This window comes from Pezoporus occidentalis, unplaced genomic scaffold (genome assembly GCF_034315485.1).
Source record: "Pezoporus occidentalis ecotype Australia unplaced genomic scaffold, CSIRO_AGI_Poc_V1 ctg153, whole genome shotgun sequence".
NCBI lineage: Eukaryota > Metazoa > Chordata > Aves > Psittaciformes > Psittacidae > Pezoporus > Pezoporus occidentalis.
In genome coordinates, this window is record NW_026913350.1 from 1,643,495 (window position 1) to 1,767,383 (window position 123,889).

At 53.8% G+C, this 123,889-nt stretch overlaps 3 protein-coding genes across 8 annotated transcripts; 2 read left to right on the forward strand and 1 right to left on the reverse strand.

The window, feature by feature from the left end:
- Positions 1-26,518: 26,518 nt before the first annotated feature.
- Positions 26,519-82,254, reverse strand: PTPRU (protein tyrosine phosphatase receptor type U). Of its 3 annotated transcripts, XM_062611417.1 has the most exons (32): positions 82,183-82,254; positions 66,967-67,095; positions 61,129-61,400; positions 60,967-61,048; positions 60,251-60,366; positions 59,880-60,054; positions 59,011-59,304; positions 57,724-58,032; positions 53,689-53,798; positions 53,111-53,312; positions 52,299-52,401; positions 51,902-52,175; positions 50,331-50,367; positions 49,739-49,877; positions 47,994-48,023; positions 46,890-47,047; positions 44,610-44,800; positions 43,163-43,235; positions 42,738-42,814; positions 42,011-42,028; positions 41,189-41,225; positions 40,734-40,831; positions 40,522-40,638; positions 39,731-39,885; positions 38,315-38,450; positions 38,071-38,220; positions 37,771-37,944; positions 35,725-35,865; positions 33,371-33,496; positions 31,527-31,684; positions 30,561-30,696; positions 26,519-27,991 (listed from the first exon to the last, which is right to left on the reverse strand). In XM_062611417.1, exons 2-32 carry the CDS (start codon positions 66,998-67,000, stop codon positions 27,929-27,931), a joined length of 4,185 nt encoding a protein of 1,394 aa, XP_062467401.1. In that variant the 5' UTR covers positions 67,001-67,095; positions 82,183-82,254; the 3' UTR covers positions 26,519-27,928. The 3 variants fall into 3 exon arrangements, with proteins under 3 accessions (XP_062467401.1, XP_062467404.1, XP_062467402.1); XM_062611420.1 differs by lacking the exon at positions 47,994-48,023; XM_062611418.1 differs by lacking the exon at positions 42,011-42,028.
- Positions 82,255-91,238: 8,984 nt separating this feature from the next.
- Positions 91,239-97,603, forward strand: MECR (mitochondrial trans-2-enoyl-CoA reductase). 3 transcript variants are annotated; one of them, XM_062611428.1, is made up of 10 exons: positions 91,239-91,421; positions 92,481-92,578; positions 92,714-92,845; positions 94,629-94,772; positions 94,858-94,960; positions 95,242-95,344; positions 95,612-95,685; positions 95,762-95,822; positions 96,132-96,279; positions 96,695-97,603. In XM_062611428.1, exons 1-10 carry the CDS (start codon positions 91,339-91,341, stop codon positions 96,856-96,858), a joined length of 1,110 nt encoding a protein of 369 aa, XP_062467412.1. In that variant the 5' UTR covers positions 91,239-91,338; the 3' UTR covers positions 96,859-97,603. The 3 variants fall into 3 exon arrangements, with proteins under 3 accessions (XP_062467412.1, XP_062467413.1, XP_062467415.1); XM_062611429.1 differs by having other exon boundaries at positions 96,207-96,279; XM_062611431.1 differs by having other exon boundaries at positions 91,326-91,416.
- A 4,064-nt stretch (positions 97,604-101,667) lies between these two features.
- On the forward strand, positions 101,668-111,712 carry SRSF4 (serine and arginine rich splicing factor 4). Of its 2 annotated transcripts, XM_062611415.1 has the most exons (6): positions 101,668-101,799; positions 106,237-106,379; positions 107,226-107,338; positions 109,035-109,249; positions 110,052-110,135; positions 110,303-111,712. In XM_062611415.1, the coding sequence occupies exons 1-6, from the start codon at positions 101,693-101,695 to the stop codon at positions 111,075-111,077; spliced, it is 1,437 nt and encodes a 478-aa protein (XP_062467399.1). In that variant the 5' UTR covers positions 101,668-101,692; the 3' UTR covers positions 111,078-111,712. The 2 variants fall into 2 exon arrangements, with proteins under 2 accessions (XP_062467399.1, XP_062467400.1); XM_062611416.1 differs by lacking the exons at positions 101,668-101,799; positions 106,237-106,379 and adding an exon at positions 106,398-106,906.
- The last annotated feature ends 12,177 nt before the right edge of the window (positions 111,713-123,889 follow it).

Consider the following 123,889-nt stretch of genomic DNA (forward strand, 5'->3'; position numbering starts at 1 on the left):
TGCCATGGACAGTGGGATTGAGCGCGCCCTCAGCGAGTTTGCTGATGACACCGAGCTGTGTGGTTCGGTTGATACCCTGGAGGGAAGGAATGCCATCCAGAGGGACCTCGACACGCTTGTGAGGTGGGCTGATGCCAACCTCATGAGGTTTAACCATGCCAAGTGCAAGGTCCAGCACCTGGGTCTGAGCAATCCCAGGCACAGCTACAGGTTGGGCAGAGAAGAGATTCAGAGCAGCCCAAGGAGAAGGACTTGGGGGTGCTGGTGGATGAGAAAATGAACAAGGGCCAGCTTCAGTGTGCGCTCACAGCCCAGAAACCAACCGTGTCCTGGGCTGCAACAAAAGGAGCATGACCAGCAGGGCAAGGAGGTGATCCTGCCCCTCTGCTCTGCTCTTGTGAGACCTCACTTGGAGCATTGTGTGCAGTTCTGGTGTCCTCAACATAAACAGGACATGGAACTGTTGGAACAAGTCCAGAGGAGGCCATGAGGATGCTCAGGGACTGGAGCACCTCCTGTATGAAGACAGGGTGAGAAAGTTGGGGCAGTTCAGTCTGAAGAAGAGAAGCTGCGTGGAGACCTCAGAGCAGCTTCCAGTATCTGAAGGGGGGCTATAGGGATGCTGGAGAGGGACTCTTCATTAGAGACTGTAGTGCCAGGACAAGGGGTAACAGGTTCAAACTTAAACAGAGGAAGTTTAGATTGGATCTAAGGAGGAAATTCTTTCCTGTTAGGGTGCTGAGGCTCTGGAATGGGTTGCCCAGGGAGGTTGTGAATGCTCCATCCCTGGCAGTGTTCAAGGCCAGGTTGGACGAGGTCTTGGGTGATATGATTTAGTGTGAGGTGTCCCTGCCCATGGCAGGGGGGTTGGAACTGGATGAGCTTAAGGTGCTTTCCAAACCAAACTATTCTATGATTCTATGATTCTATGACCTAAACCACCCTATTCTGAGGGAGCTCTCGGGCTGATGACTCCCGGTATGTGACAGCAATTGTCTGGGTTGTATTTGCTGTATTTATTTATTGTAAATGAGACACCTGACACCACGAGATCACAAGCAATTTCCAGCTCTCTTCAAATCACCGGGAGGGTTCCAGTTCCGAGCCTCACAACATCATCAATTCCGCTGCAAAACTCTCGCTGCTGATTGTCAGTCATTTGCAGCACTGAGGGTGGAGGCAGAGAATTGCTGGCAGTTCTCTCCATCTCCTCCTGAAAATGAGCCTGTGTTGGACAGGCCAAGCAGACTCTTCTGACTGTAAAAAACCTTCAGGGCTGGGGAGCTGACGCTGGTCTTTGCCATGTTTTAGGTCGGCAGCAAAAGGTGAATGTCATGGCCACATTTCTTGTTTGCTTTGGTGAGGATATTCACTGCTTTGGTCCTTTCTCTGGGTCAGCATCTGCTTTTCCCACATCGTTGTCCCTTCATTTGGATTTATAGAATCGTATGGAATTGTTTGGGTTGGAAAGGTCCTTAAAGCTCCTCCAGTTCCAACCACAGGCAGGGACCCCTTCCACTAGAGCAGCTTGCTCCAAGCCCCTGTGTCCAACCTGGCCCTGAACACTGCCAGGGATGGGGCAGCCACAGCTTCTCTGGGCACCCTGTGCCAGTGCCTCAGCACCCTCACAGGGAAGAACTCCTTCCTTATCTCCAACCTGAACTTCCCTGTTTCAGTTTGAACCCATCACCCCTTGTCCCATCCCTACAGTCCCTAATGAAGAGCCCCTCTCCAGCACTCTTGTAGCCCCCTTCAGACACTGGAAGCTGCTCTGGGGTCTCCATGCAGTTTCTCTTCTCCAGGCTGAACAGCCCCAGTGTTCTCAGCCTGTCCTCTCATCCACTCCACAGGCATCCCTCTTTCTGCAAGCACATAGAGGAGGATGCAGAGAAGCACCCTGTGAGAGCAGGACCAAATTCATCCTCCCTAGAAGCACCCCCCAGCTCCCACTATGTGAGAGAGTGGTGGGGACAGAAAGGGCTTTGTTACGGGGGACCCACACTGGGACCAAGGGCAGCCAGATGCCAATAAGAGCCCTTTCAGAGACATCAAAGGGTTCTCCTGCAGCTCAAGTGTAGGTTTATGCATTGCTGGGGTTTGACTTTGGTTTAATCCTCTCATTTTGTTGGTGTTAAATAATGAAAAGTGACTGGCGCTGCAGAAGAGCAAAGAGTGCCCCAGAACAGAGCCAGTGACCCAAGCACATGAGACTAATAAATACACATCTTAATTATTACTGACCCAAGACAAAGTCCCCATCTTCCTTTCAAGGGGTGCAGTTTATGCTACTCCACAAGGCCAGGCTGAGCATTAGTTTACATTCTCTTTACCCACCTAACACCAGCAGGAATCAGTGCTGGGCATGTCTGGGCATGCAGATCAGCCTGGACATTATCCTTAGCCCTGGTCTTGAAGTAGTGATGCTGGCCCAGGTAACGCTATTGACCATCACAGCACCTTTTGGTTGAAGCTCTATGGGATATTGTGCTCTTGAAAGAGGTTACACCAGCAAGCGAGATCAGACAGGACCTGGGCAACAACGTTCCTTGCCCTGACACTGCGTCAGCATCCTCTACTGAGCCAATGAGTCAAATTCACTGCTTCCCCCCCTCCACCTCGCAACACCCTCTCTCTCCTCTCAGCTCTAATTAAAAGGAAGGGAAGTGCATGCTCAAAACGAGGAGATGCATCCTGTTGTGCACCAGGGCTGAGATGCTCATCCCTCAAGGGCATGGTCCTCCTGGAAGCAGGAGGGTCCTTCCAGCAGCATGGGTCAAGAAGAGTCTGTACAGCGAGGCGAAGCCACAGCACGGCTGGCTCTCCAGATCCCATTACCATGTCCTGCCCCATTTGGCAGCGCTGATGCTGTGGTGCTCTGGAGAACCCTTATGTCTCCAGGAGAGGCTTTCATTGCAGCCCTCGAGCACCAGGAAATGGAGATGCTCAACTCGCTGATACTGCTCTGCAAATCAATCAGAGGGGGAGGATAGGAAGGGAGCCGCTTGTCCCTGCTTGTCACTCCATGGGGGCTTTGCCCTTCACCTGTGATTAATTCCCAACCAAGCTTAGGCAAAATTGGTGCCTCTGTTGATGCACAACATGGAAACCACCAAAAAGTTCAGCCCCTGCCTACAAATGACCCACTCTGGAGACAACAACCACCAGGCAGCATGGGGTCCTCAGGGCACAGAGAGCTGGGATCATACTGTCAGTGGATGCCCAAGATATGATCCGTGTCATAAGGGGTGTAAACCAAGCTTTCTTTGCCAGGGAGCTCTTTCCAGGCTGGGCTGGACATCTCCCTTGGGTGAGAGGAGCCATTGCCAATGCCCAGAGCTGGCAGTGCCATCCCTGCTGTGCTCAGGAGGATGGCTGGCGGCAGACCTGGGAAGCTTTGGCACCTGATGATAGACCCAAGCTTGCAGGGGTCACAGTGCAATGAGAACGTGGTGGTGAGGAGGTGCTCCCAGCCTCACACCAGCTCCTGCACCTGCAGCAGAGCTGCTCGGCTAGGAGCAGGACACCAAGGAGGAGGGATGGGTGCCTGCATGCCCGGCAGATCCCCCCCTTCCCCATGGCTGCAGGGTGCCGGCTCCCTCCTCTCCCCTCGCAGCAGCACAAAGCACCAACCTGCCCTCCTGGATGCTGCTTTTCCGCTGGTGTTTTGTGAGTCACACTGCACTGATGTCACCTCTGCGCGTCACCGGATCTCGGAGATGGGTTTAATGAGCCTTTGTTTTCTTCAGCTAAGAAAAACCTCAAAGCAGCTCAGTCTCCAGCATCCTGAGGAGCCAGCAGGTCCCCCTGCTGCTGCCGCTGCTCCCACAGGCAGATGTAACTGCGGACGGGTCCAGCAGGCAGGCTGACAGCAGAGCAGAGCATCAGAGACCTGGGGGGAAACACGCCCAAGTCATAGAATCCATAGGATCCTTGTTGGAGGACAAGGAGTCAGGTATAGCTTTCAGAGGCTGGCTTGGGAAGTGGCCCTTTCCCAGGACACAAAGAGGCTGCCATGCAAAGCTTCCAGCCTGTAGGATTCTGTCACCTCTCAGCAGGCTTAGGGCTGATGCAGGCTGGGGTCATAGTGCTGCAGAAGAGAACAAGGCCAGAATATACCCAGAGGGTTGGAACTGGATGAGCTTTAAGGTCCCTTCCAACCCAAACCACTTGGTGATTCTATCATCTCGCCTTGCCCGCAGCTCTCCCTTCTCTCCTTCTGGGGCTGCAGGCGTTGTCTCTATTTACTGGGACTTGGAGTGGGTTCCCAAAGGACAAGGGGACAAACAACCGGCCCCTTTGGCTCTAGTGATGCCTTGATCCCATGGGTGGAAAGAGACCAAAGAGGGGGCCACCTCCGGGCATCTTTCCCTTCAGAAGAAGCGTTTGAAGGCAAAGACAAGGCTCAGGATCAGGTTTTGCCCCTAAAACAATGGAGAAAGTTTCAATACAAACCCCATTATAACTCCTTCCCGGTACCCGTCTCGTGCTGCTGCTCTATTGGTGCTTCAGAACACCAAACACTCAGCACGCTCCATGGCATTTAAAAACCATTATGTAAGCTGCCTTCCCCCCTCCCTCCCCAGTCTCTCGATGCCTCCAATTGGTGTGTCAGAATGTAATTAGCTTTTGATGGGATGTTAAGATTCCTTGAGCGCCTGTGGAGAGGCAGCATGGGGAGAGGCGAGGCAGCGGCTTGTGATTGTCACTCCCCACGGTAAGTGCTCCAAGACCCGGGAAGACTCATTTACAGACACAGCAAATAAAATACATAAAATAAAGCCCAAAGCAATAGAGCCCGTGGGCTCGGCTTTAATTGCCTCAAATCACCCAGGGCTTGTTTACCTCTGTGCTTTCTCCTGCTTGGAGTAAAAACGGATATCGACCATCTCCCGACCATGCGGTGGCAATGGGCAGGGCTCTCCTGCAAATCCAGCTCCTCGGGAGGCTGAGGAAGCCCTGAGCTGCTCATTGCCACCGTTTTGGTTGAGGCGATGCTGACAGCTTTGCTGCTGAATCGGTGTCACAAGCACCGAGTCCTCTGTTGGTCACAAACTGAGCCCCAGCCATGCCAGGGCAGGACACTGCAAACACAGCACAGAACGATTGTGACAAAGTGCAACCCACAGCCAATGGCCAAACACAAATGGTACCTGAAACCCAGAGCTGCAGTTAGGGAGGCTGAGATGAGCTCTTAGGCAGAAGCTCTTCCCTGTGAGGGTGCTGAGGCGCTGGCACAGGGTGCCCAGAGAAGCTGTGGCTGCCCCATCCATGGCAGTGTTCAAGGCCAGGTTGGACACAGGGGCTTGGAGCAAGCTGCTCCAGTGGAAGGGGTCTCTGCCTGTGGCAGGGTTGGAACTGGAGGAGCTTTAAGGTCCTTTCCAACCCAAACCAGGCTGGGATTTGATGATTCTATGAACTTAGGGGAAATTGGTGCCTCTGAACAGTGACAAACAATATGCCATCGCTGCTGGACCAGAGCTCCTTCAGTGCTTGACAAATTAGGGTTCTTCACAGTGGCAAGGCAGAACAGAGGAGTTACTGCATCCCACAGATGGGAGACATGCACCCAGACACTGTGTGCTTTCAACAGGGAGTACAACTTAACTTACCAGCAAGTCCAGATGTTTCAGTGTCCATTTTGTCATCCCTGAGTCCTTCTGGGATATCCCACTGTAAAAGAGAGGACATGGTTCTCCAGAAGGGTGCAAGCCCTGATTCACAGGTGCGAGATTCAATAAGGGCTCATGAGAGCCCTTATTCATGGGCGAGATGAGTGTTTCAAGGCTTAAAGCCCTGAGATGCTGCACCCTATATACCCATTGTGGAGCTTTTAGAAAACCAAACACATGTGGTTGGCACTATTCCAAACTCGGATACAGGATGATGGAGCCGCAGGACCTGTGCCGCAAGGATCCGTGCAGGAAATACCACCTTTGCAGGGCTTTCTCCACGCTCTGCCGCAGTGGTTGAACCCTGTGGTGCTGTCAAACAATGCTGGTGATTCCCCCAGAGCAAGTTCTCTGCAGTCTGGCTGGGCCTGAACTTTCACAAGAGCATCTTCCCCGACGCATTGAGCGGTTACATACCTACACATGGTGCTTGTCTCACCGAGCAGTGTGTTTGTCTACACACCAGCCCTGGCCCAAAGCCTATTAGAGGCATTGGATGCTTTTCATTCACTTCAACAGGCTCTGGATGGGGTCGGTTTTGGTCAGAGTCTGCACCAGTGCAGCCAGGGGTGTTCAAACGAATCCCATCGGATGCTCAGGCTTTCAGAGCAGCCTCAAAACCGCTTCCCTGAACACAAACCTGCCCCAAACTCCCTGCAAACACATATGGCCCAATACTAATACACCTCCAGCTCTGAATTAGTTGGTGATGTGGAACACAGACACAGCCAATACAATAATGAGCCATTCCCATCAAATGCCAATTCAACTGGATAATGGGCCATATTGATTGCTTCAAGGGCCAGACCAATTCCACTTGTCCTTTTAATGATTATTATGACATTATCTATATTATTTCTGCTCGGCGAAATTAATTCCTCTTTCCCCATCCCTGTCTGTCTGGATATGAGTCCATTCAAGTCTCCATTCATGCTGAGACAGAAGCTAAGAAGACCTCTTTATAAGGACAGGGCTTAATTCACTCTAAAGCGTTGTCAGGCAATTTGATTCTTTTATACTGCCATTGGCATTAATGGAAAGATAACAATAAATGCACCTGGTCACCTAAGTAGTCAGCCTCACCTTCCAGAGCTCTGCTGGCATTTCTGTCTCCTGCCTGGTCAGTAATGCAATCCACTTTCATTTCAGCAAATGCTTTCTTTATCGCCAGAGACGTTTTTCATTTGTATTTGTTTGCATCTCCCTTAAAATTCAATATTTCACTGGGGAAGGCAGGGTTCCTGCCTCCTCCTCGACATAAAGCACATGTGGCACAAGGAGATTGCAAGTTATTGCCTCCAGTTTCCACCTCTCAAGAGCAGCAATTGCCTTCCCAACCACTCCTGGCACCAGCCAAGAGGAGTCAGTCCCAGTCCCTGTATGCTGCACGATGCGCCTGACCTCCAGGGCCATGCGGGGAATGGGGCTTCCTGGGGCTGATCTATCAGAATCACCCAAAACCAGGCAAAAAGAAGAGCTTGAACAAGCTTTTGTCCGCCAGGGCCAAACACAGCCATGGCTGTGCTCACTCCCATGAGCAGAACCTGTATGTCCCTGCAGTTTCACCCATACAGAACCCCTAGACAAGTCGGGGATGCAGATGCAGGCTGTGGCTGCTTCAGGGACAGCTCTGTCCTAACATCAGCCCCCCCCCCCATATGCCAAAGTGCCAGAAATCCCTGGAATTCCCCCTGGAATCCTTAGGTGCTCTGAATATAAAATAATAAAGCTGATGAGATTCCTTTGCAGGAACCTTTTCCTCCCTTCCCTGCTAGGTTACCCCAAAGAGGTTTGGGCAGGAGCAAGCATGGGCTGTGCAATTGGGAGACATCAGTCCCTAGTGTGGGATCCAGGTCTGTGGCAGACCCCAAAAGAGCATCAGACAACACCCAAGCACTGTGCCCCGGAGATGCTGACCATCAGAAGTGGTTTCTTCAGGGACACATGGTCCAGTGATGTTCACACACTCTTAGAACAAGCACTCACAGTGGTACCACCTACCTGGAGGAAACAGGCAGGCACTTTGCAATGCAGAGCATCTCCTCTTCCTTGGTCAGCTTACACCAAGGTGGTCCAGGCTCCTTTCCCTACTCTTCCTTTCCCAATTGTCTGCCCCAACCTCCATGGAATGGCATTCATTGTCAACCTCCTTTCCCCATGTTCCTTTAACAGGTTCTTTTGGCTCCTAGATATCTCGGAGGATAATTACAACTGCTCTTACCTCCATATGCCTCTCATCGCTGGCACTAAATAAGAGCTGACAGAAGTGATTTGGATATATGCACAGCAATTTTCTCATTTTCCGAGCAAATTTGGTTAAAGCTGCTCTGAACAAGCACGCCTGAAAACTCTTTTATAATGGAGCAACCACACAGGCAGGGATCTCAACTCAGACATGGGTCTGCCCTGACTTGGAAGGACCACCTGGAAGGCTGAAGGAGGTGTTCGTCCTCCCATGGCCGTTACTTCAAGGCTGCCAAGAAAGGCTTCCAAGCAAACAGGTTTGTACAATACAGTGATATCTCCATCGGGCCCAACATGGGATTCCAGTGGTCTGAATCCATCCTTTGATTCCTTGAGTCGAGAGAATGGAGGGAAAGAGTTTACATATGGGTTGCTAAAGGTTTTGTGTGCGGGAGACCGTGCCCTGCTGTGCATATAGATACACCTTGAATGACCATAAATCATTTGGAGGTAGGAAAAGCCCCTTTGGCAACCCGTGTGCTCGCACAGGAGGATGGAAAGAGACCTCAGCTGGATGAGCTTCTGCAAGATGAAAGCAGCCAGCACTGGAGTTATTCTGAGAGCTGGAGTCAGCACAAGAGCTCATCTCCCGGCTCCTCTCATCTCCCAAAACAACGGAGCAGCACAAAAGAGGTTGTCTCTGTTCAAGGGAGGAAGAGGTGACCTACCTGCCTTGGCAGCTCCAGCGCTAGGACGTGGCTGTTCTGCCTCTTAGCTCTGCCCATCACTATTTCTGCAACAGGTCTGAGGGAGCAATAAATGGATCAGCCCAGGGGAAGAGGCCAGGAAGGTCCTGTGCAGGATTCCCTGGATGCATGCATCAGAAGCAGCCTGTGGAGGTGCTGGGGGACTCAAGCACTGCTCAACATCAGAGCAGCAGAACCTGCCCAGAAGCAATTTTGCCATCGTGATCCACATCCATTGATTTTTGATCCTTTTGCTCAACTCATTTCTGGTAGCTTTCCAGGATATATTAACATAGAACCATAGAATAGTTTGGGTTGAAAGGGACCTTAAAGCTCATTTAGTTCCACCACCCATTGTGAGCATCCCAGTGCCAGCGCAGTGCCTGATGTGTCAGTCTCTCCAGAGCACACATTGAAGGACATCTCTTCCCATCAATGAGAAGAGGCCTGCAATAACAATCCATAAAACTAAACTGCTTAAGAAATCCCCTGGACTCATCTTCCCATATCTAATTAATGTAATGCTACTAACTAGCTCTATCATCCATCCTTTTCAGGCTTTATTACATGCTTTTTAATGGAGTTGGAAGGCAAATTGACTATCCCTTGGTGGGGTGACATGTTAAATATGAGTCCCAAGGAAAGTCAGATAACCAGTATTAAGGAAAAGAAATCAGAAAAATAGGAGGAAAGGCTAAAAGACCAAAAGAAATCTCCTATAAGAGACCTCTTTCTGTGCCTGCACCACCAGATAAACCTGATTTGAGCTCCTGATTTGTTCAGAGCCTGCCAAGAGATGAGCTGCCTCTTGAATCAAGCTCTGGCTCTCCTACAAGCCTGATGACACCAGCACATGAAAGCGATGATGATAACAGAGAGATCCCAAGGGCACGGAGCAGGCAGCAGAATTCCCTTGCTGTCCTGAAACCACACCAAGCAACAACCGTTTCACCAGAGAGGTTTGTGCCTCCTGGCTTTTGTCCCCGTGTTCTGCTCCCACCTACATTGTCTCCTATGCACTGAGGTCTGTCACTCCGAGAAGCAGGAGTTTGGATGCAATGATGCGGCTCCAGAACACCCTAAATCGAGGGATGAGGGTGCCTGGGGTCATCAGCACACATCAGAACCAAAGTGCCTGGACAGGCACCAGCAGGCATCCCAAACCTGCTCCATGCCTTGCTTCAGCTGGGCAAAGCCTCACTACTCACCCTCGGTACGCGATGTACTCATCATTCCCATCACCTTTACATTGCTATTTAACTATTCCCCATAGCTCACATGTTCACAAGCTTTCCCTTAAGAATACTGATGAGGTTTCTCCAATCTTAAGCCTGAGTGTCCATGGAAACTTTGCTGACCACCTTTATTCAGCTGGGAATCTCCCCCCTGCCCAAACTGTGCTTGTACCAGCTCTTTTGCTAATGCAGCTCCCACTGTCACCCATACCTGCCTCATGAATGCCTGGATGTTGCACTGTTAAAAATGGATCTGTTGGTGCTTCTATTGATTTTAGGTGCTGTTAACACAAATTGCCCTTCCTTGTAAGTGGGTTTCACACTGCTTTCTGCAGAATTCTCTTCCATCTGCACCGGCAGCGAGGCTCTCCCCTTGGCATGTGCATTCCTGTAACTTTAAGCAGCTTTGTGCTCAGCATTAATGCTGGAGGCGCTCTAGGTCTGAGCATGGAGTTGGCAGTGGTGTAAACTGGGGGTAACAGAAGGAGAGGAGAACAAGACCAGCACCTCCAGTAAACCCCAGTGTTTGCTTTGCTCTGAACCTTCTCGGTCAGCAGACTGTGATTTGGCAAGGGGGAATTTCATCCTCCTTCCTTATCTCCAAAGCATCCCAGCTCGACAGGCACTGGAGCCTGAAATCCTCCTCTCCACAGAACAGCAGCACCAAGGAGATGTGTCTGGGGGAGAGAGGGAGAGCAATAGGAAACCTGGGGAGCTTCTTCCAAATGCCATGGCCTGGGCTGAGGGCAGCCCAAGGAGGTGCAGGATGAGCCTAGAGACCTCCACATCCATCCCTAGCCCAGGGATCAGAGCCAGGGTTAAACCCAGCAGCAACACATGGATCCCTATGCCAGGCTTGGGAACCACGGTGTTGTTTTAAAGGTCCTGGAGTCAAAACAAGAGCCAGTCCCATGGCATTCCACTCGGGAGAGCAAAGTGCTGAAAGGGCAACAAGCGCTGAAGTCGTAGCCGTGAAATCCCAATGAACATCAGGATGCAAACCACTGAATGTGGGGAACAAATAGGATTATAAGTGCAGGAGTGGGGTTAACTGCAGTGGAATTTGTCAGCCTGTTCTGAGCTGTGTTTAGTTGGGTCAGAATCACACCCAGGCTGGGCAGAAAGAAGAGCTGCCTCTGCCACCAGCCCTTGTCTGCCCTGTGTGCATCTTCCCACTCTTTACTGTGCATCTCCAGCCTCAAGGAACAGGAGGGGTGGGATGCACCCTGTACTTGGGCAACACTCCTCTGCTAAACCCACCTCTGCCACCCAAAGGACAGGCTCCTTAAGGAGCAATGCAAAAGCCCTGTTTGCATGCCTCAAAGAGAGCGACTACATGTTGTGTCAGCAATAAAAGTCAGCAGCTAAAGGCAGGCTTCATTTTCTAACTGTTGATCTTCAACCAGAATCAAGGCTGAATGCCACCCAGCCTAGTTAACCCACAGATGAGCTGATGGACCCGATCAGCTTGGTGTTCTTCAAACAAGGCGGTACCTGAGCAGCTAAGAAATCTCACCTTCTCGTTACAGAGCAGACCCCTGCTAGAAGTGGATTTCCTTCTACGTGTGCCCTTACATCTCGGGATATACAAGGAGCACATCAAGATCAGCCACGTTGCAGTGCAAGAGCTCCCTTATCCCCCATATGCTGCCATATTAACTGCTTTTCTCCCAGTGACTCTTTTTCCCTGGTGTTCCTATCCAGCCCATACGTAACCCACTGGAGGAGTCAAGGCCCTACACCATTTCCTCTGGAAGATGATTCCATGCTTTAACAGACTTTGCTATTATTATACTCTTTTTCCTGCTTCCTTACAGCTGACATTCGATGCAGTTGAATTTCATCCTGTTATAGCAAAGTATGGAGAGAAAGGAGGAAAAACCACAACTGCAGAGTGGCCGAGAGGGCAGGAGGACCCAGACCAAAGGACCCAGAGTGGTCTGGGCAGGATGGAGCGAAGGAGTGACAGAACCTGTTATCACCCCAGTGCTGTCCCCAGCCTGGTGTAGCATCTCAGGTATTCCACCTCCTCCTCACCCTCCATTTTGCCCATAAACTGGAATAACAAGCCCCAAGCCACTGAGGCTGTGCCTGCCCTGAAAGGATGCTCCCAGCAGCCCCTGCCTGGGTGGGATAGACAGAAACCCACATAATCCTGCATGGAAAACTCATCTCTTCTGAGCTTAAGGGAGAAACTTCAGGGTGTTGCAGCTGGAACAGAACACGCTTCTCCTCCCTTAATCAGGACGTGTTATTGGGGAGCAATTAAAACCAAGTCAGGGGTAATTAAAAGTAATTAAATGCTCTCAGTGGGAAGCGAGATGCTTGCGGGATGCTGCGTAGCTGACACCAGGGCTGCCTGGGTAGAGCATCTGCCCTCCAGGAAGGTTAGGAGGGAGCCCGGGATGGGTGCAGGAGCTGCACTCCTGATCCACACGGAGCCAAGCCTCAAGGCCAGGCAGGCTCCGGCTTTGGGGGCTGCCCATGCGGGGCATCTTTCCCACTGTAAAAGGCAGGGAGAGGTTTCTGAAGGAGCTTGGCAAGAACTGGGCTGAGGCAGGGAGGAGCCACGCATGGAGGCTGTGGCTTGAGGAAAAGCACCTTCCCCAGAATGCTATGGGATGAGACCATGGCACCCGAGAGAGCTGAGCAGACACAAAGTGGAGCCAGGAGGGGGATGAAGCTGCTGGTGGGACTGGAAAACAACTGGCTGCAAATGAGAGCTCAGCAAAGGCTTTCCTAGGCCTCAGCAGTGTTCATCCTGCCAGGGGTATGGGGAAAGGCCAATCCTATGGATGGATGCAGCATTCCCAGTGAGAACTGTCATAAATACCCACTTACTTTTGCATACATTTCAAGCACATCCGACTGCATCAATAGGTGGAGCTAGAACTACTGTCAGCTCACAAGGAGAGCGAAGTGATGTGCCAAAGCTAGATCCATAGCTGCAGCTATGTCTGCATGGGACAGGCGCCCTGCTTGCTGTCCTCAAACCCAGCCTGCGCACAGCTCCTCTCCGAGCTCATGGGGGACAGAGCCTGCCTGCTGGAATACTTCGCCTGGGAATGGCTTTTGCTTTGGGAAGGACTTCTGCGTTAGTGGGACGTGATGGTGGGGTTGGAACTGGGTGAGCTTCAAGGTCTCTTCCAACCCAAGCCATTCTGTCATTTCATGAAGTCATGGCTCTTCCTATGGATTTTGTGGCTGGCTGTGTCCATGCAGCTCCAACTGTTCCAGGAGAGCCAGACCTCCAGCTCTGCAATTCCAGTTTAAACCAAAGCAGAGGTGCACAACCTACACCAAGGTGTTTTGGGGTGGGTTACAGCAAGCCCTAAGTCATGAGCAGGATGGAGGCATCAGCACCCACTACTGAAGATTTGGGTTCAGAAGCCAAATTTTGACTCTGGGTAAATTCTGTCATGGGAAAACTCTTAAAGGCAACCCATTGGATTCGTAACAACACAGAGGTGCTGCTCAGCAGGGCCGTGGCATCAACAAGATGCTTCACCTCTAAGCAAGGTGACCTCTTCCCTCATCTACATGGCAGGGCCACGTGGACCTTCAGGCATTGCCTCTCACTGAAGGCTTTCTGAGGCAGCACTTGCAAGAAAAGCCACTTCCCCATTACCTTAACAAGGGGCAGAAACCTCATTGGCAAAGAGCATTAAAACCCCTTTAAAAGCACCAGAGGCAGCAGCCACTCAGGCTGCAAAGCCGCTATTGAAGCCGGGCACTGATTGCCCCGGTCGGCTGAGCTGCTCCCATAGATGGCTGTGGGCAGCTGGGATCATGCTGGGTTTAATGGGAGCCCGCTCACCTGGGCTGTATTCCACACACGCTGGGAAGTGTCTCTCTGCAGATGCACTGAGTAATCCCGGCTTCCTGGTAGGATAATTAAGTTCCACTCGACGGTGCAACTTAAAGCACAGGCACAGAATGAATAAAGGGCTGTGGGTCCCCCCTCCTTCCTAAGGAAAATCGTTGGCTTTTATCAGCTGAAGGTGTCTTTTCTTCTCCCCTTTTCAACAGCGTGGCTGTGGCAAGCTGAGCCCGCTCAATGCTCAACTAGGGCTGGACCCCGTGGATGCGGTGCACCCTTTGTAGCACCAGCTGGATGCACACAAAGGACTTCCGTAGGGTTCTTAGTCTAAAGAGGCAAGAAAACAACCGCAGCGGAGCAGCCTGCCTTTAGGAGCGTTAGTTGATGTGAAACAGGGGATTACTGGGATGTCATCTTTACACTGCCTCTGGTTTTGGAGCATACTTGAAGTGCCCATTGGAATAAACACCCCCGTGAGCTGGCCCTGCTGTTGCCCACACGTACCTTGGTGACAAATGGAGGCACAACAGCAGCGATGACAGTGCCCCAGGGATTCCCGAGGCTGGATAAGATGGATGCATCCTCAGGCCTCTTTCCATGCATCCATATAGCTCCGGGAGGCCCCATATGGCAGGGGCTGCTGGCACCCGCGAGGTGTAAGGGCTGCTTGGATGGAGCTGTCTCCAAATCCCATCTGCCAGTGTGGGTTGAGCCACTCTGCACAGGGTTGGGATAGGGGGGGTAGTGCCAGCCCGGATGAAACCTGAAAAACTTGAGCATCCCATTGGGAATGGGATCCAAATTCAGGGAGCTCTGACACCTCTAAGCTTTGGGTAAGATGAATGTTCTCTTAAACACCAACATTTCCCCCTGCAGACCCCAGAGCATCTCACCTGCTCCATCACAGCAGCAGCACATCCCTAACAGAGACATCAGAGAATGGACCCAGCAGGCAAATTTGGGCTTTCCCTACCCAGTTTCTACATCAGGCCCATCTTTACAGACCTGCCACCACTCCCATGGAAACCGAGCTGTGCATGGCAGCATGGAGAAAGGGTTAAATTCCTAAGTGAGCCGGTAATTACATTTTTACTGTGGTTTAAAAAGGCCATTTGAGGCCCTCTGAGCAAACGTTTTCCCTTTTAATGACACCAGAATAGATTAAGTGGGACCTGTCTCCCAAAAAACGTTAAACAAAGGAGATGGATTATCCTTGTGACCAGGGGGAGCTGATCTCCGTGTGCAAGAGAACCAGGAAAACAGCCACAACAGCTTTGGCACACACGTGGCAGGGGCAGGTCAGCACAGGTTCCCTTCCCTCATCTCCGAGCAGCCTCTATGAAAGCTGGGAAGGAGGAAAACAGCAAGTGCTTTTGGGGTGGAGGAAGGGTTATTGCAGATGTTTTGGTTATTGTAAGACAGAGCCTGGGAGGAGGAGCGAAGGGGAGAGACAGTGGGGGAAAGGAAATATTTATCAAGCTTCAAAAGCAGCAGATGGCTGCGGTGGAAGGGAAAGTGCAGGATGGCTCCGGTGGGAGCAGGTTAGCTCCAGTCTCATAGAGGGTTTGAAGAGCTCCTTGCTCCGGACCACTCTGTCATTGCTGAGAGCCCAGGGTACCACCACATCCCTGCTGAAGCCTGTATGAACCTGGGGTTCACATCCATCCATCCTCATTACCAGCATCAAGGGTTCAGCAGTTCCCTCTATCAGCATCCTCAGTGCTTTGCACCAACCTCGGACCACGGCACCACCGCAGGAGGCGATGCCTGGGGTACCCCTAGGACATGAGGCACCCTCAGCCCGGGCACACACTGACCCCTTTGCACCACCCACAGTGGGACACGAGCCCTGCTGGGGCTTGCTGGTGGAGGCACCAGGCTCCCGCTGGCAGGATGGAAACCAGCCTCATTAGCACCAGGAAAAGCAGCAGCAGCAGCAGGGGCCCAGGCAGCCCCTGCCAAGCAAACATGTTCACATCAAACTGCAGCTTCCTTGCTGCAAGGTTTACAAGATGTTGCTTTCAAACCCTCATTAAGCCTTTCTGTCACCCTCCCTGCGCCGAGGCTGAGATGCCGTCACACAGAGCCACCTCTCTGCAGCCCTGGTGCTGCTCTGCCCCTGCTGCCCATGGGGATGTGGTTGGCAGTCTGTTTGGCATGGGAGGGCCCAGGAAACCTGAGGGGTTGAACTTTCCCTCTTTCTGGGTCATCATCCAGACACATCCTCTCTGTAAAAGGCCAAAGGAGGGTGTTTTGGATGTGCTTTGGGCAGCAGGGCTGAAGCTGCAGGTGTGTGAGCCCATGCTCAAACCCAAGACTCCAAAGTGTATGCAGAAGAACAGGTATCTCCATGGTGCAGCATGTCTCAGACTGAGACAGGTACAGCAAGAGGCACATCTGCTTGAGTGATGGAGGACCCAGCTCATAGCAAAAGGCTGGGAAACTCATTGACCCTAAATAGGGGCTGGGATGGAAATCATTGCAGAGAGAAATCAAGGCAGGTGGTGGGCATGTGAAACATCTCATCATGGTGCACCAAAGATACATGAGAGAAAGGAAAGGTCTGCACAGGGAGGGGGTCAGTCCCTGAGGATGAAGATGGATGCAGGTGGATCCATGGGGATGGATGGGGTGGGTAGACAGCTAACTGGGACACAGCAGGCTCAGCAAGTCACTCACCATAGAGGATGTTTCATGCTTACCTTGCCTTTATTCTCTCCTCTTGACTTGGCTTTCTGCTGTTGTTGGAGACACAGGATGATGGACTCACATCTCCTACCCACCTCAGGCATTTCCTGGTCAGTGCAGCATGGAGTGGAAGAGTGAACCCAAGCCGAGCTCCCTGCACACATCCTTGGGCAGGGATGCAGGCAGGGTGAGCAAATACATCCCTCAAAGCTGTTCCTTGGCACCAGCAGAAGGCCCTTCATTGGGAAGAGCCCACACCTTGAACTCCAAAGTTAAAATGAAGTTAATTCCTTGGACACTTAACCAAATGCTCAGCACCAGGTCCTAGCTGTGGGTGGGCGCCCAGCACCTTCCAGCACTGCAGCAGCCTGGCCTGCTGCTAATAACACAGCCCCAAACTGGCCCTTCACCACCCAGTGCCTCAGGTGTTGGGATGCAGCACTGATGGAATCCCCACCCTGCAGACACAGCTTTTCCTGCCACCCATCCTTATGAGGATCTGAATGCACCTGAATGGGGAAGGGGACCCCACTCTTTGTGCTGAGGGGGGCAGCATCCCTTTGGCATGTCCAAAGGGCAGTGAGATGGGTCGTGCCACATGGCTCTTGCTGTGCAGAGGGAGCACAGAGGAGTCCAGCCAGCACCACAGAGTGGTACGATAGGAGCACTCCATCAGGATTTATTCATTATTCCTAACAATTAGGCCTTTCCCTTCTGCTGTGCTCATGAATGTGTGAAGTGCAGTTTATAGGCACTAAGATGCCCTGCAGAGAGCCTGAGGGGTGAGGAGGCAAACATCAAGAGAGGAAATGAGATGGAGCAGCTCACCCCAAATCTCCAGCCGTAAAGAAACCCAGCCCTCCTGCTGCCCTGTGCACAAACCCTCCTCCTCCTCCTCTCAGAGTACTGCCTGATTTCCACTTCATTGGCTGGACCACACGAACTCTTTCCTGCCCCGTGGGGCATCCCTGCAAGCATCACCCCATGCCTGGACTTTGTAGATGCTCTGTAGCTGACCACCTCCATTGCTTGCAATTAGCAGAGGATAAAATTAGCAGAGAAAGAGCTACAATTCAATTCTAGCCTATTCCTGGCCTCCCATCACTGCTCATTACTCCTAAATCATCAGGCACCCTGCGCAGCATCCCCATAGCCTCCTCCTTCAGAGCAACTATGGCAGAATTCATCAGAGAAGAGCACAGGCATTGAGTTAAGGTGCAAACAAGCAGCTGGGGGATAAGAAGGTGATGAAGAAGAGCCACATGTGCTCAGCAAAACCTGTGGGCAAATCCCCAAGGCAGTTCTTTGAGCTCTGGTGAGGCTCCTGCCCATCCCAAGCCAAAGCACTTGGCCAGCCCTGCCATACGCTGCCCATGAGCCCTGGTTGTGGTGGCTGTCAGCAATCCATGGGGCAGCTCGAGGAGCCCTGGTCAGTTTGGGAAGCTCATGGCACAACCCCATCCCTGGCAGTGTTCAAGGCCAGGTTAGACACAGGGGCTTGGAGCAAGCTGCTCTAGTGGAAGGGGTCCCTGCCTGTGGCAGGGGTTGGAACTGGAGGAGCTTTAAGGTCCCTTCCAACCCAAACCAGGCTGGGATTCATGGACCAGCACTGTGCAGCCAGGATGGGGCTTCTGCTCAGCCCTGCCAAAGGAAAGAAGAGAAGGGACTTACTAGGCATGTGCACAGTGGTATCGGGCATGGGGCAATGCAGAACACAGCCCCATAAATGTCTTTGCATCTCCATTGGAAATGCACCCCAAGCTTTGCAAATCTGATCTGGCTTTCGGGGTGGGGTGAAGCACAAGCAGACCTCAGTTTCAGCACTCCCAGGGCTGTGTCGCTGCCCTTTTGATGATACTCTTTGTTTTGATTGAAAACTACTTTGTGGTCTGACCCAAACCTCACTGTTGCCTGGAGAGCCAATGTCAACATGAAGTGCTGCGAGCTCCTCAAAGGGAAACGTTTAACATTACAGAGTGAAATAGGAATGAAAAGCAGCAGCCAGGTCCTTTCCCAGCTTTGCCTCTTCCTTCCCAGGGACTTCCAGCACTGTTTTACCTCTTTTCCCAATGGAACAAGTCATATCTTGGGTCTCAAGCTTCCTGCCACACCACTCACAGATGAAGCGAAGCCCAGCTCCAACAAACAGGGCAGTGCTCAGACACACTCTTACTCCCACTCCAGGACATCATCCCAGCCCTAGCAGGCTTTTCCATGCAAAATCATTCTTCCTGGAGCCAAACCGAACACCTTCCCCTCTTGGCATGGCAATTAGAGGCCAGCCAGGATGTCAGTAGTTACTTGATGCTGGAAAAACCTTGGATCAGGAGAAAACAACCCCAAAAATACAGCTCCCAACCCCTTCCTCTCATCAATTGCAGCAACACTTCCAATCAGAGAATAGAATCCAAAAGGTTGGAAATGACCTTTAAGCTCATCAAGTCCAGCAGTGCCAAGGCCACCACTAACCCATGGCACTGAGGGCCTCGTCTACATGGGGTGTGAACACTTGCAGGGACGCTGACCCCAGCCCTGCCTTGGGCTGTGTTCCTATAAGGCTTCCATCTCCCCATCTCAAACCCTTTCCTTGGCCAGCAGATTTCTGCCCGCTCTTGGTCAGTCATCAGCCAGGCTGATGCTAAATGGAAAAGCCCATGAAAGCCCTGAAAATGAGCATGGCCTGAAAGCAACTTCAGCTTCTGCATCTTGGCGACGCATTTACCCTCCCCTAGGGAAACTCAAACCAAGAGGGGCCTTTGCCAAGGCACCTATCTCTAGGGCAGCATGTGCATGGGTGTTCAAGACATTTATGCCCTACCTTTGCATTTGCTCTTGTTATTGCAGCATGGAAGGGGAAAACCTCCACGCGGTCATGGGCTTTGTACATCTGAGTGTCTCCATGGAGGCTTGCTAAGGCCTCTGCCTATGTGGATATGTGCTGGGGAGGGGGGAGAGCCTGTTTATTTGTGTCTGTTTCTCTATCTGCATCCTGGCTGGTTGTTGGTATGGGCTGCGTTTCCCTCTGCATATGTCTCTGTGGCTACGTGCCTGATTGCGTAGGAGAGCTTCCCATGGCTTCTTGGTGCCATTCCCAGGCAGCTCTGACAGCAAAAGGAACAGTCCGCAATGGAAGATTATTAGGCAGCAAAGGAAGAAGAGGGGAAGCACTGGGAAATGGTTAACTTGCAGAGAAAAGGAAACCTGTGCCCAGAGGGGCCGTGTGATGTCTCCTCCCAGGCACACAGAAGGGAGCAGATGGGTGCTTGGGAAGGGATGCTGGGGTTGCGCAAGAGGCATCCATGGCCAAACAGGGTGAAAGGGAGACCCATGGGGAAGGAAAACCATTGTAGGTGACCCATTGGACAGCTTTCAACCTGCATTTCCTTCTGTCAGGGTTCTAAAAGGATGTTTCCCACTCACCCTTTTCTAGCACCTAAACCAAGAAGCACCTGAAGCAGAAAACGTGGCTGCCAGCGTCGGCATGGCGCACAGGAAGGACAAAGGTCTCTGGGGGTCCCTCTTTGGTTCGTTTCTTCATCAAAACCTCCCTGTGCATCTTGGTGGAAAGAGTCTGGAGATAATCACGGGAGAGATGCGCTGACCTATGGGATTCCTGGAGGGATCAAACTGCCAGATAACAGAATAAATCTTTCTGGCACGCTGGGGATTAAATCAGAGCGTGTTAGCTGCTGCAGCCTCTTATTTACTTGTGTTCTCTTCAATTGCATTTCCCTTCCCCCCATGAAGAGCACTTGCTGCCTAGAGCTGTAAATTACTGCAGGCCTTTATGGTAAGCTTAGACACCGAGTCTTAACCTTCCAAACACCTCTTCTTGTTCTTAACAGTCTCCAAAAGCTCTCAGGAAAAGAGAAAGCGAAAAAGGGGGAATATGATTTGATAGGAAGCGCAAACCTCGGCACTGCACAACAGCTTGACCCAGGCTGAACATCCCCTAAAACACATGGGCTTGATGGGTAACTCTTGGCTGGCTCATGACGTTGGGTGCAGCCTTTCATCCCTGCTTCACTTCATCTCTCCCTGCTTCCCCACAGCTTCTTGGGGCTGAGGATGGTCCCCACCCTGCTCTAGGGCTGCAGGGAGCTGAGGGCATCGCTCTTGTCCATAAGCATATCTCCTTCCCCCAAACTGGAGCATTTTCCCATCTGCTGTGTCAGGGGCTGTGTCTGGATATCTGGGATTCAGGGAGCATCGCTGGGATTTGGGTAGGAGAGCCACAGAGCGCCAGACTGATGAGTTAGCACTGAAGAGTGGGTGGAGGAGACCCAGGGGAGGTTTGGTCTCTAGTGTCTGTCAGCAGAAATGTTTGATGTGGAGAGACATGTTCTCCTTCAAAAGAAAAAGGAAAAAGCCCTAGGAAAATTAAAAAAAAAAATAAAATAATATCAATTTAAAAAAGTGAAATAAGTGTGAAATTCACTGTGAAATGGGTCCTCTTATGGAAAAGTTTCTACATTCCCATGTTTAAGCCCCAGTTTCAGAGGAGGCTCCTGCCCAACTCCTGATGTTGCTCCTCTGTGTCCTTATGAATGAGCAAAGCAGCTCCCTCCAGCCTGGTGTGTGTGGATGCTGCTGTAGACACACGATGGGAAGCTCAGATGCAAGACCCTGTTTTCCTTTGGCAGGATCCATCCCCTCCTGCCCACCTCCTCTCAGTCCATCATCCCACTGCCAGTGGTACCCAGCCCACTGCCAGCAGCCAGCCCAGAGGATGGAGGTGGGAGCAGCGAATCACACCAGACACCCCAGATAGGACAAAATGAGTTTGAAAGCCAGTGCTATCCAGGTGCAAAAAGCTTTGCAGCGGTGCACATCCTCCAAGGTGGCAAAATCCCATCAGAGCTCCATGCACAGGCTTCGTGCTGCTGTCTTGTCCTGGAGCCTGGTCCATGGTGGGGGATGGACACCAGAACTAGGCTCTGAGGCCAAATTAGGTTGGTGGCTGGTGCGTTGGGCCTGGCAGACTGATAGCGAGCCCAAATGTGGCACATTAACTTGACAACACCTTTGGGCTAGGCTGGGGGAAAGCAATCAGAGAGGCGAGCTCGTTGCGTGGCGCTGCCTGCTCCCACAGAGCCAGCTCTCCTCTTCCTCTCCTCGGCAATTTTCACTCCAGGAAGCTTTGTTTGCATACAAAGCAACATTCCCTGAGTCAATCCCCGTCCCGTTTGCACTGGGTGGCTGTGCTCAGGACCAGCTCTCCTTCCTCCCCACCCCAGACACCAATGCTATTGCATGAAGAGGCAGAGAGGGAGACCAAGGGAGGCAGCGACAGACACGCAGATGGATAACGGCACAGCTTTACATAGGCAAAAACCTCTTGTGACTTTCTAATCCTTGGAGCAGCAACTTCCTGAATCCAATCCCAACAGCTCCCAATCCAGGCACTCACCAGAACCCCAGTGAATTCCCAGGGCTCTGCAGAGCCGCTGGCACATCCTGAGCTGAGTTTAGCGGCTGCCTTTCCCTTCCCAGCCTATTCCCAGCCCTTCCCGCAGCCACTCCATCCTCCTTGCCACAATCCAGACTAGAAAAGAAACCCAAAACAAACGTGCTATGAGGCCTAGCTCCCAGGCAGACATTCCTAATGAATCTTGATTTTAGAACAGCAAAACCCCCAGAGACGCCGCGTCAGCCCATCCTTCTTCAAACCCCACTGAGCGTCCCGCAGAGCCGGGAGAGACGAGCTGCTCCGTGTTCCTATTTGTTTAAACACCATCCATTTGAGGCTGGTGCAAGTCAGAACCGGCAGCACCAGCGTGGGCTGCCTGAGATGCTCATGCGCTGCTTCATTAGAGGATGCTGAAGCCCCGCCGCCCCGCGTGGGGGACCAGCAGCCAAGTTCAAAGCCAGCCCACTCAAAGCCACCCGCGGCCGTGGCACAGCGGGGATGGAGCCAGGGGAGGTTGGAGGTCTGTGGAGCAAAGTACACAGCCCGTCGGGTGCCAGGAGACACAGGGAACAGGGACAGGGAACAAAGCAGCGCCAGCACCTGGGGGAGCTGCAGGAAAGGTCCCTCCAACTGCAATGGAAAGGGTTTGGAGGAAGGGAAAAGGCATCGGGAATTGGCAGCTGAGCATCAGGGGGGCCGGAGGTGAGCACTGGAGGTGGGGATGTGGGCTCGATGGGGGCAGAATGGTGCCTCAGCCCCTGGTGCTCACTGGAACCCCACTGCTGCAGGCAAAGCCTCCCGAAGTCACCTAAACACGCCATTGCCACGGGCACTGCTGCACTGATCCCGCAGCAGCAGCCTCCACGCTCCCCGCAGAGCACCTTGCTGAGCGCCAGCAATGGTTTCATCCTGCTGCTGACCTGCAAGGGATGCTTCAGGGCCCCGTTTCCCAAAGTCCTTGGTAATCGTGGGTGCATTCATCTCTGACTGCCCCCAAGAGAGGCCCAAAGCTCAGACACGGCTGAGCGCCTCCTCTTTAGGAATCTGGCAGCTTTACCAACCAGCTGAGCCCTTGTTAATGGGCAGCAAGAGCATCCCAGGAGCCCTGAGCAAGTCCTGCTTCACTAAGCACCGCGCTGGCCTTGGCCAAGAGCAGTGTGGGAGCAGGAGGATGTCAGGATTGTTGTCCCTAGGGTAACAGTGAGCAATGGGAGATGCTCTGCCCCATACAGGGGACTGCCCTGATCCAGTGATGCTGCACCCCACTGACTGCTTTATCATCCCACATTTAGGAAGTGAGAGGTGAAGCACTGAGAGATCTTGTGCTGAAAGCCCCCACAGAGAGCCACCAAGCAGCCAACCCAGATCCCCTCTGCTCTTGTCTGCTGGTAAATGGGCAGCTCTCCAGTCCACTGGCACCACCAAAGCAGGCTTCTGGGGACTGAAAGTCCTCCTATGACCTTCTTCCTCCTGGGGCCTGGATGGTAAAATGTCACTTGGCCACTGACCCTGAAGTGCAGAGGATGGAGACGTGGGTCCAGCACACAGAGATGTGACTCCACCAACCATTGACATGGAAGAGCAGACTGAGCACCCATCGTTGGCCATCCTGTTTCCAACTGACTCAAGGAGCTTCAGGCTGCTCCAGCAAGTATCCACTGCTGTCAATCTGCAAGGACACCCGAGATCACTGATAAATCACAGACAAAAGCTGTCCTACCTCCTCCCTGCCCCGTGAACCTCACAGACACAACACTGGGAGGAAAGTTCAACGATTCCTTTGGTTTTCAAAACCACATCCTGAGAAAAATAGCACATTTTCCAGCCAAAGGAAAATTCCTTTGTGGACCCAAGCCCCCATAAGGCTGTTTGGGAGCTCGTTTTCATTGACTGAGTGTGCTCACACGCATCTAACAGATCCTTTCTGTTAGCCTCCCTATTTGAAACCCTTCCCAAACTTCCTGAGCCGGGGTTTCTCGTGCAACCATTTGTATTTAATATCCACACTGAGCCGTTGCTTTATAAATAGCAGAAGCTTTATCTTGACTCTAACCAGCAACCTCAACTTAAAGCTAAATGCATAATTTACTGCAAATTAAACTTAATGGGACTGGAATAATTATGTTGACTTTGGGAAGCACTTCAGGATAAATACATGATTAGATATGTTGCACACCGGGAGGAAATATTTATTTTGAAACACAAAATCTTCCCATTCAGCCTTTGGATGGGACTTGCTGAGGTGACATAATCAGCACGTAGATTAGAGGACTATTAAAGGCTACTTAAATTACCCCTGCTGCATTCGCAGCGTTGGAGAGATGGGGTCTCCAGCGGAACATGCTCACTGTGCAGCTGGGCACCCTGTGCCAGCACCTCAGCACCCTCATAGGGAAGGACTGCTGCCCAAGAGCTCATCTCAATCTCCCCGCAGGCAGGTTAAAGACCAGGGGTGATGCACACACCCAGAGCCCTTCCCAAGTGCACCTCTTGATTTTAATTGTCCTTCTTTTTACTATTTAGGGGGATAATGCAATGACTGCATCCTATCGGAACCTTCATTAATGATGAAAAACAATCCTGACAAGACAATTAGATTTTTTTTTCCTAAGTCTCCATTAAATTAAGAGTCAAGTGCTACTGGAAGTGTTTAATATCACAACGCATTTAACTGAAGGCTGCTTTGTAATAAAGAAATCACCAAAGACAATGCAAGAGCTTTCTTCTCCTCAAGGCTTTTTCTTACAATAGGATTTCATTTTCCAGCTGGGAAATGCACTGAAAGAGTTTCTTCTTCCTCCATAACACCTTCCCCAGCAACAGAAAACTCCCATCATGAAGCTGTGGGCACCCCGGGTGGCAGGTCCCAGTTCCCACTGTTACTAGGAGGAAGCCCACAGCAAAGCTCTGCAAGCCCAAGGCACCCCCATCTCCTCCTCATGGTGATGGGAAAACCTGGCTTCTCTGTGCCATGAAGGTTTTTTGCAGCCCTGGAATTTGGCCCTGCAAATGCACTCTACCAAAATGCCCTCCAAAAGCAAGATATGGTTGATGTGGAGGTCTTCTCCATAAGCTGCCCATGTGGGTACCTGCAACAGGGCTCCCTCCATCAGGGCTCCCAGCCCTGAGCCAGCGAAAGAAATCCCAGAGGCCATCACAAATTTGGAACATTTATTTATGCAACTGATTTCCTTAAAAGAAAGCAAAAAAAAAAAGAAAGAATAATCAGAATTTAAAAAAAAAGGAACACTCACAACAGCTGGATGTGCGTGGTACCATCCACATCAATCCCTCCTTCACCATCCCTCCCTCCGTCCCACTGCACCATCCTCCTCTGCCGCAGAGCCACCTCATGGTACCAAGTCCCATAGTTGGATGCTGCCAACTTTCAGGGTCACTTTTGCTGCATATAGACAAAAATTGCTTCAATTTGCTGGGGTTTTGTTGTTGGTGTTTTTTTTCCTGCATTTTAATGTTTTCCTCTTTTTTTATGTTTTTTTTTTCTTATTAAAAAAAGCACCACTCCAATCTGTAATACCAATAACCATCATCCATCTTAAGAACAGTATTTATAGGTTTATATATATATTTCTATATATATATTTCTATGTACAGGATGTCCTTGCCTCATTGTCAGATGAGCAGCTCAGTAGGAGTTGGAGAACACGGTGGTTTGTATAGCACTTGGATTTCAAAGGCTGCCTTTTGGAAGAGATGCCCTAAAAACCCAGAGACATCCAGCAAGGAGATTTAAGAAGAATTAAAACAAAAATAATCATCTCCCTTTTAAAACATATATACAACTCCTCCAGTCTCTGTTGCCCCTTTAGGACTAAATGGGGTTTCAATTTGCCTTCTTGCTGGCAACAGTTAACCTGTGAAGGACTGCGGGATGCTCCATCCCTGTAAAGGATGCAGGTAGCCCATGCCCTGGGATGAAGCACGAGCATCCCTCCAGCCCCTCTCCAGGCTCCGGGGCTGAACAGTGCCAACATTATCCCATCCCCAGGAATTTCAGAGCCTCAACCCATCCATTTTCATACAACATCAAACAATTTCTGCACTCTGGGACCTCTCTGCACCCACCATGCAGCACCCTAGGACAGCACGGACCCAGCCACAGAGAGGTGGGGATTGGGAAAACAGCACTGACTTATTCCAAGTGAAGGCTTGTGATGCGAGTACCAGTGTTACCAGGTCCTGGTGTAATGGGACCATACTGCAGGCTCTGGTGGGGTCAAAAGACTATTTGGTCAGGAGACAGCATGGGCACATGGCAAGGTTAGACAGCAGGGATGGAAAGAAGGGGCATGACGTTGTATAGCCCTTGGAATAAGTTATTGTCAGGCCATGTGAATTATCCAGCAAGAAATCCAAGAGCCTGGGCCAAACTTCCCACTGCTGTTAAAATCCCCATCACCACCCCTGGGTGTCTGCAGGGCAGCGGGTGGGACATCCCCTAAGGTGGAGAGAGGACAGAGATTTAGCCTGTTGCTCTCCTCCAATCTGGGAACAGGGATGGAAACTGCTCTTGGGTTTCCTCATCCAAGGCTCTGCAGCCTTGGTGCTGCGGTTCGGTCCAAAGACAGATTCCATGTCTTTCAGTCATGGAATGGATCTGAATGTAATTCCCCAAGGAGAAGGATTCCCAGGCACCAGGCAGGCAGGATGGGGAAGCTTCCCCTGCCCTGGGGAAATGGGGCTGGAGGGTGAGGGAACATCAAGGATAGGGAGGACGAAGGATGGGGAGGACGAAGGATGGGGAGGACGAAGGATGGGGAGGACGAAGGATGGGGAGGACGAAGGATGGGGCTGCCCACCTGCAACCTTCAGCACACAGTGAACAGTTTCTCATCTGTTCTGCTCCATTCCCACCCAAATGACCCCAAAGTGAAAGGCTCTGCCTGGCCCTCGAGACAGAAGCAGCCTCCCCTCAGTTCATCCCCTCTCCTCAAGACCCCGGATGTGCATCCTTGTAGTTATACCCTCTTGAGGCTATTGCGGGGAGAGAAAACCCTGACCACAGCTTTATTACAATCAGGCTAAGCAGAAACCCTTGTAATTATCACAATATCAGACAGAAAAGGTGACATCTCACACCTGCCTGCAGCAAGATGAAGCCAAGAAAGTATCAGGCACCTTCAATTACCAAGCTTAAGGCTTCAGCACCACTCACCCTATGACAACAGCATCACCAAAACTGACCATCCCACTTCCCCAGCCCCAGAACAACCAAGAAAAGCCAAGCAGCATCGATGGACACCTGCCTGAGGGCAGCATCCAGGATGGACCCACATTCTGAGGGCTTCATTTCCAGGCACCAAAGATGTATCATATGCAGTGATTCACAAGGGAAGGGTTAAAGACTGGACCCAAGGGCTGGTACCTTTGTGTCAGCCCAGGAGGAATCGACTGCTACAGATGGAGAACATGGTTTGGAGATGCAGAGAACCATCATTTGAAAAGCTTTGCAAAGGCACCAGGAGGGGTCTGGGTCGGTCCCTGTAAGGGGGACTTTGCATGCCCTGACCCCCACCTCCCATCCCTCATCCCAGCTCTGTCCAGGGCTGGATACACAAAGGGTGACAACTCACAGAACTAAACAACGTGAAGATCAAACTCCTGGTGAGAACAGGCAGAAACGGGCTCCTCTCAGGGTCTTTGCTCCAGCTCAGAGCATGTCCCCACCAAGGGCAAAACCTGCCAGCGACCATCTGGACTCCTCAGAAGAGCAGCTTCAATTCCACGCACAACTCAAACGGCAACATCTCTTCTCCAATATTCCATCCTTCCTGCTGGGAAACGGCCTCGGCTCCTCCTGCCCTCCTCTCCAGCCGCTTTGGAGATGCCCAGGCAGCGCCACAGGGCCGCATCCTGCACACACCAACCCCACGACTGTGATTCAAAGCGATGCAGGGACAGGATGAGTTGCAGCATCCAATCCGCGGCCATCCAGACACGCTCAGGGTGGGAAGGAAAGACGGGAAGCGGAGGATGAAGATGGGAGCAGCCGACCCGTCCCCGCGTCCTTTCGTTGTCCTTCACCTGCTGGGTTTTCTCGCTGGGTCCTTTGCTGTTTCCTCTTCACCTTCAGCTCTAACGCAAACGTCCGCGCGTGAACCGCGCGGTGGCACGACCCCTGCGCAAGCCCTTGCCGCCCCTCTCCTGGCGAGGTGCTATCTGGTCTCCAGGGACTCCAGATATTCCAGTGCTATGTCGTAGCAGAAATGGTACTGCTCCTGTTGGGAGAGAGGAGAGAGAACGGTATGATCCCGAGTAAGCCATTTCCCAAAGCTATCCCTATCCTCTGCTCTGCTCTCCTGAGACCCTACTTGCATCACTGCGTGCAGTTCTGGTGTCCTCAGCATCAGAAGGACTTGGAGCTGTTGGGGCAAGGCCAAAGGAGGCCACAAGGATGAGCAGGGGCTGGAGCAGCTCCTGTGTGGAGCCAGGCTGAGAACATTGGGGCTGTTCAGCCTCGAGCAGAGAAGCTGCGTGGAGACCTCAGAGCAGCTTCCAGTGTCTGAAGGGGGCTGCAAGGATGCTGGAGAGGGGCTCTTCATTAGGGACTGTAGGGACAGGACAAGGGGTGATGGGTTCAAACAAACAGGGGGAGTTCAGGGTGGAGATAAGGCAGAAGCTCTTCCCTGTGAGGGTGCTGAGGCGCTGGCACAGGGTGCCCAGAGAAGCTGTGGCTGCCCCATCCCTGGCAGTGCTCAAGGCCAGGTTGGACACAGGGGCTTGGAGCAAGCTGCTCTAGTGGAAGGGGTCCCTGCCCGTGGCAGGGGTTGGAGCTGGAGGAGCTTTAAGGTCCCTTCCAACCCAAACCAGGCTGGGTTTCCAACAGCCTGAAGAAACTCCACTTCCGACAACCAGCACCCATTGCCGTGGAGGGAGAACGATCCATCCCCTAGATCCAAAGGTATTCCACGTGCCAAATGCTCCCTCACCCACAGTCTGGGTGTGGGATTACTGGAGCCGCCCTGCCCCGGTCATCCCTCATCACAGCTTCTCTCGCTGCAGATAACAAAGAGCCATTTTGCATCCCTAGCAAGGATTTGGTTGTTTGGGCGTTTGCTTTGCGTGGGGGGAAGAGGCACTAAGGGAAGTCCCAGGAGCTTTCATTTCCCAAAATCCAAACTTTCCAAGCTCTTTGGTGCTCAGGTCAAATCTGACCCACCCATAATGGCCTGGCTGGAGCCAACGGGTGTGAGTGGGAAAGGTCCTCCCAGAGCCTGCGGAAGGACTGGGCTCACATTCCCATCCTTCCCTTTGCCAAGCCACCTATGGCCAGTGTCAGCATCTTCCCACCCTTTGTTCCCCCTCTGTCTCCCCAGCTACACAAAGTCCTGCATGGCTGGCTCCTGGTTTTATAGCCGAAATCACTGAAATGGGGCTTGCCAAGGCAGCCTCATCCATCCTTGTCCCTCCTTTATGGGACCTGTTCTCCTGCACCCCTGCCCTCATACAACTCACGGTGCTCCAGAGGAACTCCAGCGTGGGGAGTGCCCACCCCCATGAGATGTTGCTCCTTCGAGCATCCAACAAGCAAAATTAACCAGAGCAGGGAGAAACCACCCCAAATCAATCCGGTTTCTGATGGTGCTGCAAGTGCTGGCAGCATTCCTGGTGCGACAGCAGGGAGGGAAAGGTGAAAGCTCATTCCCCAGCACCTTCAGCAGCAGCATGGGGACCACAGCTTGAGCACCAATCCCGTTATCCGTGATGGGGAGGGGTGGCTGCTCAGGGACCCCAGGTGGGAATGGGCAATGGGGGAGAAGGGCTTCAAAGGGAGGAGGCTGCGAGGGCTTAGATGAAAAGCACATAATGCTTTCTGGGTTAAGAACAGGGACTGTTTCCATTAATCATCTAACAGAAAGAAACCCCACGGGCAAACAGAAGGGGGAGATGCATGGGACAGCGTGAAACAGCGGCTTTGCACTGGGCTGAAGCTCTTTACACCAGGCAAGGATCCGGCCTCGCAGAGACTGGTGGATTGAGATTCCCAGAATGGCTGCCCCAGGTTCATGTGAGGCTGGAGGATGTTGGTGTCCTGATAGGAAATGTTGCCTTTTCTCTTTTAATACCCTTGCAATTTAGCCCAATGGGTCGGGTGGCTTCATGCTTGTCACATCAGCTTTCCATTATCTGCATCCCTCCCCCTGGCCCCCTCTCCCCTCCCTCACCTTCTCCTCCACTTTAATTCCTAATGCAAAACATATCCCCTCCTCAAAACCATTTCATTTTGCAACTTAGGGATTTTCTAATCCAAACAGGGTAAACATTTCCAGCTGACTTGCTTTTAAAACATCATGAGGCACCTGGATCCCTCCACGTGATGTCCATCTCCCATCCTGTTATCAAGGGCCTGAAATAGGACATGGGCTTTTTGCCCTGACCTGCTGCCACCTCCAGCCTCATCATCACAAAATGTGGCTCTGTTGCTGCTCCCAGCAGTTTTCCAATTAATTCCACTCAAAATGCAGTTCCCTTTTACATTTCCAGCAGGAATTTGTCTGACTCCACCTCGGAGCCGCTCCCAGCGCACAAACCCTCTGATGAACTACAATTACATCTCATGAATTGATAGGAACCTGCCTTATTCCTCCCGGGAATGATTTCCAACAAGCCCAGTGCTGATGCCAAGGCTGCTGTCAAGAGCTGTCTCACCTCCTTGTCCACCCCAGCCCATGGCATGCTCACTGAGACACCCTCTGCATGAGGATGCCCATGATGCTCATCAGGGTTTGGGATGGAGAAGGTGTTTGCTGGAGGGATGCAGGGACACTGCTGGCATCTGGTGCTTACCAAGGTCTCTACCATATTTGGCTTGTAGTTGCGGAGGGTCTTTGCAGCATAGAAAACATCTGCCATGTTGTGACACTTGAGCATCTCCAGGATCATGGTGGAGGCACAGAAGGTGCCGCTCCGGCCACCTCCGTTCCTGGTGAGAGAAGCACACATGTCAGTGGTGAGAAGATGGCACAAGTGCATCTTGGTGCTCCCAGAACCCCCCTTCTCCATCCATCTTTGCACCCCACAAGATGTCCTGGTGCAGGGTCTCATACCCCAGAATCCTCCCAAACAGGGGGAACTGAACCAGACCCACGTGGTGGAAGGAGCTGTGATGCTGCCCTCTGGCCCTCACAGGAGCCACAGCAGAGCATGAAAACACCTTTATGGACCATCAGGGCTGGATCTTGGACTTCTGGGCTTAGCTGCCAACCCTGCCATGGACCAGGTCCACTGTGTCCCTCTACCACCCTCTCATCTGCAGGATGCCTCTGGGCTGATGACCTGTTGGGTAGTGCTGGCTGAAGGAAGCATCCCACATCCCACCCCTCCATCCCAGGCTGAAACCATCCCACAGCACCACTTGTGATCCCTGGCAGCAAAAGGGGAACGGGGAGAGGGAGAGAGAACATGATGCCAGTGTTTTATAAAGCATGTTCTCAAACTCTCCTTCAGCTAATGAAGACAGACGAGGGTGTAACTGATGCTTGATTAAAGGCTCTCCCCATCTGTGAACGTGCCAGGTCCCATCTGAGGGGAGCACACACGGGTCTTTGTGTGAGCATCCACCTCATGGAGGACATCTGACACGGTGACCACGAGATGCCTCATCCAGAACTCACACTGTGAGCAGCACCGTCAGGGGACAAAGTCACCCTGCTGAGAGCTGTTCAGAGGCTCTCCATGCAGAACTATGGACACGTATACGTTGGTGGCATCTCCCCCAGCACCAGAACCTGCTCCCTTCCAGCTGACACTCACAGGCAGTGCACCACAGTCCTGCCATCGCCGCTTTCCTTCTGCCACCTCTCCACTTGGGCCAGGAGGTGCAGGAAGGACTTCTTGGAGTCTGGGGTGTCTCGATACGCCGACCACCGCAGGTACTGGAAATGCCGGACCATCAGGTGCCCCTCCTGCAACTAGAAAAGCAAACCTCAGCAGCTTGAACCCACGGGCTGCCCTCACTGGTCACCAGTGGAGGGTTGATGGAAGCAAGAGGGGGTTGCCACACATTGACAGTAAAGGAAGAGATGAAAAACCCTTTCCTGGTACTTTAAGAGGGGCGGTTCAGCATCTCCTCCACAGCTCACACTGGTTCCACCACCCCAACCCACCCGGGGGAAGCTCCACTGGCATGGTTTATCCTAACTCTCAGCATCTCAAGCTGATTCTGTCTCCCAAAACCTGTTACCAGGCCCCTGAGCCTCCCCTAAGGCTTCTCCATCACATGCAGAAGGTCCCAGGGGATGTGTTTTTGTTGTGTTTGCTGTAAACCAGGAGGCTGATGAGAAGCTGCCATCCACAGAGGAGGGGAGCGGTGGAAGAACGCCTTAATACCCTGCTAATCTGGTTAGGGTTGAAAACCTAATCTGGTTAGCAGGCTCCAGGAGGAGGATTACATCCACAAAGCTAAACCAGGCCAGGACTTAGCAAGCAGATGTATTTGCTCGGAATCATAGAATCCCAGCCTGGTTTGTGTTGGAAGTGATCTTAAAGCTCATCCAGCTCCAACCCCTGCCACGGGCAGGGACCCCTTCCACTGGAGCAGCTTGCTCCAAGCCCCTGTGTCCAACCTGGCCTTGAGCACTGCCAGGGATGAAGAAGCAGTCGGAGCATCAGGAGTACCTGATGGGATGAAACCGTGGGTCACACACTCCAGCCGCATCCTGGGGCTTGGTGGTACACATTGGGAGCACACATTGGAGGAGAAAGGGGAAACAGATGGGGCTCTTCAGCTCTTGGAATGCTCCAGGCACTCACTTCCAGATGCCTGATGCATGGGGTGAGCACCAGCATCTCCAACCAGCAGGACTGGGTACTCCTGAGGCTCCTCAGGGAGCCCCAACCTGGCGAGTGGGTGCTGGGAGCATTTGGTGCCTGCTCCAAGCAGCACACCCCAAACACACAGGGGCTCTTCTGACCCTTCTGGGGCTCTGCTATGGCCAGGATGGGCTGAGCAACCCGGGCTCGAGTCTGTGCTTCCAGCTGGAAGCCAGGAAGACAACGGGGGAAGATGATACAAGCGGAGTTAAACCAGGAGCTAACGCCTCTGACAGCCCAGGAAGGAAAGCTTTGGGATCCGTTCTGAAGCTCAGGTGACAGCTCTGTCTGGCTCTGGAGGACTTGTGACACCCCCAACTCCTGGTTCCCCTCCAGGCAAGGCTTGGCAAGGAGCAGCTCCATGCATTTGCCAGTGATCTGCTCCCTGAGGAAATCTCTCCTTAGATCCAGAGATTCCAATCACACTGCATTTTAATGGAACACGGAGTATACCCGGCCACCTGAGAGCAAAGCACTTGCTGAAGGATTCTCTGCTGACACCCAGCAATGCCAGATGCTCCCAGTAGTGAACCAAACCCCTCTGTGTTAAGAGCCCAAACAGGATTTATCTCCTACAACCCCAGCTCCCTTCCCAGCCAAGCCACGTGCTCCTTTCCAAGCTCCCGAATTCCCATCTGGCCGATGACCTCCACTGGGGAATTGTCCTCAGCCTCCTGGCTGAGATTTAAAGCCCCACTGAAGCCACCTCTTCATGGGGCCACGTGGGCACACACAGACACACATGAAGCCCCCCCAACCCATGGAGCCAGAGGAGAGACCCTCACCCGTGTGATGTTCTGGACTCGGAAGAGACGGGACACGATGTCCTCATCCGCTGCTCCAGAGACATATTCCACCTCCATTGGGCCGTACTGCTGCAGCCCTGGCTCGGGCCAGTACTGCAAACAAGGCTGGGGAGAGAAGTAAAGCTCAGCATGACCAGGAACATGTGCTGGGACACAGGGAATCATAGACTGGTTTGGGTTGGAAAGGACCCTAAGGTCAGTTCCACCCCCCTGCCATGGGCAGGGACACTTCACACTAGACCATGGGGCCCAAGGCTCTGCAACCTGGCCTTGAACATCACCAGGGAAAGGACATCGTGGATCACAGGCACCATTAAGTGAACTGGAGTAGCTGGTGCTGGACACCAAGAGGAGCTGCTGGTACCAGGGGTGGCCCCAAGACGGGATGCTGGACCCTCCACAGGGCTCACAGGCACTGATGGGCAGAGGATCCCTCCGCTTATTGAGGGATCAAAGCTGAAAGGCCCAGGCCACCCCCAGCACCCATACAGCCATCTCCCCACTATACAAACACAACATCTGGTGCTCCTGGAGATGGACTTTGCTGGTCCAGGAGGATGCAGGATGGGCCCTGCCTCAGCGCCAGTAAGCACAGGCCTGATCCTGCACAACGATGGAGGATCATTGGCTGCTCCAAGTCTGCTCTCAAACCCCACTGGCTTTAGAAGCTGCTTTTCCATCATCAGCAACAACAACGTGGGATAACAGTCCCCCTCGCCCCACGGCCACCACATCCCATCAACCCCAGGAAAGGAGCAAATCCTGCTCCCCCTCCACGTGTCCACCATGGCACTGATGGATGGCTCGGTCCAAGGGTCACAGATGTGATTGTTTTCACACTGTGACAGCTGAGAAACCAGCACCGACACGGAATATATGATGTTTGTCACCTCACTTTAACAGGGCATTTAGCATCTCAGGTCACCTAACGGCGTGGGCCTAACTGCATGGCAAATGGCTTTGAGAAATAATTGGTTGTTAATAGGGGCTATAAATCTCCAAGATCTCAAAGCCTTCTGGACTCCCAACTATAATTTGGATATTAAAACTTCCTTCGGCAACATGGAGCTCAAGTGAGGGATATACCCTCCAAGTCACCTTTCGGAGCTGCCTGCTGTAAAGGTTGATTTATTACCTGTTGCTCCTAAACTGGTAAACATTTAAGATCCAGCTAAATATTGTAACAGAGACATCCCTAAGGAATAGATGCCCGGGGAGCGAGGCAGGGCTGAATAACGATGAAAAATGGCAGAGTTCCCATTGGATGGTGGCAGGGGACAATGGCCACATCAGGGAAGTGGGAGCTGGGGGAGGATGGCACAAGAGCAGCGGCTCCTGCGAGGCTGAAGGGCATATCTAGGCCATGGAATGAGAGAAGAGATTGGGAGAGAGAAATCAAATCCATCTTGCTGTGGTCCGCTGAGAGCTGATGTTTGTGCTGCAGACAAGAGGTGCTGGATGGGGATAACTCTGCACATATCCAGTACTTATATATATCTAAATAAGAGCATATTTATTGTATTTACACACCAGTCAGCACTGGTGCTGCATCCAGCCGCATCCCTGCGACAAGTGGCACAACTGCTGTTTTGGGTCATTTACATTGAATATGTGATCTCAACTCGTAAAATAAGGCAGCTAATGAAGTCTTCAGACATCCATTAAGAGTCTATAATGCTGATTTTATGTAGAAATCCCGTAAGTTTCCTCACTGAATTAACATTACAGACCTGTAACGGGCTTTTATATCTGCTCTGGTGGCAGCAAGAGCACTCCAGGCATCCCCCTGGGAAGCAGGGCACCCGGAGAGCAAAGCAAGGCTAAGCATGGCCCCCCGCAGCCCTGCTCCTGTCCCCTCTCCCCTAGGTGACAATGAACACCTCCTCTTCAGTTTGGCAGATCCCACCACACCATAAATCCCATGGGATATCTGCTTTGCAGCGGGCTGGTTTATACAGCAGCATTCACAAGCCACCAGCGCCCTTGGAACATAAAAGCTGGAAATCCCTTGTGCCTCCATTTCCCCTTTGTGAAGAGGAGAGGATAAAACCTAGCTCTTTACAACAACAAGGTTATACTTGTTGTTAACTTTGTGTCTCCCTGGGGCATCCACAACGATCCTGGTACAATAAAGCAGCTCCAACAGAACACCAGTGCAACGAAACCCGGCTGGTTTGCTGCTGAGCGCATCCTTACCCATGCGCTTCCAGGGGGTAAATCCTGCACGCTGCAGCCAGTCCCACGTCCCCGTGCAGAGGGGAAGGAGCAACGCAGGGGCTGCAGCCCTGCGGAGGCGATGGGGACGGAGCAGGACAAGGCCAGCCCTCACTCACCCAGGCAGAGTTGGACTGGTTGAGCTGGTTGAGCATGACGATGGAGGTGCAGCCGTAGTCGTAGACCAGCCTCCAGAAGTCGGTGGTGGTGTTCTGCAGCGGGTGCAGGGTGACGATGAAGGCAGCGCTCTTGGTGTAGCTCTGCAAAGAGGGAAGAGGAGCACCATGAAGGATGTGGCAGTGGTGCTCATGGCACCAAAGGCACCTTGGAGCAGAGCTGGCCTCCCTGGCACAGCCTTGGTCCCTTGCAAGCACTGGTGCTGGGGGGATGCTATGAAAACAGGTCAGAGTGATGCCTGCCCCTGGTCAGGATGAGAGCTTCCTGCTCTCTTTCCTAGTTATTTGTGTAGAAACATCACCTTTGAGCCAAGAACAAGCAGAAATGGTGGCCCCAGCCCTGAGCTCTGCACCCTGGCTCTGGGTTAAAGCATCATCCATGGCATCACCCCCCACCCACAGCGCCCCAGTGCTGCCAGGCACTGAGAGCAGCAGAGAGGCAACCACTGCCCTTGGCTCAATGTATTTTGGAAAAAGAAAAGGAAACCCTCAAATCAAAGGCCCTCGGAGACTGCAAGAAGGAAGGAGGGGGAAATAAATCAACATCATAGAATATAGTGGAATGTTTGGGGTTGGAGGGACCCTGAAGATCATGCAGTTCCACCTCCAGCAATAATAAATCACTGCACTCCTTCATGCTTTGAACAGGAGTTGTCCCCTTGGTCATCCTGACACCGAGCTTGCCGAACAGCCGAGCTCAACACTGAATCAATCAGGTTTTTGCATTAACACACTTGAGCTCGAGCCTCTTCAGGTACAGGAAGAGAGCAGTAAATGTCTGTGCCTGTGAATCACAGCTCCCTCCGAACAGGGAGGGCTCCGGCTGCTGCAGAACCTCCTCATTCAGCTCCTGGGAATGCCTTTGCAAACCTCTCCCCCCCAGCCCTGGCCATGGGGCAGCAGCGAGACCCCTGCTCCAGGGGAGAGCTTCCTACCCTTGAGGAAGGTGATGAGAGCAGGGGCTGAGGGGGGGTTCATCAGGTGCTGACCAGGCCTGATGTGGGGCAGCACAGACCCATCTGACAGAGCAAAGCACTGAGGCACTTCAAGGAAATGGGCCTTTTTAGTGCTTTTTTCCCCCAAAGAGGGAAGGGTTTTGCCCCCACAGTGAAAACTTCTTCCAAGGGGCTTTTTCTGCCTATAAAAATCAGTATTATTCTCTGACCCTGCAGCAGAGATTAAGGGAGAGTCAGTGAGGCTGACAGCCAGGATGGATGCGCAAACACCAAGCAAGCTGAAAACAGAGCTCCCATCCCATGGCAGCCAAAGCCTGCAGCCCAGTGGGTGCTGCTCCTCAGGCTTCACAAACTGCTTTTTGCTGCCAGAGCAGGTACCAGGGAGCCGAGCTCTGCACAACGATGCAGTGTGATAAATGGGGTGAAGAACTGGTGCCAGGGCTCAGCTGGGACCAGGGAAGGTGCAGTGGGGCTCAGCGCTGCCTGTGCAAAGCGCCCAGCTCGTTTCAAGGAGAGGCAAGTGGCTTTGGTGATAAAAGGGCTCGGAGCCTGCAGCATCCTCTCTGCTCTGCTTTGTGGCTGTCAGCAGGTAGGAAATTGCTTTGCCATCACGGGTGTCCTTTCTGACTGCACCAAGGGGATGCACGAGGGCTCTGGGAGCAGTTCAGAGCCTCCTAATTGCACCAGGAGGATGGGCAGGAGGATGCGCGGCAGGGTGCTGGCAAGCACATGGGACTCAATGCTACCAACCCCTTCCAGAGCTTCCTCTCCCTCCTGTGCTCCATTTTCCCTGCAAAACAACTGAAGCCCCTTTGTCTGCAGCTTGCAAGAGCAGGTGAAAAGCTCTTTCAAGACAAGCAAAATGCTGCCACATAAAAGAAGGGGAGAAGGACCCCACAACGTCAGCCCACACAGCTTCCCACGCGCCCTTGTGCAAAACGAGGCAGTAAATTCACACTAAATGAGGTTTTGCAGTGAAAAGCTGCCCAGAACAACCCAAACCAGCCCCCTTCCCTCCCCACAGCACACTCACATCAGTTAAGGCCGCGTTGATGTAGTTGTTGCTGTCTCCATCCACGGAGATGAGGAAGGGAAGGCATCGGTCGGGCGGCAGGACGTCCATGCTGCGGTTCCTCTCCCGGTTGCGGGGCAGGAGGGCGATGCTGCACTCCTCCACATCCAGGTGGGGAGTCACCGAGTTCAGGGTCTGTGGGTACACGCGGTCCCTGAGCTCTGCTCCTGTCTGCACCCTGCCCACTGCTTGTCCTGGTGGTGGTGGGCACCGGGAGGGTGAGAGAAGCAATGGGGTGTTGAAGAGGTTTGTGGGGCTCACCTGAAACTCCTCCCGTAGCTGTGAGGAGTTGCTCTGAGGCTCTATCCTCACCATCTCCTTGTAGGTGGGTTTGAACTCGCTGGCAGGGATGCTGGTCTCCCCACACAGGCAGGCTTCTAGGATGGCGTCGTGAATGAAGATGTACTGCTCCTTTTGGGGCGGGGGGGAGGAGAAGAGAGAGGAATGAGACCCCACAACTGGTGGGGTGACACCAGCCCCATGGTCATCCATTACATCCGCTCACCTCTGTCTGTATCATGTTGATCCTCCGTGAGCACAAGGTCTTCACGCAGTTGTAGATGTCCACAACGCCCTCGCACTCGGCCATGTCCAACATAACATCCAGGACGATGTAGCAGCCAGTTCTCCCCGTGCCAGCACTGCGGATGGAGGAGGAAAACACAGCAAACACACTCCCATGGGCACAGCATCCACACGCAGCTTGAGACACCAGCGGGCACGGAGCAAGGTCTGCCGAGGACCTCGCACCCATCCCTAAGCACAGCTCAGCTCTGCCTTAAAGCCCCTCACCCAAACACACCACACTGTGTGTGTGATGGCCAGGCTGTGGAGGGAGAGGGTGGGCACCCGTGTCTAAGCTTCATTTTTACTTTAAGACAGGAAAAACCATGGGGTTTGCAACAAAACCACCCACTAAACCATCTGAGTGCCAACAGACCTCCGGGATCCCATCCCAAGAGGACTGAGAGGGATGCTCACCTCCAAGCCCTCACAGTGCCCTGCCACTGAGTGGGTCTGAATATGCCCACCCTCAGGTTAAGGCTGAGCCCAGCAGGATGCCCAGAGCAGCAAAGCTATCCCAAATCCTGGCATGGTTGGACTCACAGACAAAGACCTATCGATGCTGCAACTCACCGGTGACACATTGGGAACAGAACTGCTCCCCCTGCTCCTTTCCTACACAGTCTTTTCCAATGAAATCCTAATTTCTGGGCCTGATGAATCACTCCTGGTGATTATCAGTGATTACAGGCTAGGGGCACTCATCACACGCGCTGTGGCTGGTGAATGAATACTGATGAGGCAGTTGACAAGGAGAAATCAAATAAAAGAAATATAAAATACCCTCCTACTCATCAGCTCCTCCTTGTTTGCCCAGCAGAGGAAGAACCATTAACCCCTGCCTGCTCAGGGCACAGAAAGCCACTGCTGCTGCTCAGATGGGCCACTGGTGTCCTCACAGCTCTGCTGGGGACAGCCCTGGGGTGTCCTGCTGGGTATCCTGTGGATATCCACACCCAGCGTCCTGACCATCAGCACCAGTCCTGGGGCAGCAGTAACGGGTGCTGGGCAGTAGAGGGGCATCCCACCCAGTGCCCAGCTTTCCCTTGCTGTAACCCCATTCATACATTTCACAGACTGGTTTGGGTTAAAGGGACCTTAACATCACCCAGTTCCAACCCCCTGCCATGGGCAGGGACACCTTCCACTAGAGCAGCTTGCTCCATGTCCCATCCAACCTGGCCTTGAGCACTGCCAGGGATGGGGCAGCCACAGCTTCTGAACCCTGCTGATTTTAGCATCATTCAGAGCCAGACGCTGAGCACCCACCTAAGACACAGCCTGATCCCTGCCAGGGCCATCCATACCCTCCACAGCCTATCCCAGACCCCCACAGCTGGCTCTGCCCCACGGGTACCTGCAGTGGATGACGATGGGGCCCGCGTCGGGCGGCGTGGATGCCTTCACCCTGCGGATGAAGGCCAGCAGCCCCGTGGCGTGGTAGGGGACACCGTGCTCAGGCCACGATGTGAAGTGGAACTGCTTCACCTCGTGCCGGGCCGAGTAGCCCCGCTGCAAGGGAAGGGTGAGATGGAGTGAGGAGGTTCAGGAAGTCCCCCCAAAAGCATGGAATGTGCTTGTGACTCCATGACTTTGCCAGCTCAGATGGAGCAGGGCCACTTCAGCAGCCCCACAGCTCCCTCCTCTTTGGGTGTAAGAGGGTTAAAAACCAGCCAAAGAGGAAGAGAAGGCTGCCACAGGTCTCATTCAGGTCCATTTCATCAGCACCTTTGCTACCTGCCCTGTAACTAGACTCATCTCACATTCCTGTAGATTAAGGGGTAAATCCCACCAGTACCATTCCCGGGTACCACAGTGGAGAGTGATGGGCACATAACCTGTGCTCCAGCCTGAAGGATAAAAGCATCCTTTACCTCTGTCACATTTACACGATGCTCCATGCAAATCAAACACAACCCAAACCAAAGCAGGGCTGAGCCTCTCATCCCACCGCAGGTCACAGAGGAGAGGAAAACACAAAGGGAGGAAGCTACCGGTACCCCCAGGGTTCAGAAGTTGCCCCTCAACCAAGGGTGAAAGCCCCACATTAGGGTAATAAATCAGGTATTGGTAAATGCCAATCTAGTGATGGGTAGAGAGGGTTTGGGTGGTCGGTTCTCCCCCATGAGGGCAGGAGCAGGTTCATACCCTCTCGAGAGCGAAGGTGCGGACGGCGTACTCAGCCAACGTCTCCGACTTCACCAGCGTGATCTTGATGTCCCCGTACATCTCGGAGTCATCCGGCCAGTACTTGGAGCACTTCACCTGCAAGGAGACGATGGGATGGGGTCTTGGCTCCGTGGAGGAGGCTTCTGGCAGAGCTGCAGTCCGGAGGGAGCAGGCTGGGATGCGGTCCTTACCCGGCCCACCTCCACCAGCTTGGTTATCATCACGATGCTGGAACAGTGCTCCTGCCACACCATGCGCCAGAAGTCGTACACCATCTCCTGCTTGGGGCCTGCGGGATGAAGGAAAGGCCACCTTTCACCCTCAGGATCATGATCAGGCAGCACCAGGACCTGGTCAGGGCAGCACCACAATGCCACCACGTTTCCCCTCTTGCCTCCACAGCCCTAACACCCCAAACCATTTTATTCACCCTTTTCCTCCGTGGCTGTGCAGTACCATGGGGCAGCAGGAAGGGTGGGAGCTGCTCCACATTTCAACCATCCCATCTGGCCTCAAATCGGCCCATTCCCTCCCGTTCTTGACCATGGAAGGTTAAATCCCACTGGGAATGAAACCCAGCTGCTAAATCAGGAGCTGCTGAGCTGCTGGCTGAGAGAGCAGGGTGAGGATGGAGGCAGCAACTCACCTTGTGTGGCTATGAAGTGGTTGGACCTGTGGTAGCCCTGCAAGGGAAGCAGAGACGTCAGTCCAAAGCTGGGGAACACTGGGGTAACACTGGGATACTCAAGTGCTGAGACACAGTCCTGGAAGACTGTGGCACCCAACTGGAAGCAACTCCCCTCGTGCGGTGCTACCCACCACTGCAGCAGGAAGAGGACACCCAGCAGCCACCCTGCACCTCCCACAGCAATGAAAGGCTCATGTAAAGCCCAATCCTCATCCCTGTTCTGCACCACAATCCCCAGCAGCATCCTGCAGGCCATCCCAGGATCCACCAGCTTTATCCCAGCTCTTGCTACCACCAGCATCACTGGTAGCATGATAACACTACCACGAGAGCCCTGTTACTGATAGCACATCCCACAGCAGCCACGTGATGGTCCCGCTTCCCTCCTTCATCCCAGCTGCTTGCTGGGACTATTCCCAACTCTTAACAGGGATGTGCCAGCCCAAGATGTGCATCCCAGCAAGGCCACTGCTAAAGGGACCAGGGACCCAGTGTCCCACACCTCGGCCATGGGTCCCGCAGGGTTAAACCACATCACACACATGGAGGTAATGGTGACTTCTCCATCCACCGTGGGTCCTTTCACAGGGGATTTTCATGGGTTGAATTCAACCTGAGCACAAGAGCCCTGCTCTTCATCACCCCATAGAGGACATGCCATGGAGACCTCGCTTCCCTGGACCAGCCTTGCCTCTCCCTAGTGCTATTTAGCACCACACTACCCAGTATGATGCCTGGGAGGAGATGGGAGCAGAAAGAAGAGGGAAACCATCTACTTACTTCTCGGTTAATCCGAATCTTAACGATCCCATTGGGACACAGGTTTGAGAGAGAAAAAGATCAGACAGAGCCATTAGTGAGGCACAGAACAAGAGACAGGTTAGAGCCACAGGGGAGGAAGGACACAAGGCGACAGGGGACAGACACTGGGATGCTGCTTGGGCACACGGAACCCATCACGGTGGCATCAGGCCACCACTAACAGACCGTGTCCTCAGTGCAGGAAGGAAGAGTGGGATTTGCTGCTGCCTCCATGAGGTGCTCAAGCCTGTGCCCAAGGGACTCTTCCTGCACCTCCCCATGTCTCAGCATTGGAGGAGGTGAAAGGGACATCACTCTTGGAGGACATAAGGGCTGAGCTCTGCCCTGACTCACATGCACTGACAGGATCAGGAGGCATCCCCAAGCTGGTCATTTGTCAACCTCTGCATCCTCCGCCCATGGAGGATGGAGATCCATGGCCACAAGAGCAGGCAAGGGAAGAGAGGATTGAATAGGGGAAGAGAGAGGGAATGAGGAAAGAAGGACAGAGCAGAGCAGAGAAGGGAGACACGCAGCAAGCAGACACTGCTGATGAACACAAGTAGATCAGATCTCAGGGATACACAGATCAGCCCATCCTGAGCTCCTCCAAACGCTGCTGGACAGACCCTGGCAGCCCACAGGGTCCATCTGAAGCTCCTGTTGAAGCTCAGACCCCCCAGTGACAGGCACCATCCCCACTTACATCGATGTAGTTGGCGTTGATGTAGTCAGAGTTGGGGTCACCCAGCAGCGGGTGCAGCTTCACCCGGTGACGGTCGTCTGCAGAGCAAGGGGAGAAGGGACTGTCAGCACCCCTGTGAGCATGGGGACAGGGTGTCACCCACGGGTCCCAGGGCTTGGGATCTCCCTGATGTCTCTGGTGGAGAGCACCAGAGCTCCTGGAGCTTGATGTCTCCATCCCTGCAGGAACATCACAGAATCATAGAACCAAACAGGTTGGAAAAGACCTTTAGGATCATGAAGTCCAACCATTCCCCACCACTAACCCATGGCACTAAATACAGCAGGGAGCAATGTGGCTGTGCCACACCGACTGGTGAGGAGCATCCTGTCTCCAGTGGGGTCAAGTCTCTTTGGGGTGCCTAAGCCTTTGCTAAAGGCACTCACATGTCGACACATGATCCTGTCTCCCTTTGGTCTTGTCTTTCTTCTTCGAAGCATCCCAGCCTTCAAAGAAGCTCTGTAAGGAAAGGATGGCCATCACAACCCAAGGGCAAGACTGTGGGGTCCCCCCTCTCCAGCTCCAAACCTCCCTGGGAAGCGATAGACAGGATGGCCCCTCCATCCCACCACCTGTGCCCTGCAGCCCCAGCTCCATAGAGCACTCTCCCAGGAATATGCTTCTGTTGCATCCACAAAAAGCCCCATTTTCCAGCAAATTACACACTGCCTGGTTGGGTTTTTTTTTTTCCCCAGGGTTGGTTGTGGGTTTTTCTTCCACCTCCCCAGCCCCTTTCGCTCCCCAGCACAGAACAGGTTTCTGTGTAATAACAGTAACATTCCTAGATTGGGGTAAGAGGAGGAAAGTGGAAGGAAATTACATGTTTGCTCCCCTCCTATAATATCTGAGTGCTTTCAAATGACTAGTTCCAAGAACATACAGCAGCTTTTCAAGGAGCACTAGCGATTATCGCCAGCCCTGGTTTGCCCAATACATGAAAGGGGAGCGAAGGAAAAGCAAAAGCTCGTGCACTTGAAAGAGCCAGGCATTAAACAGTAATTTCACTGGGAAATTCCAATTGCAAGAGCTGTGGGACACCGAGGAGTCGGGAAACCAACCCCACCGGGTGCGCTGCGGCACAGGAGCGGGGATAGCGCGTTCTGTTACACACAGCGAGGTGGGGTGGGCACAGCGCAGCCAACAACCTGCGGTCACCCTCTCCCATGTCCTCTCATTGTCACAGCCTGGTTTGGGATGGAAGGGACCTTAAAGCTCCTCCAGCTCCAACCCCTGCCACGGGCAGGGACCCCTTCCACTAGAGCAGCTTGCTCCAAGCCCCTGTGTCCAACCTGGCCTTGAACACTGCCAGGGATGGGGCAGCCACAGCTTCTCTGGGCACCCTGTGCCAGCGCCTCAGCACCCTCACAGGGAAGAGCTTCTGCCTGAGAGCTCATCTCTGTATAAAACCATTCCCCCTTGTCCTAGGATCTTCACAAGAGCTGCCAGATTGCAGAGGGTTTGCCTGTCCTTAAGGCTATAGCCAGGAGGATGTGAGGAAGGGAGAAGCATCCCCAGCCCTTGCAGGAGAGGCAGGATGATGCACTGCAGGCAGGAGAGGTGCGGGCTGGCAGGGCTGATTTGGCTCATCTCAGGGACCTGTTCAAGCTGTTGATTAAACCCTGAGCTGCCAGGAGCAGGGATCTGATCCAGACCCAGGGATCTGCCACATGCAGATAATACCTGCCCAGAGAGCTGTGAGCTCCAGCTCCTGCTGTCCGGAGCACTGCAGCTCCGAGTCTGGAGCATCTTCTCCTTGCACACAGGTCCTACCCGTGCCACCCTGTCCATCCCACCTCCTGCTTTGCCCAAGACACCAGCACAAGGTGCTCTCACCTCGTACTCCTGCTTGAAGCCGTAGCCTTCTGCCGTCTTCATCTGGTTGATGTGCTGGAGGAGATCCGCCACCCGCACGGCGGGATGCAGCTGCCCCGTGTGGTACGGGGACCCTTTGCGGCCACACTGGCGGCGGGGGGAGCCCCCCAGCAGGCTGCTGGACTCATTGACCACGCTGCTGCGCTGGTCACCTGCGGATGGGGATGGAGAACCAGGGGCCATCAGGGGAGCAAAGCCCTGGACCGCATCCCCATCACCTCCTCGCACCCACGCAGGGATGAGAGCACACCTGGAGATGTTGGTGCTGCAGGCAGTCTCTCACTGGGGACCACAGGCAGAGCCCCCTCTGTACTCCCTGCAGCTCATCCTACATCACAAGCTGAAAATGCCCATTACAGCCTTTTAGGGCCACAGCAGATCTCTTAGAAACCAGATCTTAATAAGCTTATTTCACATCGATGGAGGCAATTAACTCCCATGCAGACAAGTAAGAGCTATGTGCTCAAATACACCAAGTCCTGACTTGAACAATCACATTGCCAAAGTCTCCAGCCCGGCTTAACAGGTAATTTTCCTCACTGCTAGAAACTGGCACCTTACTCCTAGCACTGACACAAAGGGAGCTGCTGTTTAATGGGGAGGTTTACGCAGTATTTACCCGGTTTATGCCTCTGCTGTGTCATTACCAGCAGAGCCAGACTAAGACCTCACTTGTCAGGGCAAGGTCCCACACAGGATCCTGAAATCTGGGTTTGCACAAAACCTGCTGCTCTTCGCTGCTGCCAAGAGATGTGGCAGGCACGGATCCCACAGCACCCAGCCTGGAATGCCATCCACATGCTGCAGGGAAGCAGCTTTGCAAGACGGTGCATCCCGGATGTGGTTTCCCCTAACAACACTTCTAAAAACCACCCTTGTGAGAGAGCCATCTCACCCACAGATCTCCCAGATTTGGGTTGGTTTTGGTCTGCTCGAATGCAAGGAGCAGCCCCTCACCCCTGCCTGTGCTTCCATGCAATGTGGGTGCACCATGGGTGCAGGCACATACACACAGCAGGCACCAAAGGAGATGATGATGCTCCAGCCTTTGCACCCAGAAACATCTCCCACCCAAGATGCCACCACTCGGCTGAGCCCACAGCACCACAAAGGAGGGCCATGCTGCACCCTGTGGCCTGCCTGATGGGCTCACCAGCTACTGGGTTTAATGAGAAACTCATTGCAGGTGCTTCCAAGGTGCCAACAGCTCCACATGCTGAGGACCTGCGCAGGTGTCCATGAGGATCAGTGACTGCTTTGAATGCAAAGAAACGGAGGCAGGGTGGGGAACAGCCCCCCAGCCATGGAGCACCCCATTCATTTACCTTCATTAACTAACGATGCCACAGCAGAGCCTGAGCTCCCTGCATCTCCTCCTCCACCCTTTACCAAGCAGAGGGATGAGGAGCAGCAAAGCAAGGGAGAGGATGGGAGCCCCAATGCCCCCTTCCCTATAGTATTCGAGGAGCAGCATCCCCAGCTCAGGCCCCTGAGAGGCTTTGAGCCTTTCAGGAACAGTAACTGGAAAATAATACACCTAGATGTATTGAGAGGAGGCAAAGTTTGCCCTCTGGGCTCCTATTATCCATGAGACAATGCCGGGAAGTGCATTAATCCCGCAGCCGGCGGCAAAGAGCCGTGTGCGTAAGCAGCATCTTGAGGTTACTGTAACAGATGTTATTAGCATATGGTGGAAACGGGGGCATTCAAGGAGTTATTTTACAACTAAATCAGCATGGAGATGCATCCTCCAGTGGGTGTTAAATGATCAGTCTCCCTCTGATGCGAACGTGGTGGCTCTTTAACCCTTCAAAGCCCGGGGCTGTGCAGAACATGGAGCAGAAGCACGCTGGGTGTGTTCGGGTGAAGCCTCAGCATAAGTGAAGAGTTGGGGTTCACCCAGCTTCAGGGGGCTGCAGCCAGTGTTTGAGCCCCAAATGGCCTCAATCCTGCCAGCCACAAGCTCAGAGCTCTGCTTTGAGAGGTCAAGATGCAGAGCCCCAGCCTGGGACACCCACAAGTGATGGGTGATAGTAAAAGCTACTATAGGCACTGATGAGATTGCTGTCCTTGGAGGTTTAGGGAGGGCAGGGAGAAGCCTGCAACACACCACAGACATCAGGCTAAACCAGGTGCAATACCTGCTACTTGCATAAACATTTCAGGTGTTACTGGGGTATTTTGGGACTATTGGGACCCCTGGGTGGGAGCAGGGAGGATGCTGCAGCTCCCGGTCCTTACCTCGGTTGCTGTAGTTGTGGGTGTCCATGAAGGAGAGCCCCAGGCGCTCGTCCTCCTGCAGCGTGCTCTGGTCAGTGAAGCTCCTGTCGATGGCACTCATCATGTGTGTCTTCTCGTGGCGGTAGTTAATGGTGGCCTTGGTCATGTTGACTGGTTTTCTGCAGGATGCAAAGGGGAGGAAGGGGGAAGAAGCACACAATAAGCAGGACTGACCCCATGGTGCTATGAGATCCCCCCCAAAGCTATCGAGTTATTCCAGGGAGCAGGATGGATTATTCCCACCATGCTTCGGTATTCTGGTACCCGAGGCTGGCTGCAGCCCCATATGGAGCATCCCTCACTGGCTGTAGCAACTCCAGCTCCTCATCCTCAACATCCCCTCCCCAGTATCACCTAGATCTTAGGCACAAGCTCTTCCCTGTGAGGGTGCTGAGGCACTGGCACAGGGTGCCCAGAGAAGCTGTGGCTGCCCCATCCCTGGCAGTGTTCAAGGCCAGGTTGGACACAGGGGCTTGGAGCAAGCTGCTCCAGTGGAAGGGGTCCCTGCCCGTGGCAGGGGGTTTAAGTTCCCTTCAACACAAACCAGTTTATGCTCCAACAACCACACTGGGGACCAAATCCACCCCAAGGCATGGGCTGAACCCCATGACTGCACATGTGCTCAGCACCTACCAGGGAGGCTTTTCGCTCCTGTGCCCCATTAGGCACCTAATGAAGATGCTGGAAAAGCCCAGCAGCTCTCACTGGAACAGAACCTCGCATCCAAATTCAAGACATTTAGGCAAAACCAACCCAAACTGATTGAGCATCACACTCCCAAGAAGCCAGAGCAGGGATTAAACAAGGCGAGGGAGCAATCAGAGATCTGAGCCTGTGGTGGCATCTTGGTTGGGCCAGGACACTGCCAAAATCCAGAATTCAACCCAAAATCACTGACCCTTCCCTTTTACGCTGCCTTCAGTCTCTAACAAGCTCAGCAGCATTATTTTCCCTGAGCCAAAGAGGCTTAAAATGTACTCAGGCAGAGAAAAGGACTTGGAGCAGCAGGGCAAGGGGGATGGCTGGGAGGAAGGGTGAAGGACAGAGAGAATGACAATTACTTACGGGTAATAGGAATAAGAATAGTAGTTCCTCCTGGCAAGCGTGCAAATAAAGGGAACAGCAGAAATTGCATAAGCAGCTTTTCTCTGGCATAGGGAAAGGGGTTATGGGGGCAACTCAGCTGCCAGAGAACGAAATGCACCGTAAAGAAACCTGGTTCCTCTTTTGCATCCATAGTTATTTACTCCAGGTAGGAGCTGGGATCCCAGCAGCACAGCCCAAGCCCCAGCACTCAGGGTGACCTCAATCACTGCACTGGCAGTGGGGTGTCCATAGCACCCTTGGTCCAAGGGGGTTATTCCACAGGTTTTAAGACTGAACACAAACACACAGGAAGCCAGTTAGGGGCCAGGCAAGCCCAGTGGGAGACAGGGTCAGGATGTCACATATCCAGTGCACCATTCATTACCAGCGAGTGTATTCCAGGGGTGCATTTCCATTCCACCACATCAGTGTTTTTCCAACAGCAAAACACTCCAGAGGAGATTTATGAGCTCATTGCACTTTCCCAACAGCCCCAAACTCAAGGCCCTCAGCACCAGGTCTGATTTGTGGCTCTGCTTTGCCCTTCAACAGGTTCACCCTGGGGTGTTGAATCAAAGCTGCTCCTCCTCCTCCTGCCCGCAGTGCTGGTGATGGCAAGGAGGCAGCCACACTCATGGCTTCCCACCCACAGCATCACTCCCAAAATCACATCAGCACTGCCAGCATCTGCTCCATCAGGGACAGACCCGACGCTGCACACACGGGAAGCATCCCAGAGCAATGGCAGTGCACAGGGTGCAACCAGCAAGAGTCCTTTCAGAGTGAATGAAGCCATAAAGAGCTTTGTAGATCTTCCCCCTGGCTCTTTATGTACTTTCCTCCCATCATCCCGAGCCCTACATGGGCATGGTATTTAATTGCTGCCCTTTCCCCCCAGTGCTCCCAGGGATGCGCGTCCTGAAAAACCCTTGTCCTCCTCCCTCCCACCCCACTGAGCTTCCCAAGTGAAAGCCCCCATGGTCACATCCACAACCCCTGAGCTGGGGGATCCCATGGGGTTGGGAGAGTGGTTTGGGGGTCCCCCGGGATCATCAGCACTGGGAAAACCTCCCCTCCACCCACATTTTGATCCCTCCTTTAGAGCCTGCTGGAGGCTCCTGCCAAGGGATTGCTCCCATTTACTGGAAACTCAGTGGTTCCCCACTAAAACAAGCCCAGGAGGAGCTGGGATGCTCTGAGCACCCTGGGGCACCCAGTGCAGGCAGCCCCAGGAAGACCCAGTGCTGGGAGATGCTGGGTGCTCCTCTGCCATCCCAGAGGGGATCAGCAGAGGGGTGATAGTGAAAACACCTTCCCTTCCCTGTTCATCCCAGGAACACCCACTCCATGCAAGGGAACCATACACAGCCCCATCCCTGATCCACCCCATCGGCAGGGAAGCAGCAGTGCTCCCACAGAAGGATCCAAGGCCCAGGGACAATACCTCAGAGCAGATTAAGCTGTGTTTAGTGATTTGGGCCTGGAGGGGTGCAGGGCTGCATGCCCCGGGGTCCCCATCTGCTCTTAGCAAAGGGAGAACTGGTGGGATGGGAACAGCCAGTGCCCCTCCGAGCCTGATCCTGGCCATCGAGCAGCACAAAGCCAAGAAACAGCAGATACAGAGGGATCAGCATCACCACCAGTAGCACCCAGTTAGTGCTGGGGGGGGTGGTGGAGGGCTGAGCCGGGAGGAAGGGATGGATGGAGGCACCAGGTCTCCTTACCCTTTCCGAATGACGACGATGATGGCTCCCAGGAGGATGATGAGGACGATGAGGCCTCCAGCACAGATCCCCAGGATGAGGCCCATCTCCTCCGAGTGCTGCGACACCTCGAGGGGACGCTTGCTCTCTTTGCAGGCAGCTGCCAGGGGACAAGGACAGGCAGGAGGGGTCAATGCTTGGCTCCAGGTTGGGTGGCAGCATCACACAGGAAACCACTGTTTTACCCGTAGGATGCACATTGCTCCCTGAACAGCACCAAGGTGTTATGGGGCTCTGCAGTGCCACGCTATGACCACGGGCAAGTCCCTCTCTCTGTTTCCATGGGGTGAGAAGGTCCCTTTGTGCCACCTCCCATCACACCCAAATTGTCCATCCCTGGATTCAGCACTCAGCAATACCAACTCCAGCCTCCTACCACCACCACAGTCATGGCATTAAGAGGAAAAACAGGAAGTGGGAACCCAAAGCATGGGATGGGCTGTGATAAACCATCACAGCACCATCAGTGCTGGTAATGACACACACCAACAGGGCCCCAGATCCAGGTCCACAACCTCTGTGGGATCCCAGCAGATGGAAAGGGAAGGCTCACCTTTGCGAGCAATCCGGACACAGTTCAGCCGGGTTTCCTATGGAGGGAAAAACAGGGATCAGTGATGGATGAGCATCCCGGCAGCTCCGCTCCGAGCCACACTGGTCCATTGATGCTTTGACCCCCACATCGATGGAGTCTGCAGGTGCTTTGTGCTGCAGCACCCACTGCTGAGCCCAAGGAGCTCCTGGGGACACGCACACCGAGAGATGCTGATGAACCATCTGTCCCCAGCATCCCCTAAATCAGCATCCACAGATTCAGCCAAGGTCACCGCTCCAGGCATGGAAGGGACAGCACAGCTCCAGATCACCAAAGGAGGGACCCAGTCAAGCAGCATGTCACCATCTGTAGCTAAAACACTCCCAGGTCAGCATTCAGAGCTTCATGGGGGTGGTTTTCATCAATCAAAGTTTTCAAGCCCCAGCCCCGTGCTCTGCACGTGCTGCCAAGGCTCCCATGAGGGCTTCCAGGCCAGGCCTCCAGCAGCTGGAGCATCTGCAGCTTTAGGGATGAGTTCAGCTAAAACATTCCATCTTTCCAAGCATCCAACTTCTGTTGCAAAACAAAAAGCACCATTTTGTCAGGACTGCCATCTTCCCAGAGCATCCTCCAGCTCCTCGGGATGCCCGTGCTCGCAGCGCTGCTCCATCGAGACCTGCCTGCACAGTGTGCCCAGGGCTCCGGCACTGCTCTCCTTGAGATCACCAGCTCCTGTTTCTCCTGCTTCTTGCTCCATCTGGCACAAAACCCACAAAAAAAAACCAAACTGGGATCCAGTTTTCCCATGACGTCTGATGGCAGCTGGGATAAATCCATTGCCTCCCAATAGGAATGCATTAGCTACAGTCATCATCCAGCAATGCCCAAGTGAGCCAGAGCAGAGATCCTTCCTGTCCATCTCGGCTCCCAGCGAGGTGCAAACCATCCCAGAGCAGAGGAAAGGATTCAAAAGCCAGCCTGCTGCAGCAAGATGGAGCCGTGTGGAACAAGGATGCTGCCATGGTCCTGCTGCTTTGCTTTCACAGCTCATCCTCCTCCGGGTGGGATGGGAGCTGCTGGAGCAGGTGAAGCTGAGAGGGGTCCCCGGGGGTCCCGTCAGGAGAACAGGCAGGGAAAGAGCATCTCGGGAACTGGGCAGCTTCCCAAGAGCTCCCTGCAGCAGCTGCTCTGTCAGCAGTGAGTCCCAGCACTGTGTACCCAGCTCTTGCTGCCCAAATGGTCCTTCTCCAACCCAGGATTAGCTCCAGGAATGCGGTCTCTCCAGCACAGGTTGAGCTCCAGTCCACACCACAGTGCATGGCAGAGGCTGGGCTCCTCCACCCCTGCTATCAGCATGAGCACAGCCCAGGAGTGCCACATCCATGATCCCAATGTGCTGTAAGGGTGACCTGGAGCACCACCTTCCCCTGCCCAGGACACTGGGGGTGAGCCCAGAGCAGGGGCCCAAGGGAGGGGGATCTGCAACGAGTCCCATTGTTAATGACACCCTCCCCAGCCCCTCGCTGAGCTCCTGCCTGATCCAACCCCAGCCATCCCACAGGATGGAGCGGGGTCCCACGGCTACTCACCCCTTTGAGGTTGCTCATGGCTTGGAAGTAGATGAGATAAGCTTTCTTGGGCTCCAGCGGTGGGTTCCAGTAGCCACTGTAGGTCTGGTTGTCCCCCACGGTGAAGGGTTTGGCTTCAGTGAGGCTGCTGGCGGGCAGCTCAGCCCCAAAGTAGTGCACGGAGCCACGGGACACGGCATCATCGAAGGTGAGCGGCACCGGGAAGCATTCCTGCCCACCCAGCTCCCGCTTGAGCTTCTTGGGCCGCTCTTCTTCCACAATGACCTGGTAGGTGCTGGCGACCAAGCACAGGTTAGGCTCTGGGAAGAAAAGGCTCCTGCCCTTCCCTTGGAGCCCCAGCATCCACGCTGTGCCATCCCACTTGTCGGGGTCTCACCCTCGCACAACCCCAACCTACCTGATGGGAGCCCCCCTGCCCTGCGCCGGCCGCAGCAGCACCGTGATGGTGCTCTCCGACTCGCTCAGTGGTGATGGCATGTCCCCGTAGTCGAAGGTGGGAGCTGCAAAGGGAGCAGGAGACAGCAGGAAGGGTGAGTCCTGGTCCTCACAGATGTGCTTGGGGCTGGCCCCCAGTCAGGGGGGGAAACTGAGGCAAGAGCAGCCTTAACCGTGGCAAGATATCACTGAATGGTGCCCTGTGAGCTAGTCCAAATAAAGAAAACCCCTCAATAAGTGAGGGAGAGGACCCATGGGTTATCAACACCAGCCTGGCAGAGGGGAGGAGATGGGAGCAGGACTCAAGCTCAGCAGAACCCCAGCGCTCCCCGAGATACACCTTGAGATCAGCACACTGCGAGCATCCCACCGCAGGGCAAAGCACACCCAAGCCAGCCCAGCAGCACCCCCAGAGCAAGGTGGGGGACCCCCTTGTGCCCGGCATAGCCCCGTGGTCCCCAAGGTATCACTAGTATCCGCTCTGCAGTCCGATGTCACCATCAGGGCGCATCTGAGCCCATTTGCACTGATGTCACGGGCATGAGCAAACAGCCCCAGGTACTGCAAGGCTAATTAACAAAACCTAATTAATGCCTTGCTTGTACACAGACAGCTCAGGCAGCACCAGCACGCTGGGCTGGCCACACTGCCCTCAGCCAGAGACCAGCTGATGGGCTACCACGAGCATCCTTCCATTGCAGCATCCATTCACACCGAGTCCAGCCCTGCAGAGGAGAAGCCCCCAGCACCAGGCGCGGAGCCAAGGGAACCTACCAGAGATGTTGGTGGTGATCTCGGTGAGCGCGGTCTGGCCAAAGCCCTTGCCGGTGCGGGCCCGCACCGAGAAGAGGTAAGTGGTGCCGGGGTGCAGGTTGGAGAAGACGTGGTAGGTCTCGTTGCGGAGCTTGGAGACGGTGCGGCGCGGGCCGGGGACGTTCACGGCCGGGTCGGAGGACTCAATGCTCTGGTAGCTGATCTGCAGGGACAGGGCAGAGCATCACCACAGGAGAAGGGAGAGACCGCAGATGTGGGCAGGGAAGGGGTTAAGGGGATGAAGTGAGCAGGGGATGGTCCAGGGGCAGCCTGGCAGATGCTTCTGGGGGTAAATCAAAAGCAGAGGTTCGTCAGAACAGCCACTGTGGGTTAATACCAGTGACCCCAAAGGAAGGACTCCCCAGCAGGGACAAACCCCGCTAGGAGGAGGATGAACACAGGCTGAATCCCTGCTCCAAAAGACTTGAAGCAATGCTCTGGCCACCTTTAATCCCCACGGCCAAAAGCAGCAGCTGCCCCAGATACCCGACAGGACCTCCCCGTGTCCCATGCGGGAGCTGCATCCAGCCGGGATGTACCTCGTACTGCGTAATGAGACCATTGGGCTCCACTGGTTCCTCCCATTTCAGAAAGATCATGTCCTCCAGCGGGGTGAAGGTGAGGGACTCCGAGGCGATGCCGCCGGGCACTGGGGAAGGAGAAGGGATGCGCTCGGATGCAGCAAGAAACCCTAAAGGAACCCCCTCCAGGCACCGGCTGCGGCTCCCCAGGGAGATGCTGCCCAAGGCGGTGATGCTCCAGCCCACTGGTGACACTTTGCCATGGCAGGGGGAGGTTCGGCACAAACCCTGCAGGTACCACTCGTGGCACCTCACAACAGCGAGGCCCCCGTGTGCCATCACCAGGGCCTGAGCTCACCAGTGCAAGTAAAGCAAAAGCAAAACAGATTTCCTTTTCCCAGAGAACCCAAATTTCCCTCCCGGAGCCATGAGCATCCTCAGGAGACTGCCAGCACTCCCCATGGCGAGCGATAACATCCTCAGCTGCAGACAGGCTTGACGTGCCCCAGCCTTCCCCTCTAATTAACACCCCAAACACTAATAACCACAAACACTAACAGCCACCAGCAGCTCTGGCATCAATTTTGGCTCCTTTACCATGGGATTTCTCAACCTGAAGAGGCCGTTGAGGAAGCGATGGCTCAGGAAAGACCCCGATTCACCAGCTGCATCCTCCACTGTGGGCTTGAGTACCTGAAACATGCACCCCCTCCGTTCACATCTAATTACAGGGCCGAGAGAGGGCTCACCTTCCATGCACTTCCCACCGTGCAAATACACACTTTCCACTTGATTTACAAGTTAATTTAATCAGAGGCTCCATGTCCTATACGTGTACACAAGGCACTTATTAAACTCACAGAGAAATACGGAAACCTTTAGGGCAGGAATATGTGTCCCTATACATATAACCTATATTTATATATACAGGCAGCATGCATTGAGAGCAGCAGGGGCACACAAGGTGTGTGTACACCCTTCTGCCATCCACACACACACACACAGAGGTTTCTTTATGCCTGTATTTATTCTGGTGTGCACTGCATGCACCCTGCCTGGAAGGGAGGGAACTGGCTCCCTGCATGCACCTCCCCACAGCACCAACATGCTACAGTGGTATTGTCATAGGTACACAGGACTGAGTCTGCTTGTTTCATGCAGGCATAGACCAAACTCTCCAGCTGTGGGTCACCAGCCTTCCCTGGATCCCTATGGAGCACTTGAGTACCAGCTGGGCAAACTATGGATGCAGTAACCTCTTCTCTCAGTGCCCTGCACAGGAGCCAGCAGGACTTTGCCTGGGGTCCAAGGGGGATGCTGTGAGCAACACCCTTGGATTGGCCCTATTATTAATGCTCCAGAAACACCATTTCCAGCCCAAAGCTTCCAGTGCCTAAAGGGGTTGACAAGGAAGCTGGAGAGGGGCTTTGGACAAGGGCCTGTAGGGACAGGCCAAGGGGAATGGCTTTAACCTGCCAGAGGGGAGACTGAGATGAGCTCTTAGGCAGAAGCTCTTCCCTGGGAGGGTGCTGAGGCACTGGCACAGGGTGCCCAGAGAAGCTGTGGCTGCCCCATCCATGGCAGTGCTCAAGGCCAGGTTGGACACAGGGGCTTGGAGCAAGCTGCTCTAGTGGAAGGTGTCCCTGCCTGTGGCAGGGCTGGAGCTGGAGGAGCTTTGAGGTCCCTTCCAACCCAACCCAGGCTGGGATTTCTGATTTACCCTTTTGGGATGGGGGGTGCATCTCTGAGGCCCACACCAGGGCTCCTCCCGCCCTGAGACAAGCTCAGTGCTGCACTGGTGGATGCTGCAACAGAAACTGGGCTCATGCCAATATAAACCACAATGAAAGATCCTATGATTAACAAGCTTTCACCACCTTGGCTTAATTTCACAGGCAGCTGCTTATCACCCTGTTCTAGTGGCTCAAACCCTCATCCCCCTCACAGGAAAGCAAGGACATGCTGGACCATACCCACGTGTAATATCCACAGGTGGATATCCATCAATCCATCTCCCCCAAGACCAAACCTATGCATAGCCCCAAGTTCAATGCAAGGGGGAAGCCACAAGCCCCGGTTAATCAAGGCGCTGGGGAAAGCAGCTGGAGTGATTACAGTATAGCAGAAAGACATCTGGAGCTGCTGTATTAATATTCCATAGGAAAACAGCTGGAGCAGTCACAGCACACTGAGAACAGCTGAAGCAATTAGAGCTGGAAAAGGAAGCATCAGGAGCATGAAGCTGGGTGCCCCCGGTCGAGCAGGCTCAGGGTTGGGGATGCACAAAGCGCTGATGCGCAGAAAGAGGTGCCAAATTCAGGCTTTAGAGATGGAAACGGGACCTGGAGACGGTCCCAGCTCCATCCCAGCTGTGCAGGCTTTGCTGGCCAGCCTGGGCAAACGGGAGCCATGAGCAATGTGGACACAGAGCCCCATGTTCACCGGGTCCTGAATCAAGGCAAGTGCCATGCAGGGGGACTGCATGGCAAGCTTCTCCTTGGGAATCACGCACGGGGCTGGAGCCGGCTGGATCCTTTGCAGGTATCAGTTCTTCCACCTTGATCACTGATTCTTGAGGCTAAGAAGTGCTCTGGAGATTAATTACCTCCTGCTTAACGGTTTGTGCTGGTGACACAGAGAGCCAGGGATGCTCCAGCACTCAGCACCCACCCTGGGTTGCAGCGGCTCCTTGCACCCCCTATGCAAGCTCCAACTGCTGCTTCCTTCCACAGGGCAGGATGAGACCCCTCACCCCACTGGCCGCAGCACATTTTGGGGCTGCTCAGCTGTCCTTCAAGGCCAAGCCACCATGGCATGGGGAGGAGATGCTGATGGATCAGCAAAGAGGGTGTGATGAGCAGGAGGAGTCATCAGCAGGGAGATGCCAGCCCTGGATGTGGCCCATTGCTGATGGATGGCACTGGAGACACGGAGCCAGCTCTGCCCTGTGGCTCCTGCTGCATTCACTGGATCTCCAGAGCCCAAAATGACCCGAGCACTCTGCTGATGGGGAGCCAGGGACCACAGTGCAGGGTAAGGCCAGGTCTCGGGGACCACTCCAGCAGTCCCAGCTCCAGTACGGCCTCACAAGGAAGGGCTGGGCAGGGGCAAGAGATGGCAAACCCAGGAGTCCTGGAGCACCACTGCAATGTCCAGTGAGGACATCAGCCCTGCTCAGGTGGCAGCAGCGGGGACACAGCCCCAGGACACAGCAAGCAGAGGTTGAAGAGGAAGAGCTCGGCTCTTCAGGAGCAGCAAACCAGGGCCGGACACCCTGTACCAACACACACTCATCCACAGAGCTTGTTTCACAACCCAAACCCACCCAAGAGCAAACTTAGTGAAGAAAGAGTGTGGGGGAAGCGGAGCAAAGCTGCACCAGGCTCTGGTTAACAGCAGAATGAAGCAATGCTGAATTAATCAGCGACCAAGCAGATAAAAGATGTTACCTTAGTGTAAAGCATTCATTGTTTTAATTGTTATTATTATCCCTGCCAGGCTTTGGTTCCACACTAAGGGATGAGCAAGGATGACTCGTGCTGGGAGGAGCTCCCCATCACCCAGCTCTTGCACCCACCACCAGACCAGGCACTCTGCTCCAAGGACACGGGCAGTGTTTCTGCAGTGACACCCCCATCCTGTGCCCTTGTCCCCCCCACATCACTCCAAACATTCAGCATTCCCCAGCCACATTGCTGCCCCTTTTGCTCACCTCCCCCTGCACAGCCCTGGGGTTGCAATGACCCTTTCCCCTCCCTGCTAGCGCAGTGGCCACAGGAGATATTCCCATCATGCCCCTGGCTGAGAACCACGGATGCGCACCATGCCATGGGAAACACCCCAGCAGCTCATCAGCCTTTGAGCCCCACTGCTGGGGATGACAATACAATCATGGAATGGTTTGGGTTACAAAGGACCTTAAAGCTCATCCAGTTCCAACCCCTGCCACGGGCAGGGACCCCTTCCACTAGAGCAGCTTGCTCCAAGCCCCTGTGTCCAGCCTGGCCTTGAACACTGCCAGGGATGGGGATGCACCTCCCTGAGCAGACTCACCATCCTCATCCGTCTGGAACACCACCTCCTTGCCTTCCTTGCGACCCTCGGGGTTGGAGAGGATGAGCTTGACGTGGATGTTCTTGTAGGGCAGCAGGTTTTTGATGGTGTAGCGGTTGGCGTTGCGCTCCATCTTCACGCACTCCTGGAAGGTTTGGTTGTGGCCCGTGCCCACGAAATAGCGGTAGCAGAGGGAGAGGGTGTAGGTGTGACACCGGGTCAGGTTGTAGCCCAGGGGCTCCCACTGCAACGTCAGCTGCCGGGACTGGATCTCGGAGAAAGCCAAGCCTTTGGGGGCCCGCATGGGCTCTGTGGGGTGCAGAGATGGGGAGAGGTGAGTGACAGCAAAGCATATCGGGGTTCATGTGTATTATCGAGGAAATCCCTTTTACAGCACACAAACAAGATCACAGAACCCCAGAGTGGCTGGGGTTGGAAGGCACCTTAAAGCTCACCCAGCTCCAACCCCCTGCCACTGTGGAGCATCCACACCACAAACAGCCCCTAATAACCACATAAACGTGCCTGCGTGATGGGAGCCCTCGCATTTTCATCCAGCCCATGTTAGGCTCTTGAAAGGACAGAGAGCAAGTGCCATTGCTGGGAAGGAGTTTAATTAGCTCTAATTGGCATGAACAGGAGGACTGAGCTTTAATGAGGAGCCAGCAGCACACACACATGCGGGTGGTCTGGGTTAATGGCAGGAAACTCCTCTCCACAGCCGAGGCCGGTGGGAAGGACACTGAAAGGGATGGAGAGTCTTTGCCCAGGTGATTCCCCTGGGATTTGCAGGCTGGAGGAGCTGGGGCAGCTCAGGGCTGCATGAGACTTTAGCAACCTCAGCAGCTGCTCCTGCAGGTCCCAATGCCCTCAGGGACTGTGTGCAACCCCGGCTGGCTTTGGAGGGACAAGCACAGCAAGAGGCACACAGCCCCACACTGCAGGAGCTCAGCCTTTAACCACATCCGGCTCTACCAGAAACCACAAACCCTCAGCCACGATGCCTCTGTACAGGCTGATAATGTTGGTTCAGGATCCAGCCTCATCCATGCCCCCTGATACCCTCCAGCCATGAGCACAGCGTGGGTCTAATGAGTGGTCCCTCCTGAGATGCTGCATACACCCATTGAAAAGTCAATTAAAGGTGGATCCATTGGAGCAGGGATGGTCCAAGCTCCCCGACTGCACCAGCAAATACCCTCAGCATCCATCCAGCCCCAACCATGCCCCCTGCCTGGGGTGGCACAGGACCTTGCCTAAGGCCTAAGGATGTGCTGTGGGACCCACCTGCACACTTGGTGCGGCTGATGAGGGGCGGCCCTGGTTTGCCGGTGCCCCCCTCGCCAGGCCGGGTGAGCAGGACGCTGATCTCGTACTCCGTGTCGGGGTCCAAGTGCCAGAGCTTGTAGGTCTGCATGTTGACAGCGTGGACCTCCGACCAGGGCCCCGAGGTCATGCGGTACTCGATCTCCTTGCGCACGATGGGGCCGTCGCCGATGATGGAGTTGGTGTTGAGCTGGATGATGAGGTAAGTGGAGCCAGCTCGGAGCAGCTGAGGTGGTGCAATGGGTGTTGGGGGCTCTGGAAGAGAGCAGAGAAGGGGTAAATGGAGCATCCCCCCCCCAGAAGCAGCTCCACAGCATCTCCAGACACGGAATCATAGAATCGCATGGTTTGTGTTGGAAGGGACCTTAAAGCTCATCCAGTTCCAACCCCCTGCCACGGGCAGGGACACCTTCCACTAGAGCAGCTTGCTCCAAGCCCTATCCAACCTGGCCAACAGCAAAGTATAGGAGGGCACCATCCAGTCTTCAGCTTCTCATGCCCTCCATCACTTTTAGTAAGGCTTTAACAGCTGCAATAGGGTTTTATCTGATCAAACCATAATTATCTGTCTAAGACACGCTGCCCAGCGTGGTGCTGCACAGTTTCACCATCATTAATTAATTCCCATCTACTGCAATCAAAAATAAACAATCTGAGGCCACCAGGAAAGGGAATTTCCTCGGTTTATGCAGCACCGTCCACATGTAGCAACTCATCTGCAGCAAGAAACCTCGACCCCACCACCCCGAGCATCCTTCCTCTGCCTCTGCAGGCAGCGGGGCAGGCGTAGCCCATCCACGGCAGCACTTGGGCAGCAGCAAGGCACCCACCTTTCACAATGAGCTCGGCGAAGTTGGAGACACCAGCGCCACGGCTGGACTGGGTGACGCAGCGGTAGAGGTCCTGCTCCCCCTTGGACACCTCATCCAGCTGGAATGTGGCCAGGAAGCGCCGGTGGCTGATGTGCTTCACCGAGGCGGTGGGGACCACCTCGCCGCTCTGCCTCTGCCCCATGAGGAGAGACAAGGGGTCACCGGGAGGCATCCAGAGCCACCAAACACATCCCAATGGATGGCAGCTTAAAAGGGAGCAGGGAAAGGCCCTTCTCCCCGCTGCCCTGCAGGGGTTTCTCCCAAAGGGAAAGCACGGAAAGTGCCGCAGAAGTGATGGAGATCCTGGTTTCACCACCGCTGTTGCTCACCTGCATGAGGAACCGCTCGGCCTCGGCAGCCTTGCCGGCAGCCACGCACTGGAAGGTGGCATTCTGTCCAGCATTGACCTCCACGTCGCCCAGGCGGGAGAAGTGAGGAGCTTTGGCTGCCAAGGAGAGGTGACAAAGTGGCTGAGCTCTATGGGGACCCACAGCAGCATCGCCACAGCCCAAAAACCCACCCAGGATGCCAGGCCTGGAGCCGAGCTCCGGGCAAGGCTTGATCCCCATCCTCACAGCCCAGCTTAGAGGCTGGCATTTGTTCCTGGCTCCATACAAGAGCCAGTGTCCCAGGAAGGGATGCAGCCTTCCCCTCCAGCACCCCACCATGATCCAGGCTATGGGGTTGATAGAGGGGGCAGGCCTCCTACACCAGCTTGGAAGAAAAAAGGGGTGAATGATAACAGCCAACATCTTGGGACAGCCTGGGATTCCAGGTCCTCACCATCCCCTCTCAATGGGGACATTCAGGCCACAAGTTCAGGCTGCTCTTTTCCAGGCTTTCATAAGAACAGGAGCTATTGGAGTTGGTGGGGATGGGGAGGGGAGAAGCAGTCCCAGAGGTACCCAGGAGACGGAGCTCCATCAGCCCAGGTGACACAAAGACATCCAAGTGCCCCCCCCCGGCTGCACCATGGCATTAATCCTGCCCAGCAGCACCCACCCCATCACAACCCACCCTTAAATCCCATTCCCCCAACACTCACAGCATGGATAATTCAGGAGCAAAATATCATCCAAGCCAAGATAACCCCTGCGCTCGCTGGAGACCACGGCTTCAAAGAGGACCTGCGGCACCAAACACAGGGGTCACCCATTGCCGGGGTGGGGGTCCAGGTGATGCAAAATTGGGGTTTGCTGGGGCTCACCTGGTATTCATTGGGCCAGAACAAGCTGACAGCCAGCTCTGCCTGATGCCACTGCCGCCCATGGGAGCCGGAGGCATTCCAGACCGCGCTGCCCACCGGGCCCCCCGTCACCCGCACGTAGGCGTTGAGGGTGCCGGGGCTGTGGCCGTCCCGGCTGTACATGAAGTAGCTGAACTGGAGGCAGTGGGTGTCATTCTCGCTCAGCGCCTGGAAAAGCAGGTGAGCTTTCTGGCCCGGGGCGTGCTGCGAGGAGTTCACCATCAGGTAGGAGCCTGTGGTGGGAGGGAGAAGAGGGGAGAGCATGGAGTAGTCCCCATTCTGCATCTCCTGAGCTTTGCCAGCAGGGATGGAGAAGGTGGAGGATGCAGGACTGCAAAGATGCGCAGGACTCGGCTGCAATGCTCGGGTCCCACCGGGTACCGGTCCATGCAGAACAAGAGCAAGGGACCAGGATGGAGTCAGTGTCGGATGCTTATTTGGGCAGCAGCGCCACACCAAACCAGGAGCTGACCAACTGGATGAGGAGGCAAGAATCAGACCCACTGCCTCCAGGATAAGAAGCTGGGGTCGGTAGGAGCTTCACTGCCACTAGAGCCCCTCTGCCTGCTTTCCTTTAATGCTCACAGCTTCGGCTGCGTCAACACTCCGGTCCCCAGCCGGGCCCCAGCTGTTTCATTTCCATTCCCATTGCCTCGTATCATTTACCACGCAGTTGTCGCTGAGTTTAAACTGTGCTCAGCAGGCACTCGCAGGGAGGGGATTGCACTCATCGGCTTGACAAGCAGCAGCACCAGGGCTCTCCGGGATACCAGCTCCCCACCACCAGCAGCCCCTGGTACCCCACCTCCCGTCACCCAAAACCACCAGCAACAAGTCCAGGAGTCACGGCGCTGCCCCAAAGCTGTACTTACAGGGCAGGCAGGATGAAAATCCCAAAGGCAGCATCCTTCCTGCCCTGCATCCTCCATCCCAAGCAGGGCAGAGGCACGATAGGGATGCAGGGATCCCAGTTCATTGTGGCAGCCCCCAACATGGCAATGGGGCCAGGATACAGGGCAGACAGGAAGCTGCTCCGTCAAACCCCTCCCATCACCAAAGGCAAGGGGATTATTAATAACTCTTCCATTTTAATAATGGCAGAAACTGTAAGTAACAAAGCTGGGCCATTTATTCAAGTCTACCATTGTTTTCCTGACAGTAGAAGCTTCATTATTAATAGCTTTCACCACCAGTTAATTTAAACTAAGCCAAGCACCTTCCTCCCTTTGGCTCCCAGCGAGCAACACCAAGAAAAACCTAATAAAGGTGATGGGGAATCATAGGGAGCATCCATCCATCCCCTCACATAACTGGGACCTACATCTGGGGTGACCCCAGAATACCTGTGGGGACCCTGAAACACCAAGGCGGGGGGCACAGCATCAGCTGGGGAGACAAAGTGCCCAGCGCTGCACCACAGCGCATCTTCGAGTGCATCCTTCAGGGATGGGAGCTGGAGCAGGGGGAAGAGCTCCCCAAAAAGGAACATTTTCACCCGATGCTGATCCATGCAGCCTGAAGACCAAAATAAAGAGACCAAGACTAAAATTAAACCCCTGATGAGCTATTTGAGAAGACTGAGAATGTTCTTTAAGGTCAGCACAGGCACACATGGCTGGCAATCCATACAGACATCGCGCAGCTGGCAGGGCTTCCCCACACTGTTTCCCCCCTTACTTTTCTTCCCAGTGTTGCTGCATTGGATAAAGCAGGATCCCACCACTTGCTTCTGTGCTAATTATATCCTCCTCTACCATAAACTGTTGCAGCTTCAAGCCAGGGTATGGGTTGGGGTTTTTACTGCAGGAGAAGCAGAGGTACCTGTGTTGAGGTGCTGCATCCTCCACAGGAGCATCCCATGGCTCAGACAAATCCTCCTCGCAGAGAGGTGCCTGGGGATTCCAAACCCCACTGTCAGCCCCTGGGGTTGCTCCTGGTGCAGTGAGGGGGTTTTTGGTTGCTTTCTTTAATGCACCCCAATGAAATGGCAGCAGAGCCCTGCCTGGGTGCTCCCACCAGCAGCAATGGGGTGTCCCAGCCCTGCTGCAGCCCACAGCTATAGGGAGGACGAGGCAGGAACGCTCGCAGTCCCTAGCGGGTTGCTGCACAATCACTGCTGGGGCTGTTTCTGAGCCCTATCCCTATGCTGGCACTGCCAACAAAAACCTGCTCCACACATCATGATGGGGGAAAATCCTTTCCAAACCTCCCACGAAATGGGAGCTGTAGAAACAGCCCCAGGGCATTCCCCGCTTGAGACTTCCAGCCGAAGGATGGGATTCGGCACACATCAACCTGTGCTCAAATCCTTCCTCTGAGCCTCAATTTAAGCTCAGTTTGAATGCAGATGCAGGTGCAAGGGAGCTGTTGCCCCCCTGCATTCCCACAAAGAACAAGTCAGTCCCTCTGCATCCCCCCCCCCAACTCAGCTGCAGCAATGTGATTTAATGCAGTTTTCAGGTGTGCTTTTAGAGAAGAGCCCAAGTGCCCTGTGGAGAAAGAGAAAAGACTCCAAAGGCACTAAATAACATCTCAATCAAGCAAATGAAAAGAGAAACAAGTCCCAGCGTTGTTCCCTAAGGAAAACCCATCAATTTGCGATGCAGAAGTCGATGATGATGAGGGCTGAGCTGCAAAATAAGCCCGGGGGGGCTGTGAACAGAAAGCCTGGTACCCCTCCCTGCACGTCCTCACACAGGGTCTCCAGCTGGATTTTCCCACTTGGGGGATCATCACCTCTTCCTTGGGATTCAAATCAGGTCTTCGAGGAAAACCCCCAATAATCTTGGCCATGATAAGTGAGTTCCAAAGGATCTCATCTCCAGCTTCAGGCTCAAGCTGTGCTTGCCCCATCGCACTGCCCTTCCCGAGGGTCCTGCCTGCATCCCTCTGGGAAAACCCCAAAGCAGGAAGAGGAGCCTGTCCCCGTCTCAACAAGTTCTTCCTCCTCCAAAACTACGGAAAGATAAGAACACAACTCCAAACAGTAACCCCTGTTGCCATTAGAGGCAGCAGCAGGCAGGATGACAGGCAGAGGGTGGCTCTGCCAGCCAAGGGGTACCAAGGGAGCAGGTCTGAGCCCTGCAGCATCTGCCTCCAGGCAATCCCAGTGGAAGATGAAGCCCAGCAGTGCCGCCTCCTCCTGTGCTGGCTTCTTCTCAGTGTGTCATGGGAATGGGGTACCCGCTTCCCACTTGTGCACCAAGCCCCATCTCCCAGGGGAGGCCCAGCACCAAGAGCCACAGACTGCAGTAACTCCCCTCCAGGAGCCAAGAATGAAGCTGAATTTGCCAAGGTTTTATGGGTTCTGTAGCAGGGGCTGGTTGGGAAGTGATGCTGGAACTACTGGAACTATTGAAGGAATGACACCTCGGAGGGGATGGAGGGACAGCAGAGCTCACCAGGATGGGGACAATGGCTTGGTCACAGCCTGCACTGAGGCTTTTTGCCACTTTCTCCCAGCCCAAGCCATCTCCTATGAATTTCCACATGTGAATTCAACCAGCAGCAAGAGAAGGTTCCTGCACCTCCAGGGAAGAACCTGGAGCTCCTCAGAGCATCCTTGTCCTCCAAGGGACACTGCAGAGCTTCCACAAGGGTAGATATCGCATAGCCCCACGTCAACCCGAAGGTAGGTATGGATCAGCCTGGCACACAGAGGTGGTGCTTGGAGGAGAGCAGGAGCAAAAGGCACCCAAAGGACCCAAGGAGAGTTATTTTGGTGCAGATGCAGTGATGGTGCAGCCTCATTTGCCTGCTTTGCCTGGCTCCTTGCAGCTGCTCCTCGACAAAACAACAACTAAATCACTTCAAAGAATGAAACCACCACAATTACAACATGGGAGACACCCATCCATTGTCTATGGGTGTAAGAGAGACAAGTCCAGAAGGGAAGAAAAAGGGGTAAAAGCCCCATAACCAAAGAAAAAAGCAAAAAGCAAGAGGGATGGAAAGGTAGAGGCAGGTGGCCGGCAGCCAGCATCCGCTCCAATAAATCCTACGCTCCTTGAAACTGGCTGATCTCCAAGAAAAACTCATTTTAATCTGAGACCACGAGACTCCTTTGGAAAGTGCTCCCTGGAGAGGCCCAGGGATGTGAAATACTCCTCATCCACCAAGCTGCTGGGGGAGGACCAGCTTGAGATAAGGCTGCAGGAGCCTTTACCTGCACCGGGGTAAAGCTGCACCAAAACAGGGTTCCTGCACTGGGTGCCCCAGGACCAGGAGCAAACAGTCCCTACCTGGTAGCAGGGAGCTACGGGGATGAGCATCCCTTTGGGTGTCACTGTGAATCAGCATCAGGGATGGGTGCCCTTCCCCGGGGCTGGAGCCTGCAATGCTCCATGCTTCCAGCATCCAACCTGGGATGGTCGCATCCACGTCGAGTTAAACTGCATTCATTTCAACCCCCAAGACCACGATCATTTCCTCGTGCAGCCCCATTCCACCCAACCCTTCCATCCCCGAGGCTTTGAACGCAGGCAGTTTGTTGTGATACTAAATTGCAGCTGAAAACCAAGCAGAAACCCCAATTAATTACACATTCCAGACTCTCCATTCCGAGCCACCTCAATCCTCAGCTCCGATTCCCTCCTCACAGCCCCGGAAAACCTCCCCCGGGACACACAGGAATTGGGATAGTTCCATTTAAAGCAATTATTGGGGAAAGCATCAAGGGAGGAGCAGTTCTAGAGGCAGAGTAAAGGCTGCTCCCCCTCACCCTGCACCAGCACAGGCAAGAAAGGGAAAGGCAATGGAAAGAGAAGGTAAAGGAAGAGGAAGGTTAGTGGAGGGGAAAAGCCAAATTAAGCCCTGGCATGAACAAGGCACAAGATAAACAGCTGGAGGCAGGTCGATGGAGCAGAAAAGAGTTTTCTATTAAGCAGTTAATGTTTTAATGAGGAAAAAAAGTCGTTTCTCCTCTCAAGTTCTACACCAGCAATCCCCATCGTCAGCATGGGACCTGCTCGCCTGCAGGCTGGACAAGGAGCCGGGGCGCTGGGACCAGGCAGGAGACAGCAGACCCAGACTCAAGGAGCATCTCGAGCCCGGTGCATCCCTTAGAGCAAATGGGCATCAACTCAAGTGGGTCACAGTGAGGAGCTAAGAGTAAGCAAAGCCCCAGATGCCACCCAGGCACGATGCCCGTACCATGGGAGAAAGGGAGCTCCCCCCCCATGGCTCTGCTCCCCCAGCCTGCACCCAGAAATAACAAAATCTGGTTTAAAAGCAATGAGATTAAAAAGATAAAGGGAAAAGAAAAGGGTCCATTTGCATTTTCCTCCTTACAGCTCCTGAGCCTTCAGATGCCTCCAACTCGCAGCCACAGCCTTTCCCGCACTTGCAAAAGCCAGAAACACGTTTTTTCCTCTTTTCCACACCTCCAGAGATGGGAATCTCTCACGAGCCAGCAAAAGCAGCACGAGCCTCCAGAGCAGAGCTGCTCCAGCCCTCGCAGCATCTCCGTGGCCTCCTCTGGACTCGCTCCAACAGCTCCACGTCCCTCGTGCTGGGGCCCCCAGAGCTGAACCCAGTGCTCCAGGTACTGCCTGGTCCCTGCTGTGCTGTTACACCCCAGCAGCAAGGACCCACATCCCCTGTCCCCAAGGGCCACGCAGCATCCTGCTGAGGACTGACACAGCTCATCACACCCTGCCCGCACAGCCGAGGACCAGTCAAGGGTAAAACACTGCAGGGATTAAACCAGGAGGAGCCATGGGGTCCTGCTCCGGGGTACAGGACCAAGGGGTGGGTTGGGGGCACAGGTCCACGAGGACACGGAGAGGGACCAGGACTCACCGTGGGGCAGATCAGCCGTCAGATGTGGCACCATGTAGCTGCGGATGAGCTCCCACCCGAAGTCATCGTCCTCCCCTTGGCTGTACTCGCACTGGTTCAGGTCTCCGTCCTCCTCAAAGGTGCAGCCAGCTGCAGAGGGAGACACCATCAGCATCACTGAGACCCCACTGCATGGCTGGGCCCTCCCCAGAGCCCTGCTGGGATGTGTGCAGCACCCCCCCACAACGCAGGGCATCCCTCTACACGCATCTGCAATGAGGTTATGGTCTGTCTGCTGCTAACCCCCCAGTTCTCCCATTCAGGTCCCCCCACCAGTGAAACGAGCTGGCCGGTCTCAATTCCCATGCTCAGCCATGGGAGCAGGATGCAGTTTCCTGCAGGGGCCAGCCACGGAACAAGGGATTTCTCCCAACAAACAGGGACTCGAGTGTGGCACAAGGATCTGTGGTTTCACCTTGAGCTCCTTGGGGGTCTGTCCATGGCCTGACACAACAACAGCAGCTCTCCTGCAGCAATCACAGCCCTACAAATGCCCCACTGAACCACCCCCAGGCTGTGGGCTGGCACTTCTGAGCCCTTCCATTTATCTACTGGGGGTTGGGGTTTATCTGCAAGGTGCTTGACTGAGCACTGAGAATGGGAATTAATGCCAAGAGGCCGTCGGTCCCCACGCGGAGCGAGGCGACATGGAGACAGCACGCTGCGATGCCGCCCAGCCGCTCATCCTGCATCCGGCCCCGTATCCCACATCCTTCTCCATCACCCCCCACGCTGCGCCCAGCCAGCTTTGCCATGGGGCCACTCAGGGCTGGTTCATTAACACTGACCTATTATTCCATTAAACCCACAGATTACAGGAGGAGCAGGGCACCAGCACTAATTCATACAAGCCCCTGGGCTGACGAGGGCAAGAAAGCCCTGAGCAAGCAGAACAAACAAAAGCAAACATCCCCCTAATGGGCCCGCATTGAAGCGGAGCAGGGCCAGGGGATTATTTCTTCTGTTTTTTTCCTGGTTTATCCCCAAATTACATCAGTAATTCCCCACCACCACCGGGGGATTTGCCAGTTAATGGCCCCACTGCCGTAGGCACCGCTTGTGTTTCCCCACTGTGGGGGATGCTCGGATGCGGACGCCTCATTTCTGCAAACACGAGGCCAAACACTGCAGAAAAACACTTGTAAAATGCCCAGAAAAGGATGATTCCCGACAATTTCACAAGTAAGAACGTATCTGGGGCTCTTTCCCCCCCTTTTACACTCATATTTTAATGCACAAGGGCACACTCCAGCTCCATCACCAAGTCCATCAAATGATTTGGGTCGGAAAGGCCCTACAAAGTCATCAAGATCCCCCCCCCAGAGTTGTTTTTCTTCTTCTTGGAAGCACAAGAAGCTTCCTTTTAACAAATTCTCTCCTATTCACATGCCTGGAGGCACCAAGACATCACAGCTTTCCTAAACTCCTTCCCGAAATGGAGCGTCTGCCCAGCCCACGTGCGGATGTGCCCCCGCACCGTCCCGAGACACTCCGGATTTGAGTCTGAAACTTGGCTCTGATTCCCAATGGGAGAAGGGGTGGGGGTAGGGGAAGCACAAATCTGTCAAAATTTTCCAGGAAGGAAAGGGAAGAAAATAAAAGAAATCCAAATAAAACAGTGTCAGGAACCAAGTGGTTTAGAGAGGAAAAAAACCCAAGTGTTTCTTTCCAAGTTCTGCTGAACTGGGATATTCTGGGAGGGAGGAATTCGTTCTTAGTGTTGGGGTTTTTGGTGTGAGAAACCAAAGTGGAGACAAACAGCGTTTCGGGCTAGCAGAGCCCCGTTTCCCAGGGAAAAGTGATTCCTCTGCCCCCAATAAACCATTCCCTGCCACTAATGGCATCAGGGGCAATGAAACCTCCTTCTCCTGGGCTGCATCTCCATCACCTGCATCCCACTGCCACCCCCAGCACAGCCCCTGGCTCCATCCAGTCCCGTGCCTCAGTTTCCCCACTGCTACATCACTCCAAGGCTGGATCTTTGGCCACCTCCAAGATGATTCCCAGGCTCCAGAAGCTTAAAATGCAATTACATGGAGTAGATCTTTGGCTGATGGAGGCGCAGCTGGCCGAGCTGATCCATCTCCTTCCTCGGACAGGTTTATTGTTATGGCTTTTCCCAACGTGAGCCTTCCCCCCATCCGCACTGTGAAACGAAGGCAGCTCCACCTCACCAACAAATCTGGCTCTGATTTGTATACTCAGGGGAAGAAATAAGCAGCATTTTGCAGAGCCTCAGTTTCCATGAGCTACGGGATGCTTTTGGCACCATCTCTCCCCATCCCAAGGGCAGGGCTGGGGGGAAGCTTGACCTCCAGCCCCTTCTCCTTCCCCATCACAAGATTAAGAGGGACATAAAGATTAACACTTGAGCAATCAAATGCCAGCACCCCAGCTCTAGAGGGGAATCAGAGGGGTTAAACCCAGAGCAGCTTTCAAAGTGTTTGCGACCTGCAACATCCATCTGCAGCAACGGGGATGCTTATACCCATGCTAAGGGCTAATGGCAGCAGGATGGGCTCTGTGGCACTGCTCCAGGTCTGGATGTGCCCTAAAAATCACCAGGCAGAAACAAGGAGTCCCCAGTTCCCAGCCCCTGTGCTGGCTGGAGGCCAGGCTAACAGCAGCTCCGGGCAGTGTGATGAAGGCAGCGAGCGCAGGAGGTGCAATGTGAGCGCAAAGGCAGCTATAAATACTGCTGGGGGTGTGATGGTGTGCTCCCGGGGGGGTGATGCATCCGAGAGGATGCCTGAACACCCCAAAACACCTAAACCCAGAGCCTGCCCCAATGCATGACAAGCATCCCATGCTAAGGATGAGCTGGACCCCATTTAACACCCCACTCCAAACCCCCTGTGGCACCTTGGCATGCCCAGGCAGAGGGGAGCAGAGGGATGAGCACTAACACAGGGGTTAAACACCAGATGGACCAATATTCCTTAGACAGAAAGTAAAAAGAGGTGGCTTGAGGGGCTTGCCAGGGAAAGTGGTATCAGTGCTGCTCAGCATCCTCCCCGGTTACTGGTGCCACCCTGCATCCCTCCTGGGTACCACAGCAGCACCAAGCAAAGGGGAGCAGAGATGTGAGGCAATAATATGGGGGTTAAACACCAGATGGACCAATTTTTCTTTTAAAAGAACAAAAAAGAAGAGGAGAGTTCATGCATTCACCAGGGATAAGGATACTGGTGCTGCTCAGCATCGCCTGGGTACCGCTGCCACCCAGCATCCCCCTCCCTGGGGCTGGAGAGGAGGAAAACCAAGGAGAGGAGAGAAGGAATGAAGGATTCACAAAGAAGAGGGACGAAAAGGAAAACCAAGCAACCAAGCACAATGGAGGGCATTTAATCAGATCTCCGTGGCCACTGAGGAATGTGGCTGCCTGCCCATCAGCCCGCCCCGTGCTCTTTCATCCACCGGGTCCACGCTCCTCTCACTTCAAAGTTAATTACGTACTTAAACCTTTTCTGTTTAACCTCCTGCACCGTGGGACATGCTCCATGGGCTTCTCTTTGCTTTTACTGAGCAGCCTTGAAAAGGCTCCAGCGCTAAAGGGCAGCCTGACACCACCCACGATGGGCTCCTGCAAGAGTAATGACATTGCACCATTCAGAGCGTCATCTGATGGGGATGCTACAGCAGTAACATGTCCCAGAGCGGGAAGGCTTTATTAAGAAAGGGTTCATATCAAACTTTAGCAAGCATGGGCTCCCAAGAGCTAAGGCAGGCATCCAGGACACCCAGTCCATACGAAGCAAAGCCAATCAATGGGGAAAAGCCCATTTTGCTCCCATCCTGGCTTAGCCAGGACTGGATTAGCCCCACGGTCATCCTTTGGGATGCAGCTTGGGGACACAAGCCCCTAGCACACTGTGCCATGCAGGCACCGGCCAGGAAAGCTAACACAGGGGAGCTTTCAGAACCAGGATTCATTTTTCATCCCTGGCTTTTTTCCAGCAGCTCCTGCTCCCCCATCCCAGGTAATTATCAGGAGGAGATGAGGACCGGGGTACCCAGAGGGCACAACATGCATCACTCCAGCAGCCACACACCCCACACAGTGACACAGGGCTACAACCCATCACGTGAACACACTGTGATGGGGCAGGGGTGAGTCTCCCATACCCAGTTTTCCCAGGAGCAGGAGGCCACACAAAAGTCACACAGCCCTGGACTGTCAAACCTAAGACCTCTCAATGCGCATCAGACGCTCTTTTCCTGCACCAAGGGATACATGGTTAACTCCACCGCTGCACGGAGGGAAACTGAGGCACAGAGGTGCTTTGGCAATGTCCCATAACACCAGCAGCCCGGCCTCATCGCCCAGGACAGCATCCCTTTGCTGGGATGCCTGCGAGATGCCAGCCCTTTCCCAGCAGCCCAGTGGAGCCGAGCCAGCCTCCCACCTCCCAGATCCCGGCTGCTATTTAAAGGTGATTTCCTCAGCACACTCCTACGGGAAGGCGCCCTGGGAAGGAAACAGTGGGAGCTGCTTTCCTCCGGGCGCCAGCAGACACGGGGGATAGGGAACACATACTGCAAATGAGATTGACTTCTTATCCAGCAACATCTCGTACGTACCATACCACGGGCTCCCGGGTGAGGTTCTGAACGGATATGGGACCAGAAACCGCGTTCCTATCTGCACGGGGATCACGCTTCCCAAGGGAATGATGCTACAGGACTCACAGCACCAAGCAAACCAGGATGCAGACCGGGTCCTGCACTGCAGCATCGCCCGTCAATGCAGACCCCTCCACACTGGGCATCCCACCAGCTCCATGCCAAGCCCAAACACGTTGGGATTTCAGTCTCAGCAGTGGGAAAACCTCTTCCAGTCCAAGCAAGGAGGAGCTAAATCCCCCCTTAGCTGCACTCTGCACACTCAAAGGGCAACAGGCACCTCAAAGTGAGTTTGTGCATCACATAGAGATTACAATGAACACCCTCCCTGCATTCTCTGCTCCCCACTTCTATAAAATAGAAAGGTTTGAGGGGAAAAACACCAATTTCCTGACCCTGCCAAAAGCTGATTAGAAGAATATGGAAAGCAGCTCCATTAGAATGCTCACCAATAGTTTGTTTTGCTTCTCCAAATCGTTTTAAATATTGCATTTAATAGAAAAATAATTTGCTCAGCTGTAAGAAACATCAATTTGCAACTTGAAGCCTCACATATTAGCCAAAAGAAGCTAATGTGTAAACATTAGCAGCTCCAATAGCACATGGGGTTTAGCCAATGCAATTCCAGGGAGAGAGCAGCCAGATATTAAGATGGAGGATTTGCATAATAAGTCACTTATGCCTGATAACCTCAGTGTTTAGAAAGCATGGGACAAGGAGAACAATATCCATCTACCAGCAGCTACAGAAGACATAAATCTCCCTCTTTTCCCCTGTTAAAGACTCTTTATGGTTTCTACCTGTAGATTCCCATGGAGGTGCTAAACCTCCTGCAGTGAGAACCCAGTCCCAGAAGCCTCCAAAGGACCTTTGGCATGGGGACAGAGGTGGAATTGGGAGATACGGATGCGTTACAGGCATTCCCAAGCCTGAGGGGAGCAAATATAAGCAGGAAAATACCAACCTTGAAGGGTTTGCAATGCCACGGGGCCGGCTTGTGCATGGGCAAGGACCACACATCCCTTACCATGAACATGCAACTAAAAGTAACGGGGGAATAACTGACCTTGCTTGCCAGAGTCCTTCCTTGGGGCACATCCAGCTGCAAAATGCAGCTCCCCTTCCCTCCCACCCCAAAAAGCAGCTCCCACAGGGATCAGCACAGTCGGGACCAGGCTGCTGCATCACCCCAATGATGCAGCCAGGCACCGCACACACACACACACCCCGCCCCGGCTGTCCTGCAATGATGCTGTGGGGCACAAGCCAAGAGGTTCCAGCCCCATGGCTGAGGTGGATACGTGCATTGAACACCACATCCAAGTGCTGTCCCTGCACAGCACCAGGATCTGGCCAGCGCTGGTCCCCTGGGAAGGACCAGCATCACTCCTGTGTTATTCACACCCGGGCCCTGCAGCACAGGAACCCGCTGGAGCTGCCTGGCCAGGAGGCCACTAACCTGCAACACAAGTGCTTTAATAATGAACCATCACTTAATTACCACCCTCAGGGCTGCCTCTTCCACTCCATACCAAGGAAAACAAGGCAGGCCTTTGGAAACCTCCATCCTGCTGCTATCGATCGATCGCTCACTGTGCAATTACAGCTCCTGGGCTATGCAGTGACCTGGCACCCTGGGAGGGCGAGGGTAAAAAAGGGGGGAAAACACTAAAAGAAATTAAAAAGAGGGGGAGGAAAGCTCATTCCTGTCCCCTGGCTCCTTTATTACCACGAGGTCCCCACGGCTATGCAGAAAGCTAACAACCATACATGCCTATGGACCCAGAGAGACCAGGACCGTGAGCCCCAAGGATGCATTGCTGCTTTTGGGGAAGCCCCGAGGACACGGGGACGGTCCCTGGTACAAGTTCAGGCAGGGAAAGCAGCTGCCCTATGTTACAGCAGCAGCACCACCCCAGCCCCGAGGGGCTCCGACATCAGCTGCAGAAATCATGGGAAAGAGCAAGTTTTCCAAATTAACCCCATTTTGCAGGGGAGAAAGATGGGGGAAAACCTCCCATCGTCATCCCCCCCCTCTGGGTACCACCTCTGTGGTGATGGATGCAGGAGCGACGTACACCGGTGGGCTAATCCTCCTGTGATGGAGCAGGTGCCAGCGCACAGGGCCGCGGGGAGCAGCTCGCCTGGGTTATTTATGGCCTTTCAAGGCAGAAAACGGAGCCACTTGCGTTAGCAAAGAGCCCTCACGTGGCAAAAGCAGCCAGCGACAGAGCCACCCGGTCCTCACCGTGCCCAGCATCCGCTCCCCAGCCCCGGAGGGAGATCAGGAGCGAGGAAGAAGAGCGAGGAGGAAGGGAAGGGCAGAGCAGGAGCAGGTCTCAGCGCAATGCAAGATCAACCCCCTGAGCGTCTTTGTGCCCAGGGAGTCCCTGTCATGGAGTGACTGGACCAAACCAGGCACCCTATGGCCAGGCAAAGGGGGGGGATACAGCCAACTGAGCCCCAAAACCCCATCAGCAAGTTCAGTTCATCCATCCTTGCGGCTGGGCTAAAACCCAGCAGCTCCAGCAAATTCATCTCAGGGTCTCCATCAGCATCCCAGTGCCACCCATAGGTTATTAACTGCTCAGACCATTCCCCCAGGGCCCTGGGTGCAGACACCTATGCAGACAACGGGTATAAAAGCAGTGGCACTTGGGGACAGCACGCTGTAAATCCAGAGCTGCAGAAGCCTGCGGATGCCTTTGCTCACCAGCTTATTTATTGCTTTTAATACCTCCCCTCGTCGCTGGCAGCACCAGGTTTGCTTTGCAGATGCTAAAACCACCCCAAATCAAATCTCCTGTTTTTCATCCCCAGAAAGCTGCTCGAAGTCTGCCCCCACCCCCTTTGTTTTCATAGGCCCTATAAAAACCCAGCTGAGATGCAGGCAGACACCAGCCCCTGCCTGCTCTGGCTCTAAGGGTGAGCAGGCAGGAGCACGGCACCAGCAAGGATGCTCCTGCATCCTGGCAGACTCAAAAATGGGCTTGAATCCGTGTTCCCAACAGCAAAACCTCGAGCTTGGTCACACAAAGATGAATTGGTGGCCAACAGCCTGCTGCAGGATGGATTCATGGATGGTGCTGGCAGCCGAGAAGACACATCCATGCATCCATCCATCCCGACTCCCTCCTCTCCATCCTGGTTGCTCCTCAGCAACACCCCAAGCCCCCATCCCCAACCCACCAAGCCAAGGGAAGGCATCGCCCTCCCTCTGAGCCTGGAGCCCCCTTCCAAAGCTGGATTTCCAGCAAGCCCAGTGCAGCACCCACATCACATTCCCTGCGGGAAGGCTCAGGACATTACATCCTATAGGGGAAGGAAAACCACTGCTGAGCAGCGAGCACACAGGGCAGGGGGGCTGACCTGCAGCATCCTCCCCCAAAACACCAGGATTACACTGATTATCATGGAACGGTTTGGGTTGGAAGGGACCTTAAAACTCATCCAGCTCCAACCCTGCCACGGGCAGGGACCCCTTCCACTGGAGCAGCTTGCTCCAAGCCCCTGTGTCCAACCTGGCCTTGAACACTGCCAGGGATGGGGCAGCCACAGCTTCTCTGGGCACCCTGTGCCAGCGCCTCCACACAGGGAAGAACTGGGATGTATCCTCCCCCATCCAGCTCCCTGTTCCCATCCCAAACAGAACATGGGAATCAAGCAGGAGACAGCCCTTTGCACAGAGCCAGACACGATGAGCAGCAGCTCCCCAGGCAGGAGCCCAGGTGAGATATGAAATGAGAAGTTCAGCGAATGAAAAGGGAACTAGGCCAACACAGAGATGCGCTGCTTAACTTTGATGCTGTTAGGACCCGAGGAAAGCGGCCTGGCTCCTGGATGCACAAAAAGAATCAATGGGATGTAAGCACTCGGGAGACAGCGGAAAACACGGTCCAAAATGAGCAGAAATAGGAAAGTCCTTGGGGAAAAACCTGGCTGGGCAGTGGCCAAACCTGCATCACATCCCCATGGAGAGAGGATGGAGCCGGACAGCGGAGAGGGGCTTTGAAAGTCAACCCCGAGCTGCTCCTTCCTCATAAACACCCTGGAAAGCTTCAGCACCCACCTCCATGGGTGCCCCATTGCCACCAAACCCACACAAGAGGGGACTTTGAGGTGACCCCCACCCCTGCTAATCCCATTACCCCACTTAGAGCACCCAGCCGTGATGTGAGGAGCATTCATCGCGCTGAGCACACGTTGATGTGCCTCTGCTGATGGGCAGGGATGCGCTGGGGAGGGGTTAGAAGCTGTGCATGACCCAGGCCCTGGCACTTTAGGATGTGTTGGGTTGCCTTGCCCCATGACAGACCCCTGTGCCCATGAGTGGGCTGCCAGCTGCAGGGGAAAGGCTTCAGAGGAGACAACATCCCTGGGTGGATCCGCAGGGACTTGCTGCCCCATCACAGCTTGAGATGTGGGGGGAACCGAGGCATCAGGGCACGCAGCATGGGACAGGGAGGAGACTGCACCCTAAAGAGCCCTTCAGAGCATCCCCAAACCACAGCAGTTCCACGGACACCTCCAAATCCATCCAAGCAACGAAATGCAGTTTGTCCATAGCCCATCCTTCCACCTGCCTTCACCTCCGTAAGCGAGCGGCCACGATGCTCCATCGCCTCTGGCCCTTCAGAGAAAAAGCCATTCCCATCATGTCCTGTCAGGCAGCAAGATGAGCCCCGGGCAGCATCCCAAAGACGAGGCTCTGCGCTAGGGAAGCGGCTGGGCTGCAGCATCGCATCTCCTGCTCCAGACTGGTCGCTGCTCTCCTCCTGGTGACATCCCGCTCCCCGCGACCCACGCAGCAGCCGATGGGCCCATCGCAGGGTGAAGCACCTTGAGCAGAGCAGCACTCGCTCCTCCACGGGGCTAATTGGGCTCCTTAGGCTGCAGGTCTATGGCATGAAGCAGGCACCAGGCTCCAGTGCCCAGCGGCTCGGGTCCCACACGCTGGCATCCGCAGCCACCCCGAGCGGCCGCAGGGACAGCGGCCTCATTAAGACCCATCAGGTCATCACCATCCCCTGGTCCTGTCCTGGGAGAGCTCGGAGCATCTCAAGCCAAGCGCTGCAGCCACAACCCCGATTGGTTTCGTGATGGCAAGAAAGGGCTGATCCCTGTGAGTGCTCCCACACGGTGGGGATGAGACCCTCGGTGCCATGGGTTAAGTGGTGGCCGTGGCAGTGCTGGCGTGAAGATTGATCTTGATGATCTTAAAGGTCTTTCCCAACCTTGATGCTATACTCTATAGACTTGATTCCATATTCTTTGATCCATGGAGGAGGGGGTCTAGGAAGTCAAAGCTGTCTACTGGCTTATGTAGGGCTGCCAGACCAAGAGGGTCCCCAGTACTCAGCATGGGGAAGGATGGACCCTCTGCCAGCCCCATGCAGCCCTGCCCCAGCACAATCACCTTGTTGGGGGTGATTCTGCAGTGGTTTTTAAGCCAAATCGAATAAAACACAGTAAGAAAACAGGGCAAGACAAAACCAGTCTGAGATTTGCTCTGCCTGCAACGCATCCAGCTGCAGTGAGGGGACATGAAGGGTACCAAGCACCCACCAAGCCTCCCCCAGCTCCTGTTTCAACATCTGGAGCCCTCTGGGGCTGCAGGAAGGTGAAGATACACAGATTTATGGCCAAAACCAGCCGGGAGGCTCTTTCAGTGCGAGTGTGACAAGGAAGGAGGGGAGGAAACCACACACCAGGACCCCACTGAACCCCAAACTGCAGGAGCATCGCCCTCCCTGCACTCCCACTGCAGCCCCAACATTGCCTCAGAGCTGCCCCGGCACCCTGATGGATGGTGCCCCATGGGAACAGCCCCACATCCATGGGAGGAGCTTTGCTGTCCTGCTGCCACAGTGGGCAGAGCATCAGCACCCAGATGTGGGGTCTGGCATAGGTCCACAGCGACAGCCCCAACCCAGCTCACAGAGCTGCCACAATCCACACCTGCATTTGCTCTCCAGATGGGAGAAACTGGGGTGCAAAGAGCCCCTTAAACCTATAGGAAACCCATGGGCTACCTCATCACCAGCAGCCTGGCTGCAAAGCAGGGCCATAACACCCCAGGCAGGACCTGGAGGAGCATAAAAGCAGCCAGGGGATGAGCTGCAGCAAACGAGCATCTAGGAAGCAGGACCAACACTGCTGCCCTTAAAATGAAAGGCAGGGCCTGTGTTCACAGGACCCCTCTAGGCATGGAGGCCGGCATCCCCTCTCCTCCATCCCAACACTCATCCGCATCCATCCCAGCACCCATCCGCATCCATCCCAGCACCCATCCGCATCCATCCCAGCACCCATCCACATCCATCCCAGCACAGGGAGAAAGCAGCAGCTTCTGCCAGGCCACCTGCAGCGGAAAGGAAAAGCTCCATCTCCAGGACTTATTTAAGGCTGCCAAGGAGGAGGCAATTAGCTCCGGGGCACTAATTGCTGGGAATCCTCCTTAGCCCAGAGGAGAAAGCCTCAGTTTCCCCATGTTCAAGTGGGTTTCTCCAGCTTGGAATGGGAGGGTGAGATCCCAAAGCAAATCCCAAGCTGCCTTCAGGGAGAAGAGGTTTGGGAATCCTGACATTTAATCATGCGGTAACTAAAGGTTCCCAGACATGTCTAATAAGACAATTATAGTGCATGTTAATAATAGATTATTAAAAAGCTTATTTATGGAGGTTTAAGCAGGCAGATGGCAGAGATGTGTGGATAAGGCTCCCGGAGCCTGCGCTACCTCCCAGCTCCAAGCATGCAGCAGGGATTTACCTGCCTCTGCCTCACCATCGCCTCGTGCTTAACCCTTGCATGGCTGCTAAAAGCAAAGCAGCAAATCCCAGGAGAGGATTTGTATGGGATGCTGTGGGCTCTGAGCCCCTCTGCAGAGTGAGGATGGGGTGATGGGTTGTATGCAATGGAAAAGCTCCATCCAAGGGGAAACCAGCGTCAAGAGCCAGCAGGGAGGGTGTCGCAGGCAGAGCCATCAACAAGCATCTGCCTTTGTCTTCCAGGAGGTGTCTCTGCTTCCCCTCTTCTTCCTGCTGGGCTTTGCTCCGGGAAAGCTCCCAAGGAAGCTGGAATGGGGCTGGTTTGTCTTAGTTTGGATAATAAAGGGAAAAATGTGCAGTTGGAGCCAGGAGGTGACTCACCAGGATCCCTGTTCCCGAACGCAGACCAGGGCAGGTCCAAACACCCAGAGTCAACACACGACAACAGGAGATCTGGAGCAAGAAGAGGGCAAAAATGGGGCAAACGCAACAGTGAGTCTTGGTGGGGAGGAAAAACAGGCATGGCCACTTTCCAATTCGGATCTCTGACATGGAGCCAGAGGGACAGGTCCACCCAGGAGCATCAGCATCACTCAGAGCATCCCTATCACTTGGAGCATCCTTAAACTCTTCTTCACCCTCTCAGATGATAAAGATCCACCACGCTCCAGTGCATGGAGAGAGGACACTGGAGAGCCAAGGGCTTGGGAGCTGGAAGCTTCTGCCCCGGTGGCATCAATGGGATTCTCCGGAGCATCCGCATGGAGGAGCCCGAGGGGTGTTTGCACTGCCTGGATGCTCCAGGAAAGGCCAAGGCATTAAAAACACACATAGAGAAGCAAGCAAGAGAAAGAGGCTCTTCCCTGGCAGAACAAGCAGGGAGGGGAAAAACATCCAAGCCTGAAACAAGCAGACAAGGAAAACGTAACGCCAGATGGGGTGGGGAGGAATGAAAACGCCCATCGGCAGCCAGGTGGAGGGAAACAAACCCCGGGAAGAGCAGGATCAGGCACCCGAGCACAAAACACTGACCCCAGCACCAGCCTCCCCCCACTGCTTGGGGTCAGCCCCTGCATAGGGGCAGGCAGACGCAGCATCCCGCTTCCCGGAGCATCCTCCCGTGACCCCGCTGCTGCAGACGCTGTGGTTAACGGTTAACGGGGTTTGTTGTGCTTCCCAACCCCAATCCCAGCCCCGGGGACGGCGTCTGCTCCGCAGTTCCCATTCACTCAGCCAAGACAACGCAGCGACAGGGGTCAGGGTCACCCGTGCTGCCTCCCCTGCCTGCTTGGCGCAAGGGGTGACAGGACCCCCCCATTGAGGGGCTCCTCGGACCCAAGCACCCCTTAGACCCCCCCCAAACCAGCTCTAGTGCCACCCTCAGACGTCCAGAGCGCCCCCCCCCCCCGAACTCCTGCAGCACCAAGCTCTGAAGTGGAAGCTGCAAACCCAAATATTGTGTGTGTTTAATTGCTGCTAACGAAGGCAAAGCCAAGCGCCAGCAGCTTCCGCATAATTACAGCGGGAGTGCCACGCAGCGCCTGGAAAACAGCCCGGGAGCATGGCGGGATGCGGGTTGGGGTACGCAGGGAATTGCAACTTCGGGCTGAAGTTCTGGGGTGCACCGGGGCAAGAGGAGTGGAGATGTGCCCTCTCCTAGCAAGGATAGGGCAAAGGAGCAGAGCCTGCCCAGGCTGGAGCCCTTCAACCCAGCCTGCTCCGAGCTCAGAGAGGTTTTATTCCAAAGAGCCCAGAAGGGAAAAGATGAAGCTGGTGCATCCCATCGGGGACAGCTAGCGGGTCCCCATCACTGACACACAGCGCAAGGGACCGCTGGGTTTGGCACCCACCATCCAAAACCTCCTCCCGGACTCCAGCGGTTGGGTGTGATGATTATAAAGCTCTTTTCCAGCCCAGGTGGTTCTGGGATTCTAGGACAAGCAGGACACAGCCGTGTGCCGACAGCTTCGTCGCTGGGAAATCCTAATGAAGTGCAGAACTTTGTTCAAAGAGCATCCCAAAGCGGCGAGGAGGCTGTGAGCAGGGCACACGGCTTCTCCCCCTGCTCAGCCACTTGTCCATGAGGGGCCGCGGCTCCCAGACATTCCATGCCTCAGTTCAGAAGGGATCGCACTGCACCCATTCCATGCAAAGGAGCGGCAAGAAACCACCCAGGTTCCAAATACCCACAGAGACGAGCAGCCGGGTGTCCCCACGGCTGGCTCTGGGGTCCCTGCAGGCAGCAGCATCCCTGCCGCCAGGCAAGCCACATCGGCAGGACGGAACACACCGGGATTCATGGAGGAAGCAGCCTGCCATAGAGCCAGGGGGGCCGGGGCAGCCCCTCACCGCCGCGCTGAGCCTGCTCTGCACCTACCAGGGCAGCGCTGGAATAAACACGCTCTGATTTACACCAGGATCCTGCCCTCTGCAAGTGCCATCTTGCCGGGCAGGAAGCTCGCAGAGGGGAAAGGGGACTCTGCTCCCCACAGAGCCCCCAGCCCCAGGTCCCCATCCCTGCCCCTCACAGCCTGCAGCAGCTCAGCCATCAACACCACACACCCCAGGAGCGGGGAGCAGCACAGCTCAGGACCCCTCCCCTGACACCCGCATGGGTGCAGATCCCCCTTGCTCTGGCAGAGGGCTCCGAGACCCTCCCCAGCTGCGTGCCTCAGTTTCCCCATTGCCTCCTTGCTCTGCCCTGAAGCAGGGGCTGCTCCATGCACACAGCAGCCTCTAGCCCCAACCCAGCACACACAGAAACCCATTCCCTCCACCTTCCATGAGCCACAGAGCGCCTCAGCTACTTCATATTCCCCCCATCCATCCATCCCTTGTCTCCCCGCCGCACGGCTCAGACTTATTCTGCTTTCTGCTGACGGGGGCCACTATTTATAGCTGTTTGGAGGGAGGCCACTACCCAAAAAAAAAACCTAAAAATCAATGCACCAACACGCAGGTTTCTAAAGGTGAAGCAACCTGAAGAACCAGCCAAAAACCACCCCTTAACGCACCAAGCATCACTCGGGAGCCGGAGGCTGCAGCACCGGGGTCCTCTCGGACCAAAGAACCAGCTCCATCCCCTTCTGCCTCAGTTTCCCCCCTGTAAAACGCACTCGCAGCCCCCCTGGCAGCAGCTCGGGAGCCCCGCACCCCGCCTGTGCCTCCTCCCCAGCCCCTCGCAGGGTCCGGCTCGATGGGGATGAAGTAAAACACCAACAATGAAGGAAACGGACCCAAAGCCGAGGCGGGAGGGAGGGAGCCGGGGCTGCGGGAGGGAACCGGGGCTGCGGGAGGGAGCCGGGGCTGCGGGAGGGAGCCGGGGCTGCGGGAGGGAGCCGGGGCTGCGGGAGGGAGCCGGGGCTGCGGGAGGGAGCCGGGGCTGCGGGAGGGAGCCGGGGCTGCGGGAGGGAGCCGGGGCTGCGGGAGGGAGCCGGGGCTGCGGGAGGGAACCGGGGCTGCGGGAGGGAACCGGGGCTGCGGGAGGGAACCGGGGCTGCGGGCAGCACCAGCCCCGGCCGCCACTTGTTCCTCCGTGAGGGTCCCCAAGCCCCCCCCCATCACCGGAGCGCATCCGGTGCCACCGCGAGCGTAGGGGGAAGTTTTGCCTTCCCGGGGCCGCCCCGTTACAGACCCGGGCTCAGGTCCGGTGCGGGCGGCTCAGCCAAACACCCCCCCTCCTCCTCCTCCTCCTCCTCCTCCTCCTCCTCCAGCCCCACTGTCCCGAACTCGGCGGCCGGAACCAGCTCGTACCGGGTGCCCCCCCCATACCCCACTCCGTTCTTACCGGCGGGGGTCTCGGTGTCCAGCGCGCAGACCCGCAGGGCGAGGGCGAGGAGCAGCGCCGGGGCACTGCGCATGGTGCAGGAGAGACCGGAGCGGCCCCAGGGACGGGGATGGGGATGGGGATGGGGGGTGTGCACGGAGGGTCCGGTACCGGGGGTGCGGGATGGGTCCGGGCCCCGCGGTTCCGGGAGCGGGGCCACGCGCCCGCCCCGCGCCTCAAATAGCGGCGGTGCCCGCACGGCGGCGGCGGCGGCTCCTCTCGCTCCGCCCTGACGTCAGCGCCGCCGCGCGGGACACGCCGCTACCGGCGGCACCGGCAGGGCAGCACCGGCAGCGCGGGCAGGCCGGGAGCGCCCCCTGCCGGCCGCCGAGAGCAGCGCCAGCCCCGCCTCCGGGCGGTGGGACGGGGGGGTCCCGGGTGCAGGGGTGGAGTGGGGGGGGGATCCCTTGCAATGGGGTGCACGGCTTTGGGGGGTCCCCAATTGCAGGGGGATCCCTGGCTGCAGGGGGGTGCAAGGCTTTGGGGGGTGCCCAACTGCAGGGGGGGGTACAGGATGCAGGGGTACGAGGTTGCAGGGAGTGCAAGGCTCTAGGGGGGTCCCCAATTGCAGGGGAGGGTCAGGATGCGGGGGGGGGGGTCAGGATGCAGGGGGGTGCAAGGCTTTGAGGGGTCCCCAGTTGCAGGGGGGGTCAGGATGCAGGGGGGTGCAAGTCTTTAGGGGGTCCCCAATTGCGGGGGGGGTCCAGGATGCAGGGGGGTGCAAGTCTTTGGGGGCTCCCCAATTGCGGGGGGGGGGGTCCAGGATGCAGGGGTACGAAGTTGCAGGGGATGCAAGGCTTTGGGGAGTCCCCAGCTGCAGGCGGGGTCCAGGATGCAGGGGGGTGCAAGGCTTTGGGGGGTCCCCAATTGCGGGGGGGGTCAGGATGCAGGGGGGTGCAAGTCTTTGGGGGGTCCCCAATTGCGGGGGGGGTCCGGAATCAGGGGGGTGCGAAGTTGCAGGGGATGCAAGGCTTTGGGGAGTCCCCAGCTGCAGGTGGGGTCCAGGATGCAGGGGGGTGCAAGGCTTTGGGGGGTCCCCAATTGCGGGGGGGGGTCAGGATGCAGGGGGGTGCAAGTCTTTGGGGGGTCCCCAATTGCGGGGGGGGGGTGTCCAGGATGCAGGGGTACGAAGTTGCAGGGGGTGCAAGGCTTTGGGGAGTCCCCAGCTGCAGGTGGGGTCCAGGATGCAGGGGGTTGCAAGGCTTTGGGGGGTCCCCAATTGCGGGGGGGGTCAGGAGGCAGGGGGGTGCAAGTCTTTGGGGGGTCCCCAATTGCGGGGGGGGGGGTCCAGGATGCAGGGGTACGAAGTTGCAGGGGATGCAAGGCTTTGGGGAGTCCCCAGCTGCAGGTGGGGTCCAGGATGCAGGGGGTTGCAAGGCTTTGGGGGGTCCGCAATTGCGGGGGGGGGGGTCCAGGATGCAGGGGTTCGAAGTTGCAGGGGGTGCAAGGCTTTGGGGGATCCCAAAGGGATGCAGGGGTGCCCCAGGTACAGGGGGAGGCTGTGGGGGGCTCACTGCGTACAAGGGGGTACAAAGCTTTGGGGGGTTCCTGGTTTCAGGGGCTCTCAGCTGCAGAGCAGGGGCTGGGGGGGGGGCAGTGGGTACTGGGGTATTGGGACAATGGGAGCAGCAGCAGAGCTAAGCAAAGTGGGGATGACACCCCCCGGGGTGGGTGCTCCCCAGCACCCAAGGGCCCTGAGGATGGAGGGACCTGCCCGCTCCGGGGGTCCTCAGCCCCCGAATCCCCCCCGGATGCTGCCGTGTCCCACTGGATGTCCTCAAGGGACAGGGACTGATGCTTCTTCCCCAGGATGGTGACATGGAAACATGGACAAGGCTCCATGGGGGCGGATGTGGCACCCAGCAAAGCCACCGTCCCTTGCATGGGAATGGGGTGACGGGGGGTGGGAGGTGCAGGATGGATCCTGGAGCAAGCAGGAAGGAGGAAAAGCTCCGTCCCTTTGCAGCAGGGACACGGCGCTGGCAGCCCCCGGTGTCCCCATCGGCCGTGCCAGCGGGGATGAAAGGCTCCTTGTTCACAGCATCCTCTGCGGCCCTAACTCTGGAGGAAAACGTTTTTCCAAAGGTTGGGGGTGAGGAAAGGGGGAGCTTCCCTTCAGCCTCCCAGCGGGATCCGTGCCCGGGTGGGAAAACTGCTCCAGCAGAGGAAAACCTGGAAAGTGGAGGGAATGATGCTGGGAATAGTGGGCATTGTCCCCCAGTCACGCAACGGGAAGCACCAGCAGCAGCAGCACCCTGCGGTGATGCGGCCCTGAGCCGGCAGCACCAGTGCCAGCACCCAGCAAGGGATGAATCCAATGGGAAGATCCCGGTGCTGGGAGTGGGATGATGCCATTGCCAGCACCAAAAAGCTTTCCCCAGGTTCCTCGCCAGGGCTGTTGCCGTGCTCCTCCATGTCCATGGCTTATTTATTAGGGGTCAAATCCAGACCTGGAGAAACAGCAGGAAAACCAGGAAGCATCGGGAGCTGGTTTTGGGGGTACCCAGTGGGGAAGTCTGTGGCTCCCATGGGTTTAAGCCCAGCCCCAGCTGCACCGTTGCAACTTCATTCCAAGGGTGAGGGTTTTGCCTGGGAGCTGAGGAGTTTTTTGCTGGGTGAATCATAGGATGGAGCATCAGTTAATGACTGAGCATGGGAAAACCGGGAATGCTCTGCAGGGCCTTCATCCCATGGGGAGGAGAAGGGAGAGAGGCCGCAGGGTGGGGGGCACAGGGCTGTCCCGTGCCAAGGATGGAGCAACTGGGACAAATCCTGTCCCCCCGAGGCTAAAGCCTGTTAAAACAGTGCCCTGATAAAGGAATTAAACCACTTGGATGTGAAGGCAGGAGGGGGCTGGCATGGGGCTGGCTCTGCAGGTCCCCCCCCTAAATTAAGAAGGGTTTTTTGTCACAGCAAAGACATCCCTAATTCCCCAGTGGGTCACCATCCTGCTCCATCATTCCACAGCGGGGGAATGCCCAATCCCAACCTCCTCGGGTGAGCTTCGGGATTGATTTGGTGCTAGATCCGTGCTGTGTAACCAGGATCATCCAAAACCCAGGACCCGCCACCCCCATGGGGACCAATTCTGCATGAGAAGAGCTGGAGGGTAACATTGGCTTCACAAAGGCACCTTGTTCCTGTGAAGGGCTGGCGCTGGCCCCAGGAATCCAATAGCTCCCATGGGATCCTTCTCAGGAAAGGGGTTTGGAGGAGCCCCCCAGCAGGGTGGCACTGCTGGCTGCATGGAGGGGATGCATGCATGGAGGGGACAATGGAAGGCTGCACGCATGCGTGAAGGGGATGCATGGAAGGGATGCTTAGAGGGGATGCATGCACTCATGGATGGGATGTACACATGCATAGAGGGGATGTATCTATGGAAAGGTTGCATAGATGGGATGTACATATGCATGGAAAGGATGCGTGCGCAGAGGGGATGCATACGTGCATGGAGAGGATGCGTGAACCCATGGAGGCAGTGCATGCATGGAAAGGTGCATGGCAGAGATGTAGGGAAGGACCACATGAAGGGGGCATGCATGGAAGGGATGTATGGGTGAGATGCATGCATGCACAGAGGGGCTGCATCAAGGGGATGCATGTATGCATGAAGGGGGTACATTCCCATCACTAGCAGGTTTGGGACAAGCAGGAACTCCCCGCAGGGCTCTGGGTGAGGACATTTCCCCCTCCAGCACATCCAGCTCGATCCCATTTGTGTAACAGGTCAGAAAGGGGGCAAAGCTTGGCAAAGAGACTGTCACTGTATCCCAGGGACGGGGGTGCAGGCACAGCACCCATCCTGCACAGCACTAATCCTGCATGGAGGGAAGATAGGAAAGGCAAAGGGAAGCAGGGAGGAAGGAAGCACAGCGCTGCTCCATGCAGCTATGGTGACGACTCATCAGGACCCAGCTCCATTCCATTGCTGGGGTGCAAATCCCATCCCTGATTCCACCCTGAGGCAAGGGTTTGGGGGACAGGGACCGCTCAGTACCCTGCAGGGCAAGCCCATGGTGTCCCCCCCAGCCCTTTCCCAGCCCCATCTCCCTGCTGCCATCAGCCCCCGAGTGCTTTGCAGGAGCAATCGAGTTCAAATGAAGTAATCACTCTTCAAATATAGTCATTTGCAGGGAAAATACAGGCCTTGCTGTGATTGCAAATGGTCTCGACTGAAACCATCCCTCCCATCCGAAGGAGAAATGTGTTCAGCTCCAGTGACAGCAGCCTCAATCACAGCCATCGCAGCCCCATCACATCCCTTGGCTTCTCCCTGCTTGGGGGTAAAAAGCTGAGGTTTGGGGCTTTGAACCTCTCCGGAGTCAGCTGTGCTTTGGGGACGGCTGTTTTGGTCCCAGTTATTCCCATCAAAAGGCAGATGGAGGGAGAGGAGCTGCCCCAAGCCCTTATCCCGCACCCATGGGATGGAGCTGCAGCACCCACCCGCCTCACCCAAAGCAGTGGACAAACACCTCCACACTGACCAAGGCTTCCACCCCAAACCCCTTTCAATCTTAATTTCACTTCAGAATACCCCGTTTTGCTGCCAACACAATAAAGCCCCATTTTCCCCCATTAAACCCATAGGTCAGTCGTTACCTCCCTGAGCATCACTCCAAGCGGAGCAGATACAGCTCTTGTAACGCTGCAGGGACACAACCCCCAGCACCTTGCAGTGAAAATGAAGCAATTTCACACCCAAGTTTCCACCTTTTGCCTTTTTTCCCCCCTTTTCCCCTTATACCTATAGTCAGTCTCCCTCTTCCCCTCCACCCCCCCTCCCTTTGGCCTTTCCTATACCTCCACCTATTATACCCCCATCCTGTTCTTTCTCTCTAATAAGTCTCGGCTATTTTCTCAAATCACCTGCCTTTCACTAATGCTCAAAACCCCTTTTTCTTCCTTAACAGACAAAATAGATTATCTCATCCTGCCGCTCTCCTCCCCATCTGTCCATCCCCGAGTGGTCAGACACCCGACGCGGTGCCGCGGCCGGATGTAATAGAGCTATTAGATGAGTTATCTCAGCCTGAAAGGATGAAATAACTTCTGTGTCCTCATCCAAATAAACCTCCCTATTCCTGTTCAATGCAAAGAAAGAACAAGACTTCCCAGAGGAAATAGCCAGGAAAATGTTAGCAGATGCCCATGGCAGGGGTTGGAACTGCTTGATCTTAAGGTCCTTTCCCACCCAACCCGTTCTGTTATTCTGTGTTACCTAAGACCCATCCCCTCACCAACCCACCCTTTGCTTTGTGCTCAAGGGTTGCTGGTGTTTCCCCGCAGTTAACTGGGAAGCCCAAGGATCAGTGGAACACCCAGAGCTAACTCTTCATTCAGGAGCTGCCCCAGCAGCACTGAGTGGCACCGCCTCATAGCTGTGCAATGTATGGCTGAGTTTGAGGACCATATGCATCCAGAAAACTGCTGCTTATACACCCCAGGCACCCATTGCAAGAGGGAAACCTTGTTCTCCATCTCAGAAGGAGCTTTCTGGAGCTACTCCTGCATTTCCCATCAGCTGCATGCATTCTGCCCTAAGTGTACAAGGGAAACCCCCAGCATGGCCCATAGCATCCCAATCCACAGGGGAGATGCTCTGGAGCTGTCCCACCTGGCAGCACTGCCCCAGCCACCTCAGACTGATCTCTGCATGTCCTCACATTCTCCCTGTGGGATTTTAAAGGGATTTTGTTGGAAAACCTAGGCAGGCCTAGCCTAAAGACCCATGCCATTTGCATAAGCCTGTTTGGGGCTTATTTATTTCATTTGGGGTCATTTCTGTCTCTTTTAATACCTCTTGAAAAGACCTCTGTGATGGCGAGGGGGAAGCGGGGGAATAGCTCTCCACTTCCCTAAACCCAGCATCCACCAGCGGTGCTGTGCAGAACAGTTAAAACCCCCGTTATTTGGGATGCAAAGGTCAGAGTCAGTTCCCTCCCCTTTTCCAGAGCCATCTGGGAGCATCAATGTTTGCTCCTGGGATTGTTATAAACCACTTTTAACCCCTAAACTCTCGGTGTTGCCTCCTCTGGTATCGCCTCGGGATGGTTGGTTTTTAGGGAGAGAGGGATGTAAATCAACCAGGGGCATTTTGGGTCTCTGATCACATCCCAGCTCACAAATGCTCTTTATTTCCAGGCCTGGGGTTTGGATATTGCTCCAATTTCTCATCATCATCTCTTGGAGCTGACAGGCTGGAGCCTGAGCGCAGGGTGAACATCCAGCCTTCAGTTACAGCCCTGCTGGAAGGAAAGGACTGAACAATATTGCATCCAGCATTTATTTATTCCTATTTTTCAGTCGGTTTTACAGCTTGTTTGGTTTGCTTTGATTCAATTTCATGCAAGGGGAAAGCTCTCCTCCCTTGGCATATGCAGCAGCGGATGAGAGCACCCAGGGCATGATGTGGGTGAGAACCTTGTCCTGGGGCTTACAAACAAATCCCTTTGGACACAGGCCTGTAGGGACAGGTCAAAGGGAATGGCTTTAACCTGCCAGAGATGAGCTCTTAGGCAGAAGCTCTTCCCTGTGAGGCTGCTGAGGTGCTGGCACAGGGTGCCCAGAGAAGCTGTGGCTGCCCCATCCCTGGCAGTGTTCAAGGCCGGGGTTTGAATAGTTTGGGTTGGAAAGGACCTTAACATCATCCAGTTCCAACCCCCTGCTATGGGCAGGGACACCTTCCACTAGGGCAGGCTGCTCCAAGCCCCGTCCATGCTGGATCCCAGCCCAGCATCCCAACCCAGACCACCTGCAACGGGGTTGGGTCTCCAGGAGGTCCAGCAAAGCTTGGACCACATCTGGTTGCCATGGGAAAGCCACTGAGACCCAACGCTGAGCATCCCCCAAAGAAAACCTCCCCAGCCTCAACTTTCTTCATCGTTCCTAAGCGAAGCCGACACACCTTCCATTTCTCCACCAAAGAGGCAATAGATTAGTATTGTTCTCCTTAATTAAAAAGTGTGCCCATCTTGGGAGCAGTTAATGAATAGTTCCACATTAACTCAATGCAGGCTGGGAGAGCAGCACCCACGGGGTCAGGCTGAACCCACTGCTCTTGAGGTGTCCCTTGTAAGCCAGCTCTTGAGGGTGTAGGGATTAAATCACAGCAACCATCACCCTGGTGTCACCCTGGTGTCACCCCCACCCATCCCTGCATCCCCCCAGGCTCCACGCCTGCAAGAGTAAACCCCCCTTATAAACAGTGGGTTTGCTTTCCAGCCACGCATGAGGATGAATAATTAATCAAGGCTGTGATAAATTATGGCTCATTAGCAATGTTGGGGGGTTAAAGGAGAGGGGAGCAAGAGCATCACTCCTTCCCCTGGCTGGAGCACCCAATGCGGCGCCGGGTGCTGAGGAAGCCGTCTCCTCTTCCTCCTCTCCGTATCCACTCTTAAAAGCCTCGGCTACAAAGCGGGTTTTCATGCCACTCTCCTAACCAACACAAAAATGCAATTCCAGGCTCTGAAGTGGTCATTAATCACCAGGAAACTGTGCTTGTTACAAGAGAAACATTAACAAAATAATCATAAATTGTCTGCCAGCCCCGCTTTGGGGATCCATACGTTTCCAAGGGTATGGAAAAGCAGCTCATTATGCCAGCGTAATTAGGGATTAACCCTTTGCCACATGGTGCAGAGTGTGGGTGCTTGCTCCCATCAGGCGAGCATCCTCCTCCAGGCTGGAGCCACCCCACCTGGAACGCTTTGGGCATCCTCGGGAAGCTGCAGGGTTTGAGGCAAGCAAAATCCTGGTTTTTATTGCTGTGATTCAGTGAAAGTGCTGGTTTAAAGCAGCAGTCATGGCGGAGATGGTGCCCACCACGCTCAGCGCTGCTCCTTCCAAGGGTAAAGATGCTGGGACCAAACCTGCAGGTATGACCTGAAAAGGGCCGAGTAGAGTGGGATAATCTTAGAATCAAGAATCCCAGACTGGGTTGGGTTGGAAGGGACCTTAAAGCTCATCCAGTTCCAACCCCTTGCCACAGGCAGGGCCACCTTCCACTAGAGCAGCTTGCTCCAAGCCCCTGTGTCCAACCTGGCCTTGAGCACTGCCAGGGATGGGGCAGCCACAGCTTCTCTGGGCACCCTGTGCCAGCGCCTCAGCACCCTCACAGGGAAGAGCTTCTGCCTAAGAGCTCATCTCAGTCTCCCCTCTGGCAGGTTAAAGCCATTGCCCTTGGCCTGGCCCTACAGGCCCTTGTCCAAAGGGGTTTGTTTGTAGACCCCAGCACGAGGTTCTCACCCCATCGTGCCCTCGGTGCTCTCCTCCATGGTGCCAAGCGGGCGAGGGGAGTGATGGTGTTAACGAAGGGACCTGCTAATTGCACACAGAAGCAGGCTGCGATGAGCAAACCGGGATTTACCGAGCTCTCCCAGCACCCAGTCACAGGATTCCATCCCCTCTATGAAAGCAGGAATTAGTTTTAAACCCGGTGCTTGTTCTGTGTGACAGCTAGATCAGCGAGACAGGCGCCTGCGCTTCCCTTTTTCCCCTCCGATCTCATCAGTTTTAATTAGAAGGATAAATGAGACCTTTCCTTCAAGATAATTATAGAAAACAGTGAATTAAATCAGGAGCAGGATTTATTACTTGTTCTTGTCTCACCGCTTGTGTCAGGCATCTGCTATTTGAAGGAATCATCGTTTGCCATAAGGCTTCCCCCCCCCAGCGACTGGAAGCACGGACATCCCCTCCTGGGCGGCTGGGAGCCCCCATTAATAAATCATCGGAAATGGGGTATTCTCCCCAAAACAGCTCCCGTTGCGCCCATCACCGAGGCCTCCGGGCTGGCACGGCTCTGCCCATGCCACAGTTAACCTCGGAAGCAGGAGCCCGGCCCCGCGGATGCCGGGAGACCCCCGCGCTGCCCTACAGAGACCCCGCCGGCTCATCGCATGTGTGCCCGGGCCGCCTTAAGGCCGGCGGAGGGCGGGGCCGACCCGGAGGAGGCGGGGCTACACGCGTGACGCTGCCGGTGACCGCGCCGGGCTCAACCGAGTAGTGCCGAGCTGAGCCGAGCCGAGCTGAGCCGGGCCGAGCCGAGCCGAGCCGAACCCAGCCGAGCCGAGCCCAGCCGGGCAGAGCCGAACCCAGCCGAGCCGAGCCGAAATGCAGCGTGCGGCAGCGCGGGTGCTGCGGGGGGCCCGGGGTCTGCTCTATGAGCGACACGGGGAGCCCGCTGCCGTGGTGCAGTAAGGGGGGACATGGGATGTATTGGGGTGCAGGGGGGCCGTAGTGGGGTGCAGGTACGGGGGGTGCAGGGGGGCTGTAGTGGGGTGCAGGTACGGGGGGGTGCAGGGGGGCTGTAGAGGGGTGCACTGCGGGGGTGCAGGTACGGGGGGTGCAGGTACCGGGGGGTGCAGGTACAGAGGGGCTGTAGTGGGGTGCACTGCGGGGGTGCAGGTACAGGGGGGTGCAGGGGGCCTGTAGGGTGCACTGCGGGGGTGCAGGTACAGGGGGGCTGTAGTGGGGTGCACTGCGGGGGTGCAGGTACAGGGGGGCTGTAGTGGGGTGCACTGCGGGGGTGCAGGTACAGAGGGGCTGTAGTGGGGTGCACTGCAGGGGTGCAGGTACAGAGGGGCTGTAGTGGGGTGCACTGCGGGGAGGGGTATGGCGAAAGTCCCATTTTGGTGGATTTGATGCCGTGTTTTGCCAAGGGAGGACACCTCGAGGACTTGCTGCCCTGCTTGCACCAACTCAGATCACCCCTAAAACCACAGGAGGTGCCCGTACATCATCTGGGTGCAGCCAGACACAAAACCCAGGGGGGTTTCTGGGGCAGGGACACTTGCTTTTCCCTTATGGCCATTGTGCAACAGTGCTGCTGATTTGCCCTCGCCCTGTTGCTTGTGCACGTCTTGTGCTTCATCACTTCTCCTTTCTGCTGCTGGTACCCAAGTTCCTGTAATGCTCAAGTGGGGCAGGATAAGCCCCAAAATGCCCAAACTGCTGCATTTTTGTATGTAACCTGTTGAATTTGTTAAGATCAGTGACTTTCTTGCTTGGTGACCCAGGGTTTTGTTAGGCTATTGCCATCAAAAGTCTGTCTAATAAATCCGATAGGTCTTTAAGTGGGATGGAAATCAGTTGATGCCCAAGGTGTTGGCTCAGGGTTGAGGCGCTGCATGGTATTAACTTTAACCTCAATATTTAACCTCCTTTAGGAAAAAGGAAGGGATTTCAAGTAGTTGGTGGTAGAACATCACCCAAGGCTGTATTAATGCACTTTTCCTTTGTGTCTCCCTGCTCAGACTGAAGGACATCGAAGTGGCCAAGCTGGGGGACACCGATGTCCACGTCAAGATGTTGGCAGCTCCCATCAATCCTGCTGACATCAATATGATCCAAGGTACCGCTCCGGCTGCATCCTTTCTGCATGCTGTATCTTGCGGGATGCTCCCGGCGGGATGTCCTGGAGGGTTTGGAAGTGGTACCTGGGATGGGGAGGCCTGGGGTGTGATGCTCACCTCTGGCTTCCCGGCAGGGACGTACGCCATCCTCTCCCCGCTGCCGGCTGTGGGAGGCAATGAAGGTGTCGGGGAGGTGCTGGAGGTCGGGAGTCGTGTGGCAGCTCTGAAACCTGGGGACTGGGTCATCCCGGCCACCTCCGGACTCGGTGAGTGCGCGCCCGGCATCCTCAGTGCCAGGAGGCACGGCACGGCTGGGGCACCTTAGTGTGGGCAGCAGGACAAGGGAGGGGATCCTGCCCCTCTGCTCCGCTCTCCTGAGACCCCGCTCGCAGCACCGTGTGCAGCTCTGGTGTCCTCAGCATCAGAAGGGCATGGAGCTGCTGGAGCAAGGCCAGAGGAGGCCACGAGGATGAGCAGGGGCTGGAGCAGCTCCTGCATGGAGCCAGGCTGAGAACATTGGGGCTGTTCAGCCGGGAGCAGAGAAGCTGTGTGGAGACCTCAGAGCAGCTTCCAGTGTCTGAAGGGGGCTATAGGGATGCTGGAGAGGGGCTCTTCATCAGGGACTGTAGGGACAGGACAAGGGGTGATGGGTTCAAACTGAAACAGGGGAAGTTCAGGTTGGAGATAAGGCAGAAGCTCTTCCCTGTGAGGGTGCTGAGGCGCTGGCACAGGGTGCCCAGAGAAGCTGTGGCTGCCCCATCCCTGGCAGTGTTCAAGGGCAGGTTGGACACAGGAGCTTGGAGCAAGCTGCTCTAGTGGAAGGTGTCCCTGCCTGTGGCAGGATTTGGAGCTGGATGAGCTTTAAGGTCCCTTCCAACCCAAACTAATCTGGGATTCTATGATCCTTGCTCCCTCGTGAGTTCTTCCTGCATCCCCCCTACCTGCAGAGCACCTTCTTGGGGTTTTTGGGATGCCCAAACCTGCATCCAAGGCATCTTAATTTCTCACCTCTTTATATCTTGGTTTAAGTTCTGTTATTTCCAGGGGTTATTTTTAGTTTTAACATGTTTCTTTTCAAAGCAAGCTCAGTGTCTGATTCCTGACCACAGTGAGTGATGCTCTGCGGATGCAGGGGGGGCTCAAGGGAAGGATGGGGTTCCCCAGGGAAGAGGCTCCTGTGCATGGGACACGTGCAGTGCAGAAACCTGGAGCACTTACAACAGCAATGCCATTACTTATGCTAAACTTGAACTTAGAAATAATTCACTTTTCTATAGCATAGACCCTTTATGGGGCTTCTGTGCCAGTAAAAAGCATCGCAGCAATCTCCGAACAAGCATGTTTTGTCACATCTGCTTAGAACTTCTTTAAGGACCTGGGATAAAGCATTTACCCTGTGCAAGGTCATGGTTACATCTCATTACAGTGTTCTCTTTAATAGTGCTCTGATGGGAAAGCAGGGGGATTTATTTTCCAACAAATGTCTCTTGTGCTCCTCCAAAATGCCAATGGCCAGACAAATGATGGGTTCTGGTTTAGTGCAGCAGCTTGTTCCTCGCCTGTTTCCTCTTAAAAGGCTTTTTTTTCCCTTGCTTAATGGGAGAAGGCAAGTGATGTCGTTGAGATCCAAATGTGATATTTTTAAACATAAAAAGCAGAAGTAAATGGATGGTAGGGGGTTAAATCAGATCTAAGTATAGAGGGAGTAAATCTAACTAAATTGGCTTTGAATATATGGGCTCATCTGTAGGATGGGGAGTATTTCCATTATCTCCACACACTCCCTGCACCCAGGGAGCCCTGGTCTCATTATCCCTCTGGGAAATGATTCGCCTTGGCTGGGTGATAAATCTCAGCAGGCAACGGGGGATCCATCCCCTGCCTTTTGCACTGTTTTGGCCGTATCCATGGGGGAGGCTGTTCCATAAAGCACCCCCCCCGCGTGGTGATGCTGCTGTGACCAGCGCCAAGGCTGTGGTGCGTGGTGAGGTCTCATCACCGTTTCCTTTCCTCGCCCACCTTCCTGCCTGCGATGCCGCTGGTACCCAGGGACGTGGCGGACGCAGGGGGTGTTCCCTGAGCGGATGCTGCTGAAGGTGCCCAGTGACATCCCGGTGCTGAGCGCCGCCACCCTGAGCGTCAACCCCTGCACAGCGTACCGCATGCTGGCTGACTTCGAGACCCTGGCGCCAGGTACGGCTTTGCTGGGTGGAAGGAGTATTCCAGGTGGATTTGCCAGTCATTCCTGCAGTGAAACTCCGGGTTTGCTCATATCCAGGTGACTCCGTCATCCAGAACGCTGCCAACAGCGGCGTGGGGCAGGCTGTTATCCAGATTGCCAAAGCCTCTGGCATCAAGACCGTCAACGTGGTGAGGGACAGGTGGGTCCATGGGGAGAGGGGAAGGTCTCCTGTAGGGCAGGAGCTGCCCTCAGCCTGGGCTGGAGGTTGGCCATATGGCAAGCTGGTGGTTGCCATGCTTAGGCACGTTTGGGAGCTGGATCTGGTCGTCCTGCTCATCCACCTCAGGGTTTTCACCTCTTTGCTGCTCCAAGCTGTCCCCCAGCCTCTGCCCTCTTGTCCCCAGTCCAAGCAGGAGGGAGGAGAAGGGGACCCTCTGCTTTCTGGCTTATTGAGTCTTTGGTTTCTTTTCTTCCCCCCAGGCCTGATCTCCCAAAGCTGGTGGAGAGGCTGACGGCCCTGGGTGCCGACCATGTTGTCACAGAGGAGATGCTGAGAAAGCCAGAAATGAAAGATATATTTAAGGTACCCCAATGCTGATGCCAGCAGAGACCATCCAGGGCTCTCCCTGCAGTCCAGTGGTGCAGGAATGGTGGGAAGGACAAATCTCTCTCTAGATCAGGACTTAGCTCCAGGTGTTGAGGGCTTTTGCTGCTACTGTGAGGGCCAGGTTACAGACCTTGCTGTCCCCAAGTAAATGGTGAGGTTAAGGCAGTTGATCTCTCAGGGACCACGATCCCATCCTTCAAAGGAGCCCTAAAATTTGGGCATCCCCTCAATACACTCTTGCAGAGCATCCCAAAGCCCCGGCTCGCCCTGAACTGCGTCGGAGGCAAAAGCACGACGGAGATGCTGCGGCATCTGCAGTAAGTTTGACCGGGTGGTGGCTTGGGCAAGGTCAAATTGGGGACCACTAAACCAAATCCCCCTTTCCTCTTCCAGGCCCAAAGGCACCATGGTCACCTACGGTGGGATGGCAAAGCAGCCTGTGATGGTGCCTGTGGTGAGTACTGGAGGTGTGCTTGGTGTCCCTCAGGGTGTGCTGAGGTCGAGGGAGGGGATTCTCCCCCTCTGCTGCGCTCTGGGGAGAACCCCCCCTACAGCCCTGATCCAGCTCTGGGGCAACAGCACAAGAGGGATGTGGAGCTGCTGGAGCGAGGCCAGAGGAGGCCACGGAGATGCCTGCAAACTGGGAGCCTCCAATCTTCTCTTTATTTAAGTGATGGGGTCCATTATGGGCCCGGCTGCTTTGCACCCAGCACAGGCCTCTTGCCTTTTCCAATGGAGAATCTGGGCTGCTGTAAAATCCCAGCAGGGAAATAGCCCCATAGAGGCAGAGCATGGAACCCAGCATCTCCTCTGGGCTCTCCCATCCCTCTCCCCGCAGAGCGCCTTCATCTTCCGGGACGTGCGGCTCCGCGGCTTCTGGATGACGCAGTGGAGGAAGGACCATGAGCAGGGTGAGCTGGGGGTGCTGAGGGGTGGCACTGATGCAGTGGGTGAGCACCGGCATGGGGGCCAAACCACCAGTGAGAGCATCCATCCCTGGCAGCGCTCCAGGCCAGGGTGAACGGATCCTTGGGTGATGTGGGCTAGCAGGAGGTGCCCCTGCCCATGGCAGGGGGTTGGAACTGGATGATCTTGAGGTCCTTTCCAACCCAAACCCTTCTGTGATTCTGGTGTAAGTCCTTGGGGCAGCTGAAGCACCCGCACTGGGTCTTGCGGCTGGGACTTGGATTTGGAGTTCCACCACGGCGCTCTTGCCCCATCCCACATATCCAAGCTGGGAGCACATCACACCCCAGGACCCTGCATGGCTTCTTGCGGGGCTCTGGCCCGGGATATAGGGGTGAGAGCTCCCTCCTTCCCTCGCAGACCAGCAGAGCGTGGCCACCATGATGGATGCCCTGTGCCAGCTCATCCGCAGGGGCCACCTCACCGCACCCACCTGCACCCAGGTCCCTCTCCAGGACTACAGGGAGGCTCTGGAAGCTGCCATGAAGCCCTTCACGTCCTCAAAGCAGATCCTCCTCCTCTGAGCTGCAGCTCGGTGCTGCTCCCCACAGCCACGCTTCCCCTTGCTGCCTCGGAGGGGCTCAGAGATGGGGGGGGGAAAACCTCCAGATCTGTTGATTTTTGTCTATTTTCACACTTTGAGGAGCCTATTTGAAGGTTTAAAGCCCTGTGCAGCTCCGCACGGCTGGCAGCGTGCACCGCTGATGTGCAGGGAGCCTGCATCTCGCTTTACCTGGGGGAGCTTGCCTGCAGGAGGATGCTCAGGGAGCGCAGGGGCTGCATTGGCTCAGCTCAGGGAGGCAGGAGAGCAGCGGCTCTCCCTCACACGAGTGTTTTGGGGCTGCTTCCTGCCTGTGTTAGTGGTGCCAGTGTGGTTCTGCTGTTTGCACTGTCCCCATAGGTGATTTTTGGGTGCTTTCGGGTCACTTTGCAGGGTATTGCAGGGCCTTTCTCCCAGCTGCATTCGCTACTGCGGCCCCTGAGCCACCTCCATGTGCCCCCTCCCAATGCAGCAGCCAAGAGCCCATGGTTTGGGGGCATTCCCTCCACTGAAACGCAGGGAAAACCCAGGTTTTTCTCCCTTTTAACATGGTTTTTCCCCACCCGGCCCATGCTGTGCTGCAGGACGGGGGCAGGGGATGCTTATGAAGGCCTGAGCACAAGGGGGTTTTCCAGCCTTTGGCAACACTTGATCCCAAACCCGACCTCAAACAGCAAAGAAAGGGGAGGGGAAAGCTCAAGTTACCCATGGGCAGGAGCACTGAGAACAAGAAGCACTGATGCTTGTGGTGCCATTGAGCTCCTGGCCGGCTGCCTGCAGGGCAAAGGGGGGCTTTTTGCCCAGCCTGGATTTGACTTGGGTTTTGCTGCTCTTCCACTGCTGCTTGCGAGGAGAACCTCATGGAATTCAATGTCCAATACAAGCCTGGTTGTCCAAGCTGCTGACAATAAATGGCTCTGTGCTCACATGGGGCTGCATGCCATGAGGGTGGCACCAGTGGGTCTTTCCTCGTCCTGCAGCATGGAATGGTTTGGGTTGGAAGGGACCTTCAGGACCACAAGCAGGGACACAAACACCAGGGTTTTCCATCCTATAAAGCTTCAATTGCAGTTGCAGATAAGCAGCATCCTGCTAAAGGCAGCTGGGGGATGGATGTGGTTTGGGGCTCCTCCATTAGCACCTCCTGGGCACCGAACCCAGCACTGCCCTAAGGCAAAGACCTTTGTTTCCCCACAGTTACCGCAATGGGAACGATGGGGCTCATCCTAAGAGCAATAGGGCAGGGGGACAAGAGCCTGGAGTCCCTTCCAAAAGGCATTGCAAAGCCTTTCACTGCGTTTGGCCTAATGCAGTGCTGGTGCTGGGGGCACCACGTTGGGGTCTTCTCCCATGGGTGTCCTTCACGTTGGGGCCTGGGGGGAGCTGCAGCGGCTGTTCCCAACCGGTCACCAGCACCTTCTGCCATCGTCTCCATCTTGAGGAGGTTGGGGTGATCCCTCTGGAAATAGGGGTGGTGGTAGAAGAGCAGCTACAAAATGCAAAGGAGAGGAGTCAGCTGCGAGCGGTGCAAGGAGGAGAGGCAGAGATCCGGGAACTCAGGATCCGCATGGGAAAGGGCAAACCCGAGGATTCCAAAGGACTTCCTGGTGCATTTTAAACCTCTGGTTTGGGCTGAATTAAGTGTTAGGGGAGAGTTTAGGTCAGTGCTAACCACCCGTGTGGGTGCAGCTGGGAGCTGGGAAGCGCAGGGTCTTCAAAAGCCTAAAATCCAATGCAGAAACCCAAATAGCTCTCGTTTTGGAGCACCCGCGTGTGGAACGGGCCTGTTGGAACGCTGCTGGTGCTGAGGTGTCTCTTGTGAGCAGTCAGCAGCTGCCAGGAGGCAATGGAAACGCTTGGTGCAGGCAGATACGGAGCAAGCACAAGAAAAGCACCAGACGATGGCACCGTCTTTGTGTGTCACGGGCCCAAAGGCAGCAGAAATAACCCAAAGCTCTTCTGCCAGCGTTCCTGCTCCTGCGTCCAGCGTTGCTGAACAGGAGCCCTTCGCTCCCATCCCATCTCCTCCCTAGCAAGACTTGGTTCATCTGGACATGAACCTCTCTCCCTGCCTGTCCTGCGGGTTCTTTTGTGTGCGGAGGAACCCACGTAGCTGCCCCAGAGCAGGCTCTGCTGCAGCTCCTTGATGGGGTGTCTGTGACCATGCCCTCTTGGCCTCAAAGATCTCATGGGGTTCCCCCTGCTGAGCCCTTCCTTGTGGAGGGGTTTCCCTGCGATGACAGTGCAGCTTCCATTGCTGCCCCAGCAGATGGACTTGGACTGGAAGCAGCAGCCAAGCTTCCAGAGCACAAAGGGGAAGCAGGAGGATGCAGACGGGCTGGGGCTGGCAGAGGTCTCCAGGACACAGAACTGCATGGTCAGGGCGCGGGATGCATCAGGCAAACCCTGACGGGTGCTTTCCTTTGTGGGAGGTGCGGTGGCAGCACCCCAACGTGCTCCGGTGTCACCTCCTCGATGCTGAGGATGCCTCTGGTGAAGGCATCTCTATCACCACTTGGTTCCTGGGCTTGGCTGCAAGTGGTCCCCGAGCAGCCTGAAGGGCCGTGGCACCGGCGGCCTCTCCATCCTCCAGCATCGCCGTGACACCGGTTGTCCATGATGGCTCCATGACGGTTCCATGCGCGGCGCCCATCTCCTGGCAACAGGAAGCAGGAGGCAGCAGGAGTTGCTGGAAAGCCGCGTTGTCTTCTCCTGGAGAGAGCTGTTGTGAGCCCAGAAGTGACCCCTGCATTAATGCCCTTCCTTTCCATGTGTGCCGAGGGGGATGCCCATGGCCTCTGCAGTGTCCTGCAGGTCCCACAGCTGGAGCTGGAGCCAGCATCCAGCTCCCTCTCAGCTTCCCTCCTGTCCCTCAGGCTGGGGACCGTGTCCCGCAGCTCATCCACTGCTGCAGGAGGTGCTGCACCAGCCACAAGGGCAGGGACACGTGGGGCACCCTGAGCTCCGCAGCCTCCCCTGGCCCCAGCCTGGCTGATGGTGACACCGGCCACCGCCACGGCAGCGAGGGCTGGGCTCCCACACTGGGACACGGCCCTGAGCTGGGTGCTGAGCATCCCCCCCGAGCGGGCCAGCTCTGTGCACCCGCTCCTGGGTTCGGGAGGAGTTCCCATGGGAATGTTCTGTCTGTTCAGTGGCTGTTTCAGCACAGCTGAGGCTCCTGGGGAAGGCAAGGACAGGACTTGGAGCTCCTTTATAGGTGTCCCTGCCCACGGCAGGGGGTTGGAGCTGGATGAACCTTAAGGTCCCTTCCAACCTAAACGCTTCCATCATTCTGTGGTATCCCCTGTGCTCTACTGAGGATGTTCCCATCCCCTCAGCTCCCATTTGGCACCACAGGAGCTCTTTTGCAGCAGAGGAGATGCCTGCAAACTGGCAGCCTCCAACCTTTACATTGAATTGATGGGGTCCATTATGGGCCAGGCTGCTTTGCACCCAGCACAGGCCTCTTGGCTTTTCCTATGGAGACTTTGGGCTGCTCTAAAATCCCAGCAGCAAAATGGCCCCATAGAGGCAGAGCATGGAACCCAGCATCTCCTCTGGGCTCTCCCATCGCTATGGAGGCAGAGCAGCGTCGTGTGGCCCAGAGCTTTCCCGATCGGTGCCGCAAGCGGATGGCAAAAGCATGGAGAGGACTCTGGGATGGTTCAAAGCACTATTAAGGATGACATAAACCAGAGAAATTAATGCAAAGCTTTAACCCCCTTGTTTGTTTGACTGGGCAATAAAACCTAACAAGCGTTTGAGAGCTCCATGGCACATGATGTTCCCGAGCGCTTTACTCCTACACCAGGGCACGAAGGAATAAATAACGGAGTTTAACTCCACTTGTCGGATGAGCTGGATCCCGGTTGGCAATCCAGCTGCTGGCATTGCACACACGCAGGATGGAGGTTTTGGGGGTGATGGTGGGGGTTCTATAAGGGTGGTGGCTGCTAACCTGAGCCTCTGCTGGGGTTTGGTGGGATTTAGGCACCCAATGTGTCAATTGAAATAAGTGTGTGTCCGTCCCCCCCTAAACGGCATTTAGGGAGCTGCAAGAGAGGTGTCGCAGCTCATTGATGGGAATGAGGAATGGCTGAGCATGGCCAGCAATGGGGGGTGTCCCCAGGGAGGGATGCCATGGGGCATCCTGAGCACCCCGGGTGCAGGGATGGGGGATACCCCTCTGTGTCTGGGGAAGGAGGGGCCTAACAATATCTGTTGTACTGGGGACACCCCACAAGGCCCTGCCCTATAGAGGACCCCATAAGCACCTTGGTATAGGGGACCTCCCCACACCAATGCCTGGCACGTGAGGAAAGGGGACCTTGTGGGGTGCCCCCAACCCATGAGAAAGGGAACTGCCACCCCCCCCATGGGGGACGTACATGGCGGAGGAGACCCCCACATGTCCTTGACCATGGGAGGGCAGCCTCCACCACCACCCTGTTCATGGGGAATGGCGTCCACATAGGCCCCCCAGACCACGGAGAAGGGTGACCCCCGCACACCCTATTTATCACCCCACAAGCGCCCTGACGCATGGGGGCCTCCCATTAGCGCCCTGCATATAGGGAAAGGGGAAATCGATGCGTCCCCTCCATACGGGAAACGGCCATACAGCCATACAGCGGCCACACAGCGGCGCGGCCCCTTTAAGAGCCGGCAGGCGGGCTTGGGGGCGTGGCCTGCCTTGCCGTATTCCTATTAAGGCCCTCCCCTCTCTTCTTCCCGCGCTGCGTCATGACGTGACGCCGCCGCCTAGCCCCTCCCCCTTTGCTCGCGGCGCGCCGCCGGTGCAGCCCCGCCCCTCGGCCATGCCGCGGGTGTACATCGGCCGCCTCAGCTACCAGGCGCGGGAGCGGGACGTGGAGCGCTTCTTCAAGGGCTACGGCAAGATCCTGGAGGTCGATCTCAAGAACGGGTGAGCGCGGCCCGGCCCCGGGTACCGGCTGGGACGGGAGGGAAGGCCTCTGCTCACCCCCCGGCCCGGTCCCGTGTGGGTCCGGCGGGACACCCGGATGTCTGTGGTGATGGGGAAGGGGTGAGGACGCCTGGGTTGCCATGGCGACGGGGTGGATGGGCAAGGCGGCTGGGCCTGCATGGAGGGAGGGTAGGAAGCTTTGGTCCATGATGGGGGGGGGGGGAAATGTCTGGGTTCCCATGGCAACGGGAGGAGGGCATGATGCTGGAGGCCCTGCTGCAGGTGCTGGGGGAGGAGGACATCCGTGCCCTGACCCCTTTGGTGGGGAGGGGGGGTTCCTGAGGGGTTCCCCTGTGCTCTTCACCCCGGGGTGAGCACCCACCCCAGGTGGGCAGAGCTCCCCCCCCCCCTTCACAAGCAGGAATCCACTCTTGGACCCCCACCTCTTTGCACATGTGGTGGCATCATCCCATGGGGGTGTCCTGCACCTCCACATCCCTGTGTGTTCTCACCCCTGTGCTGTCCCAGCCGCTCGGCCCTGGCTGCCTCTAGAGGGTCTGGATCCTGCTCCCCAGGACAGGCAAGTGTGGCTTTTCCAAGAGAAAACAAATTTCTCCTTTTGGAGGTCTTTTTTCCCCCAACACTTTAACCCCTGTGAGTGCTGGAGTCTTTACTTTTGACAAGAAACCCAGCTAGAAGCCTTCCTTAGGAAGGAGTGGGAGATGGATTATTATTATTATTATTATTATCATTAGCCAAGAGGTCTTGATTTCAGTTTCTAAGTGGAGAAGAGGAATTTCTTGTAAAAGTTAGTCCTTGAGCATAAAAAGAAAGGCTCATTAAATTTTACCACTGGTGGGTGGACATAGAGCAGGTTTATAAGGTGAATAAAGTCCATTATTAAAACAAATGAGTGTGCATGTGTCAGTGTTTTAACCAACAGCTGCAGGCTGCAGTGAAGATTGCCCATGACTGGAATATTTGAGTGCACTCTTCAGTCCCACTGTGTATCCTTGAAATTGGTTTTTGGGAAGTCAGTTTTCCTGTTGCTGAGTAACCTTTTAATAGGAGAAAAACCCCAAACCAACCAACCAACCTTTCCTACCAGCTGTAGCACTGCTGAGTTATGACTGACATGCCTAATGGACCTCTTTTCTTGCTTTTATTGATAAATACCTACTAAAGACAAGCCTGAGGGTCCCAGCTCGGTGTTGTTTAGAAGCCACCTGCAGGGATGTGCTGTGGGTGCAGGAGTTGACTTTAGGGTGTGCTTGAGCAGCCCAAACTTGTGGTATCTTAAGTCTAAATGGTAACAGATACAGGGGGGAGGAGGGCACAGCCCATCTGTATCTAAAATCCAGGAGTTCTGTGTGTGATACCCCTTCTGTTCCAGATCTAGAGGCAGTTTGGTGACTTCACTTGGAGGAGACAGTTTAAAAGCTGCAGATAACAGAAGGAAGCTCAATGTCATTGAGTTGTTCACCTGCTCTTTGCTGCTTCTGTGGCAGATTGCTTCAGCTGTGAGTTAGAGCTCACTCTGTGTTTCTAGGATTAACTCAATGGTTTAATTCCTCTTATAGCTTTATATTCTGAAGTGCTTTCGTCAGGCTACTCTTGGGTTATTAATGCCATTAACTTCAATTAGAGCTGTTGGTATTAAAACAAAGTCAACTTGGTTTCACAACATAATGATACCCAGTGCACCCAGATGATGCTCAGGTGACCTGCTAATGAATTGGGCTTTAATTCCAGTGGAATTAAAGCAGCCCTTCCAGTATCTAAAGGGGGCTACAAGGATGCCAGAGAGGGGCTCTTCATCAGCGATTGTAGTGATAGGACAAGGGGGAATGTTAAAGGTGCAGTGAGCACACTTTGAGAGCATCTGGCCATAGGCAGCAGTTGTGTACCAGGGGATTCAGGAAGCTGCCAGACCATCAACTTGATTAGTTGCAAGGAGAACAGGGTGGGAGTCGAGTGCATCCCTCTTTATTGGGAGCCTCCTGATCCTCCCTGGAGCCGCAGGTTGAGCTCAGGCACGTGGCCACCCATGGAAACTTCATGGATTTCTGCCTGTGTTAGCTGAGAGCAGCTTCGAGGTCCTTCTTGGCATGTGGAGTTGGTGCTTTTGGGCTCCATCTCAGCACCAGCCATTCATGAGCAGCGGGGGAAAAAGACTGGCACCTGTGGAATGCTGTAGAGGTGGGTTGTGGGCTGGTGTGGAGAGGAGGGTGTGGAGCCAGCTGGGATGATCCAATGGGACTGAAGAGTGATGCAGGTGGGAGAGAAGGATGAGGGTCTGCCTTTGGTTTGGAGTATTGAGCAGTTTTAGAAAGTCACGTTTTTTCCTTTCACTTCAAATCCCACCTTTTAGGAGGCTCAGAATGTTGGGATTGTTTGGGATGAGGATGTGCTCCTGTAGCTTCTGCCTTGTCTGAGACGTGAGCAGAAAATGGTGGAGCTTCACATTACCTGGAGTAAATCACATTGGCTTTTTTAGAAAGTAATTTTATGCCACATATGAAGTAGTAATAGTAGACATTTAAAAGAAGATTTACTTGCACCGCTGTCATATACCAGCAGGTTCAGATTGCTGTAGTTAAGGCTGTGTCAGCAGTTGTGGCTGTCTGTGGTGTAAAACTGCTTCTGAAGGCTTTTATTCACAGCTTCTAGATCATACAGTGCAATATTACACACATTTAACAGGTGGGTCAGTATTGCTTTCGTGTATGAGTGATGTGGGGAATGACTTTTAGTGTTCTCTGAATGCAGTGATCTCTCAAGGTTTGTATGAGCTTGTTTGTCTTAAAAAGAAGGTGGAAGTTTCTTCTTGTAACTCCTGCTTTTTACTTTTCCATTAGAGTAAGAGCTTATTCCAGGGCTACTTGCAGCTTACATATTGAATTGCTAGAGTGGGGCCAGAGAAGGGCAATGGAGCTGGAGCAGGGCCTGGAGCACAAGTGTGATGGGAAACAGCTGAGGGACCTGGGGGGTTCAGTCTGGAGAAGAGAAGGCTCAGGGGGGACCTGATGGCTCCCTACAACTGCCTGAGAGGAGGATGGAGCCAGGAGGGGCTGGGCTCTGCTCCCAAGGAACAAGGGATGGGACAAGAGGAAACAGCCTCAAGCTGCACCAGGGCAGGTTTAGATGGAGCTGAGGAACAATTCCTGCCCCAAAGGGTGCTCAGGCACTGGAACAGGCTGCCCAGGGCAGGGCTGCAGTCACTGTCCCTGCAGGTGTTCACACAGGGTGGAGACGAGGTCTCAGTGCCATGGGGTAGTGGTGGCCTTGGCACTGCTGGGGTAAGGGTTGGACTGGATGAGCTTAGTTCTTTTCCAACCTAGCCCACTAGTACTGCGCAGCGAGGCATTGGTGGGGTGCCATACTTCGGTGTGTAACATGGGTGACCAACAAACAACTGGGAAGACCAAGTTCCATGCTGTGCTCTGATCAGATGCAGACATTATCCCATTATTCCAGCTTCAAATGTCTGTGCCTTTATTGCATTGCAAGTGCTGGTGGTACCAGGCACTTCAGCCATCAGTGATTCCTGTTCGGATGAGATCTCATTGAAACCTTTGCGCTCGCTTGCTCTATTTTTGGAATTGAAGGGAAGAAAGTTGCAATTGGAATGGTTTTATAATGACTGTGATTGTTTCAGTTGTTATAAATCAATCATTCTTTCTTTCCGTGAAGCTGTGGTGCTTGCATGTGAAAGCAGTCATCTATTTGAGGTGCTGAGAGGCATTCTGAAGGGTTTTGTTAATAGAGGTATCATTGCACAGCAATGTTGGTAGGGCCATGGTTGGGGACCTAAGAGAAGAGGACAGGGTTGTTCTGGATTGTTTAAAACACCAGCACTCACCAAAGTTCCCTCCTGTGGCTTGCTAAGACCTGAGTTCAGGGTAATGTGTTTGCCTACAGCAGCTGAAAAGAGGCTGTGATGGGGCTGCAGCATCCTTGGCTGCTGCTTGGGGGACTCTGGGATCCAGTCTGAATGGAGAAGTGATTTCAGCTGCAGGTGGGCTCTGAGCTCCAGTAAACAGCCTCTGCTTTTTGTCCTCTTCCCCTGATCCGTTGGGATAACGGGCATTACACAATGCTGGGGTTTAACTGGGTGTACAGACCACTTGTGCCTGTGGAGATGAACAAGTCATTCCATTCGAAGTGTAGGAATTAAGGTAACTTCCTAATAGAACCAGGAATGAATGCAGGGCTTTTCAAAAGTCAGGATAAATCCTAATCCAGGGAACTTGGAGACTGTGATATCCATCAAATGCCAAGGGAGCCTTCAGGAGGTTACAACCAGGGCTCACCCGAAGGACAGCACAAAGAGAGGGATGCTCTTGGGGCTCTGCAGAAGCCTGCTATGGGATGTCCTGGAGCACAGATAGCTCAAGGTCAGTTCCTGGAGTGCTTCTTTTCCTCTCCTCTCCCTAGGTACGGCTTTGTTGAGTTTGATGATCTCCGGGATGCAGATGATGCTGTTTATGAGCTCAATGGTAAAGATCTCTGTGGGGAGAGAGTGATCGTGGAGCACGCCCGAGGCCCGCGGCGCGACAGCAGTTACGGTTCTGGACGCAGTAAGCACTCCCATGCATTTGTATCCGTGACTTCTTTTAAATAAAACATTGTGTTATTTTGCTGATTTATTTAAAGTAATTTTAAAAGAAACTGCTCTCAAGTTGTGCCTAGTGCTTTGTAACTGTAAATGTAACTGTTGATCGCAATCTTTATTAACTTGTTGTATTAAATGACTTTAATGGATAACTTAATAAAACAGTTTCTCATACCATTTTTATTATCATTTCGTTTTAACTATTTGAATGGTTTATTTGCACTGTGATGTTTAACATAGTTTAACAAAGACCTCAATGTTTTAATTGAAAGAGTCCTTTGAGGCTAAGATGACTGCCCGTTCCATTTGCTGGCCTTGGGTTACCTTTCCATGAGTGGCTCTTTGACCTTTGTGGCCCTTTGACGACCGCAACCTTTTCCCATTAGACCTGGGTGGTGAGGATCCCAAGGGTTAGAGACAGATGAGATTAATCTGAACTAGGTGCCTGAAAAGCTTTATTCATGTCAGATATTCAGAAAGCCTTTAAGCAATGTAAGTAGCATGAGTAAACTGGCTCAATTCGATTGCTTCTTTCCAACTGTTTTAAAGATTAAACTTAATTGCATGCTCCTCATAGCATAATTCTAATGACGTGCCTTGCTTTAATAGCGTGCTCATAGTAAACTCTTCTTAATGCTTTGGGTCTATGTAATGTTTGCTACAAGGGGGATGGAATTTAGGCTTGGGGATGGGGGGGGGAATCACTAATGTCTTTGCAAGCATACGGGGCAGAAAAGTCTTTGTGTGGATGTAGAGCGAGCGCTCCATTGCCCCAGCTGAAGTACTGCTGTCTGCTTGTCACCTCCTAAAGGTGGATATGGTTATAGAAGAAGCGGAAGAGATAAGTACGGTCCTCCCACCCGTACAGAATACAGATTGATTGTGGAAAATTTGTCAAGCCGCTGCAGTTGGCAAGACCTTAAGGTATGGGGCCCCTTTCTTTACCCCCTCGCTAGTGGCACAAAGGGTAAAACAGTTAGTGTCCGTTTCCATAAGGAAAACGTATGCACCCATGTTCTTTACTCCAACTTGACAGTCTGTGCTCTTAGGCATAAAAGTAATACACACCTTAAGTTGATATGGAAGTGTATTTGCATACGGGAAATCATTAATGCAACATGAGGACCTGCACCTTTAGACTTAGGGTCTGGACAGTGGGAGAATAACTCTTTTCCCGTACCACAAACCAGCATCACGTACAGATGTGTTTTATCTTTAAGCCCTGTCCAAACAGACTTTAATCATGCCAGGGGTAGGATTCAGTAGAGATGGAGGAGTTTCCCCTTGTCCCTTTGGATTTTCCTCATCCACATGGAAGGTGCTGGAGCTGTTTGGGAATTGTAGCATCGTTCTTGCACAGCCTCTATTAAGAATTTCCACACCATGTAAAGAGTTTCAGGGAAAGGATGCTTCCAGAAGGAGCAACGGGGCAAAGCCTCTGCCAAAAGCTAGTATTTTCTGGAACCCAAAGGAGTGGAGGGGGATTATCAGCAGTGCTGGGTAGCACTGCGTAGCCCAGTACCTCCAAGTATGCCGGAGGTGAAGTATTGACTTACCTACATCATGGATAGAGGGAGCAGGATTTCAATAGTAGGTGCAAAAAGATATTTTATCCATCTCAAACTTAGCATAGTTATTTCCTTATCAAACACAGCAGCAATGGTTAAAAGCCCTTGATCTTACAGGATCGCTTTCTTTTATGGTTCTCTTTTAAGGATGAGTAAAACTTGTTCTAAACTAACTTTGACGTAGTAGAAACTGGTCTGTAATTGAAAATGTAACACTAGTTCAGGTATGTACTGAGATTCTTCAAATGTCTTTTGTTGTTAATGCTTCACACCATCAGTAGCTTGTCTTTGCTTCTGGTATTAAAACTTGTAAGTAGAGCATGGCATGATTAATCCTCTACTGGATGCACTGCTTTGGGGTCTGAATAGCTTTCATTTCAGTAGACTTCAGCTGGGAGTACCTGGGTTGAAAACAGACTGAGCTGGGGTTCTGTGCCTTCATTCCATCGCAGCCAAAGTCTGCAGTGGCTGAGGGCTTGCTCGAAGCAGGGCAGAATGGCCCTCCCTGCTAAGCAGAGGTGTTTAATGAGTGAAATAGGGAAGCCAGGAAGCATGAAGTGTGGAAAATGAGTTGAGCTTTTACTTACTGGAGGGTCCTTCCAGCAGAAGGAGATGTCACCTAAGTGCAGGACAAAGGGAAGTCCACTTGCCTGTAGTCTTCTTGCCTCTTCATATTCAACCTTTATCACCTCTCCCAGGTTACCTTTGAAAACATGATTTAAAGAGCAAGCATTTGATATCCTTAATCACTGTTTAATTGGCAAATTATTATAGTCCAGTTTATTTCACATTAGACTTGAGATGGGAGACCTTAAATTACAGTTTGGCTCCAGATTATCACCACCTTGGTTCTAATCCTGACAGCAGAGTGTGTTATTTGGCTTGCTCGGAATCCTTGGCTTTGGCACTGCAAATGCTCTTTGGTTTAACCCTTTGCTGCCATTGCTGTTAACAGAAGAGGCCAAGTGGACCTCACTGCAGGAATGGACAGGGTCAGCCTGGAAGCCTGGCTCTGGATTTGAGGCAATGGTTATTCTGTCCTCTTCCTCTAGGATTATATGCGTCAGGCAGGGGAAGTGACATATGCAGATGCACACAAAGGAAGGAAAAATGAAGGTGTGATTGAGTTCAAATCCTATTCTGACATGAAAAGAGCCCTTGAAAAGCTGGACGGGACAGAAGTAAATGGCAGGAAGATTAGATTAGTGGAAGACAGACCTGGATCGAGACGGCGCCGCTCTTACTCCAGGAGCCGAAGCCATTCAAGGTATGTGTCTATAATGTAGCTCAGGATCACTCTAGGTTGCAGTGACATGAATATACAGCAGGTCCCTGTTGTAACCTGCAAGTAACCAAGGGCCGTGAGGCCTCTGCTCAGCAGTGTCTCCCTTGGTGAATGTATTTGCTGGCTATAGTATGGTGCTGTTCTTCCCATCTCCATCAAGCCCATACTCCTTGCTGTCTGGCAGAAGAAAGCTGTATGGCAGGTGGAGCTGCGCACACAGGATGAGACAGAAGGTGCTTTTAACACTTGAGCTCTGAACATTGTGTTCTGCTGTAAGCACCAGGACCAACAGTTCTTTCTCAGCTCAGAGCCCCTCACCCATTCCCTGTTACTCAGAGGTTAGCTGATTGTTGTCTGATGGAGAGAACTGGTGCAGCACACAACCCCAAGTACTTCCCCCTTTCCATTCTGGGGTAGAACTCGTTGTTGCAAGAAAAGTTGAGCAAACTTCTCCTGTTCACAGAACAGCTTGCTTAGGAAACCAGAGCCTGCAGGCAAAGCCTTGTCCTAGTGTCTCACTGGGTTCGGACTCTGGGAAATGAGTCGTGCTTCCTTATCTTAAGTAAGGTTGCCTGTTTTCTTCCAGATGAGCAACCCTGCTCACTTCCCGCTGTGGCAGTGGGGAGGAGGATGCTCTAGGTTTGTAACTTGACTGTGTAGCACTCTCACCATACAGCTGCTTGAAAGATGCTTTAATGCTGTGGGGTTTTACCCACAGGGGACCAGGGGATCACCAGCTCTCTGTGGGTATGTGCTAATGTTGAGCCGATTGATTTTGTTCCAGGTCTCGCTCTCGAAGCAGGCACTCCCATAAGAGCAGGAGCCGCAGTGCCAGTAGCAGTCACTCCAAGAGTAGATCAAGATCCAGGTATGTCTTTGTGTTGGAAGAAATAGGGGCTACCCACCTAAATGAGAAGCATCATCCTAAATCTGCAGTAGGAACATTGTTTTCCTTTCCCTGACCATATTATGCCCACTATTTAAGTGCTAGTCAAATCCAAGACACACTAAAGTGGATCTCCCTGTTGCTTTCAGGTCTGTGTCCCGTTCCAGAAGCAAGAGCCGTAGTCGAAGCAAGAGCCATAGCAGAGGCCAAAAAGAGAAAAGCAGGACTCCAAGTAAAGAGGATAAAAGTAGGAGCCGCAGCAGGAGTGCAGAGAAATCCCGAAACAAAAGCAAAGATAAATCTGAGAGCACTCTCCATAACAGTGATGAGAAAGCAAAGAGCAGGAGCTGCAGCAAGGAGAAGAGCAGGAGCAGGAGTAAGGACAGGGAAGAGATGAGGGAGAGCATGAGGAGCAGGAGCAAGGAGAAGAGTAGAAGCAAAGACAGGGAGAAGAGCATCAGCAAGGCTAGAAGCAGGAGCAAGAGCAGGGATGAGAGTAGGAGCAGGAGCCACAGTAAGGATAAGAGGAAAAGTCGGAAGAGAAGCAGGGGTAACAGCAGGAGCAGAAGCAGGAGCCGCAGCAAGTATGAGAAAAGCAAGAGGCACAGCAAGCGAGACAGCAAACCAGGTAGCAAGAAGAAAAGGAAGGATGGCCACGAGCGGTCCAGGTCAGACTCCAAAGAGGAGCATCCAAAATCAGAGCCTGTCAAAAAGGAGGCAGAAGGTGAGGGTGAGGATGCAGCCACATGCCCAGTGTCTCGCTCCAGGTCTAGGTCCATTTCCAAGCCAAACCTAAATGTCAAATCAGATTCTCGTTCCAGGTCTAAGTCTGTTTCAAAGCCTAGGTCCCGGTCCAAGTCTAGATCTAGGTCTGCCTCTGGGTCACACTCCCCATCGCAGTCAAGGTCTCGCTCCACGTCCTAACCTTGCTGCACCCACACGTGGACCGGTTGGAGGAGTCTTTTGTACATGTGTAGTAGTCGTAGCGCAAGTGATTGAAGTAGAGAACACATCGATGCTGTGTACTTTCAGGAACCCCAATGGGATGTCTCATTGTTCATGCAGTGCCCGCTCCCTGCAGTGCTCACTGGTGCACAGCTGCTCATTCTCTTTAACTCCACCTCTTCCAGAGCACCCAAATCACCCTGTTTTTCCAGGCAGAGCCTTGCAGGGAACGTGCACTGCCCCGTGGTGGGTAGATGGGGTTGCAGAGCTGACTGATAGGTGGGTACGATGGCCTCAACAGTCTTTGCCCTTGAACTGATGCCCTTTGATGTACACCATTTAGTGGAAGTGCTGAGTCTTCAGTTTCATACTACTTTTGTTCCATGTTTTTTGGACTTAAAGTTGTGAATAGCACAGTCAAAAAGGGAGTGGGTGGGTGGGGAAAAAAACAAGAGGTACTTGCAGCGATCCATAGGGAAAAGTAGAGTTCCGTATTGTGGCAATATCCTTGTTTTGTATTATTTTTTATTCTATTTATGTTTTCCCTGTCTTGCAGAGTACAGTGATTCCTGTGCCCATGAGATTTGAATAAAGACTATTTTTGCTTGATGACATTTGGTGGTGGTTCCATGACGTTGGGGTTGGTGGTGGTTGACATCAACCGGTGTAAGCTTGGATTTGCAGGAGCGTTCCTCACAGTGAATGGCTTCTTGCTTTAGAAAATCACTTTGCTATTGCTTCTGCTTCTGATGTGATTTCATGGTCCATGATTGTGAGGCTGGGATTTCACTCGTGATCCATACAGGAAGGCCCAGGTGGGACGAAGACGTTGCAGATTGGGATAGCACAACCCAGCCTTTGCTCCAGGCACTGTGCAGCAGCACTTAATGGCTCCTCAAAATGGGGGAATTGTTGCTTAGGGATTTCCAGGAATGAGGGTTCAGTCCATGCATGGTCCTCTCCTGGAAGGGAGCTGCTGCACAGAAGCCCTGCCAGCTCTGAATCGCAGGGCTGCTTGTGTCACATAAGTCAAAGCAGTGAGAGAAAAGGGCAAGAAGCCCCGAAATAGGGATCTCAATCAAGCTCCCGGCAATTAAAACCAATCCATGAGCCTGAACAGGGATGGGTTTGTTAGCTGTGAACTCCTTTTGTTCCTTGAGGAAACCTGGGTGCAGCGTGTGCTTCAAACCCCATCTGCAGCAATAGGGATTAGCCGGGGCTGGCTGACACGGAGGAGGTGAGGAATACGTTTGCTTTCTGGCTCATTTGGAAGCTGGGTATTTTGAGGGATGCAGGCCGTTATCCTGTGTATTCCAAATGAGCCGTTTCAAATCCCCTTTGTTATTCCCCTGGAATCCCAACTGTGTTTTAGTGGTCACAGCTTGGGGCCTGCTCGTGCTCCTTGCTCGCCATGGAAAAACCCCAAAGCCCCATTAAAAATCCCACCAGCGCTGCTTTTATTGTCTTGGGATTCAAACACAGAGGAAATAATGTTGGGTGAGAGGAAAAAAGAGTTTAACAAATGCAGGGAATAGGGGGGAGTATTTTACGTGAATCAGTTCATCTCCATCCCAGTGCCAGCCCCTATCCCACTTCATCCCCATCCCAGTGCCAGCCCCTATCCCACTTCATCCCCATCCCAGTGCCAGCCCCTATCTCACTTCATCCCCATCCCAGCCCCTATCCCACTTCATCCCCATCCCAGTGCCAGCCTATACGAATGCTTGCTGTGTCCTGGTTCATCCCCATCCCACTACCTGCGTGTCCCAGAGCCTGCCTGATCCCAGTGCCCAAGTCTGTCCCAGTGCCTTCCTGCCCCAATGCCCCTCTGTCCCAGTATCCAGTCCCATCCCAGTGCCTCCAAGTCCCACTGTGTGGTGGTTTAAACCCAGCCAGACAGCTCGTTCACTCACTGCCGTCCCCCTACTCCCAGGGGGACGGAGAGGAGAATTGAAAAGAATCCAACTCCCCTGGGTTGAGATAAGAACAGTTTAGTACCTAAGGTATAACACAAATCACTGCTGCTACCACCAGTAATAACAATGATAAAGGAAATAACAAGGGAAGAGAATACATCACCTCACCACCAGCCTGACCAAGCACCCACTGATACCTCCTCCAGCCCTGCAGTCTCCTAGCCCTTCTGAATAACTCTGAGATACATCCTGGCCATGACGTGCTGTGCTATGGAATACCTCTTTGGTCAGTTTGGGTCAGGTGTCCTGTCTCTGCTTCCTCCCGGCTTCCCCTCCTCCCTGGCAGAGCATGAGGCTCACAAAGTCCTTGGCCACACCAAAACATCATTGTTATCAGCTCTGTTCCCAAGCCAAAAGTCAAAACACAGCACTGCACCAGCTACCAAGGAGAAAAATGACTGCTACTGCTGAACCCAGGACACACTGCCAGCCTGTCCCGGTGCCTCTGTTCCACCATCTCCCCATCCCAGTACCTGCCTGTCCCAGCACCAACCCATCGCAGTGCCTCTGTCCCAGTGTTTCCATGTCCCAGTTCATTCTCGTCCCAGTACCTGCCTGTCCCAGTGCCTGCCCTGTCCCAGTGCCTGTCCCAGTGCCTATCCCAGTGCCTGCCCCATCCCAGCACCAGCCGTGTCCCAGTTCATCCCTATCCCAGTGCCTGCCCCATCCCAGCACCAGCCCCGTCCCAGTTCATCCCCATCCCAGTGCCTGCCCCATCCCAGTTCATCCCCATCCCAGTACCTGCCTGTCCCAGTGCCTGTCCCAGTGCCTGCCCCGTCCCAGTTCATCCCTATCCCAGTGCCTGCCCCATCCCAGCACCAGCCCCGTCCCAGTTCATCCCCATCCCAGTACCTGCCTGTCCCAGTGCCTGTCCCAGTGCCTGCCCCGTCCCAGTTCATCCCTATCCCAGTGCCTGCCCCATCCCAGCACCAGCCCCGTCCCAGTTCATCCCCATCCCAGTACCTGCCTGTCCCAGTGCCTGTCCCAGTGCCTGCCCCGTCCCAGTTCATCCCTATCCCAGTGCCTGTCCCAGTGCCTGTCCCAGTGCCTGCCCCATCCCAGCACCAGCCCTGTCCCAGTTCATCCCCATCCCAGCACCAGCCCTGTCCCAGTTCATCCCCATCCCAGCACCAGCCCTGTCCCAGTTCATCCCCATCCCAGTGCCTGCTCCATCCCATCACCAGTCCCGTCCCAGTGCCCTCCATCCCCACACCACCTCCATCCCTGTTCCCCGTCCCGGTTCCCCGTCCCGCCCTGCCCGCGGCGCCGCCTCACCCGGGGCCGGGGCCGGGGCCGCCGCGCATGCGCTGCTCGCTCCGCGGGCCCGGCGGGGCAGGAGTTGTTGCGGGAGTTGAGCAGCGCCGGGCCGCGGGGAGGCCCCGCTCCGGGCCGCGGTGAGTGCGGGCGGCGGCGGCAGAAGCAGCAGCAGCAGCAGCAGCAGCAGCAGCCGCAGCCATCTTGTGGCGGGGGGCGGCGGGGCCGGGCCGGGCCGGGCCGGAGCCGCCGGGGTCCGTGAGGGGAAATGGCGCCGGCGGGCTGAGGGAGCCCCGCGCCGGCCCGGTCCCGGCGGGTGTGGTGCCGCTGGGCGCTGAGGGAACACCTCGGTGTCCCTCGGCTTGAAGTTGCGAGCGGGGTGGGGAAAGTGTGTTTAAAACCACTGTGGAGGGGAAGGACCGCGGTAAAGCGGCGCTGAGGACGCGCTCGGAAGTTGTTCACGGGATACGGAGCGGAATGAGCACGTATTTACCGGGTTTGGGGGTGGGTTTTTTGTGTCCCGTTTGTAACGGGTCCACGGGAGGTGCTGGTGAACACCGGGGTTACCCAGCTCCGGCAGGAACTGCTGGGGAGTGGAAACTCAAAGGATACTAAACCATAGGCATCAGTACGGGGCGACAGAATGCGTTTGGGAGACCTCCCCGAGGGCAGAAAGGGTTGAAAATAGCGATTTTTGCATGAGGGGGGAAAGAAAGAAACTTCCTGACAGCAAGTTCGAAGAGTAGAGTTAATGCTAACGGGGTTAATGGTAACAGGGTTAATGCATGAGCAGAGGGGAGGCCGGTGCCGGGTAATAGAGGGTAACTGCACCATGTTAAAAGTATGGGGTAAAGATCAGGATAGGACAATCTCAATGATGTTCGGTGTGTGAAGAAAGGGATTAGGACAGTTCTAGTGATGCTCGGTGCCACAAGGAATTGATTTGGGTTTTAATATAGAATCATAGAATAGTTAGGATTGGAAAGGACCTTAAGATCATCCAGTTCCAACCCCTGCCATGGGCAGGGACACCTCACACTAAACCATGGCACCCAAGGCTCCGTCCAACCTGGCCTTGAACACTGCCAGGGATGGAGCATTCACAGCTTCCCTGGGCAACCCATTCCAGTCCCTCACCACCCTCACAGTAAAGAACTTCCTCCTTATATCCAATCTAAACTTCCCCTGTTTCAGTTTGAACCCGTTACCCCTTGTCCTGTCACTACAGTCCCTAATGAAGAGTCTCTCCCCAGCATTCCTCTATGAGAACATTGACTCTAATTGAGCCAGTTCTCTCCCACATAAGTTTAAACCAGAGCTGCAGGTGCTTTGGGCTGTGATTGCGCTTAAGGGATAAAGAGCTCAGATCTGTGCCAGACTGTGTCAGAGCTCTTTGGTTCAGGTGTTACTGTATCCTACAGCACAAGGAAAAGGATGTTGGGTGCTGCAGACATCGTCGCACGCAGCAGTTAACAAGAACCTGATGTCTCGTTAGTGTTGGTGTTTTGCTTCCCTGCTCTTCTTGTCCCATCTATTTCAATCCTCTGTTTCTGAGGGTCTCTTCCTCGGTGAGTGTTCTACTTGGCCATGTAAGATATGTAATAATAATTAGCAGGAGTCCCCAGGGTAAGCTGCTCGATTGTAGTCTTAGAAAGTAATTACAGATGCAGTTAAAGCGGAGAACACTTCTGGCTTCTGCACTCTGCTGTGGGCCTAAAATTGATTGCACCTTCATTGTGAATAATCCCATTAAGGCTGGATGTGTGTAGAATAAATTGTAATTCACCACGAGGACAGAGGTGGAAACAGAGCTGGGGTTGGAGCTGCTGGCTACAACCACCAGGCACAGCTCTGGTTTATACCCATTTATCTTGCTTTTGTGGGGTTATTGCTGTAATAAGTGTGTTGCAGGAGGGTGAGTGGTGCCAGGCAGATGGGCTCTGCAGACAGTTCCTGACCCACTGACTTCTTGTGCCCAAGGGTGAGTTTTCTTTGCCTCAGCCGTGCTGTTTGTCTGCACCTTTTACCACCAGTTCCTTATTGACTGGTATTTTAAGGCAGTAGCAGAAGCACAGGTCTTTAGATGGACTGTTCGAAGTAGAATTCATTTAAATACAACATCTGTAATTTTACTTTATAATGGTTGGCTTGAAACTGTGTTGTTTTATCTGCAGGAGATGGGCTGGCTCTCCCTTACCTCGTTTCTATCTTCATGCAAAGCTTTTAGTCTAAACACTTCCAGGTATAGTTTTTAGTCTGCACTCCTGTGTAGAATATATATATACACACACACTTCTAGGTATAGATACATTTCATTAGCGGGGGAATATGAATTGGAGGGTGCAGCCCCTGTCTAACTTCCTTGTCCTCTTCTGTCTGAATGCTGGTATTTGTCGAGAGGTGAGAAGTGCCCCAGGCTGCAAGCCTGATGCTGGGAGCAGGGTAGAGCTTCTCCGAGGATGATGCTGGAGATACAGATGAAGGTGTGAGTATCACCTCTTCAGCCTTCCTGTGCCTCACCTCTACACAGAGAGGTTTTGGTGGCCTAAGTCCCATTATCACAACTGCACAGCTTGAGTATCAGGAAAACATAATTAAACTGGGACAAAACCAGACTGAGCCCCAGCAGCAGCAGCTCTGGACCTTTGTAGCCTTTATGTGGAATAACAAGGTGGTTCTTGAGTTGCAGTGTCAGATCTTCCCCAGACACACACTGTCCCCTCTCTCTCATAGTTTTTAACGTTGAATCCATTTCAGCCTTCTCTCAAGCCCGCCTGCACTCATTGTCTGGAGGCAGAGGAGAGGGAAGAAGGTTGCACCATGGGTTGAAAAACAAGATCAGATGCTGGGGGGCAAAAGGCCCAAATGTTTATTGTTAATGAAGGCTGAAAGCTCTGACATGTGGAATCCATTGGTGTCGAAGCAAGCAGAGATCTGACCAAGCCCTGTCTGTCCTCATTAGTAGCACTAACAGCTCTGCAGGTGAGGTTTGTGTGCAGATGTGCTCTGCTCAATTTGACAGATTAGTTCCAGAGGATGGTTCAACTTATTGGTAAAATACCTCCAAGGAATGGATGTTTTGTTATTAGATTTAGCATCAGTTGGCTCATCTCCTGTTTTGTTTTTTTCATTTCTGATTGAATCCAGCTAAATGATGGGCTGAAAGCATGGTAGATCTGAGCAAACAGAGATAGAAGCTATATTCATGAACCACACAGGATTTGTTTTGATAACCTTATTTATGCTGTAGCTTTTAAACCAAACAAAATACTGAATTCAAGCAAAAGCCATGAGCGGGAGCAGCAGCAGAGTTTGCTCTGGCTGGGTGTGAAGCAGATCAAAGCCTCCTCACATGTTACTGCTGTTTGGTAGCAGGGCAGTGCAGAGCTCGGGCCCTGCTGGCACCCCAGATGATCCAAGGCACAGTGTCTTTGAGGTGGACTTGATGGTGATAGGACTTTTGGGAGGCCTGCAGGCAAGTTCTGTGTCTTTCAACCTGTGTCAGAATGGCTTTTCCGATAGTATGGGCTGGCTCATCTTGCATTCTTGCTGCTCCATGTCCCTGCATGACCCTTTCTTTACCCTTTGCACATAGTTTGTTGGGTTGTTGTTTGATTTTTACTGCCTCTGATGGTACTTTATGGTGTCCCCAGAAGCTGGAACATGAATTCTGATAATGCTGGAGCAGGGAGAAAATACCTGCAGGAAACTTACAGGGTGAGCTACAGTAGCTTTAGCCTTCATTTCCCTTGTGAATAAGCACATGTGCCCTTCTCGTGGCTCTAAGGAGATGCTTCCTTCCCTATGCTGTGTTCAGGGGATGTCCTTATGGATAGAGAGGGATGGCAGCGTGGTGCAGACCCGGCAGCAAGAGCTCCATCCTGTCTACTCCTGGATACACAACCTGGGCTCATTTCCCTCTTGGTGCTGGGGCTACGTCCACTTTGGGGGTGGAATATATGTATGTTTGGTAGAATGCAGCATTTCAGATGAGAGAGCATAGGACTGGCTGGCTAACATTGGTTTTTGGGGGTGAAGCTCTGAAGCACGCACAAAGTCCTTTAGGAAACGAAAAGGACTAAGCGCATACTTAGTGCAGTGTTGGATTGCTAACAAAGGTGGCCTATTTTCTTTCCCTACTCACCTTTCCTGGCTGTGGTAACAATCCAGCTGTACTTGCTGGAACTCTGGATGGGAAAGGAGGGGTGGGAAATGGTGTGACTTGGGCTTTTTTTCTTACTATCTGAAAACTGACTTCTCCAGGTGGTTGTTTCATTAGTTCCTTGACTAAACACTTCACTTCTCACGCTCCCATGATCTTCTAGGAAGATTCATTTTTGACCTGATCTTTTCTGCAGCAGGGACAGCGATATTTTAGCAATTTCTCTTTGTATTTAACACAAAGAAGCATGTGATGCTTAATTGAAAGAACTTGGGATGTTTTTATATGACCATCTGTGCCAGATTTTCCTCTAATTCCTTCATTCCGTTGTAATGCTAAATCTGCAAATAACAATTCCACTGCAACACTCGCCTAAGCTATTTCGAAAACAAATACCAGAAGAAAAATGTGGTTTGCACTTTGTGTTGCACATGATGTGTGCAGAACTGGGGCACTCAGCCTGGCTCTGCCTCTTGACTTTGGCATCAGATGGAGCTGCAAGCCCAGCCTACACTTCATCGCAGTTTTTAAGCTTGCTTCATCTATTTGGTGCACTTTTATTCTCTACTTCTCTATTTTATAGCTTAAGACTAGTCCTGTTAACGTCAGATGCTTGGGGTATAAATAATCAACCCAAATCATTCCCCAGGAAATGATGAGTATTCAGAAATGTCCAATGTAATAAAAGTGGCTTCAGAACAGAAGTGACTAAAATAAGTAGTGCAGAGGTTTGACATCCCTCCTCTTTAGTGTTTTCATCAACTATTTCCACTTTAAGAGCATGTCTTACTGCAAAAATTAACTCCTTGTGCCTTAAACATGCCAGTGGTGTGAGTGAACTTTTAGTTTCCCATTAGAAGAATCATTTCCCCTCCCCAGCACTGCAGTGGTTGTGTTGTCAGAAAATTGATGTGCTTCTGTCCCTTGGTGTCCATCAATGAACAGAAAGTGTTAACTTTGTGGACATGGAGGTTGGGTTTGTCCCTTCTTTTGGGTCCCTCCCTTTGGACTAGGTCAGGACTCTCAGTGCATTGCAGAAAGGGCATTCACACAGGGTGGCTGCTTTTCTTCAGCAGCTGACATAACTGTGTGTCTGTGTGTATGTTTGACACAACTGTGTCAAGAAACCAAGAGATAGCAGCTTACAAACTACGGTGCTGGCTTGGGCTTCGCGCTAGGATCAGCTGCTGGGTTTAGAGTAAACTCACAATGCTGCTGCCTGATCTTATAAATGGATTTAAGTTGTCACAGCGCCTGTTTGTTTGTCACCCAGCTCAGCACTACTTAAGCATAATCCATACGTGAACTGAGGGTAACCTGGGAAGGGCAGTATTGTAGAAATGAAGGTGGAAACTCCCCAAACCCACAGGGGTTTGTCTTAGATGACCCATGGCAGACCTGAGACAAAAAGCATTTCCTTCTCCTTGTGCTGCAAGCCCAAGGCATCCATCTCCTTTACTAGACCATTTTCTCCCTCTGATCTTTCAGAGCAGTATTTTCCTTGGTGTGTAGTTACAATTTGTCTCTTTTTTCATGAGAAACAAAAATTAGAAGGAAGTAAAATGGATGGAGCATGGGATTCCTCCATTCTGAATTGTATCTTTTTCTTTTCCTCACTGACACAGATAGTGAAGGCACTTCAGTCTTCTTCATGCTGTTAAATGCTTGCTGGGGGCTACTAACACTTTCTCTTGAGGCATTGCTACAGTTCCCTTGCAGGCTCTGAAGGTTCATTTCAGTCCCTGACTGATGAGGTTCCTGGAGGTAAAGCTGTTTGGTTGGGTTTTGGTAATGGTTATTAGTTCAGCCTTGCAAAATATTGCTTGCCTGAGGCCAGTAGTAGGTTTTGATGGGTGAGTCAAGTGTCATCAGTCACCATCGTAGCAAAGGACAAGCAAATGACTTGTGTCTGAACTGGTGTGTGTGCAAAGCAGGTCCTGAGAGCAGATCCTTTGTGCCCTGCAACAAGTCATGAAATACTGTTTGTTTAAATTGCTGTGTGGTTCTCACTAAGGTCAGACTGGCAGAGGTGTTAGACACTGCTGCCAGGTCCTACCAGAACCTGGGCATGCAGGCAGCTCTGAACGCCAGCGCACTGTGAGTGCACATAGATTACACTGAAGTGACCAGCTTTGCTCAGTTTCCCACTTTGTTTCAGGGAAGAAAGGTGATTTGGAAGTCGGGTATTCCCAGAACAGCACAGGATCAGATGGTTTTGTGGATGCCAGCTGCTTCTCAAATGGAATTTTGCCTCCTGGTACACGGCAGCTTAGCCAGAAGGGCTGCAAACTTTAGTGTTGTTGCTTGATTTATAGTCTTTGGGTTTATCGCACAGTTGTGCTTCTCACATATACCCTCATATAAAGACACTGAAAATCCTTATGTCCTTAGAAATGAACCTGAAATGGGATTTCTGGTGAAATGTTTCTTTCCCATTAGGTCTGATGGTGTGTAGGGAACTACAGCAAACCCCCATCCACCCATTTAGCTTTCACTCTTGCCTATTTGTAGGAACTTGCACCTTCTTGCTTGCTTGCTTGGTTTTTTTTGTCCCCTAAGACAGGATGGAAGTGAAAAGCCATTGCTGGTTTTCTGCACTAGTGATGAAGCAGTTTCTCAAGGCTGCTGTGTGGTTCAGCAGCAGAAACGAGACCAAAACCTGAGTATTTCCAACCTCCTCTGCCTATGGGTTCACCATCTAAGGTGCAGAGGTCTGGGTGGGAGCATCACCTCTGCCAGCATGGTAGTCATTGCTCATTGTGTAGGTCTGAATCTGTGACTGAATGACTGTGATGAGTTTTGCTCTATCTTCTCTTGTGTTAATGTTTGTGAGTCTTAAAATGTGAAGGATGAAAAGCAATCACAGAGAGGGACAAATGGGGAACATGCCTCCCTTGCTACAGCTCTTCTGAATGTTCCAACTTAGTTCTGCTGTCTTTTTAATTGCACAGTTTGCTTCCTTTTATTGGGCTGTCTTGATTTTAGTGTAGATTTTACTGATTCAGAGCATTATAAGGAAGGTAATTTCTTTATTATATATGGTTTTAGGGGGTTTACTGGATTTATAAAACACAGGAGTGGAAAAGGCCCATTATTGTATCGGGTCTTCTCTGGTTAGGGCAAGATTATTTTCTACATTGTGATTTTTGACAGTTTTCCTGGCCTAGTTTTAAGTCAATTCTACAACTTAATTACTCCTGTCCAAATATCTTCCAAACGCCTTGTCCCACAGGGAGCTCTGTAAATAGCCATGGTGCTTGAGCTTCTTTAAAGCCTAAATGCAAAGAATAACATCTAAAAAGTGATGGCTTTTCCTTTGCTGAAACTGGCAGCAAAACACTGGCTACAAACAGGGGTTTATAGATGTACATCAAACACTCATGGATGGAGGCTGCAGTTGTTCCATAGCACCCTCCATAAGGCTTGTTTAGTGGGTTCCGTGGCTCTCCCCACAGCTGTGGCACGGGTCTGGTCTGTGCCTGTAGCCAAGGACACGGGATGCGGATGTTCCGTGCTTGAGATTTGGTTAAAGCCGTTGGAAGCTGAGCTGGTGCTGCAGTGCTTGCTGTTCTGCTCCAGCTTCCACCCCCTGGCCACAGCCAGTGTGCCACTGATCACCATCATGCAGGACTGTGAGTAGTTGGGATTTTATACTTTGGGGGAAAAGGAGGAGCTCCTCCTCCTTGTGATACCCAAAGATATTTGACATTGCCGTTTCCAAACATCCGCCCTGCTTTTGACCTGGTTAAGATCCTCAAGAAGAGCTGTGGTGCTTGAGTTAGCACTGCAGGCATGCTCAAACAGTGTTACTATCCTACATCAGCTCTGTGGTTTTGCCTTTGGCTGAATTAAACACACACTTTCAACCTGTAGGTAGAAGGTCGAGCATATGGAAGGCAGAACAGGTTGCTCCAAGCCCCTGTGTCCAACCTGGCCTTGAACACTGCCAGGGATGGGGCAGCCACAGCTTCTCTGGGCACCCTGTGCCAGCGCCTCAGCACCCTTACGGGGAAGAGCTTCTGCCTAAGAGCTCATCTCAGTATCCCCCTCAACACCAATGGTTTTGCTCATACTGGAAACTGAGTCGAGCTGACAGCTGAAGGGAAGGTTGTGAATCTTGTTTTTAGTATCTTATTTTTTAAACAAGCAGTTATGTTCTGAGATTGTAAATATTCCGGCTACATTTAAAGAGCAGGAACGTACAGCTAATTTATGGTCAGAGTTTGGTTAATGTCTACTGCAGAAAACAGTTGAGTAATTTGCTATGGGGATCCCATGCAGCAGTAGGGCTTTTAGTCAAGTCTTCTAATGGAGCCCATTAGTTTATTTACTGGAATGCAAAAGCAGTACGTGGAGCTTAAGCATTTTAAGAGCTTTATAGCATTCCTAGAGCAGAGCCTTGACAATGCAGCAGTATAGAGGGACCTGGCAACAGCCGTGTGTTACTGCTGCTCTCCCCCAGGTTGTACAGACTCATTATTTGTACAGAGTATGTGAGTTTGTGCATCCACCTGGGTAGTTATGTGTCTGTAATTTAAAATCCTGGTACTCCACATATCCAGACCAAAGCTCCTGCTGAATCCAGAGATGCCAGGATTGGCAAAAACATCATAGAACTCAAACGACTGGTTCATCTTTTTGTCCTCAAACTGTGCATCTGCTTAATGCTCTTCACTTTCATTCCAGTTAAATAGCATGGACAAAATACAAGTTTCAACGTTTTTCCCCTATCTTTTGAAACAAATATTGCTCTGAAAACCCCTTTGTGAACTGTAAGCAACAGGCCTGTTTATTCTGTGCCTCTTTTCTTTTGCTCTGTTTTGTTTTCACACCCCAGTCTTCTTCCTTATCGTTAAATAAAGAGCCCAAAGACTAACCAGAAAGGTGGAACAGGATTTCTCAGAGATATTCATCAGCATCCCAACAGAAGACTGCAATGTGTTGCATGCCTTAGACTGGACAGACAGCATTGGTACCTTGCCTGGTAGCAACACACAAGTAAGAAACCAAGGAACACACAATGCAAGAGGCCACCCTGCCCTTGGCAGCACAGGATATTTGCAATATAGTCTATGGCTACAAATAAAAGTCACGCAGGGAAAACACTTTGCTTTAAACAACCGAGAAAGTGGTGAAGTGTTAGTGCCAGTTTAGGCTGGTGATGCTCCCTTTCCCCTTCTCATTTCTTGCTCAATTGATTTCTGAAGGCAGGAAGTGTTTTAAGTAATTGTTTTCTGCTAATAGAAGTTATGAGCCTGATCTTCCTCATTCTCAGTAATGTCCACACAACATAGGCATGAAATCCCATTAATTTCAGTCCAGCATATGAAAGACATTTTCTCTGAAAGGCAAATGTTCTCAAGTTGTGGGGTTGAGTCTTTAGGCTCTCTTCATGTCAG

Excerpts from the sequence above, each read along its gene's own strand:
- PTPRU (XM_062611417.1), bottom strand. The coding sequence starts at position 67,000 with ATGGTGCCACATCTGACGGCTGATCTGCCCCACG. Across the intron at positions 58,033-59,010 it reads CAGCCGCACCAAGTGTGCAG|AGCCCATGCGGGCCCCCAAA; the intron begins GTGGGTCCCACA and ends TGCACCCCACAG. Across the intron at positions 52,402-53,110 it reads GATCACCACCAACATCTCTG|CTCCCACCTTCGACTACGGG; the intron begins GTAGGTTCCCTT and ends CTCCCTTTGCAG.
- MECR (XM_062611428.1), top strand. The coding sequence starts at position 91,339 with ATGCAGCGTGCGGCAGCGCGGGTGCTGCGGGGGGCCCGGGGTCTGCTC. Across the intron at positions 92,579-92,713 it reads TGACATCAATATGATCCAAG|GGACGTACGCCATCCTCTCC; the intron begins GTACCGCTCCGG and ends GCTTCCCGGCAG. Across the intron at positions 94,961-95,241 it reads GTCAACGTGGTGAGGGACAG|GCCTGATCTCCCAAAGCTGG; the intron begins GTGGGTCCATGG and ends TCTTCCCCCCAG.
- SRSF4 (XM_062611415.1), top strand. The coding sequence starts at position 101,693 with ATGCCGCGGGTGTACATCGGCCGCCTCAGCTACCAGGCGCGGGAGCGG. Across the intron at positions 109,250-110,051 it reads AGGAGCCGAAGCCATTCAAG|GTCTCGCTCTCGAAGCAGGC; the intron begins GTATGTGTCTAT and ends ATTTTGTTCCAG. Across the intron at positions 110,136-110,302 it reads AAGAGTAGATCAAGATCCAG|GTCTGTGTCCCGTTCCAGAA; the intron begins GTATGTCTTTGT and ends TGTTGCTTTCAG.